Source organism: Nelumbo lutea, chromosome 3 (assembly GCF_056320005.1).
Source record: "Nelumbo lutea isolate HS-2025 chromosome 3, American lotus-T2T, whole genome shotgun sequence".
Lineage (NCBI taxonomy): Eukaryota > Viridiplantae > Streptophyta > Magnoliopsida > Proteales > Nelumbonaceae > Nelumbo > Nelumbo lutea.
In genome coordinates, this window is record NC_142686.1 from 108,879,824 (window position 1) to 108,992,721 (window position 112,898).

At 39.7% G+C, this 112,898-nt stretch overlaps 4 protein-coding genes across 32 annotated transcripts; 1 reads left to right on the plus strand and 3 right to left on the minus strand.

Moving 5' to 3' along the window:
• Positions 1-22,985: 22,985 nt before the first annotated feature.
• LOC148867522 (E3 ubiquitin-protein ligase RFI2-like) lies at positions 22,986-57,961 on the plus strand. Its single transcript, XM_088977850.1, has 6 exons — positions 22,986-23,691; positions 30,350-30,519; positions 48,596-48,654; positions 56,363-56,388; positions 56,506-56,893; positions 57,220-57,961. The coding sequence occupies exons 1-6, from the start codon at positions 23,535-23,537 to the stop codon at positions 57,743-57,745; spliced, it is 1,326 nt and encodes a 441-aa protein (XP_088833976.1). The 5' UTR covers positions 22,986-23,534; the 3' UTR covers positions 57,746-57,961.
• A 1,793-nt stretch (positions 57,962-59,754) lies between these two features.
• On the minus strand, positions 59,755-69,357 carry LOC148867523 (beta-glucosidase 22-like). Its single transcript, XM_088977851.1, has 13 exons — positions 69,075-69,357; positions 68,835-68,898; positions 62,892-62,950; positions 62,526-62,601; positions 62,337-62,408; positions 61,869-61,956; positions 61,490-61,745; positions 61,291-61,406; positions 60,990-61,210; positions 60,693-60,721; positions 60,526-60,613; positions 60,254-60,344; positions 59,755-60,178 (listed from the first exon to the last, which is right to left on the minus strand). The coding sequence occupies exons 1-13, from the start codon at positions 69,216-69,218 to the stop codon at positions 59,926-59,928; spliced, it is 1,557 nt and encodes a 518-aa protein (XP_088833977.1). The 5' UTR covers positions 69,219-69,357; the 3' UTR covers positions 59,755-59,925.
• Positions 69,358-70,733: 1,376 nt separating this feature from the next.
• Positions 70,734-80,410, minus strand: EID1 (F-box family protein). 4 transcript variants are annotated; one of them, XM_088977855.1, is made up of 3 exons: positions 79,836-80,406; positions 79,233-79,748; positions 70,734-71,223 (listed from the first exon to the last, which is right to left on the minus strand). In XM_088977855.1, the coding sequence occupies exons 1-2, from the start codon at positions 80,250-80,252 to the stop codon at positions 79,260-79,262; spliced, it is 906 nt and encodes a 301-aa protein (XP_088833981.1). In that variant the 5' UTR covers positions 80,253-80,406; the 3' UTR covers positions 70,734-71,223; positions 79,233-79,259. The 4 variants fall into 4 exon arrangements, with proteins under 4 accessions (XP_088833981.1, XP_088833979.1, XP_088833980.1 ...); XM_088977854.1 differs by lacking the exon at positions 70,734-71,223 and adding an exon at positions 74,237-74,572 and having other exon boundaries at positions 79,836-80,410; XM_088977853.1 differs by having other exon boundaries at positions 79,233-80,405.
• Positions 80,411-83,441: 3,031 nt separating this feature from the next.
• Positions 83,442-94,180, minus strand: LOC148867525 (serine/arginine-rich splicing factor SR30-like). Of its 26 annotated transcripts, none has more exons than XR_016109840.1 (17): positions 94,048-94,166; positions 93,293-93,395; positions 92,389-92,454; positions 92,199-92,273; positions 91,989-92,097; positions 91,851-91,897; positions 91,694-91,751; positions 87,963-88,012; positions 87,743-87,799; positions 87,431-87,552; positions 87,233-87,337; positions 85,110-85,197; positions 84,847-85,038; positions 84,467-84,500; positions 84,294-84,388; positions 84,132-84,179; positions 83,442-83,818 (listed from the first exon to the last, which is right to left on the minus strand). XR_016109840.1 is itself a non-coding variant. In XM_088977861.1 (15 exons), exons 2-14 carry the CDS (start codon positions 93,377-93,379, stop codon positions 84,176-84,178), a joined length of 909 nt encoding a protein of 302 aa, XP_088833987.1. In that variant the 5' UTR covers positions 93,380-93,384; positions 94,048-94,180; the 3' UTR covers positions 83,442-83,818; positions 84,132-84,175. The 26 variants fall into 26 exon arrangements, 6 of the variants coding, with proteins under 6 accessions (XP_088833987.1, XP_088833985.1, XP_088833986.1 ...); XR_016109841.1 differs by having other exon boundaries at positions 84,262-84,388; XR_016109848.1 differs by having other exon boundaries at positions 84,467-85,038; positions 93,293-93,384; positions 94,048-94,180.
• Between the last annotated feature and the right edge of the window lie 18,718 nt (positions 94,181-112,898).

Below are 112,898 nucleotides of genomic sequence, written 5' to 3' on the forward strand. Positions count from 1 at the left end.
TATTTAGACCATAAATCCAAAAGTTCTACTAGATCTATAAATCACATTTATGCTCATTTATTCTCCAAAAAAAAAGACACTTTATGCTCATTTCATCTAGATATCATCACTACCCCCTCCCACACAAACAAAGGTTAAAGATCTTCATTTGTTCTATTTTTCCCTCAGTATTCGTAATTCTCATCGGACCCAATTCACTCATATATGGTGTGTTTGCTTGATGAGAAGATTTGAGAGCAAAATTTCACTGTCATTTACCTATTTTCCATCTTATGGAAAAACCAAAAGAGGAAAGAAAATAGCACTAGGTTTAGCTCCAATTAAAAAGTATTCTGTAATCTGTAGACAAAAGCCATTCAGTTTTAGTACTCCCTCTCCTATGTTTGTCTAATATTGATTCATTCAGTTGTCTCCTCAATAAATAACTTGCTGAAAGCCATCCTCTAGCCATCCCCTTTTTAAAAACCTAGCGAGCCACTCTTACCATAGTTAAGACTATTATGGGTTCCACATGTTGTTGAAAGCCATGATGAAACCCGTCCTCTTGCATTCACTTACTCCAAATACTCAAAAAAAAAAAAAAAATGGTTGCCCTGGTTCATTGCCATTTGCTTCTTGTTGTCCAATGTAATCAGTTGACCACAGAAGAGATCCCAAAATTAGTCTCTAAGACCATGGAGTTTATTTTATCATCTATTACCAATCTTGTATTGGCATGATTTCCATTAAAACAAATCATATAGTTAAAATCACTCTTTAAATTCAATTTGCAAAGGACTCTTACAGTTAGCAAAAAGCTCAAACTTCTAACACCATATACAGGACACTTGGTCAGTGCATCCAACTTTGAAAGACACCACTCTTCATTTCATGGTTTCATGCCCCGAAGTCCAACAAACTTGGCTGTATATAGACAATTTGCAACCTAATCACCATTCCTCATATCTAAGTATAATCTGTATACATGCATTAACTTATATAATTAGTAAAATGTAACTACATCTTCAAGCATGCCATGTGCCAGTTCACAATTTCATAAGTTCATTATAACGTTTTATAATATTACAATATAAAGAGACAATACATTGGTTAACTCATGTAATTTAAACATAGATGATGTGCTAAGACAATAATGTATTATATTTGCTAATGAAATATTAGCATATCTTACAAATAGGGGGTGTATTTACATTACTTATATATTGTCTCACAAATTAATCCCATGCATCGCATGGGTTTCTCGCTAGCTATACATCAGGCAAAAGCTCACCGCCTAGGGCATATGGATGGATCAGTTTCCATTCATAAAACCCACGTGCATTTTTATGGGTGGTGTCTCCTATTCAAATAACCAATAATTACAGAAAAATGGAAACTCAAAATTTTGGATCGGGTTGTTTCCAGTTCTGTTGGATCACTTTTGGTTCGACATATAAATCGATATGAAGTAGAAAAGAAAAATTTGACCAAATAAAATGAATCTGGATATCCTATTCACAAAACACTACCTCCGTGCATTGGGAACATCTCCCCATACATAATAACATATAAGAGCATGATATATTCTCCATGTGTGGCTGCGATCTCATATGGGTAGGCATGAAAAGAGTTGTTGTGGGTAGGAGATCCCAATAGCAATAAAACCATAGCAAGAAACCATTTGCTCGGATCATCAAGATGTTGAACAATGGTTTTTCGATGTTTGTATGAATACAACTACAAATGTCTGTGTTGGACCAAATTGATGGTGTGATCGGTGTGCTTATTCAAACTCGAGTTATTAATGATCTAGGTTGAGCAAAAGCTAACAGAAAGGTTTATTAAGCAACTATGCAACAAGTCTTGATCTCTTGCCAATAAAAAACATTCCAACCTCTTACTAACATGATCAAACACTATACATGGTGGGTCTTATTTTTACCGTGGGATTCAGTCTCATGGTGAGATGTGCAATATCAGATTACGTTGATAAGGTGTTGGAACCTATTTTATATATATAGGAGATCCCAACTTGAATTCACATCTGCACCCTACTAAGTGTGCCCCAAAAATGTAACATCTCGCATATTTGTTATTGGGATAAGCTCCCAATACACGATGGAAATGTATTGTGGGGCGTTTTTGGGATGCAAATGTGAACTTATCTCAACTCGACAATTAGATTGAGAAAACTCATGTTTCTCGGGTTGGGTCTAATGTGCAACCCATTTTGGTGTAGTGGGAATAAAATGAGCCAAAAAAGCACCACAACCGTGCATGTGAATATTCGTCTAGAAAATAAATAAGATGTCCCTTTCAAAGGCCCATCACTTAAACAGTGAGAGGTGAGAGAGAATAAAGTTACTTTGACTAATGAGTGTCTATATGCTGATTCAAATTAGCTGGATTTGTTTTTAGGGTGCATGCACAACGGACTTGGTGTGGTTGGAACAACTTGGTTCGGATGATAGAAAGCGTTGGGTGCAACTTCAGAGTGGCCCTAGTTAGCATTTTACACTACTCTGGCAGAAAGCATTGGATGCAACTTAAGGGTGGCCCTAGCTAGCATTTTACACTACTTCGGTTTTGGGTTTGGGATTTGTGTTGGGCTTGTTCAATTTTATATGAAATCTGAATTTTAGTTCGCCCAAGTTATACCTTATCTGAAATTGGATTCGGTAAAATGGGTCGTGTTGAGTCGGCACAATATGGCTTGTGCAAAAGTGTGGGTCGCCCACAGGTCGTCTTGGGCCATGTCTCCATCCTATGGGTATTTTGGGAAGTCGGCCTAGTATGACCCACAACCCGAGCCCGTGCGGGCCTGTGCCGTGCCACGGGCAGGACTGGTCCGTAGGCTGAGCCTTAGGCTAAGTCGGACCATGGACCAATCCCAAGGTATTTATTTAAAAAAAATTGAAAAAAAAATCTTAAAATTTTTTTACATGAATTTTGACGTATATGATTTATATAATATATTACATGTCATATATAAATATATATGCATATAACTATATTAATAAAGTATATAAATATGTTATATATAAATATATATGGGTCGTGGGCGGCATGGCCCATACAATCGTGCCATGCCCAATATGTCCTGTGAATCATCATATTGGGCCGGCTCAAAATCGTGCCAAGCCACAGAGAGCACAAGCCGATTTACACCTCTACATAAGACCGTGTTCACACGGATGTCACATTTCTTTGTAGTCTTGCTTTAGGAATATCATCTTATAAAAAAATGTATACAAGTACATAAATAATTTCAATATATGGCTGTAAAAGGTTGTGCGATCAGCCGTCTTGTGAGCACATAAGCCCATTTTCCCTTATCCAATGTTATTCAAGTGACCGCCTATAATGGAGTTCCTCCATGATATTAAAAAGTAGTAACCAATCAATTAGTATCATAAAAGTGATAACAAATGAAGTGGTATTTATATATGGTATCATGCGTTTTGGAGCATAGATTTTTTTTTCATTTCTATTTATTGATATGCACACACACAAAGCAGTGTATAGATAGTGAGGTAGAAAAAATATGTAGATTGAAAAAAAAAAGTGAATTTTGAGGAGGTCAACTCGTTTGAAATGAGGCTACTTGTGGATAATGAAACACTAAAGTTTTAATTAGACAAAATATGACAATTATCCCTTGTTTAAGAACACTTAAAATAAGTACTTATTTGATGGAACCACACAATAAGTAGAAAATAAATATTTATTCGTGTTTGATAAATAAGCGTTGAATAAGTGCTTAAATAAGCACTTAAAAAAGAACTTAAAACATAAGACAGAGTTGAGTGGCTTTTGTTAAGTGCTTATAACCCCGTTGTTTTTTTTCCATCAAATGTTAATTTGCAACGACTGAAACTATTACTTTCTATCTATCATGTCACTACAATGTTCATAAATATCAAATATATGCCTATGATAAGTCAGGGATATAATTGTTTTGCCACAAATATAAGTATTTATGGGATAAGTAGCTTATTAAAGATTGTAACACAAATCTATGCCATCTATAAAAGTATGGATATATGTGGTTGGCTTCTGGAATTTTCAATTAACTAAAATACCTCATCTATAAGGTTTGAATGAGGGGAGCAATGGTAAAATGTCATTTTGTTTTCTCATTTAATGCTTATTACAAAGAAGATGCAAAACTCCATTATTTTTGTTCATAGTTGTAACACAAGTCAATGAAAAACTGCTATTTAACATTCCCATTTAAAGCTTGTTAGGGAAAATATACAAAAATCCCTCTTTTGTTCAATAATTGGAAAACAAACCATGGTAATTACTCATACTTAAAGTTTTTTACTGTTGCCCAAATATCCCTTGAAGTTTGGTAATTACAATCATTTTTTGATACAGTTGTAAGTAGACCCCTTTGTAAAATCCTCAAACAAGAGACATGAAAATGTCATAAATACCCATGTAATTATTGAGGCTGGTTTATACACAAAAAAAAAAAAACAATATAAATGTTATGAACAATAAAAAAGATCTTATAGTTGTAATTTTACCTTTGAGCAATTGGTATGAAGGGCAAATTTGAAAAATACATCAATTCCGAAAAAGAAGATTAGAAGGGATTGGGGGAGTGATTGATACAAAGAAAAAAAATAGAAAATAAAAATTTTGGTCAAAAGTAACTATACAAGTATTTTGGACATTTTTGTGCTTTTTGTTAAAAGTTTCTAACAAAGGGTCTACTTGCAACTGTCAAAAAAGTTCGTGGGAGGTGACTGCATTTACCAAACTTTAGGGGGGTTCAGCAATGATAAAAAATTTTATGGGATGTTTTAGAAATATACCCTTCCATTTATTTAAATTAAAAAAAAAACTGAAAGTACATCTTTTGTTCAATAGCCAATGTTGAACCACATTAACCACCATGAAGAGATTTCTAACTTGTGAGCAATTTATTCTTTAAATTATTTTATTGTTTTTTGAAATATTTTTAACCTATTTTCATTGGCTCAGTTTTTTATCATTAAGGTAGCATACGGTTTTCTCTTCTTTATTCCCACCATATGGTGGGTTAATTTTTCATTTCCATTACTTTAAAGCCCACATCATTGGATGACAATATATCTGCAAGAGTAAGCAATATTTTTTATATCAATTCATTGTAAGGGTTTTAGCGATTGAAGGAGCTGAAGTTGAATCTATCATATATATATATAGGTTAATTCTTGCAAAGGTAATAGAATTTAAATAAAATTCTGATTAAGGTAACTGCTATAAATTATTAATTTGATCAATGAAGCATAATAAATAAAAATAATAAGAATTTTATTAATTCTTGTTACCTTTGTAATAAGAATTTTATTTGGATATATCTTTATATTAATGAATCATAATAATTGTGATAAATAAGAATAATTTTTGTAGATGTAGAAAGATAAAAAATGCAAAATATAGAAATATATTAACACAAATACTAGTAAATACTTAAAAATAAGTGTAAGTGGGTTAAGAAAAGACCTCCTAAATAGTAATAAGTACTTAAAAATAAGCACCTATTGAATAAGTATTTATTCGAACCAACACTACTTTCCCAAACATAGCCCTAATCCGATTACTTGAATTTAGATGTTAAAACCTACATTTGTTTGTTAACTAGATTGGACGTCGAACTCACCAACCAATATGGTAAAATCCAAAATTTGTTTATATGTAATTAAATTCAAATCTAAGCAAATTTATGTAGTTGGACCCAATCCGATAGTATCCTTATGAGATATTCTACGATTTGCTAAATGGAATGAGATGAGAAAATGATTAGAAATATGAATTGGCAGAACAATAGGGTGGATTGATAAAAAATTAAAAACAAAAAGTAAGGGAATCTTCATTTACTCCCACCTCACAAATTTTTTACTTCACCATACAATTGGGAACAATGTGACATTAAGGGGAAATGATTCCAATACAAAGGGGGTATAGTGTTCTATGTGAGGGTGTTGGAAGTTTTAAATTATTGTGAGTGTATAGGGATGCAAGGTTCAAAACTTTGATACAATATTCCCTATAGGGGTTGTATCGAGGTCTAACCTGGTTCAGGGGGTAGACCAACCTTAAACTAACCCTACTAAATCAGTTTTAAAGAAGAAAAGGGGGAGAGTGAGCTTCGATACAGGTCGATACACCCCTACCGACATATCGGCTTGTATCGATATTTTAAACCTTGTGGGGAAGTAAAAAAATGTGAGGTACTGTGGATTTTTCTTTTTTTTTCTTTACAAATTAAGAAAAACTAACACAATATATGAAAGGAGATTGTGGATTTTTAGGATGCAAATAGGGGTGCAATCAAGTTGAGCCAAGTTGAACTTTGGCATGTCTTGGCTTGGTAGCTTGGCTTGGCTTGACTAAAATACTACTAAGTTCGAGTTTGACTCAAACTATACTTTTCGACTCAAGCTTGGTTTGATTAAATATTCAATGAGCTCGAGTTTGGCTTAAAAGCTCAAAAATAAACATATTTGTATATTGTATATTATATAGTATATTCTTATATTATATAGAATATAAAAATATACTTTTATTATAAAATATATTTTTATATTATATAATATATATATATGTGTGTTGTGTGTGTGTGTGTGTTTTTGTGTGTTAATTGAGCCAAGCTCACAAACTTTCAAGCCTAGCTTTTTTTTATTAGTCAAGCTCAAGCTCAATTAGAATCAAACTCAAATCAAGCCTAATCGAAATTTGATCATGAACTATTCAATTATAGCTTGGTTCAATTGCAGCCTTAGCTACAAATAAGCAGCTTGGGTTTAGTTATGCCGATAAAGCATCTAGATTGGGATGAGTTGAAATTTGGCTAAGGGTTAGGGTTGAAATTTGTGGCCTTTAATTTAACTTTGGATTGATTTAAGGTTGGGCCTCAGGCATATGCACTTAACCAATGTATAAATAACCATGTATAAACATGGGTGTTGTGTGCATGGCATTAAACATAATGGAATGGGAAATAAGGATTTATATAGCTTATCCCATGTTGCTATGATAAAATTTAGGGCCATTTAGTAACAACTAAAGATGTTGGTGTGGTAGTTGAAAACAAAAGCAATTGCCACATCAGCAAAAACAATATAATTTTGCTAATGTGGTAGTTGTTTTTGTTTTCAAAAATGAAATCAACCATATTGTCAAACACCCCCTTAATTAAATGATAAGGAACTATAATTGTGAGCAAACAAGTATTACAAATGCAATAGTGACAAAGTTAACAATCACATCTTGCTCCTAATCATCTTGTTGTAATAGAAACTGGAGTGTATACCCAAAGTCTTTTTCTTCCTATTTATAGATTAATTTAATAGTTCTTCCTATTGACTCTTATTCTCTCCTTTGGTGAATAACTTGTAAAAATGCATTTGAATAAACATCATCATGTTCAAGCATATTCTCAAACAATTGGTGTGAACTACCAACCAACCAACCCTTCATTGATTACCATAGATGAAATTGGCTAGTGTTGAGTGAAGGCTGACTCTTTCTTATGTTTCTCTTGGAACAAGAGAAAAAATCGTTAAAATATCCAAAGTTCAAGCATTGGGTGACCTAATAGGTTGTTATATGAGAAGAATCAACCACTAGACAAATGCTTGTGGGCGGCTAAACTACATGTGAAACAATCTACAAAAAAATGAGTTATTCTAATAACTCATCACTATAGTCTAGAGGCCCTCTCTCTCTCTAACACACAAATGCAAACCCACGTAAGCATTCTTATGTAGAGTAGTTTAATTTGTTGTTCTATGCTCAATGAATCAAATTGGAACATGATTCAATGGATTTTGAGTTGAGTAAATTTGTATAGTCCTTTTTTTTTTGTAAATAAGAAAATCAATACAAGTTGTTGAGTATAATTCAATCAAACGGGTTCAATTGGCCACTTGTTTTTTTTTTTCGTATTTTAATTACATATTTAGTATTTATAGTTACTAATCAACTTGTGAAAGCTTACAAGTTGAAAGAGACATTTCCCTTGATAATGGAAGAATCACATGTTTCCTTTAAACCCTCCATTAGACTTAATGGTTTGATGCATCTAACTATCTAAGAAGGGAGGTCTTAATCCATTTTCAAATGAGAGGGGAGGTTTTAATGTTTAGGAGAAACATCAAGGGAGGTTCAAATATTTTACACTTAATTTCAGTTTCTAATATGCTCGTATCAACACAACTTTTTAGGTTGTAACAAACTAAAAATATCCATTAATTGCAAGAGAAGTATTAAAAAGGGAACTAGGAATACCAATGTTCAATGTTTTCTTTTACTCTAGTTCTCGTTCCTTTTATATAGATTATACTTTGTTGCACTTTCTAAAAAATGTAAAAAGAAAAATAATATTCATAAATAGTTAGCTCATTTTTAATATTATCCGTGTTGGTAAATTAATTAAACCTCTTAAGTGTTTTTCAACAAAATGCTTTAACCTCACCTATACTTTGACCTCTCAAAATTTCTATATGGACGTTTCAAATAAATATACACAAAGTAGTCCAAGTCATGGTGCATTGATGAATATTTATGACATCTTAAATCAATATTTCAACCAATCACACTAAAGATTTCACATGGTCTACTTATTTTTCAATGGTTCATGTTTTGCAATGTATACCGCTTGATTGGTGAACACTTGTTGAATGGTTACAAGTTTTCTGGCCAACATCACACTCGAACTATTTAGATGGAATAAATACTTTGAAGATAGACAGGGTGACTAGGATGTCATGGAGGGTGTAGATGTTAGACAGTCTTGTATGCCCTTAGCTTCAATCGGATTTGATGTACTTTTGTTATTTAGTAGAAATAAATTAAAGTGCATGTTTGATTCATGTTGTTTGGTATAATTCTGTGTAAGACTCTAAAACTGGACACTTATAGAAACTTGTGTTAGTTTTAAATGTTCACAGTCATTGGATAAGTCTGGGGAGATTTTTCCTGGCAATGTTGATACTGATGTGCCACCAAGTGTTGGGATGGCTTGTTTCGGCCATCAGGGTAAAACCCAAGGCACATGCAATATGGGATTGCTTGAACCCTTGAACCGGACCAGATTTCCAGTATTGCCCTAGACCTTGAGACAGATGGGCAAAACTGGAAAATTACACCTGACCCCTAAACTCGATTATGACACATCACTAGGTGTCGGATCGAGCTGTCTTTGATGTGTCATTCAGTGAGATCCTTAGTGGGGGTCAAAACCTGGACATGTTGGGGCAGTCTAAGAATTCATCTGAGTGAGTGGTCATAGTGACAGGATCAGCCCCTTTGTCGGATAATGGTAATGATCGGGAATGCACTCTCTCTGATGGAAACCAAACTGCCAGCAGTTGATTTCAATCGTTGGAATTTTGTTTTGCAAATTTAATATATATATATATATATACGGTTTCAAAAGATTTGCAAAAGGTTTTAATTCCTAGAATCCATGTGAGTGGAGAGTGCGACACTGTTCCTTGCAGCCGAGACAGAGATCTTCTCTTGTCGGGTAGTGCTTGATCATTAAGGGCCGAGAGGTTAAGTGTAAGACCATTTAGGATAATACCTGATGGGCTAATCTTGCACCTGCCCACAGTCCCTGGGTTTTTATAAGATGGCTTGGCCCAGGGACCACTTAATGTAAGTGTTGGGCCCATAGGGTCCATGTGATGAGCTCAAGGGGGTTACTGAGTCTTTCAATGAATTCGGCTGGGCCTTGTAATAAATGCTGGGCCGAACCCATGTGGCTGGTATGTAGATCAATGCTTGGGTCCCACGCCATACAAAGAAGCCAACTGGGCAGCAGATTGGAATTTGGTTAAACACTAAACACTTAATAGGCCAAAAGCCCATTTCGAACTGGGCTGATATGATCACCTATTCATGGGGCGAATCTGAGATTAATGTTAGTAAAAGGATTGGGTCTTTAACCTTATCCACTCTAAGAGACCAAATTCAAATTAGATTTGAATCTGGTAACCTCCTGATAAGATCAGGAGTTAACTAAATTAATCTGCAGATAGGATTAAGATTATCCCCTATCCAAATACTGATTTGAATTGGGATAACTCCCAAAATATTGGGAGGTTTCTTAATCAAGAAGAAAGAGGAGAAAAACCCTAAGAGAAATATCAGATTTCGAACTAGGGATTTGAGAGCAAGAGACGCCTCCTGCAAATTGAGATTTGATCTCTTATAGACTCCAGAGAGAAGAGACAGTTTTGCCCTCTTCGTCCCTGGATTTCTCTTCCTCCAGTAGCCGCCATTCCCTGTTGGAAGATTGGATCTTTGCAGCAACAGGAAGTCAAGAAATCAGTTCTTAACAACAGTCTTGCAAGAAAGACCAAAAGATTCGTTGTTCAAGGTTTCCAGAGGATTCTTGCGAAGAATCCAGTGTTTAGGACGCACCCTGCTGGTTCCGTTCCATCCACAGTTGGGTCATCTTCAGCAGGAGCGGATCTTGGTTTCTTCTTTGGGCGTGAACACCAACTTTGGGAGATATTGTTTCTCTGGATCAGGTATAATATTTCATGTTTCCTTTTGTTCAGATCTGGTTTGATTATGATTCAAGTAGAATCATTGAATAATATATTCTAAATTTAGGGAATATGATTCCCAATTTGAAGAAGGTAGGAATTTTTTTTGAAATTCGCCCACCCATTCCGCACCCTTCATGTCGTCCATTAGATGAATCCTACCATTCTTTCAATAGAAACAAAAGAACCCAACTAGATACTTAAAGGAATTTGACATTAATTGTATGGGGTAGGACGTGATGCCATTTCAACACAACCATCGGGCCACTATCTTGGGGGAACCTCAAGCCCGCAATTAGACTCTCTTTGTACATGCAAAGCTCGTCGGCCCAAGGTGAATTCGCCCTCTCACCTATCCTACGACACCTCAACTCAAACTCGATGGGAATGGATCAACATATCCACAACCACTAGTTTATAAGGAACCATTGTGAAGCACTCCCCAAACCTTACAGGGACACCAGTTTCCTCCTCATCTAATATCTCTACTTTGGCCCCATCAATTTCCTCATCGACCTCGACCCCTTAGCCTCCTCCTAGGCTTCGATCCCCTTGGCCTCAATCAGAGCAGACTTACCACTAGACTTTCCTCTCTCTTCGACATTGGCCTCATTAGCGTTGGTCTCAAGGAATGGCCTCATGCTAAGGCCTTGGATCCTACTCTTCCCCTGGGCTGGAGTGATTGGAACTTGGAGACATCTTACCAAAGAACTGAAACGCATAAGCACCAAATGAAGATGAACACTAGGCGAACTCCTAAAGGTGTTCTCACTCAAACGACAAAGTTAAATGGATTGCCCCTCACCTTATATAGAGGCAACCAACGATCAAAGATTAAAACCATCAAAAGGCCTAGATCTACCATCACACTTCGCACGCGTGTGAGCTCAGGAATACGAAACGACGTGACCCTTGGACCATATGATCAATATTCAAATTTTAGGTTTTCTATTTATGAATCGATGTTGTGGATCCTTGACTTGGTTTGACCACATGTTGACCAGCCCAACTAAAAACTTTTTCTTTAGTCGAGCACGACAGGAGCTCGTCCACTCCACCTTGGCTGAACACCTCTCTCCTTGACATTGAACTAATGAACTAATGTTAAGGTCATACCCTGGCTGGTCAGGTTGCCACGTGGTCGTCATCATGTTATGGGGTTGATCAATGTCTTCGACCACGTTAAGGACAACCAGTCACACATCGCAACGGCTTCACGCTGCTAATAAGCATCCATGTCGAAGATCATGTGATCGTCCAAAGACCTTGACACCCAGTCTCCTCATTCGAGCATTGGGAATCCCTTAAAGGAACATGATTATGTGCACCACGACGCTCAACTATTTAAATGCATATTCATCAAGGTATCTTATCCTCTTCAATCCTGCGACTCTCTAGCCCCCTTTTTGTTCTCCTGCTCCCTCTACATCACTCGGCTTGAAACTAGTTTGCATTCAACAACTTTACCTTGCTAACCTCTTCACCTCTTACTAAGTTAAGCGTTGGAGCGTCTTCCACAACGATCTCCTTGGCATCTCTGACTGTGTTTGGTTGCAAGTTCTGCTCAGTTCACCACCTCATCCTTTCACCTTGGCTCGTTTAAGTTGGCAGGACCATATCTACTACTAATTCACTTCAGTTCGGATAGCATCATTGTTAATTATTTAAATAATTATGAGCTAAACAATAATATTTTATTACTTAGTAAGTTATCATTAATTAATTATTATTATTAATTAGTTAATTAACTATTAACATTAATTAATATTTTAATTTTATATTGACTATTCTATTTAAGTTAACAGTTAATTATTAAATTATCTATACTTGATTAGTATTTTTATTAATAATATGTTATTAAATAAATTGATGCGGCACGATCTGGGCACTCCTAGTTGGCTGCTGACTAGCTTCTAACTGGCAACAGATGTCACCTGAGAAGAAGATGAATGATTTTCGGGGGATTTGCCCTGCGGGAATACTCTGAAGCTTAAGTTAGAACGCTGGGGGAGAAAGTAAAGAGTGTAAAGAGGCTAAGAGTGTAGGTCGCGCTGGATCACTGAGTTCTCAAGATTAGCTTGAAACAAGTAAATTTCAAATAAGATCTCAGATGTTCGAGAGAGAGCTTCCCTTCAAATAGGGAGCTCTTATATAGATGTTCCTGTCAAATTGGGCGTAACCACCACTGGGCTTCTGTCGCAATCGTTACCTGCCAGGGCTACGCAGGTGACCGCTGCTAGGTACTACCTAATTGGATGGGTGACACGTCCCGGGAGGGCCGGCACGCCACCATCTGCCGAGGGACGTGGGTACAGTCTGCCGAATGGACAGGGACTCTGCCGTCAGTCAAGAGGCGTGGCATAGTCTGACGGGTACGGTCTTGTCAGATAGAAGCTTCCTTGAGAGCGTCGCATTGCTTAGTCGCGAGCTACCTTGTCACATAGCGAGCTATCTTGTCGCGATCTACTTCGTAGCGAGCTCCCAGGGGTACTTCGAGGTGACCCTCATCGGGATTGCCTTTGGGGAAGTCTTTCTGCCTAAGTGTTGGGGCGAGCTGGTTACCCTAGCTCGCGAATTGGGATAGTTTTGGAGTATTCCCTTTCGATATCTCGGGGGACCTCGAGCTCGCGCTGTAGCAAGCTCCCCCTATAGCGAGCTGTCCTGCAGGCTCGTTACTTAGTCGCAATCAGGCTGCGGTGCTGAGTTGTTGCTCATGCTGAGTCATGTCCACATGTCATTGTCTTAAGGTGTCGGGTCAAATCATCCCCCATCAATTGCCCCCCACTCCTTGGGCTAAGAGTGCTACCTTAGCGTGAGGAGTTCATGAAGTGGGACAGGTGGATTTGACCAAAGTTCAAACTTGATTGACTGCTTGCATTAAATGCGTGCATAGAAGTCAGGAGATTTCTGACGTTTCAAATGTCGAGAAACACGCCAAAGTGGCTCTTAACTCTGGATGACATGCAATCGTCATTACCTCAATCATGGGAGACGTGCAGCCAGTCACATTTCGGTTTCAGAAGACGTGCAGTCAGCTTGACTGCGAACCGTTAGATCTGTCTCAATCTAGGTCGTTGCTCTAGGGGCATAGTGGTTATAAATAGGAGGGCCCCCAGGCCTCATTTTCTTTCACGCTAACTTGTTGTTTTCGGATTCTGAAGTCGTGCATCCATATAGTCTGCCCGAGCTCTTCTGTTCACACAGTTTCATCTTTCCGTTGAGTCATTCATTATGTCAATCATGTCTGGGTATCCATACCACGTTTATCCCCAAGACGGTGACCAGGACGACGCCGCCCTCTCGAGCTCAGGGGGAGCTTGGGAGCAGGCTCCGGAGGCTTAGGAGGCCTCCGGCACACCTTTGGTCCCTCTTCTATGACGATGGGGAGACTCAGATCTCTAGTCTGCCATTTTCACCTTCCCGGGGACCCTATCTACGGTCTCCCCTCTGGTAACTTTCCCTGGGAGCATGGTCCCAATGATATAGTAATTTTCCAGGAACAGCTCAAGGCTGGCCTGCGTCTTCCCTTGCACCCCCTAATAGTGGAGGTGTTAAATCATTTCAACGTCACCATTGACCAGCTCCATCCCAACGCCATCCAGAATGTAGTTGGGACCATTTCCCTATGCTAAGAGTATTGTCTCCCCCGTGATCTCGATATCTTTTATTCCATTCTCTGTATTAAGAATGCCATTCTCGGAGCACCTCTGGAAAGGCCTTCGTATAACTTTTATCCCCGCCGCGGCTTTAAGCTTCTGCATGATCTGCTGAATAGGGTTCCCGCCTGGAAGGGGGACTATTTTGTGGTCCGTAACCTCGAGTTGTGGCCCTTCCCAACTTCTTGGAGGGGTGCCATTCAGGACCCCGGGGCTGAGTTGGACTCTAAAACTTGAAAAACGCTGTTGTCCTGGGCAACTGTAGGCTTCTCTGTTCAGATTACTTGACCGAAGAGAAGGTCGAGCAGGTTGGCCTGAGCCCGGGTAGGTTGCCTTTTAGGTCGTATAGTGCCTTGTAAAAATATATCATATGTGTATACATATATTTTCTTTTTTATTGGACTAATACCTTGTGGTTTTTTGGCAGCCATCATGTCTGGTGTTGACGCGCACCGCCTCCTTTCTAGCAACCAAAAGCGTAAGGCTAAGAGGTCGCGTCCTGGCCGAACTCCCACTTCTGGGGGCACTAAGTTCGAGTCTACTGAGCCAGACTTTGTTTCTCCACCGTCTGAAGTTCCACTAGCCCCATCTGAAGGAGGCGCCAGAGAAGGTGGCCTTGAGGAGGGCGAGCTCCCTAGGCAAGGGGTGATTCCTCCTAGTCCCTCCTGCCCATTCCCCTACCCGCAGTTCCCATTAGGGAACTGTGAGGGTGTCAACAACTACATCGTGGCTGGCTGAAAGAGCCGAAGGGAAATCTGCCACAAGGAGGTCGCTAGGTGGGGGGAGATGGAGCCCAAGGTGCTTGCTGCGTTTGTCGCCTCCCACTGTAAGGTGGTAAGTGGTATTTTCTTTTTCTTCTCGTTCTTTCCCTTCTTTTGCTGTTCTCTGACCTTAGTCTCTTGTTGGTAGGTGAACACCGCCATCCACGCCATGGCCCTCCAGACCAACATCCACTCCAGTGACGCTCACAATCAGAGGGCCATCGTCCAAAAGCTCCAGGGCGAGCTCGACAAGGCCTGAGGCGAGCTCCTTCAGACTCACAAGGGGAGCGAGGTCCAGGAGCTGCTCGCCCGTGACCAGGAGGCGCAGATCGCTAGGCTTTCTGAGTAGAGTGCGCGCTACAGGGAGGAGTCATCGAGGGTTGCAGCGGAGAGGGAGCTTCTTCGCCAATAGGTCCAGGACTTGGAGTCTACACTTCTGGACCGAACTTAGAACTTTGACACCACGATGGAGGCCGAGCAAGCTAAGGCAATCTGGGACTTCAAGGACTACCAGGAATACCATGACCTCCAAGTGGAGTATGGCTCGAGCTCGTACCGCTCTAGATTCAAGCTCTGCCGCTGGTTAGTCCAGAAGAAGTTCTCTGGGCTCAACCTCGACGGCATCACAATGAAGGGTCTGGCTCCCGAAACGGCGAACTAAGCGGAGGAGGAGGAGCCTGACTCCTCGGAGGACGAGGACAAGGTGGAGGAGGTGGACCCTTGAGGCTGGCGGCTCTGTTTTCTACTTTTCTAACTGAATTCTGATGGTTCCCGAGTGCCAGAACCCGGTTTTCGAAAAATCTTTTTCTTGGGCGGTTGTGCCCTTTTTACTTATTGTTAACTCTCCCGAGTTGTTTAGTTCGGTTTTTTATTTATTAAGTAGTAATAGAATTTTTCTTTTTCTTCTAAGTATGGTGTGCTCTTTTATTTTTTGCCAAAGCGATCTCATGACTCGAGCTATTAGAGCTACATACCCGAAATAGGATGTTTTGGTGATTATTACCCCGAGCTATCCCTTAGTGCTTCGAGGCATAGTATACCGCAAAGTAGTTACCGTGCATGTTTGAATTGTATGTTTGTAGGTTGTACCTTATTCGGTCCAACTGTTGTGTTGAGACAAGCTATGCTTCGTAGGGTTCAGCCCCAAACTGCTTATGCCTCTGATACTTCATACTTTACCTTCGTTGGCGAAGCGGCTAAGAATTTCATCGTGCTGAGGTCTTCGTTAACTCAGTGTTTTAGCCCTTAGGCTAAGGGGATGACTTATAGTCTGCCCTTAGAGTTTGCCCATGCCATGGAGGCAACTGGGTCTCATTGCACCGAGGTCGTGTTAGCTCGGCATTTTGGCCCTTAGGCTTTGAGAGTGACACATGGTCTACTCAGTAGTTCGCCCATGCCATGGAGGCGACTGGGTCTTATTGCGCTGAGATCGTGTTAGCTCAGCATTTTGGCATTTGGGCTCTAAGAGTGACGCGCATGGTCTACTTAGTAGTTCGCCCATGCCATGGAGGTGACTGGGTTTTATTGCGCCGAGATCGTGTTAGCTCGGCATTTCGACCCTTAGGCTTTGGGAGTGACTCGTGGTCTACTCAACAGTTACAGGTAATACTGCCTTAAGTTGACAATATTCCATGCCCGAGGTACTTGTTTCCCTCAAAGGGTTTCGAGCTCGTATGTTCCTTCCCCGAGCACCCGTTTCACTCGGTAGGGTCCTTCCCAATTCAGTCCAAGCTTGCCAACGTCCGGCTCAGGTACCATAACTTTACGAATGACCAGGTCGCAAACATGGAGGTTCTGCTTCTTGACCCTGGCGTTATAGTACCAAGCTACTCTTTGCTGGTAAGCTGCGGTCCTGATATATGCGGGGTCCCTTACTTCGTCGAGTAGGTCGAGGTTGGTGCGTAGCTCATCTTTGTTTGTCTTGTCATTATATGCTTCCAGTCATAGTGAGGGAACCTCGATCTTAGTTGGGTTTAGACCGGTTCATGGGTCAGGTGGCCCGACAGGTCATCTCGACCCTTGAATAGGCTTTTTAGCCCGCGGGCTTAACCTCGGACCAAAAAGCCCGGCCTGCATAAAATTCAAGCCGGGCTCAGGCTTTGCCAAAATAGCCTGACCCGACCCGACCTATAGTTAAACCTAAGTAAAAACCCTATGTGATGTCCATTTAAATAAATTTTTTTATTTAAGAAGGTTGTTGATTCACTTGTAGGCCCATTGTTCATTTAAATAGGGGAAAAACATCAGAACTAAAATAGATAATGTTCATTTGAATAGGGAAAAAATTGAATTTCTTTTATTAGGTCGGGCTTCAGGCTTTTTATCAAGGTCAGGCTCGGGCCTAACATTTTTCTGTTAATAAAGAGTTTCGGACCATGAACAGGTCTAGCTGGGATGACTGCATCGGTACCGTAGGTGGGGTTGAAGGGAGTTTCTCCTGTGGCGGTCTTCTCAGTGGTTCGGTAAGCCCATAGAACACTGTGTAGCTCGTCTTCCCATAGTCCTTTAGCTCGGTCTAACCGTGCCTTTAGTCCGCGGAGGATAGCTCTGTTCGTAACCTTTGCTTGACCGTTTGCTTGAGGGTGTGCGACCGAAGTGAAATTCTATCGGATCCCCATGTCTTGGCACCAGTTCTGGAATTTGATGTCCTCGAACTGCGTACTGTTATCAGCGATCAATACCTGAGGTAATCCGAAGCGGCACACTATGTTCTTCCAAAAGAAGTTATGGACGTTTTGGGCTGTGATCGTTACGAGAGGTTCAACTTCTACCCACTTGGTGAAATAATCCACTGCTACCACCAGGAACTTCCTCTGGCCTGTTGTTGGTGGAAACGGTCCGAGTATATCGATGCCCCATTGTGCGAAAGGCCACGGGCTGGTGAGATACTTGAGATCGACAGCAGGCTGGTGATGGATGTTGGCATGCTTCTGGCACTTGTCACACTTTTTGACGAGCTCAATAGCGTATGCTTTCATTATTGGCCAATAGTATCCCTGTCGTAGTGCTTTTTGGGCAAGGGCCCTGCCCCCCAAGTGTCTGCCGCACAGGCCCTCATGAGTGTCGCGGAGTACGAGCTTGGCTTCGAAAGGTCGCAAGCAGCGCATGTAGGGGAGCGTGTAGGATCTTCAGTACAGCCGTTCGTCTATCATGACGTATTTGGCCGCCTAACACTCTACCCTTCTGGCAACATTGCGATCTACAAGGAGGGTCCTGTGTAGCAGGAAGCTCGCGAGCGGGTCAATCCATATCGACTCTGCTTGAATGACAGGAGCGACCTCCTCTGCCCCCCCCTCGAGAATGCTAGGCCGAGGCAGGTTCTCTATGCACACGGTTCTCATGCTGTTATCACTGGTGCTGGCTAACCGGGACAGGGTGTCAACCTCAGCGTTCTCCGGCCTCGGGACTTGCCTGATGAAGTGTGACTAGAAGTTGAGCAGAGCCTCTCTTACTTTGGCTAAGTAGGCAATCATAGTTGGTTCGCGAGCTTCGTATTCTCTTGTGACTTGATTGACCACGAGGTGGGAATCGCTGCAGATGATAATATGCTTGGCTTTCATTTCTTTGGCTAGAGCTAGCTCGGCTATCAACGCTTCGTACTCTGCTTCATTGTTGGATGCCGCTAACTTGAAGTGTAGTGTATACTCCAGTTTCGTGCCACTTGGGCTGTGTAGAACTATTCTGGCTCCACTGCCCTACTGGTTCGAGGAGCCATCTACGTGAAGGATTCAGGGCTCCTCATCCCAATTCGCGCTTGGCCTAACTAGGAGAGATGTCCTATTGGCTGCTGCCTCACAGTGCTCGGACTCAACCGGCATGGGGACTTCGAAGCTGAAAGTGCACTCCGTGACGAAGTCTGCTAAGGCTTGGGCCTTGATAGCAGTTCGTGGGTTGTATTGGATGTCGTACTCGCTGAGCTCAACAACCCACTTCGTCAATCAACTAGAGACCTCGGGCTTGAGTAGGACTTGCCTCCGAGGTTTGTCAGTGAGGACGATAACAATATGAGCCTAAAAGTACGAATGGAGCTTTCGGGCCACAATAACTAGTGCATAGGCCTGTTTTTCTATTTCCAAATATCTTGTCTTTGCTCCCTCCAATACTTTACTAACATAGTAAATAGGTTGTTGGACCCGATCTACTTCTTTTATTAGTACCAAGTTGACCACTTCGTCGCTTGCCGAGAGGTACAACTCTAAAACATTGCCCTCTTCGAGCTGGGTTAAGACCGGTATGCTAGCGATGTACTTTTTGAGCTTGTCAAATGCTAGTTGACAATCTTGGGTCTAATTTGGACATGAAGCGGCTCAGAGCGGCTATTCGGCCATTCAACCTCTGAACCTTCTTCATTTTTTGGGGTGGTCTCATATCTAGGATGGCCTTTATTTTGTCCGGGTTGGTTTCAATGTCGCGCCGATTTACGATGTATCCCAGAAATTTATCTGATGTGACACCAAAGATACACTTATTCAGGTTTAGCTTCATGTTGAATCTATGCAAGATTTCAAAAACTAAATTCAAGTCTTGTATTAAATCACATGAGGACTAGGTTTTGACGACCATGTCTTTTCTTCATCTGTGAGGTCCATCATGATCTGATTGTAGCCCGAATAAGCGTCTAGAAAGCTCAGCAACTCATGCCCCGAGGTCGCGTCCACCAGACGATCAATTCTGGAAAGTGGGAAGCAGTCCTTTGGTCAAGCTCGGTTCAGGTTGGTGTAGTCGACGCACATGCGTCGTTTACCATTAGCCTTTTTCACCATAACGGGGTTGGCCACCCAGCTCGGGTAGTGGACTTCCCTGATAAAATCGGCTGCAAGGAGCTTCTTGACCTCCTCGTCGACTACCCTCCATTGCTCTGGGGTTAGGTTGCATTTCTTCTATCAAACGAGCCTAACTACAGGATCAATTTTAAGCTTATGAGTTATGATGCTAGGGTCTATGCTGGGCATTTTCTGTCGCAGACCATGCAAAAACATCTAAATTTTCAAATAAAAAGCGTACTAGTTCGGCGAGGGGTAGCTTTCACTTCACCTGAACATACATCCTCTTTTCATTTGAGCTCGGGAGAAACTCAAGTAGCAGTTCGGCAAGATCGTCGGCGTATTCGTTGTTGTTTTGCTGGCTTGGCGTTGGTGCTTGATGCTTTAGTGTCGCCTAGCTTGATGGGCTTGGACTGCTGGTGGTGGCTCTGAACCGAAGGGCCCTGCCTATAGCCTACGGCTAGGACCTCGAACGGATTCTCTGCGAGTGGGAGCTCGAACTGTGAAGGCCGGGGTGATATGAGCTTGGTTGGTTGGGAGGCCTTCGATCTGCCCACGGGTTGCAAGGTGGGAGTGGCTGGCCTCTCCTTCTGGCTATGGGAAGAGGCTTGGCTCTTGGCGAAATCCTGGGCCTAGGAGGCTTCTCCCCAATGAGGTCGTTCACTCCGACGGGAGGGCTTGGTCTGCTTCGTGGCTGGATGCCGAGAGGGAAGCGACGACTGAGCCTGAGGCAAAGAAGGAAACTGCTGTTGATACTGGTATTTGGAAACCTGGTGCAACACCTGTTGTTGATAGAGTTGGAATTGTTGAAATTGTTGCATTTGAACTTGCATGGCTCGCATGCACTGCATCAAGTCCTCCAACTAGTTCAGGTTGGCCGCTGGGGGCACAATCGAGGGTTCAGCAAAGGTTGCTCCAACTGTGGAAGGAAGTGGAGCGACCGCGGGTGCCATTGTGGTAGGCACGTTCAAACTGGGAAATCCATCCACGGAGAGGGGGACAGTGAACTGCCCAATACAGACAGTAGGAGGTTGGGGTTGCTCCCAGAGGCGTTTTGGCTAGCACCACGTCCAACGTTGTTGGAGGAAGCCATGAATGTTGAGTTTTTAGAAAAGGAAACTGTAAAAGCTTAGAGGAAGGCTTCTTGAAGCGTTTCCCACAGATGGCGCCAAATGATGTGGCACGATCCGGGCACTCCTAGTTGGCTGTTGACTGGCTCATAGCTGGCAACAGATGGCACCTGCGAAGAAGAAGATGAAGGATTCCTGGGGGATTTACCCGACTAGAATACTTCAAAACTTAAGTTAGAATACTGGGGGAGAAAGTAAAGAGTGTAAAGAGGCTAAGAGTGTAGGTTGCACTGGATCATTGAGTTCTCAAGATTAGCTTGAGAGCAAGTAAATTTCAAATAAGATCTTAGATGTTTGAGAGAGAGCTTCCTTCAACTAGGGAGCTCTTATATAGGCGTTCTTGTCAAATCAAGCATAACCGCCACTGGGCTTCTATCGCAGCCATTACCTGCCAGGGCTGCGCAGGTGACCGTTGCTGAGTACTACCCAATTGGATGAGTGACACGTCTCGGGAGGACAGGCACACCACCATCTATCGAGGGACATGGGTATAGTCTACCGAATGGATAGGGACTACACCATCAGTCAAGAGACGTGGCACAGTCTGACGGGTACGGTCTTGTTAGATAGAAGCTTCCTTGAGAGCGTCGCATTGCTTAGTTGCGAGCTACCTTGTAGCGAGCTACCCTGTCACGCAATGAGCTATCTTGTCGCGAGCTCCCAGGGGTACTTCGAGGTAACCCTCATCGGGATTGCCTTTGGGGCAGTCTTTCTGCCTAAGTGTTGGAGCGAGCTGGTTACCCTAGCTCACAAGTTGGGATAGTCTTGGAGTATCCCCTTTCGGTAGCTTGGGGGACTTCGAGCTGCGCTATAGCGAGCTCCCCCTATAGCGAGCTACGACGTAGCGAGTTGTCCTACAGGCTCGTTACTTAGTCGCAGTCAGGTTGCGGTGCTGAGCTGTTGCTCGTGCTGAATCAGGTCCACATGTCATTGTCTTAAGGGGTCGGGTCAAATCATCCTCCATCATAAATAATAACTTATTGATGGGAAAAATGAAGATATTTTTCCCCACTAACAAGTTCCTCCCCCCCCCCCCCCCCGCCAGGGCTGCGCAGGTGACCGCTGCTGAATACTACCCAATTGGATGGGTGACACGTCTCGGGAGGACATGCACACCACCATCTGTCGAGGGACGTGGGTACAGTCTGCCAAATGGACATGGACTGCACCGTCAGTCAAGAGATATGGCACAGTCTGATGAGTACGATCTTGTCAGATAGAAGCTTCCTTGAGAGCGTCGCATTGCTTAGTCACGAGCTACCTTGTCACGCAACGAGCTATCTTGTCGCGAACTCCCAGGGGTACTTCGAGGTAACCCTCATCGGGATTGCCTTTGGGGCAGTCTTTCTGCCTAAGTGTTGGAGTGAGCTGGTTACCCTAGCTCGCGAGTTGGGATAGTCTTGGAGTATCCCCTTTCGGTAGCTCGGGGGACTTCAAGCTGTGCTATAGCGAGCTCCCCCTATAACGAGCTACGACGTAGCGAGTTGTCATACAGGCTCGTTACTTAGTCGCAGTCAGGCTGCGGTGCTGAGCTATTGCTCGTGCTGAATCAGGTCCACGTGTAATTGTTTTAAGGGGTCAGGTCAAATCATCCTCCATCATAAATAATAACTTATTGATCCCCCACAAACAAGTTCCTCCCCCCCCTCCCCCTCTTATACAATTCCCATCTCAAGAATTAAGATATCTAATTCCACCTTTTTCCCATTTTATCTAATGACATTGATATCTCATAAACCAAACACTCCTTCCTTCTTATCACATAAACCAAGTGGAGGGTAAGGCTGCATTTGTTTTTATGTAAATATGAATAGTGTAAAACTCCACTCCCCATTGTATTTGTGTATTTGAATGGAGTAGAAAATTTCATTGAAAATCGATATAAACTCCACTCATAATATAATTTTATATTAATAATTGATATAAATACAATATTAATAAAATTGATGCAAATATTTAGATTAATAACCACACTTTTCAAAGTTACAGTTTATTAGTTAAATTGATTGATATTTCATCATCGATAAATATTTACATCGAAAACAAACGCAGCCTGAGGGATTTCAGTGACATGTTAAAAAGATAAACGTGTGGGGCCCATGGGGTTTGCTACGTGAAAATGCATCAAGACAGGATTCGGATGTCCGGCTTGTCTAGTGTCTACCTGGCGGTCCTAACCGACTAAAAAAAATTAGTGTTCACGTTCACGTGAGCAAAGCAGGGGGGCTGTCTTCTGATCTCTTCTTATCTTCATACGTAATCGTATATTTATTCCAATGCCCCATTCATCCACCATTCAATCCCTACCGTATGCCTGGTCTGGGCTGTATCGTGCGACCAGATTTTTATTTCGACACAGACGATTAAAGGACACCAACTACAACTAAGCCGCAATTCGACGGGTCCGAAAGCGAACGTTGGAGAGAGAGAGAGAGAGAGAGAGGGGACTGGAGAGGGTTTCAGATTTCCCCTCTTTTTGTGAACGATCTTTCTTCTTATTTTATCTGCGATTCCGCGAAGGCTTCGCTCGATTTTCAGGGCTTTTAGGGTTTCTGGTCTCGATAACCCTCTCGTTGTTAATGCAAAGGAAAAAGATTTACTGACTTTCGAGTCTGTACGAGGAATTTAGCTGAGATTTTTTTTTTCTTTCTTGATTGTTTTCGAGCCCCCCAAATTTAGGGTTTTGATCGGAGGTATGGGCTCGGAAGATGCCGATCTTTTGGATGACGGGGGTGGTGGAGGGCCTTCATTGTCTGCGTCGTCGGTTTCATGCTCGATTTGCCTTGAGGCAGTAACTGACAACGGGGACAGATCGAGGGCGAAGCTGCAATGCGGACATGAGTTTCATCTCGGTGAGTAGGAAAATATCGGATTTTCTTTGTTTAAAAAATTATGGTTTTCATCGGAACTGATGAATTGTTGAGATGCATAAGTGGGGCTCTGGATGCACGTTGAAGCAAAATTGGGTTTTTAGTTTTAAGTTTAACTTTTAACTGTGATGGCTATCGAGACTTGAAAAGTCAAAATTTCTATAATTCCACATTTTAAGCCACCAATTTGAATTGGTTGACTGAATTTCTATTAAAAATTTCCTCCAGTGCCATATTGCTTGCTGTTTGGTGCCGTGGCCGTGTTGATATTTTTAGGAGGCTTGGTTCCATTAAAAAGTATAAAATTGTGATGCTTGGTGCCGCAGGCTTGTTTATAGAATTTAAGGATAGGTATTTAAATGCAATATTAGCTTCCTTATGTCGAATTTGAAGATATTTTTATATTGGAGGCAAACTAATGATGAATTCTTTATGAAATATATCTGGGGTTTGGGATATGTTTGAAGCTAATGGTGAAGAATTACTAGCTATCAAAATGACACTGGTGTCATGTTCTTTTACTCTATATATCATCATTAATGTTAGGGCATCAAAGTGAATATGGATGTCAGAGTAAATTCTCATGGCAATATTAGCTAGAGCTGGTGCTGAGCCAAATTGGAAACGGCTTGAATTGTAGCAATCTGATTGGAGAGAAAGATCTTGTGGTTCAATTACCAAACTGTTGAAAATGCATCGAAGAATGTTCCATGTCATTAATCCCCAAAAGCCATACAAACCTGTATTTCTTTTATCATGCCAATGCATTTTAACACCAATAATTGCCAGGAGTTTCTGTGATTTGATACTTCATCCTTGTTCAGTTGTGGGCTGGAGATCCCGCTTTACTTGTGCTCCTTTTAAGCACAAATGTCATATGCCCCTATCTTTCTATTTTGGGGGTGGGGTAGTGCTTTCTGGATCCTTGTTTTGAAAGGAAAGGCAGTAGGATTTCTAGACATATGAAGTGTAGGCCCTGGGTGGTGAGACTTGAGTCTTTTTAACCGGCATATCATGGTGACAGGATTTATTTTATTTGAAATTTTAAGTGAAAGAATTAAAACGTGGAAGTTTAAAAGGAATTAATTTATTGATTATGTTGATTCTGTTGGCACCGAGGCATTGACCTTTTTCAGTGCTCGAGTATCATTCTGAATGGGATTTGTGGGGACTTTGCTGAAGAGTGACTTATACATCGTGATTATTTGGATGCCTAAGAAGCCATTACATCAGAGAGATGTGAATATGTGATCTTTGTCTTTGGTTACTGATAGGTTAGACAAGGAAGGATGTGAGTAGACTTCTATATTGCAGCTTGTTTTCTTGCTTAGGGATTGTGGTTTTTTTCATTCATGGGGAAGAAGGCAACAATTGCTTTAGAAAAAATGATGCACCTTTCCTCTTTTTTTGCCTAAATTAATGCATTCTTTTTTATTATTTACTGTTAAATATTTATTGGCAGGGAAACTCTCACTTAGTCTTCTTTCTCACCACTAGAAATCTTCCCAAAGCTTTGTTTTGTTTTACAATTACATCATACCAGATGTGCTGTAAACAAGCAATACTGAAATGGCCTTCCACAAAGAGGCTAATGTAGCTCCAGGCTTCAGAGACCACCCCTACATCCTACATCCCATGGATGCTCACAATTACATTATGCCACAGCTTGTAAGAATCTAAAGAGAACCTCTGTAACCACTTGCCCAACAAAGCATTGTTCTCCTCCACTAATCTCCCCAAATCACCCTCTCTCTCATTCTTACACGTTGTTGCCTGGTTTATTAATTGATCTCTTTTGGTTTCTCTTGGCTGAGTTGGTTCCCACAAAAAATCTCTCTTATCTTATTTAGACTCTTTGCAACTAGAATTTGGAATTTTGAATGCTGATAGGTAATAAAAGAGTGGTTTTGTCTACAATTTATTAGAATGATTATTTCTACCCTATAATGATATATAGTTCTTCTAAGACACTAGCTTTCTGGAAAACCTATCTTCCATTGAACTCCAAAAGTTTCAAGATCTAGGGTTTCTTCTTAAAGGGAGGGTTGGATATTTTATAAGTCACTGGGGCCAGGGGCCTTGTTCATTTTATAAGTCTCCTAAAGTTGCAGAGATCTTCACCAAATGGCCAAAACTCAGAGGAAGCAAGAAAGCTAGAATTCTTTGGAGCTGTGCTCCCTTTGCAGTATGTTGGTCTATATGGAAAGAGAGAAACAGAAGGGTTTTTGAGGAAAAGTCTAAAAGTATTGAATGCCTGATAGCAGCAGTGGGCAACCTGATTTCAGTCTGGGCTCTCAGTTCCCAGATTTTGATCAAGTAACCAAAGCTGATCTGTTGGAGAATTTTTGGAGTACTCTTGATTTGCATCCTTGTATATTGATTCTTTTTCAGTTTGATCTCTAGCGTGTGTTTAGTTTGTCAACTTGATAACCATTGGCATTGAGATGTACTTCATCTTATTAGTTAAATGAAATTTTTATTTATCCTTCATTTTTTTTTCCTGGGGAGCTATTTAGCTGGGTAAATTCACTTACTTGGGTAAATGCATCCTGGGAAACATTTACTCTGGTAAATGTGCTTACTAGTGATCTCTGTTTCCCAGTAAAGTTAAACAACGTCAATTTTATCCATAAAAGTGTCGTTATTAAGGGGAAAATGTTGTCCCATCATGTGTAGCAATTTTCCCTTCTGACGGGAAAGTTATTTACCCAAGTAGGCAGAGGGTAATACATACACAGGTAATTGCCACACTTGGGAATCGTTCTTTTTTTTGTGGGACCCACTAATGCCAAAAAATGAACGCCAATAAATTGGTTAACTCTCGTGTTGACCAACTTACCCACTCCCATTTACCGAATAAGAAAAGAGGCCAGAGAGGCATCACACCCCAAGGCCATAAACCATCCTACTATCTCTCCCTCATTGTCTCCTTCCTTCTTACCCTCCATCCTCTTACTAGGTTAAGATCATCAGCCCCTGAGATTAATCTATTGAATATATTTTAATGTTGTATGGACATAGACATGAGATTCAGAATCCAACGCGTGTTCAGGAGTCTGGCTCAGCAAGACAAAAACAACAAGGGCTCATGGTCATGCCTATGGACAAGTGTAAACTATTCAAATAATCCACATTTTGTTGAACTTTAACATTATAATTTTTTTAAGAGAAACTTTTAACATTATAATCCTATAAAGAATGTTTTTAAAAGCTTACTTTTTGTTACTTAAAAGCATTTATAGGAAAAGTGGCATTCACTGTGTACATCAACTGTCCATTTCCATTAAAATGAGTGATAGAAAAATATCATGTAGAAGTGTCCCTCAAGAATCCAGGGAGTGTTGGTGTCTAATGTGTGCCTGAGATGGACACTTCATCCATTTAGGAGAGTCCATGCAACATTGATATGTTTACTACAAGAGTGAATAAGAAAGCAGAGGTCTCCTTGCCCCAGCCCCTCTTAACTGGGAAGAGGTCCTTTACCACCTTATTTACTAGGACTGAATATTGGAATGATTGAATATATCCCATGATCCATTATCTCCAATTCACTCCAAATCCACACTTGTTCAAGACCTCACACATGAAATACCAATCCACTTAGTCATAGGCCTTTTTCTAAATCCAATTCATATATACCCACCCTTTCTATTCTAATTTTCTTGTCTCTTGACACATTTATTTGCAAGTAGGATTTGATTGGTGATTTATTTTATCTCCCTTGGATGAATATCCCTTGAGAATTTGAAAATAATTGTGGAAAGGCTTCTTTCAACAGCATGGATAGAACTTTTACTATGATTTTGTAAAGATTTCTAATCAAGCTGGCATTAAATCCTTAGGGTGGCTTGCCATGTCAATGTATTCTTTTGCTTTGTTATGGATAAAAACTTGGGAAAGAAAAGAAATTAAGATAATGAAGGACTTAATGTTTTTAGTAGGAGAGATGTTAATCATCTCACATAAAAAATGACAATATAAGAAGTGTTTCAATTGAAATTTACCTTTCTATTTATCTATGTAGTGGAAAGAAATAATGTTTATCATAAATTCTGTGGTCATATAATAAAAATGAGAATGGTGGCATAATCTCCTCAATAAGGTCAAATAGCCTGACCCTCATCTTTTTTTTTTTTTGTTTTTCATATTGTATTCGTATGTTAAGTACTTAGCACAATAGATTCACTTTTTTTTTCCCAGAAAGGAAGACGACTATTATGATATTCTCAACTAGCCAGCCAGTCAATTAATCATACTATATGCAATGGCTTTGTAGAACTGCCAATCCCACATTATTAATTTCGTCAATACCTTTGTTTTGATCTCTCAGGTTACTGTAGAACCTTACAATAAAAGACAAGAATACTATACAACATAAATGGTATAATTGATCCAAAAGAACACATACTATTGTAGCTAATTGAAGAAAATAACATACACTGTCGATATTATAACCCATGAAGTAATGGCTCAACCATTCAATATTCAATACCAATTAATTTCAAATATGTTTCTTAATTAAAAATGCTTATGATTTAGAGTTCAAAAAAATTAGCTAAGATAGGATGGCTTTGGAATTTTTTTTTTCCAATTTGAGTGGTGAATTGGACAGCATATTCCCTATAAAAGGAGCACACTATCATTAAGCATGGCTTTTGAATAATGAAAATGTTTACTGGGAGGAATGCAACACAGTGATTTAAAAGGCGCACACCTAGGCTGATCCTCAGCCTAGGCGTGCGCCTTTTTGAAAATTTGATGCTTTTTTTGCTTTTTTTGAACGTAGCGGCTGGGCCGGGGCTCCGCCCCCGGACTCTCGTGCCACGCCCCTCGAGGCAAGCCCAAACAAGTCTAGGTTAGGTCTTAAATTCTTAGTTTTCACACAAAAAATGTCTTCTTAAATTCCGAGAACCCTTAATTTGGTAATGTTGCTCATTCATTCATCCTGATAAAATGTTTTCTTAAAAAGCAATTAAAACTATAAAATCATTATTTTTTGTGTGAAAACTAAGAATTTAAGACCTAACGTGGACTTGTTTGGGCTTGCCTCAAGAGGTGTGGCATAAAGGCAGCTCGTAGAGTCAGGAATGTAATATGTTTTACATTACATTAGCTACTTGAAGTAATGCAATTGAGTGAAAAGAGAGATTAGAGGTTTTGCATGCTTGAAAATGTTTTATATGCTTGATTTTATTTTTAAATTCTCATTTGAATATGCTTTACATCTTATGTTTATGTATTTTAATTTTAGATAATAGGTTTTTTAAAACATTTATTTTTAAATTTAAGTTTATATTTCTTATTAATATTATCTTTAATATATATTTTTTAATTTTTAGCATTTTTTTTTGTATTTTTGCGCCTTGCTTCAGAAAGGCACGTGCCTCGCCTTGCCTTGGGCCTTGCTTCAAAAAGGCATGCGCCTCGCCTTGCGCCCTGCGCCTTTTTTGCGCCTTGCGCTTTTAAAACACTGATGCAACAGAAGGATCTTTGCGTGCAAAGAATCTTTCACTAGAAAGCTAAAAAAACGAATCCTGAACTCCATTCACTCTTGGATGTTAGCAACAGATATTTTGCTGGTGTGAGCATGGGGGATTTGCAAAGATGCTGGTTAGAAGTGATGCAGTCTTTCTCAAAAAAAAAGTGATTCAGTCTTCTCTGACAGGCCTGTCACTGGCTCCCCCTTCCTCCAGAGGCCAGAGAGAAGAAACCAAGATGATCTTACTACTGTAGGTATGGGGGCATCATTAGTAAAGGTGATGGGGGCCTGGTTTGAGCATTCAGTGGTCCTACAAGTGCCTCAGATACAGCTACTGCTGACACCTGTGCCCTTTTAGAGGGGTCCCACGTTGATAATCAGCAGCAGTTCAGTGACTTGGTGATTGAAGGAGACTCAATGCTATAAAATGGACCAAGTATAGGGACTCCACCCCTTGGAAGCTATCTCACCTTCTTAAAATCCACGACATCTCCTCCACTTTGAATTGTAGCTTCAGATGGATTCCAAGAGAGCTGAATCAGTTAGCCAGATAGTTTAGCTAAATCTGGTTCGGGAAGGGATATTTTGCATAGTGCAAATACAATGCCATTTTAATTTTTTGAGCTCTTAGCTTTTTGTTTACATGGCCCTTTCTTGTATATCTTGTCATGTACATCCTTCCCTTTTTTGAAATGTGAATGCAAGTTACCTTTTCTCGAAAAAAAAGTAGACTGTAAAAGCAAAATAGTAATGATGTGAGGTTATGGCCACCAAGGAAGGGTGAAGGGTCTTCCATCTTCTGTCTGATGGGAAAGATTCACCACACAATTAATCTAGGATGTCCAATTGATCTGGGCCATTAAACTGGTATTCTAAATCTAATTATTGATTTGGATTGGAGAAGCGAAATATAAGATTTGAACATTCAAGTATTGTTCATAGATGTAACTATTGATCTGGACCATCCAGATGATGCATCAAGATCAACCAATGTGATCCAGCCAAATTTGGTGATGATTTAAATGGTGTTCTGCATGTAGCACACAAACAATTAATAGTGGTAGTCACCAAATTTAAAGTTGTTCCTTCATATTCTTTTGGAGAATGAATATCTTCCATGATTTCATGTTTCTCACTTATCCATGTCATGATTTGCTTCAGATTGCATTGGTTCTGCATTCAATGCAAAGGGAGTTATGCAGTGCCCTAATTGCAGAAAAATTGAGAAAGGTCAATGGCTTTATGCAAATGGTTCTCGTTCATTTCCCGAATTTGGCATGGATGACTGGGTGCATGATGAGGATCTATATGACTTAAGTTATTCTGAAATGGTAAACACAATTCCTTTTGTTGGTTTATTTTTTTTTCATTTCATTGTCTTTTAATGGTGGTTGTAAATGTTATTTAATCATATCTATCATTTTTGTTGTCAATTGCATTTTTTTTTCTCAAGCATTAATCAAAGGTTTTTTCCCCATCATAATATTCCTTAATTTTGGTACTAATGTTGAAGGCGAATTATATTAATCCTTAAGCATTCTTGGTCCATGTTGGAATAATTTAGTCAATTTAGTTTCTTTATTCTGTTTGGTTTATTTCTGCTTTGTTCTGTTAGAAAATTTATTCTGTTTATAAGCTGTAAGTGTTACAAGGGCATAAGGGTCTTTTCCCTTATTTTTAAGTGTCGCCCTATATATAATAACATATTCTGGCGCCGCCAGAACTGATTCTTCTCCCAAACTCTTTCTCTTCTCTTCTCCCCTCTCTCCTCTCTATCTTCTCTCTTCTTCCCCCTCGGTTCTTCTATTTCTTCTCTGCTAATAGTTTATTTTTATAATAGTTGAAGTTCCATAAAGAAAGGGAAAAAGAATGCTTAACTAAAAACAAGTATAAAGTGTTTTCTCATTATACTTCCTAAAAAAAAATCATTATCTTTTGAAGAATGCTAGCAAGTCTATGCAATTGTTTGTTTAAGGAGGAACCCATGAAAAGATATTTCCAATTTTGGTCTCTACAGAATTCAACAAGTGGTGTTTAGGTGTGGACAGGATAAACTTGTTTGGAGGTTAGGGGTGTGAGGTTGGTGATTCACTGATTTTAAGTGCTTTCATCTACAGAGTGAAAATTCCATTGTATTTTTTAAATGAAGTTGGTAAGGGAGGCTTTACAGATGTCTTTCTGGTATAGTGATGGCCTGTTCATAAGGTTTTGGAGTGGGGGAATTTGTGTGTGGGTTGGGTGATGCATCATCACCTCTATTTGTATTTCCTTTTTCAATGAACTTGCCTTTTTGTTTACCATAAAAAGCATATAATTAGGTGTTTACCTTTCCCTTTCCTTGCCTAAGAAGGTTACGAAAGTTTGTGCAAAAGGGGTATCATCTTTATTACTGTTGGATTAATGTTTGGCAACTGGTTTTTTACACGCAGTACCGCACATGAGATAGTTGGGTAGTAGTAAGAGACATGTGGCAGAGGTAGTTTTTTTCCTCCCTCTAGTAAATAAAAAAACTTTTAAAATAGAGAAAGTGTGAAGTACACCATTAGATACCCAGATATCACTGAGAAAATAAGATCCACACACACCTAACAGAACCCCCTTCTCTTAATAGTCTGTTGGATGACGCTTATCTTCCTCGGCGCATCAAAAACTTGATTGCAGATTGCAACTACTTCTGGCAGGATTCCCTTACAGCTCAGTTTGTTGGGTTCCTAAATTGGGTAACAAAGCAGCCCATGCTGTGGTTAAACATGCTCTTTTGATTTCTCATACAGTTACTTGGTCGATGACTCTAGCTTTCGTAGATGTAATTATTCATTTGATTATAATGTTAGCTGATTGCTGAATGATTTGGGCTTGTTGGCACACCGCCGCTGCCCTTCAAAAAAAAAAAAAAAAACACCAGAACCCCCTTCCCTAAGCTCTCTCTGTTCTTCCCAATATGAAACAGCAATAAACCACCACAAGTGTTGCATGGACATGGACACAAGAATCAGTATCCGATGCATGTCCAGGAGTCCAACTTCTGGCAAGATTTTCTTACGGCTCAGTTTGCTGGGTTCCTAGATCAGGTAACAAAGCAGCCCATGCTGTGGCTAAACATGCTCTTTTGATTTCTCATACAGTTACTTGGTCGATGACTACAGATTTCGTAGATGTTTATTCATTCTGATTATAATGCTGAGCTGATTGATAAATGATTTGGGCTTGTTGGAACACTGCCATAGCTCTTAAAAAGACAGAACCCCCTTCCCTAAGCTCTCTATGTCCTCCCAATATGAAACAACAACAAACCACTACCAGTGTTGGATTGACATGGACACAAGAATCAGTATCCGATGCATGTTCAAGAGTCCAACTTGGCAATATGAAGAAACATGGACTCACATACATGTTTATAGGAAAGTATAATCTATTAAAATAGTGCTGAAATTTACATTATTAGCCTTTACAAAAGGACCTAATAGATTATTCTTGTTACATTTATAAAAAAATAGATTATTCTCGTTACTTAATATCATTTTATAGGAAAACATTACATTCATTGTGTTTACTAGCTGTTCATTTATGTTGGTTAAGCAAGGAGAAAAAGAAAAATGCTGCATAAAAGTGTCCTTAAAGTGTGCATGTAGTTTCAGGGTCTAACATGGACACTTCATCCTGCAAGGCAGTGGTGATGATGGTCTAGGCTCTGAAGTTGAGATGGAGAAGGAAATAAGGATTAGGGTTTGGTCAGAGGAAGGCTTCAACAAGGGGAAGGATGAAATTATCAAAAAAAAAAAAAAACAAGGGGAAGGATGAAAGCTAATGGTGAAGGGAATGAAGGAATGAATGAGTCTCTTCTCCATCAAAAGAGCTGCTATTTATAGAAGTGGAGAAGGGCTTATTCATGCATGGTGTTTGTAAAGAGACTGGGCTGAATGGGCCCTAGTATCTTTTCTTGTAATATGTTTTATTTATTTGTTAACTAATGAGCCTGTTATTTCTTTTGCTAGTTCTCTTTATGTTACTGCCTAGCTGGCCGCTCACTTAAGGGTATACTTGTAATTATGTTCAGATTAAAATTTAGTAAAAGGATTAGAGAAGGGAGGGAAGAGATATTCGAACTCTTCTTCTTCCTCCTCTTTTCTCCATCTTCCTTCTCTTGCACTGCTGTTCTATTCTTTCCTTCCTCTTTTCCCTCTATTTTTCCCAAGTTTACATCAGATTTTAGAGGACTGATTTACATCTTGGTATCAGAGCAGGTTTCTTTCTTCCTTTTATTATTTCTCTTTTCCCATACACCCTTCGATTAAGAGAGTGTATGGAGAGATAGGTTCTCTATAGTTCAGAGGATCTTTGGCCTAGTTGGTAGAGGGTTTGGATAGTGTAAAGCTGTTTGGATATTGCCAAGAAGTGGTGCTGTACTGTTTCTACCCAAAACCCTAGCCAATTTGAAATTTTCAAAGTTATAAGTAAAAATGAAGCTTTGGGTGTGGTGCTCTGTGCTTGGGAGGTGTCTTTTGACTTCTAAAAGAGGGCGGTTAAGGTTTGGAAGAGATTGGGAAGCTTTGGTAGGAGCGGCTGCATCTTTTCTCTTTCTCCCTAATAGTCGAACGCAGTGAAACCCTAGTTTTCAAGCATCTGGGTACTAGTTTGACTTCAAGTAAGTTTATAAGGACCAAATTTCTGGATTTTTGATTTTCATTTGATTAATGGAGCAGTACAGAAGTGAGTTCAAGCAGGTGCCGGTTTCCGGGCTTGGCTCGGTAGATTCTGTTTTGATTGGTATGACCACAATCAAGTTAGATGGGACAAATTATCTTGCTTGGGCATAGTCTATAAGGATTTATGTCTGTAGTAGAGGAAAATTAGGGTACCTCACAGGCAGTAAAGTGAAACCTGAAGAGAAGACCCTGAATATGAGAAATGGATGCAGGAAAACTATACCGTTATAGGATGGTTAGTCAACTCTATGTAGCCTCATATAAGTCAGCACCATCTTTGGATGTCCTCTGCCAAGGAGATCTGGGACAGTGTTATTGAAACTTATTCACAGAAGTTGAATGTGGCTAGAGTCTACAAGCTGAAAAGTGATGTGAAGAACCTAAGACAGGGGGAGAGGAGTGTGGGAATCTACTATTCTATAATGAAATCCTTATGGTAGGAAATTGATGTTATGGAGACAGTTGCATGGGAGACTAAGAATGATTTAAAAATGTTTAGGAAGTTGGTGGAAAGAAACATGGTGTTTGAATTTCTTATTGGACTCAACCCTGAGTTTGACATCATTAGGCAGAATATTTTGGCCAAAGATGATGTTACTCTTGCCCATGCATATGCTATGGTGAGAGTAGGCGGCAAGTTCAGTTATAGAGTCCACCTACGGAACACTTTGCACATGCAGGAATAAAGCCGAAGGGTCCAACTGAGAAGAAGGAGCAGGTATGTGAATATTGCAAGAAACCGAGACATACAAATGACACTTACTGGAAGCTTCATCCTGATCTTCTTCTTGACCGATTTAAGAATAACAAGAATTTTAAGAAGGGCAGTCAAACAGGAAAGCCAAAGACAACTAATGTTGCCACGGTATCGGAAGGAGGAAGGAGAATGAAGAGAAGTCCACCATTGAACAGTTGGCAGCAATGAAGGCATATTTTGAAAAGTATGATAGGCTGTTAAGTCACTTGGAGGCTACTATTTCTACATCTCACTCTTCAGGCAACACATCATCATCATCAACATTTGCTCACTCAGGTATTCGTGCTTCTGCAAACCATGCTTCAGTTTCAGGTAATCATAAAATACATTGGATCATTGATTCTGGTGCATCAGACCATATGACCAGCTTGTCTAACCTTTTCTTTTCATACCGCATTCTCTCTGGTAAAGAGAAAATATCCCTTGCTGATGGGTCCCTTGCTCCCATTTTTGGCAAAGGGGATATAAAATCCTTTGACACTCTTTATTTATCCTTTGTCCTTCATGTCCCTAAACTTAATACAAATCTTTTATCTGTTAGTAGCTTAACTAAATCCATGAACTATAGCATAACCTTCTTTCCCACTCATTGTGTTTTTCAGGACCTACAGTCTCAGAGGATGATTGGGAGTGGCAATGAGGCGAACGGAATATACTTGCTGGACACACCTGATTGTGCTCTTGGACCACCTCATGGAGTTGCCTTGAAGTCAGTCTTGTTAGAGTCTGTTGACAAAGTCATGTTATGTCACTTTCGATTTGGCCATTTGTCTTATTTTGCTTTGAGTCATTTATTTCTAGATATGTTTAAGGGAGTGTCTTTATCAAGTCTTCATTGTAAGTTGTGTGAACTGGCAAAGCGTTGTAGACAATCTTATTCAGTAAGCAATAAAAGATCTATTTCTCCTTTTCATATTGTTCACTCTGATGTGTGGGGGCTAAATCATTTGCCTATTATGGGGGGTTACAGGTACTTTATCATTTTTATTGATGATTACTCTCGTTACACTTGGATTTATCTCATGAAATCCTGGGATGAAGTACCAACTATTGTGCAAAAATTTCATGAACTCATTTTTATCCAGTCTAACACCCAGATCAAAATATTCCGTTCTGATAATGCTAAGGAGTATTTTGAGAAAACCCTCTCAGCCTATCTTGAAGCTTTTGGGGTTATTCATCAAAGTTCTTATTCCTACACTCTACAAAAGAATTGAGTGGTGGAAAGGAAGAACCGATATGTGGTTGAAGTTGCTAGATCCCTCATTTTCGCATCCCATGTTCCTATAAAATTTTGGGGAGATGTTGTCCTTACTGCTACCTTTTTGTTTAACCGTATGCTTTCCTAGGTTCTTGACATCAAAACCCCCTTTAGCCTTCTCTTTCCGAATGATCTCTTCTCTCTTCCTCTCCGTGTTTTTGGGTGCACTTGCTATGTGCATGTTAACAGCCATTGAAGGCACAAATTTGAACCTAAGGCTCATAAATGTTTTTTTTTTGGGATATTATGCCCCCATGTAGAAGGGATATTGCTGTTTTGATCCAGTTAATGACACTCGTTTTGTATCTCGTGACGTCAAATTTGCTAAGTCTACTCCTTCCTTTATTATTGCTCCTGAGGGGGAGAAATATGAGGAACTCTTTGTTATGTCTCCAACAGTTCAACTTCCTGTTCTTTTTGAGTCATCTCATGAGGTGTCCACTTCTCCCACTAGGCCTATCTCCAATATTCCTATTCCTCCTCCACCTCATCCTCCTGTAGTTCCTCCTCATTTTGTCATTCAAAGGTGGTACCAAAGGTACAGATTCAGACATGGGCAAGTTGTTTCCACTCCTACAGAAGAGCCTCTTAGTCCTCCCTTCATTACTGAGGTAATAGGTCAGCCTTCCTCTGAGCTATCTACATCTTTCCTAGACCTTGATCTTCCTATTGCTCTCTGCGAGGGCAAGCGGAAGTGTACAACCCATTGTATCTCCTAACACCTATGTTATAGTCTTTTATCTCCTACCTACTACTTTTTTCTTGTTTATGTTTCTTCCCATGTGATACCTAGGTCTGTATCAGAGGGATGCTACGATGGCTGAACTGGATGCTTTCCATAAGAACCATACTTGGGATATTGTTGACTTGCTTGAAGGGAAGGAACCAGTAGGTTGTAAATGGGTATTTTCCATTAAATATCACCTTGATGGCTCTGTTGAGAGGTTTAAGGCCAGGTTGGTTGCTAAAGGCTACACTCAGATGTATGGTATTGACTATCTTGAGACATTTGCTTTTGTGGCTAAGATGACCTTAGTCCGGGTTTTGTTATCTCTAACTGCTACTTTTGACTGGCCTCTCCACCAGTTTGATGTTAAAAATGCCTTATTGAATGGCGATCTACATGAAGAGGTCTATATGTCTTTGCTTTCGGGGGTGTATGGAAAGGAAGTGTATGGGAAGGTGTGAAAACTGCAGAAATCTCTTTACAGTCTCAAACAGTCTCCTCGGGCTTGGTTTGAGAGGTTCAGGGCTGCTCTTGTCTCATTTGGTTACACACAAACTCAATCGGATCATACATTGTTCTTGAAAAGAAGTGGCTTTCTAGTGACCTTTTTGATAGTCTATGTTGATGATATGGTCACGGGTAATGACACCCAAGAGGTTAGTTAACTCAAAAGATTTCTTAACTCTAAATTTGAGATCAAGGATTTAGGGTATCTCCAATATTTTTTGGGCATTGAAGTTGCTTGATCTAAAGATGGTATCTTCATTTCTTAGCGCAAATATGTCCTTGACCTCCTTGCTGAGACTGGAAAACTTGGTGTTAAACCAGCCTTCACTTCTATTGATCCCAATCACAAGCTTTTTGCTATAGATGGTGAATTTTTATCTGATAAGGGAGTGTTTTAGAGATTGCTTGGGAAGTTGTTATACCTTTGCATGACTCGGCTGAACATTTCCTATGCAGTGAGTGTTATTAGTCAATTTATGCATTCTCCTAGAGATACTCATTTAGCTGCAGAAAGAGTTTTGTGTTACTTGAAAGGTACTCCAGGGAAATGTATTCTATTTGCCAAACATGGACACATGAAGCTGGAAGCATACATTGATGTTGAAAGGTACTGTGACAACCAAGCAGCTATCAATATTGCACATAATCATGTTCAACATGATAGAACTAAGCACATTGAGGTTGTTAGACATTTTATACAGGAAAGAGTTTCCTCAGGAAAAGTTTGTTTGCCATTCATCATCTCCAAAAAGTAGCTTGCTGATATTTTGACCAAGGGAGTTCTGAGAGGGAAGCTGCCACACTATATAAGCAAGTTGGGCATGATTGACATCTATGCTCAGATTGAGGGGGAGTGTAAAGAGATTGGGCTGACTGGGCCCTAGTATCTTTTCTTGTAATATGTTTTATTTATTTGTTAGCTAATGGGCCTGCTATTTCTTTTGCTAGTTCTCTTTATGTTACTGCCTAGCTGGTCACCCAATTATGTTCAGATTGAAGTTTAGTAAAAGGATTAGAGAAGGGAGAGAAGAGATATTCGAACTCTTCTTCTTCTTCCTCCTCTTTTCTCCATCTTCCTTCTCTTGCACTGCTGTTCTCTTCTTTCCTTCCTCTTTTCTCTCTATTTTTCCCAAGTTTATCAGATTTTGAGGACTGATTTACATCTGTGTCAAGAATTCCAGAATATTCGAAAGTTGGTCAACTCACACATCTAGGCTGATTCGATAGGGACACACACTAGATTCTATGGTGGTACCAGTTACCAGCCTGCACAGATTGTAACTGCCTTCACCTCTATTATCCTACCACGTGTTCCGTTCGAAGAGCTTTTGCATTACTTGCACACTCGTATGACACTTTTGTCGTTTGCAGGCCTTACTTTTGTACCACATTTTGGTAATTTGCTTGTCTCATGGCCTGGTGTCTCTTTAAGTCTTGCGTGTGAGGGGCATGGTCTGCAATGTGTGAGCAGGACGCTTGCGGTTCTCTGTTTATGCAAGAGGTATTTGTGGTCAACCACTGGTTTGCAACCACAGTCATTTTATATGCCATAATAGTCCATGGCTATAACGCACATTGTAATATGTCCACGATTATTCTTACTACTATGACTGCAGTATATTAAATCCATCCCCTTAGATTGCTCAATAACGGACCTGCTTGTTATTGAGCAATAAATTGTGCCTAGTATTATTACCTTTGTATAAACATATTAACCCCCAAAATTCCGAGGAAAACACAGCAGGTGACTCATTTATACTTGAAGATTTATGAGTTGTGCTGTGAGCAACTCATGAATTTTTGTTTAGTAATGCTGAAGTATCCCTCGTATGTTGGCTCTCTACACACACTAGGGCTGTGCAGACTAGTAGATTGTATGGTTTCTCTTAGTAGTAATAGGTATCTTGATTTTGTAAGTGTCCTCTGTTCCCAGTGGTGTCCTTCTCATGTATTTGTCATTACTAGGGGCGAATTTATATTACTTTTGGAGGATGTGGTCACTTTGTTGGATCTTCCTATTTTTGGAGTTGGGAAGATTTCAGTCATCATCGGCACCACCTTCAATGAAGGTGAAGGAAGTTTACAAAGAGCTGCTGGCTGAGGATGAGAGGTTGCAGCAGATACTTTCTCAAGCTCAAAAGGGGAAACAATCATCACTAATGAACTGGTCAGAGCAATGGCGCAACAATCACTAAACACTCTCTGGCTCTACTACTTTTTCTCTCACCCTATCAAAATGTCAAATTTCTTATCAATCCTGTTGACCTTGTCCGTAACTATTTTTCTTTTTTTCTTTTTTGATAAATAACAAAGAAATTTCATTCAGCAAGAACCACCAAACTTCTCACCAAGGTGAACAGCAGCCCGAATAATTCAATTACAGCTCCAAAAGATCCCAATACAAGACACAATTGAAGTTACAAGTTATCACCAGGTCCTGGACACTCTCAAACAAAGTGATCCCTTGTTATACCCACCCTTGGAAGAGAATCAGCCAAGGTGTTAGCCTCCCTAGGAATCCAACTGAATTAGTTGCAAGTTGGAACTTGGAACCTGTGCCAGTCTCACTATCGGCTTAAACTTCCAAGGGATCTCACCATGGGAGCTCATTGAACAGATTATGGTTTTACAATCTCCTTCTACCTCCACGTTCCTCATTCCCTGCATATTAGCCTTGAATCGAAACTTGCAGTTCAGGCCTCAAGGAATTACTGTACCCAATTTAACCACACAAACTGAAAACTATTATTGCCATGGTGGACTCTAACAACATCCCAAGTACCAGACTCCCCTGGGTGATCAAGGTAACATCTGTCAAAGTTGAGCTTCAACCTGCCTGGGGCTGGAGCAATCCAATCAACTGTCCTTTGTTGTCATGTGGTCTGAAAATCAGGCATAGCTTGCCACCTCCTTAGCATTTTATTAGCTTAAATATCCTTAATGGCTTGAACTCATTGCAAATCAAAGCCCAATGAGCTATTCTTATTTTTATCATCTCAGCCAGTTCCTCAGTCATCCTTGCCTTTTTTAAGGACTCTTGCATTTCTTTTGCTCCACAGGCCCTATAGGACAGCTCCATGCACACATTGCCAAAGTCTTGTTTTTTTTTTTTTTTGATTTTTTTCTTTGGGCTATACAACTTGTCATGCTTGAAGTAAACAAGTCTGATACATCATTTTGAGCCACCCAATTACTTTCAACCGATGATTTATTTTATTTTGTTTTATTTTTTATCAGTAATGGAAATCAATCAGGGAAAAATGATCCCGCACCTGAACAGCATAAGAGCAATGCAACAAAAGATTGTTGGAGATTACCCCACTTCTCTGGCAGAGAATGCTCACATGATGGGAGAGACCGGTTTTCCACTTCCCTGGAGCCAATCATCTTGTCAAGAGTCTCAAGACCCTCATCCAACTTGCCCATTGTATCTTCAATCTCTAACTGTCACATCCATAAAACTCATCAGTTGGTTTAGTCCTATACTTCAGTACTTGAATCTCTTGGAGTCTTTAGTTGCTCCACCCTCCTCTTCGTTACTAGAATCTGTTTCTTTTTTTTTCTATTTTTTTGATAAATGAGTAAAATTTTATTAAACTAGCAAATAAGAGTTACATGCAACCCATAGAAAGGCACGAGATGCGACATTTCCTTTAAAGTTAGTTACAGAGTTATAAGTATAAAAGAAATTACACAGAAACCCAAAATAAAGTATCCTGGATTACCCCTTGTTTTGCAAGTGAACCAGCCATTGAGTTTGCTGATCTGCCTACGCACTGAACTCTGATTGTTATATTCCTTGTTAACCATTTAACCTTTTTGAGAAGATCTCTAAAACCCCAAATACAGTGTTCAGATCCTTCAGCCAACCCACTATCACCTGGGAATCCCCTTCAATGATTAGATGCTCTATGCCTAGCTGATTTGCAAGCTGGATTCCTTGTACAGCAGCAAGTTACTAGAATCTGTTTCCTTTGTTTCTGTCCTTAAACTGATCCCCAACTGTATCCCGTTCAACCTGATGCATGAATCTCCCTTTCTAACACCATTCTTCTCATTTCCCATCTTCTATGACATTCTGAGATTGCTAGAATTTGAAATATAATTTTTGAAGAAGCTATCAATTTCTTCAAGTTATGATCTGAACTTTTAGAGCCCATGGATATATTGTCCTTCACCTGCCTTTTGTCTTGACTAATTACTTTTATAGAACTACAAAGTTGACTTTATTTTCTTATTGTTGACTATTTATTATAGAAGAGCGATATATGTCATATAGAGTTTCAGTTTGGCTTCATATACAGACCTGCCCCATAAAGTGAGATATCTGCACTTGTCATAGGTAAATCTAATTATGCCTGATGTTTCCTTAGGACCAAGGCATTACCGACATATATAAGAAAAGCAAGTTTCATTGGGCATTCAAGAACAAGTTTGTCTCTTAGCCTTAGGGTCGGTGCTTAGCAAACAGGCTAGCTGATGAGCTAGCAGAGTACAAAAGGAATGGTTACATGGGGAGCATACCCAGGACTATCATGATATGGACATGTAAAAAGCTTGATAAGTGATGAATTAACGGGATTGGCAGCAGGGTCTGGCCTAAACTTCATGGGGTGCTAGGCACATACTTTTGTGTTCCATTATTTTTTTTTTCTGAAATTAATAAAAGTCAACAGTTTTCCATGTAAAAATTGAAAGTTTGGCTGAGTTAGGTCTAAGCATTGTTTAGGATGTAATTATCCTTTTATTTTACTAAAAGTTTTTCTTTCTTTTACTACCAGGAAACTCAGGTATTGGTGTCTTTAGAAATTTTGCAGGTGAAATTCTTATTGTTAGAGTCGGCTGTTGAGGGGTTGTATAGTCAATTTACATTGTTTTATATGCTGATGTAGTTACAAGTAGATCATAAGTTAAGTGATGTGTCCCACACTTAAGTGAGGGCACAATAGACATTGTGCAATGTTTTTAGAAAGCTATAAATAGAACTGGCTGACGAGAGAGAACTCTCTTGTTCGAACCAGACTTTGTTTTATCTTCTCCTCCTCTTCTCTTCTCTTCTTTTTCTCCTAATCTTTCTCCAGTATTTATTTCTATTCATTATTTCGAACCTAAGAATATTACAGGTCTGAACTTTATTATGGTATCAGAGTCAATATAATACTGTTCAGACCAACCCGGTTTTCTCCTTTTCAATGCCTATCCTCCTAGGTTTTTGCTGGTTTCTCACTAACCGATAGGAGATTCATAGAGAGGCTAAAAAGGATTAATCGTTTCTTTGTTATGGAGGTTTCAATGCCTCCAGTGGGGGTGGTGTTGGGCTGTTTTTGTGTGGTTGGTAGAAAACCCTCCATTTGATTCGAAGAGGGCTGGTTTAGTGGTGTAGTTGAATGACAACACAAGTCTGATTTTGTGGGGGGTTCAAATAGGTAGGTTGCATGAGTGTTATAGGGAGGAATAGATTTCGATGTGTTGCAGAACCTAATACTATGTATATGAGGTGTATTTTGGTGGTTTATGGTGCTGAAAGTGGGAGACAGCAGTGGTGTTGTTGCTGAAACTTGTGACAGTAGATACTCTAACAATAATAAGTTGTTGGGGTGTAGGATTGTGACTCTTTAGTGAAGTGGAGTGACAGGCTACTGTTTTTTTTTTTTTTTTTGCAGCAGTGAAGGCAAGTCTAGTGTAATGGTTCCCTTTGATTATCTGAATGCGCAGATGACATCTATCAAACTAAATGGTGAGAATTATGTGCCTTGGGCTAAATCTGTTGAAGTTTTTCTGAAAGCTTAGAATAAAGTGAAGCATATGAAGGAAGGCAAACCCTCAGATGACTCTTAGGAGTATGATGAGTGGGAGCAAGATGATGCATAGATTATGACATGGTTATGGAATAGTATGGAACCCAAGATTAGAGTGAACTTTATGTTCTTAGATTCAACCAAGGAGGTTTGAAATCATGCAAAGAAGCTTTATTTTGGACAAGACAACACAACTAGGGTTTACCAACTGTACAAAGAGTATTTTAATGTACAACAAGGTAGTCAAAAATATTATGCTAGTATGAGAAATCTTTGGAATGAGTTGAATCTGTATCACCCCCTTATATTTGATATCAAGATCCAACAACAACAGAGAGAGTAGTTGGATGTCACTGGATTCTTAGTAGGGTTAAAATTTGAATATGAACCGGTGAAACACAGATACTAGGTTGGTCTACTCTTCCCTCTCTTGAAGAGGTGTTTGCCCGTCTCCGGGGGATCTCGGTTGGACCTACGGAGAACTCCACTATATTAGATAGGTTTACGTTTGCAGTCATAAGAGGGGGAGGCCGTTGAGGTAGAGGAGGAGCCCAAGAGGTTCATCCTGGCCGTGGTGGTGGTCGTATTGGAGGTCGAGATTCAGGGGGAGCCCGGCGTAGTAATGGTCCGAGGAGGTGTGCACATTGTGGTATGGAGGGACATACTATCAACTATTGTTATGATCTACATTGCCCACCTTCAACTTGGGCAAATCATGCAATGACTACTGGTGGTGGTTTGAGATAGGGAACCTAACAAATTGATTAGATACCCCCTACATCTATGGATGCCTCCGGAAAGGAGATGATGAGTGTCCCACGTGATGAGTATGAGCGGTTCATTCAAGCTATATCTCAGCAAAACACGACTACCCTTGTACACTCAGGTATGACTTGTTTGGCATCTAAACCTTTCCACTGGATTATCGATTCTGGAGCCTCTGATCATATGACTAGGACTCCAAATGTGTTTTCCTTCCTTTCTCAGTCCTCTACATCACATTCTGTTACTCTTGCTAATGGTTCCACATCTTCCATTTGTGGTGTTGGTAATGTTGACATAGATTCATTATCCCTATCATCAATTTGTATGTTCTCAAGTTTTCTTTTAGTCTTATGTCTGTTAGTAAATTGACCAAGTCTCTTAATTACTCCATCATTTTTTACCCTTCATCTTGTGTTTTTTAGGTTCTCAAGACAGGGATGAAGATTGGTGGAGGGCATGGAGCTGCTGGACTGTATTATTTTGATGGAGGTGGTTCGACAACAACCCTTTGGCATTATAGACTTGGTCATCTATCCCTCAAAGCACTTAAGTTACTTGTTCTGTCGTTGAGTCGTCTTTCTACTTTGGATTGTGAGTCTTGTCAGTTCAGGAAACATCATCATGTTCCCTTTAGTCATAGGGTTAATAGTCGTGTGTTTAGTGCTTTTTCTTTAGTCCATTTGGACATCCGGGGTCCGAATAGAGTAGTGTCGTATAATGGTTACAAGTACTTTGTAATTTTTGTTGATGCTTATTCAAGGATGACATGGCTTTACCTTATGAAAGAAAGGAGTGGATTGTTTACCATTTTTTAAAAATTTTATGGTGATATTTGCAATCAATTTGGTGTACACATTAAGATTCTTTGTTCTAATAATGGTCGAGTACCTACACCCCTCGACATGGCATTATCCATCAAACCTCGTGTACCTACACCCCTCGACAAAATGGGGTGGTTGAAAGAAAGAACCACCACCTTTTGGAAACTGCTCGGTCCCTTTTGCACCATATGAATGTTCCCAAACACTTGGAGTGATGCTGTGCTTACATCTTGTTTCCTTATTAACCGCATGCCCATGTCTATCCTTGAAGGTCATTCTCCGTTTTCTATTTTGTTTCCTGCTTTGTTCCCTTTCTTTCTTACCCCCAGGGTTTTTGGGTTTTTGGGTGTGTGTGTTTTATCCATAATCTTGGGGCCTGGGATGAATAAATTAGATGCTCGATCCACTCAGTGCATCTAGGGCTGCAAGTCAGGCTGGGTTAGGTCGGGTTGAGGCCAACCCTAACCCTAACCCTAACCCTAACCCAACCCGACCTTCAACCCAACCCTAATCCAACCCTAACTAAATTCCTTCAACCCTAACCGAACCCAACCCAACCCAAAGTCAACTTCGGGTTGGGCCCAACCCAACCTTCCCATCCCTTAAAATCTTGTAGAACTTCTTAATCTTATTTCTTAACTCAACTTTCATTACATATATTAATCCTATGTTTTATTAGTATTTGTTTGTTGATGTTTTTATTGGTTCTTTAAGTACAAAATTCAGGAAAAAGTGTTTGAAATGACTATAATTTATTATGATGACTTATAATAGATCTTTTATGGGCATGAAGCTATGGGTGGCAAACAACAGAGAGGAAACAAAGAATAAAATATTCAGAAAACATAAAATTTGTTATCAAGGTTTTAGTATTTCCAATTAGATTAAGTGAAGTGATTCTCTTAAATGAAATAAATGATAGTATGTGGTAGTGGCTATACAATTATCATGCATCTAAACAAATCAATGCATGATCGTATATGTAACATATATTTATATATTGGGAAAATCTATGGTGTGGGAAAGACATGGTATGGAAAGAGTTTTGACCAATCAAAACCCATGCATGAATTTTGATAAATAACACTCGATTGGCTACCACGTTTATAATTCTAGTTGAATGGTCAAAATCTATTTAGATATCATATCTTTTCCATATTATAGTTGAACCCTTATATATAATATGTACTATAGAGTTGGGTTCAGGCTGGGTCGGGTTGCCCAAGGGGTCAACCTTAATCCAGCCCAAAGTAAAGTCGGGTTCATAAATTTTAACCCTAACCCTAACCCGAGCATCAACTCAACCCAACCCACTCGGCTTTTTCGGGTTGGGTTTGGGCTAACCCGACCCAAGTTGTAGCCTTAAGTGCATCTTTCTTGCCTATTCTAGGACTCTCAGAAAGGGTATAACACAACCCCAATTCCCGACGTTCTTTTGTGTGTCTCGATGTTATGTTCTTTGGGTCCGTTCCTTTTTTTTTTTGGGCTAGATGCCTCTATTCTTCCTCCACCTCCACTTCCGGTTCCCATGGGGGACCCCATTCCTCTTGTTCCAGTTGTGGCCAAGTCTTCGCATTCAGTGCCACTTCCTGTTGAATGACCACCAATCCGACAAGTGTATACGCATCGTCATGTATCCTCCTACAACTTCATTGTCATCGATAGATTCGCCAGCCTCAACCCTTTTTCTGACCTTGATCTCCCTATCCCTTTGCGGAAAGGTAAACATAGTCGCACTCTTCACCCCATTTCTAATTATGTTTTTGTATCTCACCTTTCTGCTTTCCATTGTCAATTTGCTTCCCTATCATCCTCTATTTTTGTTCCTACAGATGTCTAGGAAGCACTTACTTCTCTAGGGTGGCACCAAGCAATGAAGGAAGAACTCTTGGCCCTAGCTCATAACCATACATGGGAACTTACCACCATTCTGCCTAGTAAGCATGTTGTGGTTGTAAGTGGGTGTACACTATTAAGCTTTTACTTGATGGGAGTGTTGAGCGGTTGAAAGCCCGATTTGTTGCTGAAGGTTATTCACAGATGTATGGTGTAGATTATACAAACACCTTCTCCCCAGTTGTCAAGATTGACTCTGTACGTGTTTTGATCTCCCTTGTTGCTATGTATGATTGGCCTTTGCTTCATCTTGGCATCAAGAATGTATTTTTACATTGACTCTGCATGTTTAGATTCAAGAAGGTTATTTATGGGCTTAAACAGTCTCCTTGTGCATGGTTTGGCAGATTTAGTGAGGTGGTGAAGAAATTTGCATGAAACAGTGTTAGTGACAGGTTGGAAAGATTTTATTGGTGGTATATGTAGATGATATTGTTATCACTGGTAGCAACAGGTTGGGGATTGATAGGCTAAAGATCTTGTTGCATGATCACTTCCAAATAAATGACCTTGGAAAATTAAGATACTTCTTAGGGATAGAGGTAGCAAGATCCAAACATGGTATTAATCTGTGTCAGAGGAAATATGTTCTTGATCTGCTAGAGGAAACTGAGCTGTTGGGTGCCAGACCAGCTGAAACACCCATGGATCTGAATGTCAAGTTGAGTAGTGATGGGGCACTCGATTAACACACCTATAAAGCTGTTTTGTGATAACCAAGCTGCAGTTCATATTTCTTCCAATCTTGTGTTTCATGAAAGAACAAAGCATATATAAGTTGACTGTCACTTTGTAAGAGAGAAGGTGCTTAGTGGAGTGATGAGCACAACATATGTAAATTCAAGAAATCAATGGGCACAAACTTGTTTACTAAAGGGTTGAGTCGGGGAAGAGTGGATTACATATGTAATAAGCTGGGACTATACGACATTTACTCACCAGCTTGAGGGGGAGTGTTAGAGTCGGCTGTTGAGGGGTAGTATAGTCAATTTTCATTGTTTTATATGCTGATGTAGTTACAAGTAGATCATACGTTAAGTGATGTGTCCCAAACTTATGTGAGGGCACGATAGACTTTGTGCAATGTTTTTAGAAAGCTATAAATAGAACTGGCTGACTAGAGAGAACTCTCTTGTTCGAACCAGACTTTGTGTTCTCTTCTCTTCTCTTCTCTTTCTCCTAATCTTTCTCCTGTATTTATTTCGAACCTAAGAATATCACAGGTCTGAACTTTATCACTTATGATTTACACTAGTCCAATTGGAATTGGTAGTTCTGTTCATGCTGAATTAGATGTTATCTTACAAGCACTAAGATTGGCTGTGTTTGGGTTATATAGAGATTCAGGTAGAAGGGAATTAAACCATTTTAATTAGGAGGTTAAGGGGTGAAAGCCAACTCCTTGGATCTATAGCTGTAATATGAGGGAGGTTCCTTTTGGTATCCAGCTTGAAGATATTGTTTAAATGGATATCTCGTGCCAACTTTTATGCTCTTTCTAATGCCAAGGAAGTAGCTATCAGGAGAAATTTGAATTGGGGACCCATTTTGAAGGGGGGGGGGACCTGTAATACAATAAATATTATATGGATTGTTGTATAAACTCTCAATTCGCTAGCTGATTTTAAGATTTGCTTGTCAACTTTTTCATTTTGCAATAAAATTTTTATCAGTTACCATCACAAATTCACAGTAAATATAACAAGTTCAGAATCTTACACTATAAGCTTGATCAAATAGAAAAGCCATCCAATCAGGAAAATTATACATAATTTATAGAGAAGAAAGAGCTCCAAATTGATTGTATTGTTCTGTTTCTTGATTTTTCCAACTATATGTTAATTATTGTGTTTGTGTAAGCAGAAAAATAAAGGTTGCTATTTATGGTGAGGCATGGTGCTAGAACTGCTTCCCATTTTCATCTTTGAGCTGTAATATGCTCCATGCAGCCAATTTTGGGGTGTATTTATACTTTACAAGAAATGAAATCATAGTTTCTTCTCTATTCAGTTGTGCATCTGGTTGTCTGATCAGTACATGTCTACTAAATTGGGCTTGTTTTACTGTATTTGTCTATTATAGATTATTTGTGCATAAATGCATTCATTATTGCTATGGTTTTACCATCTTCCTGATATCTTTCCTTGGTTAATGAGTGTCCTTTTGCAGCCATTTGGAGTTCATTGGTGTCCATTCGGTGGATTGGCTCGAGTTCCTTCATCTTTTGAGTAAGCATGATCTGCGAATTATAAGCGTACATAAGCTATTCTTCTGCTAAAATTCTTAATATGAGCCTTTGCTTATAACCCTAACTGCCTGCTTCATGATCAATTTCTTGTGTTATTTTCCCTTCACCTCCACCAAATGCTTCTCCAGATCTCATGTTGTATGTCTGTTCTCTTCATGATGGCCTGACCATGATTCTGCCAATACTGCCAATATTCAGCTTGAGTATTTGCCTTAATATTCTATTTTCTCCACTAACATTTGATGCCTTATTTCTTCCACATTTGGGGCTCGAGGCTTTTCCGATAATCCTATGTCTCTCGAAACTAAAAACGTACATAGCTTCTGCATATGCAAATTGAACATCTTTCTCAGCTTTCTTGTATTCTCTGCGCAGAGTATGTTTCTAAACCGATTATTGATGATGCTTAGCTTTGGGAACTGTGGATGAATATAAAAATCGAGAACTTCTCCATCATTTTAGAAAGGGTCATTTGGAACAGTCAAAAGTTTCTAATATGGTTAGACTTTTAACATACTTGGGCCAGTTTGGTTCACTTTCAGAAGGTTTAATGCCATCTATTATCCTACTACAAAGTTGAATGTCTTCAATTTTATTCTTCCATTTAAAAGTAATACCACTTGGTTAAGTTAGTGCTGTTATCATAGTTGACATTTGGTATGTCATATTGAACCATTTGACTTGTGATGGCATGACTCAAAACATAAGGTGCCAATTGACTTACACCTTGGTTATACTGGAAACTTGAAACAAAAAGGCGGGTAATTTTTCACTTTAAAGTTGAGCAACCTTTTTGAGGCAAATTAAAAAAAAAGTCTTGCATCTTGGTGTTTGTCAAAATTGTTGAGAGGTTCCAGGATTCCATCATAATTTTAATGTTAGGGAAGCTGATTATTACCTTTTTTGCTTCATTGTCTCTACAAGGCACAAAAATTGTGGTTGAATCTGAGGATAGGAGGGTTTGATGTCATTTCTCATTGGAAGTTGGAAGTATCTTTTGTCTCTGCATATTCCTTATAAGATGTGCTTTGTGGACTGTTTATCTGAGCAGAATATTGGCAATTGAAATATACTGATTAAAATCAATGAGAATTGATAATCTTGTCTTTAGGAGCAAAATGTTGGATAAACAGTGTGTATTGTCTACCTCACTTTATAAAAGCGGAACTGCCAGCTGCTCTACAGGGCCTAAGAATGACCAGAGCATTGAACTATTTGAGCCTGGTTGTGGAAGGGAATTCTAGGGTGTCTATAGGCTGGATGAAGAATGAGCATCCAGGAATATGGGATGGGCAATTCAAGAATATTGAGAGGGAGATAAAATATTTGGTGAATGCAATAGATGCCACCTTCTCTTGCACTCAATGTCAGCAAAGGGAATAGCTGATGCATTGACAAAGCAAGGGGTGAATAGGGGATAGTTATTTTGGGGTAATCTATCAAAAAAAAGTTATTTTGGGGTAACTTAATAATGCAATTTCTAAAAATAGGCTAGGTGGCTTTATTCTGGTCTAATACTTTGGGTTGGTCAACATTTCATTCTCTATTCTTTTCTATGATCAATAAAATTGTACTGTTAACATTAAAAAAAGAATCTGCTGATAAAAAATGATAAAAAAGAGCCTTAGTCTCTTTGGTGTCCATTTTGAAAGTGTTGGAAAGGCTCCGATCTTCTAATTTCTGTAATGGATGGGTATCTATCATTTTTTATTGCAATGAGGTGATAGATATGTAATCTGATTTGCTGTTCAGCCATCTGCCTTTTTTTTTGATAAAATATTTTAATTAGTTAAAAATGGATGGGAATGTTTGAGATTTGAACTTTTTACTTAGCTTTCTTTTAAAAGGTAGATTTTCAAAAAATATTTTGCTGGACTGGCGGTTTCTTCTGGCTTTTCATTACCAAATTGATGTTATAATTCATAATATCCCCCATGATTACTCTTCTTATCAAGTTGCAAGAATGTTAACTGGTTGATTGATTTATTTCTACTGTGTAAATATCTTGTTATAGCTTGCCTATTCACCTTTTTGGAAATATTATATTGACATTGTCTCTCCATTTATCAAAACAAAAAGGAATGTTAATTGATTGGTTTTCCTATTTCTTGTGCTATCATCATACAAATTGCTAGTACTGTCAGATCAGTTCAATTGTATGGTTTTGGGGTTTTTGTATGACATTCCTTGCAGTACACCTAAATTGATGTAAAGTCCTGATTGACAGGATTTTTAATGCCATATCAAAGGTATTTGATTGTATCTCAACTGCAGGTTGAATATGATGGCTTAAGAGAAGAGGAAATTTTGTTGGCTGGATGGAGGGTTTTGAAGTCTTTGAATATGATGGATTTACAATGACCTTTTATACGTTCTGGGAAATTATGATGGTATATGTGAGGACCGCAGATCCCCCACCCAATGTTTTTCAATGTAGAGCAGCCTTAGTGTACAAACTACATATAGTGCTAGCTAAAGTTCTTGCCTCCAGGCTAAAGAAGGTGATGGGCTTGAAATTACAGTCATTCCAAGGTGCATTTGTAAATGATAGTGGAGGAAGCACTGATTGCAATGAATCCACCAACTCTAGGTCTTGTGATGGGAATTAAGGAATTGTTTGCAAGGTACAAGTACAAAGAATGGTTGTGAGAGTATTAGGTATCTGAAACATCTGGTGTATAACTGTATATTGGCAGGTGTTGATGTCAAATGGAGAAAATTGGATTGAAGTAATTGTTTGCACAGACTCACCTTTTGCCTTGGTCGAAGTTGACCAATAGGATTTCACAAAGGTAAGTAGGCATTTGTGAAGGAAAAGATACCAAAAATGTACCTGATGGTGCGCAATCCGGTTGGTCTTAGCTGTCAACGACCTTGCCTCTGACTGGAGCAATAGGGAGCCTGAAATGGAGAAGATGAGGAGTCTCCGGGGAGGAACCCGGTGAGATTGCTCTGAAGTTCAAGTTAGCATTCTCTCGAAGGCAAGATAAAACCAGATGGCGCAAAGTTCACATACCTTGTTCTTGGGGGGTAGGGAGCCTTTTATAATCACCTCGCGCATTCACTCCTAAGCTTCTGTTAGGTTGGGTATGATTATCTCTACGCTCCTGCCAGTTCGGGTGTCATCACCTCTGCTGGGACAGAACCGCCACTGCTCTCTTTGTCGGAGCCGTCTTTGCAATCTGGAGATGGTGGTGGTAGGTGGCTGTTGAAGTGCAGCTGCCAAGCGTTAGATCCCAAGTCAGTTAGGTGCGTTGCCCCTGGGTACGGGCTTCCTCGGTGTTAGGTGTGGTACGGTTGTTCAGTTTGGCGTCCTGGAGTCGAAGTGCTGGAGTGGTGAGCGAGGTGAAGTCTTGAGTTCGGATAGAGGTGTCCCGAATTGCCATGGGGCAGGCTAGTTCCGGTTGCTGCCCTTTGTGCTTGTAAGGCTCAGGGCTTAAGGGAGAGCTCGGGCTCCTTACGGGGAGTTCGGGCTCCTTGTAGGGGGTTCGGACCGCTGGTTCCTCCTTTCGGAGCTTGCGCCTTGGGCGTGCTGTTGTGCCGAACTGTTGCCTTTGCCACGTGTTGAGTGATTACGAGATCGGGCCAAATCTTCCTTCATCAGTACCCATTCTGAGTTTGGGACCTTGGGTTTTGTTTCAGGACTAAGTATAGGTGAGCATGCAAATCAGCTATTGCTCTTAGGCTAGGCCCCTTCAAACTTTATCAAATGCTCAACCCAGCCTGCTAGGTTGTATCCCTATCTAAAGACAGCAAAGCTGAAGTTTTCCTTTTCTGAGGTCTGGCATGGGAATGTATTAGAAGAGTTGATTTGCTCATTATGCTGCAACACAAGAAAATCAGCATAATTGCCTGTTAGAATGTGGAAAGTTTACTTTAATCTCGGAACTCTCTGAATTGCTGGTATATTTCTTGCACCAATTGCAAATTTGTGATATCTATGACCATTTCTACAAAGAGCAAATGACTTCAAAAGGGCAATGAGGATTTAATAAATTGTGTAAGGAGTGGTTTTCAATAAGATTGTGAGCTTATTTCAGTTCAAGGCTGTTAAAGTAATAAATCAATCTGCCATTGGATAGTGGCTTGGTAGCAGATGGAGGGAGTGTGAAGGCCATGGGAATTGGTTTACCATACTATGGTTATTGACCTTAGGACTATGATCCTTCAGAGGTTGTGGGCTCTTTTGGCATGGGAATTTGGAAGAGTATTGCAGATCTTCTTTTTGAGTTCTCTAAATTTGTGGTTTTGAGCTGATTGGAGGTGACAAACAAATTTCAAGAGGAAGATAACATAGCATGGGATTTCCCTTTATATACCACTATCCTTTTATCTAATGGATGGCTTCTCAGAAAGGAGTGCTGTTACAAGTGGGAAAATGCATTCTAATCGACACCCAAGTGGTTTGGTTTTGAAGTTTTGAAGAAGGCTCAATGACTTGGAAATGTATACTTTCATTTTACATTCTTGCCATTTGAGATCATATTCTCAAGAACTAAGGTATAAACACTTACAAAGGGGTACATCATATCACATGTATCAATTGCACCAGGTGCTTGCCTAGACGCACCAGTCGCGTTTCTTTTCTAAGGGGCTGTGCTTGTGTTCTGGCAAGGCGGATGCCTTGAAACGTGCCTTGCCTCTGGCATGCCTTTTAAAACACTGTTACTATTCAAAGTCATCAGAATTAAGATTCCTAAATGCACTCTTATTGACAGGACACACTGGAGATAACTTGACTTCTGTCTGGAGCATCTTTGAATATCATTGTAGAAGCCTACTGCACTAGGTTTCTCACTTCACAAGTTGTCTGTTTCCAAGAACTCTTAATAAGAGATCATTCCTTGCTAAGTTAGGATCTGGTTCAAACCTTAATTCAATCTGGAATTCTTAGTCACTTGATCATATCATTGTATATCTCATACTATTTCAGATGGGATTAATTGTAAATCAATCGCAAGAAACACTAAACTAAAACATTTCAGTTAGAGGGGTAAATTGGGTTCAAGTGAAAACTCTATATGAACTTTATCTGTGGATGATAATAATTAGGGGATGAAAGACACGGCAGACATTGCTTCTTCAGCCTCATCAAGTAGCAGAATATCATGTCTTGGTGCCTACCACCTTTATGTCACATAAAACTAAGTGTCCATTTGGGAGGGATTTCACGCAGCAGCTTTTGGCTTTGTGAGATGGGCCCCACCTGGACAGCCTATAATCTGTTTGGTCAAAACCCAGAAAGCCCAAATTTACTGTCCTTAGCCCCCTTCCCAACAAAAAAATACAGCTATTTGTTCAACCTTCTTTTAACGATTTCTCCAAAGAAGTTCAGTGAAAGTAAGTAGCCCAGTCAAAGCTTCAACCCTACCAAGCAGGCCCTAAATTGTGATGGGTGTAGCATGGATAATTCAGGGATGTCAGGAGTGGGATAGTATTCACTGTTCAGAAATTATGAAGGGCATGTGTGAGATGGAGCAAGGGAGATGAGAGCCACTTTACATGGATCGTTTCATCTGCAAACAGGCAGATACACTAGCAGGACTAGCAAGATAAGGGATAATCAGGGAGTGGGTTGAGAACGATTTTTCTGGGCACAATTGTAAGAAATATGTCACGTAAGAATATATGGGGGTGAAGATTTTTCATTCTCTCTGACCTATGATTATATAATATGTATATTTCTTTTCTATCTAATGAAGTAGAGTGTTACTGATCAGAAGAAGACGAGGGGTAAACAGGACTCAATGCGGGTTTCCACCTAGAGGGAAGCATAACATTTTAAATATACATAAATATACCAAGTTAATGAATTCTCTGTAAGTTACTAATCCAAAAAAAAGGAAGAAAGAAAGAAAAAAGAAACTGAAACCAGCATATATCTCTTTTTCTTCGCCAATTGATGTGACTGGGCACAAGAAGTCTTCACTTAACTACTTGGCCTTTGGATGCACATGACAATCTTATTCAACCTTCTCTTGAGCACCTCATGAGCTTGCCACTAGGTTCCTATAATGAATTATTTTCATATGTGGTATTTTCTTGTTCCACTTCCTGGTTTATCTTATCCTATGGGGATATTGTTTCTTATTTTCTTGACACTCTTTTTCATAAAGTTGCCCATATTTGCACTCATCTTCTTTCATGTTGTTTTTTTGTCTGGTATGCAACATTCCAAAGCATTCTTCTATTTTCTGCTTTAGTTTTATGATCAAAATCTTTGTTTAGTCCATCTCATTCAAACTTAGAAATGGTTGCTTCTTGGTGTTTTTTGTTAACCACTTTTGACTATCCCTAATTTCCAGTGTTTCATGGATTCTCCGAATCTCCTAAATGGTTGACTGTCTGTATTGGAGTGCCACACTCCACAGATTCTTGAGGGTACTCTATGTATTTTTATCTCCTAGCTTTTTTGACCTAAATGAATAGCTTATGTAAAAGATGAATGCCATCTTTGTAATAAAGACAACATTCTAAACCCCCAATTTGCATGTGTTTTTATGTTAGAATATAAAAATACATGAATTATTCTGATATACTTTTTTGATAGAGGTATCCATGACTATGTGTTTTTCTCATCTTTTCCAGTCAAGACTCTTGGGCAGACATCTGATTCTAACTTGTGTCCATGTCCATGCAACATTGCTAATCTAAATCTGCTCATGTTTTCTCCTAAAATTTTATTTTTATGTCTCTTAGTTCAGCTAAAATTTTAACATAATACATGAGGTGACCAGTTACTTGGTTCTCTTTCATGTTCTTAATTTGACTGATACATACAGGCACTTGTGCCGATGATGCAATGCCATTTTGTTACGATCATTCCATTCCCTGTTCTGTCATGCAATAAGAGTACCTGCTCTAAAAAAAGGAACCTAAAGTTATCAGCAACCCTTTCTTGAGAACCTGATTTGATGAAGATGGGTGGGGGTTGACATTGCAAACTGACTGGCTGCCACTTTCCACAAGTTGTTCTGAGTTGGACTACTGGACATTAAAAAGGAAGCCTCTCACTTAGTAAATGGGACCTTATTTAGATGCTTAGGGAGCTACCCTTGGCTGATGAAGTCATCATTCTCCTGCAGTTGGAATCCCTGCGGTTGAAAAATCTAGGAGGCTTAAGGATTAAGTTCTATATTATATAATCCATGGCAGTGAGATTGAAACTTAGAAAATGTAAAATTAAGAACATCAAGATGCACTTTGAGAAAGAAGGAAATATTCCCTCAAAATAAACTTTGGGGATTGATGCACTATAGATTTTTTTTGGACTCGCCGCTAGTTTAATTGGAAAATAATAGTTCAGCAATTTTGGGGGTAATTTATAAACTTCGCTGTTGAATGTACCATAAGGATTCTGTTGCAGTTTAAGAGGATTGCAAAGAGTATTGTATGGAAACTCGCTAGATCAAAACATTGCTTTAAATGATCATACGTCAACACAACAAACCATCTATTGGTAGGAATATTGATTTAAACTTCTGGTATCATACAAAGTGTTATTGTCTTTTAGCCAGTCACTTTCTTGGTAATTTGTGGACATCCAAAGATAATAAACCTTGTTCTTAATTTTAACATTCTGGTTTGGAGGAAGCTTGAGCTGGAAACAACTTTGCAAAAAATTCATGAATTAAATATTTCTCCTTGTGTTTTTTCTCACATTTTGATGTGTATTTTAAACTTTGCAGGGAGGGGGAATCTCCATCCACAGCATGTAAGTTATTTGATCTTTTCTTGGAGCAGTACTTCAGTTATTTATTTTTATTTTTACAACCTCACTGGAGGCCTCCTGACCAAGTACTATGATGTGTTTGAATACCTTTTGATGCAGATCATGACCTATTGGGACACCATGCTATATTTGCTGAGCATACAGCTGCATCATCTGCTGCCCATTCTTGCCCATATGTTGCATACTTCCAACCACTTCAGCCCTCTGCCTCAAGCTCCAATGAAGGTATGGCTGAGGGTCCTAACTTCAGTCATCATTGGAATAGTCTCTCTGGACCAAGCGATATATCTACTCATGGTTTTCCCGGTTTGGATCTCCATTATCACAGTTGGGATCACCATTCCCCTCCATTCTCTCCAACTGGCAGTCGCATAGCTGGAGCTGATCAAGCTACGGTTCCTTCTTCAACCCTGAGATCGACAAGGGGTGACACTGAAGCTCTGCCAAGATCAGGATCTTTTGTGCACCCATACCTTCTTGGTCATGGGTAAGTCTTGATAATCAAGAAAGTTATCTTTGGATGTAAAGCTTTTGCCCTTTTGGAAGTAGAAGCACAATAACCAGATGGTGGAAGAAAGCTTTCTTTAGTGATGCAAATTTATATTAATAACAACGAATAGCACAAAATTTGCCTTTTTCTTTTCTAAAAGCAATATTTTGTTTCACAAAGAAGGGGCAAAAACAAGTGGCTATTATGACTTGTGGCATGACATTTCTTTCCAAGCGCTTATTCATGCACCCCCTCTCCCTCTTGGATTAATTATTGTCCACTTTATGCATTAAAATTGACAGTTTAGACATCCATCATTGCAGATCAGGTCCCAGGGCTGGAAGTTCGGTTGTTTCCTCAATGGTCCCTCCTTATCCCAGCAGCAGTGCAAGAACCCATGACAGGATACAGGGTCTTCATGCTTATCATCAACAACAGCAGCCAGGCAATTCGCCAGGCATGCGTGCACCCATTTTTTCGGGCATCAGGAGATCCAGCGGTCTGCGGCCTGTGGGTCCTGTGGCCTCATCCTCTGATCATTCGGGTACCTTTTATATGTTTCCATCTTCAGGTTCATCTGGCCGGAACCTCCAAGATGCAGATACTCCATTACGGAATCGTTTTTATGCATGGGAAAGAGATCGCTTTGCTCCCTTCCCATTGATCCCAGTGGACAGAGAGTCGAGTTGGTGGGGGCCATTCCATCAAGCTGCTGGTGGGTCAGATTCCGGCGGCAGGACTAGTAGCTTTTGGCAGAGGCATGGATCTGAGAGGTCGTCACAAGGTCGGGCAGAGAATTCTTCCTATCAGCCGGTTCATCCTTCTGGTCGGATGTTTCCTTTCATATGAAAAGCACATCACTCAAATGACTGAAGACCAAAATCTATATGAGAAATGATATAATGGCTTGCTCCTGAGTCTGTAAATCGCAACAGACTTAACTTTGCCGTGTGGTCCCTAAAACAGAAAACAATCTTTTGGTTGTCACACGGCTGTGTGATGACTTTTCGGCTTCAAACTTCTGCCCGGAGGATATGAAATAAAATATCTTTGTGGAGTGGCAAATGAATGGCCCCGACCTTTACTGACTATATTTGCTGTCTTACACGAGTTTATTATCCCCCAATAAGCTGTTCTTAAGTTGGTTATCTGGAAAAGCATTATTGCTATGGAGAGCTACTCTGTTCCCGACTGGTCATAGCTAAGCTCGCCCACGGTTTTAGTGCTAACTGCTAGCCTCAACAGAGGCAATAGCAGCTGGACTTGAAGTATATGGGCAGTGTGCTTAAGGCGTATAGAGGGCTATTTGGGGGAATTTCGATATAGTGTGGTGAACTGAAGGGCAATCTTTAGCTGACGACGTAGTCCTTTTGTTTGATGACCTGCCAATTAGATCATGCCGTCTTGATGTGGATAAGAATATGAATTATTCTGCCAATTAGATCATTCCATGGGTTGTCGGGTATTTATCTACTTGACTTTTATATTGGCTCATAATATGCATAAAAATATGAAAAGGTAAGGTTCGTGGAGATGGTAGCGGGTCTGACGAGTGGCGACCGAGGAAAAACTGCATTTCCTCGTTCATTCTTATGTCCACAATTTTCTAAATATTTTTAATTGGACGGCAGGTCGACTGCTTTACAATTCCAGTTTCTAAATTTTGATTCAATATAATTTAGCAAATTTGAAATTATCGGATAAAAAAATTACTTCAACAAAAAAAATCAAGGGGTTTTTGTAGATTTCTCTACAGGAGGTTTTAAGTTGGGAAAAGTGATAGGTAGGGAAATCTATCACAAAAACATGGGGTAATCTAGCATAGGTATGGGATTTGAAATAATACATTCAGAAAATCAATAAAAATTTTTTAGGGGGGTAAATCATAAATTTTCCGAAAATATTTCAATGACATTTATTTATTGTAGAATTTTAGAATAAGTTCTTTATATTTTTGCTAGCAAAATTAATACCATGGAGGTACTAGATTAAAATTATGATGGTGGGTTAACAATTTTTTGGCAGCAACTATTACTTCTAAATCCTATCAAGGAGAAATTTGGATCAAAGAATCTGGTTGTTATTGCTTATCCACTTCAACCGAATGGAGTAAGACATAATTAGTTGTATTAGCAGAAAGTAATGCCAAAACAGGATCTCTCTATAAAAATGGCTGATTTCAGGATGGGAAGTTGAACGAGTGGGATCACAAGAAAAAAACGCAGGATAAGATTTGTGCCCATCTGGGCAAAAATTTAGGCTGTTGGGGGCCAACAGCCTATGCTATTGAGAACATTCTTAGGAATGCCAATACATGAGGGGGGTAAAATAGTAATTGCCTCATATTTTCTTCTGACCAAAAAGATGAATTCACATCTGCACCCCACAACGTTGCACAGCACATCATCGGGAAATGTTCCCAATACATGGCGGGAATGTGATGTGGGACATTGTATGGGGGCGCAGATGTAAACTCCAAAAGATAGACATGGGCATGAATGGGTTAACGTGTCCAGTTCCAAAACACTCTCAACAGCATAAGCTCTTGGCTCCCAACAGCCAAAGCTATCTCCCGTTTGGGAGGGCTCAGTTAACGTAGTTCCCCCCAAACGCTGAAGCTGTCGCAAACGGAGCCTTACAGGAGCGTTTCCTCAGCAGGAAATTGAAAAAAAAAAGTTTACTAGAGGGAAAACCGGGGAAACATGATCTCAAACTTAACTCCAAATTGGAATCATTGACAAAATAGACACTTAAAAGTAGCCCCAAATAAACGCCTAGGTACATTGGGAAAGCACTTGAAAGTGAGTAAACTTCATTTTGTTTCTTCCCCACAAACGAGAGAGAGAGAGAGAGAGAGATCCTCATAATCGTCAGAATTAAAATTTGAAAAGGTGTTGCTGATGAGCTTGTTCAAATAATCAAACCGTATAACTTATTTGGCTTTGCATTATTGCCCTAACAAATAGGCCACATAAAACTCCCTGGTTTCTTTTCTTTTCAGTTACCTACCCCAAGAGTTAAGAGCCTAATTACTGAGAAATATGGGGAGTTAAAGATTGAGAAGAGGAGTAATTGCCATCTAGCTCAACAATCCTATTAGTATTGATGCTTCTTCCCTTGAGAAAATTGGAGTACCAGTGTGCAGCGAGCTTAGGATATCTCTTCAAATCTTGATCTTTCAGATCCACATAATAGAGGCCATAGCTCGACTCATAGCCGTCCATCAGTTCAAATAAGTCCAAGAAAGACCACACAAAGTATCCCCTGGTATTTGATCCATTTCTGTCAAAAAGTTGAGAGAGAAAGATAACCACGTCAGAGTTGAAATTATATTGAGCGAATAATAAAACTACATACCTCACTGCCTGTAGCAAACAGCCAAGGAAACTGTCCAAGTATTTCACCCTTGATATATCATTCAATGATGCATTATGAAACGTCCTTTGACCTGGGAACACAGTGTGATCGCATGCCATGTCATCAATCATATGAGGGTCAGTACTCAGTATGGTCTGTAATTTTCAGAAATAGTATTAGAGATTGCAATTGCTTCAATTTTCAGTTAATGAAAGTTCCATATGACCCTTCTCTGATATAATTGAATAAAAGGGGAGGAAGATATCATGTACCATTTTCATGAATGTAGATAGGAGGGTTGTCATAAACTTGCTTGAAATACTCCAGCACACCTTGTAGACCGGATGGATCAATGGGGAACTAAGCTCACCAATATCAGATAACAAGGTTTAGTTCAGATAGAATGTCTGTGAAGTCATATAAATTTTATAGTAATTACCTCGCCCGGGGGAACTCCATCAAAGTTAGCTGCAGAATATGCAAGGTTTCAGTAAGTTCCATGGTTTCAATTAGAACCCACTAAGCAAACACCACAGTTTGAATAGTCAGGTGACTACTACACCCAAGGATAGCCAACAAAGGATGACGGTCAAAGCAGTCAATCTGTTTTAATCAAGTTTCAGTTAAAAGTCAAGTTTTGTGTTTAAATTGCACTCAACTTGAAGTTTACTTGAATGAGTTTGAGTCGACTCTGACATGTATTTGCACCATGTTCATCTGAATTAAGTCAGCTTACCTTTAAGCTTCACGGCCATGTCTTTTATAACATCTCTTTGATCAACATTGAAGCTTTCTGAGTCATCCTTGACATACAATGTGTTGTAGTGATTCAGTCCAATGAAGTCATATGATCCCTTAATTTGTTTCGATTGATTTGGAGTGAAAGAAGGGATCCTCGAGCCAGCAATCTTCTTCACGGTTGCAGGGTAGTCTCCAAAAAATAAGGGGTCAATGTACCTGCAATTATCTGGATAGTTTTAATAGGAAATGTGAGGAATCTCATTTTGTGAACACATGGTGGGCAGAGACTTAATTACCACCCAACATAGAAGTCATTAGCCCTTTGGGTTGCAGCTTTATCTTCGGTTGTGTTTGTAAAAGGAATAAACCAGTAAACAAAGACATTCAAGCCTATAAGTCCATGTTGCTTGCCCTGCATCACCATCACTTTCACTCTTTCAACAATTTCAAACCCGAGTCATTAGAAGGTTTGTTAGGAAGGGACTATCGATTTACCTGATACTTATCTTTATATAATCTTGCAGCTGATGCATGTGCAAGCAAGATGTTATGTGTAACAATGTATGGCTCTGTAGTTGAATTGCCAATTGTGCAGTTAAATCCAAAAGGTGAAGAACAACGCCCAGGTGCAAACATTCCAATGTCATAACCTCCCAAGACAAAGACATTGGGCTCATTCAAAGTAGTCCAATGAGACACTCTATCGCCAAACTCTCTGAAGCACACATCTGCATAAGCAGTGAAGTCATTCCTGCATCCATATACAAATTGGCATCATCATACATTCATACTCATTATTTTATATTCAATTTTACATTTGATGAATTATTAATCTAGTATCAGTGAGATGAGGTATGAAGGTGAGAAAAACTACACAATCTTTTGGCTAAGCCATCCACCATACTCATCTTCAAGCGTCTGAGGGAGATCATAATGGAACAGTGTAACATGTGGCTGAATTCCTGCTTAAATATAAAAAATCAGGAAATAAATGCAAAATGCATATATCATGTGTATTCAGGCTGGCAATTGAGACCAATGACTCATGGAGAAAATTCAAGTTGATCTCTTGGGCTAAGGTATGACATGATGCAATGATCCTAAGCATTTAATCTGTTTTTATCTACAAATTGATTTTGGATCATTTGAGAAGGGGTCTTGGCGCAACGGTTGGATTGCCCCATTGCGACCTGGGTGACCAGGGTTCATATCTTGGAAATAGTATGTGTGGGAGTAAGGATGAATACAATTGTCTCTCCCCACACTGATGGGAGCCTCGTGCACTGGACCGCCCTTTAAATTTTCTTACTCTATTATATTCATGTTGGGATTTAGCTCTTACCGTTTCTGATAAGTTCATTTATGAGACTGTTGTAATATTGTAAACCCCTTGGATTGACAATTCCTCTTCCATCTGATGAAAATTAAAATAAGAGAAAACAAAGGAAAGGAAGAATATGCTAGTAAGAATTGTAAATTTACTATATTTTTGGATAACCAGGGATGAATTCTTTATATGTATAGATCATACTTGGAATAAGCCTTGACCATGAGATGGAGAACCTATAAGCATCCAAGCAAGTATCTACCATGAGTTGGACATCTTCCTGCAATATAAAAAAAGGAAAAAAAAAAAAAAAACAAGAGAATTATCAACTAAAGGCTGTTAGTTATAATCAGGTATTATCTGGTCAAACCTGATAAACCTAATTAATAGTAGAGTCGGTTCTTGGTCTATCACTTGAAGGGTATTTTCTTATTGTTCTGGAGTTGGATTTAGGCCAACCCAGAGCTGATCTGAGTTTAATTGCCAGATGCATTAGATTGAAACTTTCATCGTACTGCTCAAGTAGGGAAAGGTTAAATAGTAGTGATAGGGGCTAAAAGGTTAGCATACCTTGTATTTGTGGTAACCATCACAAGCTATATCCCCATTGTTTTTGTCCTTCATCTTCCCTAAAATTAATTTTCAAGGATAATGATTTAGGTACATCCCATTCATAAAGGAGCATTGCCCCTTGTCTTTAATCAAAGAAGTATATGCATTAAAAAACAGAAACACCGATGCTTTTACTTTTGTCATAATCAACAGTGGTTCTTTGGCTTTCCTAAATCATTTCCCAATGGAAAACTAAGGCCCCATTTGATTCGTGGGAATTGGGGTCTGGAATGGAAACAGAATGGGTTATTCCGATTCTAACTGTTTAGTTGGGTGAAATTGGAATCACATTCCCATTCCTGTTAGAATGGCATTTCCCCATTTGATTTTGAGGGAATGGTCATTCCCTGCCCCTTCCTTGGGAATGAAATCTCATTTCTGCTGATTTTAATTTCCATTATCATTCATTTCTGAACGAAACAGATTATAGGAATAGACCATTTCAATTCCGATTCCGGCTGCAAACCGAACAGACCCTAAAGAAATTTTAATTAATTTGGTATCATTATTAATTATAGCGCTCATAACCTATATTACTTGAAACCATTGTACATCACTTGGATTTTCAATATTGGTTGATTGGTCTGAAGGAATGACGTTAATGGTCTAGAATTAATTATGACTAGAGTTCTAGAAATATCTCTTTAATATTAAATGGGCATAATTGATAAAAAAAAATATTAATTGCAATGGACACAGAGCAAATTATCATCCAAAGTAAATAAGGGCATTTTAGGATTTTGAAAAGTAAAAAAAAAAAAAGTGACGAAAGGGGTTATTTGTTATGACATTAAAGTACAGGGGGTTAAGTGTGACAAACATATTGGGGGGAGGTCTATGTAATTTAACATTTTCAATCCTTACAAATTCACCATACACCACATTTATGCAATAAAATATATCACCACGGTGGTTCCTAACGAAATATCTAAATTTATCGTATAAGATTAAGGCTGCAACTTGGGCCTGATTAACCCAAACTCCACCCAAAATGGTCGGATCGATTTAAAGTTTAGGTTAGGGTTAGAGTAAAAAAGTATGAAACCGATTTAACTTCGGATTGGGTCAGTGTTGAGGCCCTCCCAACCAGATATTTAGATAATTTAGGATAACTTACTATTGTTACCCTATATTTGTGACAGAAACCCCTTGAAGTTCTAGAGTTCAGCACCTTTCTGTCTACGCAGTTAATGGGGTTGATTAGGAAGATATAATTGCTCCATAGTCCATTCAAGATTCGATAGGCTGAAATATTGGGCCAAGCCCAGTCTGGAAATTTGTCGACCTGATGCAGGGCCCAGGGCCAGGCTGAAAATGATCACTCCTAGTTGTGCTTCCAAACCTTGCCTGAGAAGATTCTGTGCTTTAGCATTAGTCATTTTTTATATTTATGAGCAATTGAGTAGTTTACCTATTCCTTCAACCAATCAACAGAGAACAGGGGTCGCAGTGCTGAAATCCAAAAGTTTAGGGGCTAAATGTCACACCACCCACCAATTTCAGGGTGGTAGTCTGTAATTTATCCAATATCTTTAAATCTAGGGAAACTATTTAAAACCCACCATCACTTTTATGAATTCTCTTAAATACATCATAATTTTTCAAAATGTCCAAAACTCACAATGTCAGTGAGATAACGGTAACTTGATTAACATACCTCCATCCATTTTACTATTTAACTTAAATGTTCGCTCCATCACGCATGAGTGTAAATATTAAAATATCAGGACCGACGTATTGGCATCCTTCTTCTATAAGAGAAATCATATCTGAGTTACATTGAGAACTTGAAGGTCAGCGAGGTTGAAAATCTCCGGCGGAAGATAACCGGAGAATGAGTTGTACTGCAAGAAGAGGGTGCCAAGACGGGAGCATCATTCTTGTGTCAAGAACGGAATTAGACACCCGTTCTTGTACAAGTAAAATTTAGACACCTGTACAAGAACCGGAGAAGGAGGGCGCTAAGACGGGAGCATCGTTCTTGTGTCAAGAACGGAATTAGACACTCATTCTTGTATAAGTGAAATTTAGACACCCGAACAGATCTGGTTTCTCTTGGCATCGTTCTTGTGTCAAGAACGAAAGAAATCTACAATGTACAAGACAGAGAAATTAAAACGACTAATAGTAAATAATGAGGGAAAATGGGTAATACTTCTTCCCAGTTCCCAGTACCATTTCTAGCCATGGTCCTTTCTCAAACTCAAATTTTACCATAATCGAACAGGCGTTGGGATTTTCGTCGCTGAAGGTCTGAGGAGGGTATACGTATTTGGGATGGTGGGCGTAGTAGTAATAGTAAAATTCATTCTTCTTTACCTCCACTTTCGTCTCCTCTTCAGTCCCCGGTTTTGCTTCTTCACCTTCTTCTTTCTTCTCCTTCTCCCCTTCTCCCGTTCCTCCGCCTCCTCCCTCCCCTTCTTTCTCTTTCTCTCCACCCTCCTCTTTCTTTTCTTCTTTCTCTTCCTTACTCTCCTCCTCTAGTTCTTGCTTACAAGAATCTCTCTCTTCTCTTTCTTGTTTTTTGTCATTTCCTCTTCCCACCTTTAGAATGACTCATTGTTCTACATTGCTTAAGAAAAGAGTAGAAGTAGAGTATATTTGTAGTTTTGCTCCCTTTATGGTTAAGGGCTCATAAGAGGAAAGGATTATAGATATTCCATGCATGTGAGGGGAGTTGGGGGTGTGTGTGCTAAGCAAGTGCATGCCTATTAGTGGCCTGTGGGTTGTTTTATCTTGACGAAGTTTGCGATCACCCGGCTACACCATATGGGGCAAATACGGTTTTAAAGGCAGTGACCAAGTAGCATAGCTCAGCCCTCCATCTTCCTATAGCTTCACACCACTGCAACTTCGGTTTGGAAAGCGATTACCGATAAATTCCATTTGCTCTCTTTACTATTACTACAACAGTTTCTCTTGTACATGTACCCTTTATTATGTTCGATCCATCACGCATGGCTGTTGTCCGGTCAAAAGGAGTCTTGCTTCAAGAGAGAGAGAGAGGGAGAGAGCAGCAACAATAATTGAGAGCAGTGGAGAGGAGCCATATGTTATCAGAGGTGGTGACCGGTGAGTGAATGGCTCTAAGCAGCTTCTTTCTCTGTTTTCTAGGTTTCCACTTTCCTAGAAATCTTTGAAATAGGATTGGATGCTTAAGGGCATTTTGGTCAAAAAAATATTTAATAAGCTGATTCATCATTCAAGGGCAGTTTGGTCATGAAACTTGCATTTAGGTTGACATGGACAACTTGGGTCAATGAATTTTAATGGTGCTCTAACGGATGGTGAGTTTTAGAAAATAAAATCTCATTGAGATGGTGAATTTTAGACGTTTAGAAAAGTTATGGTGAATTTAAGAGAATTCATAAAAAGTGATGTTGGGAGTTTTAGAAGTGAATGCATTTAAAAATACAATAAAAATGTTTCACGTCTTTTTATAACCCGAGTCCAAGCCTTAAATTGGAATTGGGATAGGTTAAGGTTTAAGGTTTTGGGGGTTCAACCAATGTTTTTAACCCATTTGTTGACCCAAAGGGTTGTACTATTTGAATTGTCACTCATTCCTTTTCCGGGACTAATTTTTCTAAATTTTGCAAAATGTCAAAAACTCTTTACTTGTCCAAATACATGACAAGAATTGTTCACCCAGACACAGGTTACTACTAAATCTATTCATGGGTTAGGTTTGAGTTTGGCTTTTGCTAAAATTTGAAAAGGCCTGGCCTGAAATCCAAGCTTGAAACAATGTAAAGTTGGGCTTGAAGCCTGGCCCGTAAACAGGTATAGTCAAGAGTTATAAACTAAAACGCATTAAAACTTTGAGAGGCCATAACTTTACATATTGATGTACTCTTTTTTTCTGTTTTTGGTAACTTTTTGAGATCTAGCATTCCAAGTTCAAAAGGCGCCTTAATTTTTGGAAAAAAAAAATTGTTTGGTCTCGATTTTAAATTTTTTTATAGAAAACTGAAAATATAAATTAAACCTAATATAAACCATACGTTACATGTAATATAGAACCACTAACTTACAGAAGCAAAAATGGTTCACCATCAGGGTTGGTTTTTAGAACATTAGGTTCAAAATCTTATGTTGGGTTGAGGTAATCTAACTAGTTATAGAGTCGGGATTGCTTTAATGCAAAAATCGTACAAAGCACGACATATGTCAATGGACTGTCGATAGTATTCAAAATTCCTAAGGTTTTTAAAACCAGACCGATAGGGAACCATTCTGGGTCTAGTTCTTGGGTTGAACAGTCCAACCATATGATCTAAATGAACGACCCGATCTGATAAAAAACAACCAAAAACCATTGTCTGGATCAACGGCAATGGTTTAAGTCAAGAAAAAGTCCAAAAGCCTTAGAGATCTATTGCCATTTCTTATAAATTTTAAGTAAATTGTTATTCATCTACAAATCAACATATAGCTCTAAGTGTCTAGAATAGTTATTTGTCCAACTAAATAATCCATGCAATATCAATTACAACTCATTAAGTGTTGTGATTTATAGATGTTTATTTAGATACGCTCTGAGTTATCAAAAAAATTAGACATGTTATGTAGTTATTTAAGATGTATAAAAGAATTCCATTTCTGTCCTCTTATACAATTCAGCAAGAAGTTAATAATGGACGGTTCAATTTGTCCTATTTTGATCTCATTAAACAATCAACAAAATAATTGATTTGTCCTCAAATTCAAATTCAAAATCATTAATACAAAAGGGAAAAATACTTCTTATAGATTTTCTAAAAACTCGAGAGCATCTTAATGATTTTTCCAAAAAATAAAAGTCACTAATTTGTAAAGCATTTTCTAATGTGTCAAACAATTGCTCATTTGCCTTCTCTTGGGCCTCAAAAGAATTAACTTTGAATTTTATCAATCTTTTTTAAGGTATGCTCATTTGAAATAGCGGAATCACTTTTTTTTTTTTGCTCCATGGGGCTACACAATGATAGTAACCCATAACCCCCTAACCTAGGTGCAAGTTAGATTTTATTCCAAGTCTCTCAACTACAACCACCAAGAGACCTTATCAACTAGCCAGTTGGCACCTTGTAAATAAAAAACCACATTCATAACTTATTTGATAAGAATAGTTCTTTCATCTTTAAAAAGAGTTTTCAATTTCTAATCTTAAATTTTTTTCTTAATGATGCTTTGAATAATTGGAGCACCCAAGTATTTTTCTTTATTTGTTGATATTGGGATGTTCATAATCTTAGAAATCAGTTTTAAAGCTTATCTGACAATTTTTTTAGAAAAAAAATGACTTTTTGTAATGGATCTTTTGGATGAAACCCTCTCCAACATCTTGAAATTGGACAAAAACTATTTAGAAACCAATGGAAAAGGTAACCCAAAATTAAACCATAATCAAAATTACGGAGCTACACTCAAAATCCACATTTTAAACTCATTAAATAGTGATACTCCAAATCCCCCATTCAATTTCCTCCAATTCAAGGAAGGACACCTATCCAATTTGAAAAGCCAATTGTCTTATCCAGCTGTGAGAGGCAATTTATGTAAAAAAAAAAAAAAAAAAAAAACGTGATTAACTTTATATACATGCTTCATGCTTAAGTTTACCTAATAGCTTTGAAATTCAAAATTAGCACAAGTAATTTTGTTGCATATTTTAATTTGACAGGTAAGTTGTTTCAGGTAAATTGGACAGGAAAAGAGACCTTGAGTTGAAGGATTGCTGCCAGAAAGATAACAATTCAGAGAGAGAGAGAGAGATTTTGTTCATATGGAGAAAGAGACTGTGAGATTCAACATTAATAAGGAGTTGACAAACGCTACACTCCATCAAATTTTAAAACAATCAACAAAATATTAACACAAAGGTACAAACAGCGAATAATGGGAAGAATAGTAACTGACCAGAGTGTGCGAATGTATCCCAAATGCTCGGAGTTCTTCCTTCCTCAAGTGCAGCGCCTTCAACCTTCACGCATTTGATATCGTTGCAATTATGGACGAAAAATTCCTTTGTTGCTTTTTACTACTACTTATTTTATTTCTTTTTCTTTAACAACACAACTGACACGAAGAGAACGAAAATAAAAGACAGAAGAAAAAAGAAGAAAGAAATGAAATCAAAGGTTATAGAAAGAAAGTAACCTGATAAGCAGATGTTCCAGCACCGAAAACAAAGTGAGATGGGAAATCATCTCTGCTAAATCTGGCGGAGGTTTGGTCCGATAGGGAAGCCACCGCTAACGTTAAATTTAGCAGAAGAAATAGAGAAGAAGAGAGGATTCTCATCGCTGCTCTGTTCTTCTTACTTTCTTTCTTATTGTAATACTCTCTCTCTCAGTCTCAGCACCAGACGTGGATAAATGGAATTCAATGCAGTACAAATCGCCCATCTAGACGTAGGGGCGTTAGCTCCATACATTGACACTTCGCTTTTTGAAAAGGTTGCTTGCTTATCCGTTTTGTCCCGATACAAATGAAAGGCTGTCTGCTTCTTCTCCGTTTTGTCCCGATACAAATGAATGTTTGAGCACACAAACATTCATACATGAGTGGGAACGGGATCTGCTCCTCACATATACGCACATCCACCGTGCATTGGATGTGCATGAATATTGACCGTGAATTGATGCCAGATTCACAAACAGGATGTGGTTTATAGGAGAGGGGGCTACTAATAGACTATGGGGGACTGTCATTCAGAATTCTGCATCCAAACATATATCCATGAATAACACACAAAGTACAAGATATATTCCTGTCCTGATGTGTGGCTAGGACACATTGTGAGGTAAGTGCGAGGAGTGCTTTCTGAGGAGCATATCCGGAACCAGACTCCCTTTCATTAAGGCATTAGCAATCCGAAATATTAAAGTTGGAGCTACACCCATGTTACAAACAATGAACACCATTAAAATTACAGCTTATAACCATTTCCCAATGATCAACTCATTTTGTGGGTCATTATAGTACGGGTGATTAGGGTTGGTTCGATTTGGTTAGAAGGCAGAAGTTGGAATCCATCTTGTTGGATCAGTTTCCGATTTTTTGGAACCGAAACCTATCTGTTGCGACCTTGCACTTAAACAACAACATCAAGGCCTTTGATGTTTTGTTGTAGCCCACTTTGAATTAGATGAAGTGATGTCTTGATTGAGCCACTGCAATGTATCAAAGGCCTTGATTCTCGTTTTAGTCCTGTGCTATGATAATTTTGTAGCAAAAGTGGACTCCTTTATCATAATAACATTAATAACAACAATGATCAAAATCACTCAAACGATTCAATGGTCAAGTGAAACCATTGTTTTTGCAACCACGAGTATTTGGGATTAAATCTTTACATCTTTAAAATATTTTGAAAAAAAATTTCAAGGCAAATTTGATTCTTCGGGTCAGTTTGAATAGGATAAACCATTAGACCTTGAAATCGGTGTAGGTGGGAATAAGTTTCAAGAATTTGGAGCTAGACCTTTACCCTTGAGCCATCAAAGTGTTATGAAGTGATCATCTAACATATTACTTAAAGGTCTATCAGCTTTCAAACAAAAAAATAAATAAATAAAGGTCTATCAAGCAAACCTTGTCAACACTTTAATGATTTAATAATTGAAACAAAAAAAGAGGACAATGACAGGTGGCAAAACGACTTGTAAGGGCTTGGAAAAGTCACTAAATTTGCTGAGTGCAGATTTCTTGCACTTTCACAATTATGGCAATGTATGGCTGCAATTCAAAACGGGTAGTGTGGGTAGAGAGTTGTGAGCGAAACAGCAGGTGGGCTTGGATTGAGAACTTTGGTTAAACCATAAATCAACTTGCTTGCCATATCCGAAAGGTGTTCCAAGTCGAAATGAGAACTTGAGATCCAGTGTCCATATACCAGAGAACAGCAGTATACAGCACACTGCCTTTCCAACAAATCATACATATACACTCCAAAAAAGTTAGGAACGTCACCACTGGGGATTCCCTATAACTCCGAATCTCCTAACCATGCCTCCTCACAATACACCACTCCCAGTTAACTGGGAACATCTCCCCTGTATAATAACTATGCAGAGGATAAGGTGTATTCCATGTATGATTGTAATAAACGTGAACAGGATTCTCGTGAGCAGGAGATCTGAACTCATTTCGTACTCACTTTTCCTACCCACCAACTATCCGCTCTTAAAGACTTCAACAGAAGTTAACCAAGGGGTGGGTCGTTATATTAGCTGATTCGCTCTAGCATCTATTTCTGTAACCGACTTTATATGGAGTGGGATTAGTGTGTTGCATGATCGTCAAACTGCAAATACCCAAAAAAGAGAAGAAAAAAAAAAACAGATATTAGAATATAGCAGCAAGTCTAGGTGATAATGCCAGTGTCTAAAAACCATGCCACATTAGTGTCATGTCTGAAATCCATTTTTTCAGACAATACTTAATGTCTGGTTATGCATTTTTCCGAAAGGTATTTTCTCAGACCATATCTTAAAAATCGAGAAAGATGTGGTCTGGAAAAACATCCTTTTTTTTTATATTTGTTTGCCTTTTTACAGTTTCTAACAATAATATGCTAACATGACATTGAAAAACACTTACGTGGCAGCAACTGCTAGGGTTGCAGACGGATCAGATAGAATCGGATATGCTGCATATCTGAATTTGATTTATTAACATTTGAATCCAAATCGGATAATATCTATCAAAAATCTAGCGGATTCAAATTGAATTCAGATTATAATCAGATATTAAATAGTATAAATAAATAGACTAAAAATAACCAAAATATTAAATATTATTAATAAGATAAACTAAAAATGACTTTAATGAACAAAATGAATTGCAATTTTCTTGTGTAAAATTTGAATATATGACAATTTAGTGAAAATACATCATTAAGACCAACTTCATAATATATATATATATATATATATATATATAAACACCATAGTTGATCTATTTATAAACGGATCAAGTTCAGATTGGATACCATTTGCAGCCCTAACAACAGCAATGGTACCAAATAAAAAAATATATATTATTTATGAGAAAACGAAGACATGCCAATGCAACACCGTTTTCTAAAAAAATACCTCTCAAGAAACTGCATCGGTTCCAAACACCACCATGTCTCCTCTTGGTTGTAGGAGGGAACCGTAATTGAATCCAACCTTCATCAGGGTTGAGGGTATGGGGTATGTTGTTCCTTTGCCCAACAAAAAAAATGTCTAAACCCACTGTCAGCACCCGATTTTTGCTCTATCCGTCGCCTGAACCTCCAATTCACCCCAAACACCCAATTGGACCATTATGATCCCTCCAAAACACCCAAAAACAAAAAAATCCCAACTTTTACCCTAAAATCCCTCAGATGCACCATTAAACTTACTTGATACCTATCCAACGGCCTTGATCGACCTCCACCTACACCTCAACCATTGGATCAAACACAACCATCAGACCTAATACCTCCCAAAACACGCACCTGTGAAATCTCAGCCCAAAATACCTTTGTTTATCCTTCAATCGCACAAAGATTCCATTTCTAGATTCTAGATTGACCAGATTACAAAATCTACTCGATCCAGGCCCAATTGGCTCAATCTAACCTTATCGATCATCTCAAATTGTCCAAAGAACCCAAATCTCAAAACCCACTATTGATCTCATCTATTTTCCCAAAATACCCCTGACCAAATTCCCAAATTACCCCCTTGCACCAAATTACCAAAATACCCCTTGCCCAAATTATCAAAATACCCTTCTCCAAATTACCACAATACCCTTTCCGCATTCCCATGTTACCAAAATATCCCTTGAACTAATTACCAATATACCCCCCTCGAACCAAATTATCAAAATACCCTTCTATAAATTTCCAACTTACCTTTAACAAAATTACCAAACTACCAAAATATCCCCATTCCAAATTACCAGAATTTCCTTCGAACAAGATTACCAAAATTTCCTCCTTCCAAATTACCAAAATACCCCTTGACCAAATGCCCTTCATACCCTAAAAATCCAAAATTACCCCTTCATTTTAAATTCCCAAAATACCTTCCTTGTATCCAAATTCTCAAGATACCCCCCATTCCTTAAATCTCCAAAATACCCTTTAAACCTAAATTACCAAAATGCCCTTCACCCCAAATTACCATAATTTACCCTTTGGACCCCAAATATTGAACCCTCCTATCCCTTTAAACCCTAACTTACCTAAACCCCCCTTTTATTTTTTGAAAATTGACAAAACCTCCCCTTGCCCTCCATTATAAAATAGAGACACCACTCCCAAGAGAAAGAGGAGTTTTTGAAGAGAGTAGGGGTCGAGAGGGGTTCTCTTCAAATAGAGAACAGGGAGCTCTCAGTGATTCTCGTGGAGAGAGGCAGTCGGGTGAGAACAGAAGTTTCAAGAGAGAGAAAACTAAAGAAGAGAGGGTTCTGAGAGGAGAGAAAAACGCACAAGAGGGTTCTGAGAGAGAAGAGTCAAGAGACGAGAGAGGGTTTGAGAGAGAAACGTCTGCTCACAAGAGAAGGGGAGTTCTGAAATTGGTTCAAAGTACGGTGGTTCATTGTTCAAGATAGGGTTGTTCACAGGTCGGGTTGGGCCGATTTACTGAGGTTTTTCCAGCTAACCCAACCTGGTCGGGTTACCTGAGATGGAAACCAAAACCAACCTGATCAGTTTGAGTCGGGTTGGGTCAGTTTGGATCGGTTTCGATTCTAAGTTCATCCATGCCCCCCATGGCCCATGTGCCTGTGGTGCAAGTTTGGGTTGTCAGATATTTCAATTTTTATGTAAAATTGAAATATCTTCATTTAATAATTTTAAATATAAAATATATTTAAATTAAAACCAAAATATATATTTAAATAGATTAGGTCGATTTAATTTAAAATCAAAATATATATTTAAATAGTTAAATAGAAACTAAGTCAGTTTAGTTCAGGTCAATTTCGGTTTTCACACAAAAAACCAAGACCCAAACCATCAGTTTATAAATTTGTGCAACCCGAAACCAACCGATACTGATGAAAACCCGATCGACTCGAGTTGGGTCGGTCTGGGTTGAGCCTTCTTATGAACAGCCCTAGTTCAAGAACTCGGTTCTCTCCTCTTATATCAAAAAACTTAGGAAATATCATGGCATTCACATGATAAGAAAGGGAGAGGGTGCCTAACACCTTCCCTCTCCCTCCCTTTGTTACCTAGAATCATGTCTTTGTCTTGTGGCGACTCCTTTATTGAAATTATCAAAAGAAAATGATAAATTCAACAGAGCCCAATTTGTATCAGAATTGGAAGATAGAAGTTTCAGACAGAGAAATGGTGCCTTCACTCTTTCATAGCATAATTGATAAGCCAGTAACATTTCACGTCACTAATCATCTCCTACTCTGAATACTGAGGACTTCTGTCTCGTTTTCCTGGATAATACGATCTAAAGCATACTGGGACAAAAATAGTTCATGTGCAGAAACATAATATTTTCTATGAATGAATTTATTCATACAACTTGAATACAACTACAGAAAGACAGACAAACGGATAGGAACTCCAGTAAGGCAGCTAAATAATCATCTGACTGGCTGTAAGCAGACAATTGGATGGATATAGTCAAATAGTTCACCCATCAATTGGTGGTTTCCTGCGCGTGCACCATTCCATCAATAGACTTAACATGGTAGAATAGTCCATAAAATTTATCTCTGTCTATGTCTGCTTTAACCTACCCAGCTACCTCCAACAGCTAAAAATGATAAATATGGAAAATAGAAAATATAGTATGGAACCAGCATAGATGACATGTAAACATGAAGCTGATCACGAAAAAATGAACATATGAAAGAGCAAAGTATGAAAAACAGAGGAAATTCTTAACCATCATCACAGCACAAATGTTATTTACCCATGCAAAAAACAGAAGATTCCACAATTGAAGGTGACAGTGACAACAAAGCCTAGCTTCCCAATATGAAGACTACCTTGTTTTAAACTAATTTGGGTTCTTTCTGTATCTCTTTTTCCTTTTTTTGTGGGGGTGCGGGGAGGAGGATATGATTGTTGTAATGGTATAATCTCATACATTGACCCTTAATTATGTAAAGTAGCAATGACTAAAAAATTGTCCAGAGAACAAATGAAGTGCATGCCAAAAATATCCATTTATATTACTTAATAATTATGTCAGATTTTCTAACTTTAACCCTGATCAAATAACAAACAAGATGTATCAAATAAGAAGGAATGGTGATAGAGCAAGATTAATCATAAAAGAGACGGGCTGGAGACATCCACCAAAACCCACAAAGAGGATAATCACATATACAAGATGCATAAGATATATAAATCAATTCAATAGAGAAGCTTCAGAAAACAATTCACTCCTCACAAAGCGACTTCTATGAACCCACCTGAATTCAAGTTTGCAACTTTGCATACCTTGGGATCTAATTGATCTAGATGTTCTTTCTGTAAACCCAATAGAACATCATCCTATCTGCCCAATAATAGACTTCATTCAATCCTCTCACCGCCTAAGGAGAACAGAAATATAAGCCCTTGAAGCAGGACCCAAAAACTTGGCTGTAAGATGAATCGCCTATAATAGCTTTATCAAAAAAAAAAAACCTATAATTGTCAAACCAGAGAAAGATTATAAAGAGACACCTTCAATGACTGATGCTAATCAAAGCAATGTCCACCTTATTTGAGCAAACATTGTCTCAGACAGGACCCTACTAACCTTTTTGACGTGAATACCATGACCTATATGCAGGGGACATTACCCAATGTTGACCCCCACTATATTTCTGCTAAGCATCAAGTAGAGACTTCCAGAAACTAAGTAATGGATTACAAGCTCAACTGTAACCAGTTAAAATGGACATAAGAAACTTTTTTTCATGAGAAAGGCAGTTTCCCTTTTATGATACAATATGTCTGATATGGGGAATATCGTATCAAAAATTTGAACCTTGGTCACAAGTCAGGCATTAAGTTTCCTTTTCTTTTCGGTTTTGTTTGTATTTTTAGCCATCTCCATCTTTATCCATTAATAGCAATAATTCTCATTCATAACACTTGAATATGAAGAATATAATATCAAAGGCATGCTCAACCTTTACTGCAGTTTTATGTGATTTTTTTTATTTTTCTACATGTTTATCTATATTTTTTATTTTTATTACCTGATTTATGATGTCATGGGTTGACAAACCTAGAGGGGAAAACGGTTCCATTTTCGGGTCATTTTTAAAGCACTGCTTTCATGAAATACCTGATTGACGTAACGGTTTTAAAACATTTTTTAAAACCTGATTTATGATCTCAGAAACACAATAACCCTCACCAAATTGATGTATCGTTTCATGAAATACCTACCTACTTTACATTTTTTTTCTTCAGATACCCCCTGAAACCATGCTTTTGGATGAAAAGACCAGGATTTGTAGATAAAATTCCAGATTTTGATGGGGGAGAACACAAAAGAAAAAGGTTCAACTATCTATCAATAACATGCTACACATGAAAAATCAAAGCACTTCCTAAAGAAAGAAAGTTCCCAAAGACAAAAGGCAAATATAGCTTCATTAATAGGCTTTCAATGTTCTTTTTGTTAGACAGTATATGCCCTTAGCCCCAATCAGAATGATGTACCTTATGACATTTATTGTAAATTAATGAATTACATATTTGATTCATGTTATTGTGGTGTGTTTCTGTGTAATACCCTTAAACTAGACACATATGAGACTCGTGTTAGTTTAGAATCTTCACAGTCGTTGAATAGATCTGGAGAGATTTATCTTGCCAAGGCTGACAGTGATGTGCCGCCAAGTTGGTTGGGGTGGCTTGTCTCAGCTGCCAGGGTGAGACCTGAGGTACATACAGTGTGGGTTTTCTTGAAACCCTGAACCGGACCAGAATTTCAGTATTGCCCTGGACCTTGGAGATTGATGGACAAAACTAGAATGTTACACCTGACCCCTAGACTCGATTATGATACTGCACTATGTGTCGGATTGGGCTGTCTTTGATATGCCAATCAGTGAGATCCTTAGAGGGGGTCAAAACTTAGTTATGTTGGGACAGTCCAAAAATTCATCTGAGTGGGTGATTATAGTGACAGGATCAGCCCCTTTCTCGAACAAAGTGAATGATCGGGGATGCACTCTCTTAATGGAAACCAAAGCTGTCGGCAACCGATTTCAACTGTTGAAATTTGTTTTGCAAAATATATTTATATAGATATATATATATATATATATATATAATATTTGCAAAATGTTTTAATTCCCGGGATCCATGTGAATAGAGAGTGCAGCATTGTTCCTTGCAGTCGAGGGAGAGGTCATCTCTTGTCGGGCAGTGTTTGATCATTATGAGCTGAGAGGTTAAGTGTAAGACCATTGAGGGTAATACCTGATGAGGTAATCTTGCATCTGCCCACAGTTCTTGGGTTTTTATAAGGTGGCTTGACCCAATGACCATTTAGTGTAAATGTTGGGCCCATTAAGAGCCCATGGTGATGGGCTTAGGGGTTCACTATCACCTACAGTGAATTCGGTCAGGCCTTGTAACAGAGGCTGGGCTGAACCTATGTGGTTAATGTATAGATCAATGTTTGGGTCCCACGCCATACAAGGATACCCAACTGGGCAGCAGTTTAGAGGATAAATGAGCACATGGACTTAATTAAAAAAGGGCAGTTCTAGGATTTAGATCAACTGATAGGATAAGGGATTATCCCTATCCACTCAGAGAGTCCAAATCCAAATAGAGATTTGGATTAAGAAACTCCTAATAAGATTAGGAGGGTTGATCTTTATCTGCAGATAAGATAAGGAATTATCATTGTCTCTTAAAGAGAGTCCAAATCCAAATACAAGATTTGGATTAGGAAACTCCTAATGAGATTAGGAGAACCTCTCTTTAAGGCTATAAATAGAGGAGGAGGGCAAACCCCAGTTCATGTTCAGTCTTACTGATACAAGAGAGAAGACAATTGCAGTTGAACTGACGCCATCTTCTGCTCTTGCCTCCTCCTGTTGCTACCGCCATTGCCAGTTCAATCTCTACCTGTAAAAGCGATCAAGAAAAGTTCTTGATATCAATTTTTTGTGAAAAACTTATCTAAAGTCGTGTTCACACATCCTCCATCGAATTCTTGCTTAAGAGTTCGGTTCTTGTTGAAGAACCACCTGCTGATTCTGCTCCACCCTACGCTGTGTCATCTTCAATGGGAGCAGTCTTTGGTGTTTTCCTTGGGCGTGAATACCTTCGTTGGGAGTTACTCTACTCCATATCAGGTATATCACTCTCCTACCGTTTGGTTTCAGATCTGGTCTAGTTTAGGGTTCAAGATTGATCATTGAAAATGCAGTTTTCTAAAATAGGGAATGTAATTCCCACATGGGAGAGAGAGAAATTTTTTAAATTTTGCCCAACCTACCTGCAGGATTCGGCTATCCATATGATGGATCTCTCATCCCTTTACTTTTCTGGTGCCTGGTTTGTGGAGTGTGATAGCTAAGTATCGGCATGTTCAGAATTATCAACTTCAGTGAAAATTATGAAGCAATGTTGCAAAACTATCCAAACATTAAATATAGGAAACTGTTTAACTAGTAACTACTTGAATGATAATTAATTGAAAACTGTAAGTGAAGAAACAAGAAACATATCAAAGGAGCATTACTCCAATACCGGACACCAATAGGCTCTCAAAGAAATGAAATTCAATGGGAAACGACTTAGAAAGACTGGGAGTAGGAAAAGTTTTTTGGTGATCAATTTAGGGACTTCTTTGTGGACGGATATCATGTCCACTTGGGCGATTAAATTTGTGTGGGGGTCCACATTATTTTTAAGTTCAGGTCACTTGTGGAGAGTTGACAGCTTTCTGGGTCTTCAGTTGTATTTTCTGTTTTCGGTTGTTATATTTTTCCTTAATACCTCATTATATATGACTAACATTGTCTAAGTATTTGACAAGAATGAAGATCTCATTTTTTTCCTATATGGCTCAGTTTGGAAGGAGTACAAATACAAATATGTACAGTGCGAAAACATATAAAATACATGGTTTTGCACTCCACAAATTTGTGTTTGTACTCTTTCCAAACTGAGCCATATGCACGAAACAAAGAAATGCAAATAGATCCGGGATGACATGATATCCAAGCCGTTAAAATGTAGATAGGCCAGAGGTAAATCATGTCAGATAGTTTTCCTCCGAGTTCTCGAATCATCTACTCATACGCACAATAAGATAAAAGAAGGAATTGATTAATGAATATGAATACCTGCGAGTCAAAGAAGGTTTTACGCTGCTAAGTAAACATCGGTCGATCAGTCCACGCCCCAGAGACGTGCCCATTTTCACAAACATATGCTCGAACAACTGGCTCACCGTCGTCATGGTACCCAAAAACCCGCCTCAAACAGAACGCTGAATGCAGATCCCAAGTCTCCCTACAAGAGCAAAACGCGCAATCTAATGGAATCTTATTCCGATTCCCGTCGTTTATCGTCCTCCAAACCCTAGACCGCCTGAAATTCTTGAAGACTCCTCTGAAAAGCATGTAATTACGTTTCTCTTCAGTGTGAACGCAACCGGGCCAATCACAAATGTAGAGGGAATCCCCTCTAAACCGACTCGCTAACAGCTTGTTTCCTTGCTCCCGACTCAAATTCCAAACCCCAGCCGCTAAATGAGATCCGACTGGTCTGCATTTCTTCTTCCTCTTCTTGCTAATGGAGAGGTCACGACCAACCTTGACGACAACACTCTCGGCCACTTCCGCTGAGCCAGATCCATCCTGTGATTCAGATGCAGCATAGATGGTATCACAATAGAGATCATCGAAGAGTGACCAAGAGTCATCAGAATGGGCGGTAGCGCTTACTGAAGCATCATCTGGGCAGCTCAAAGGAGGAGCTAGAGATGGATCAAGGGTGAGAACTGAAACTGAAGCATTTTCCTGATAATTCTCGTCGGGGCCGAGCTCACGCTCGAGGCCGAAGTCCGAATTCTCCAAAAGGACACCAGCATGCAGAAGCCCCGGGCAGCAAACCGAGAGCTTATAGAGAGCTTCCCACCAGCCTGGGAGATCACAGGGGACGGGCGAGGCAGTTAGAAGGTCTGCGACCACTGAAGGGATGGTTTGAGAGCATTTGTTCTTCCAACAGACGTTGCGAACCAGAGCCGAGAATTTAGTGCAGACGCAGGCAAGTCTTGCCCAGTTCCTGGGGTCGTCTTCGAGCCTCAACAAAATGTTGAGGACGATATCGTCGGAGAGATTGAAGAAGGCGGTTTCAGTCATGGAGAGAGTGGAAGAGTTCTGGTCTGGTTTTCTCTCGTGGAATCTTCTCTTCTTTTTCTCCTTGTTTCCGTGACGGCTTTTTCCTCTGTGCTTTGTCTTCTTTGGCGGAGTTTGGATCTGCCAGCAATGTGTTGTGATCCGGAGATCCGGATTGGGGAATCCTGATCCTCTGATATCAATCCCTCTTATTACTTTTTCATGCAACCGTGAGGATGAAGACACGTCGGCCCTCCTTGAATTAATGGAGAGGATCAAATTCAAATGACCTTGATGAAACATGGCAGAGTGACCACATGTTTTCATCGAACAACGACATCATGTACAGGTCTCAGTTTGGGAACGGAAAACGGGACAAGGACAATAGTGTTAGTGTGTCAAGACCGGATCTGCTCTTCACACAAGGCGCTTCACACCGATCTCATATGCACATCTTATCATGCATTGGGAACATCTCACCGAAGATATTCCTAATACACCGATCTCATATGCACATCTTATCGTCCAAGTGTAAGGAGCAGATCCTGTCCCAGGAATAAGATATGGGCGGAGCGGATCCCGTCCCAGGAATAAGATATGGGCATGGAGCCATGGACAATCCACCTTTTTGGTCGTCGGGTGTTTACCGTACCCACTTTTAACAGCAACCTCCAAGCGGTAGTTCGGAACTTCGAATCCGAATTCAAACTCCAATTTAGTTAAAGTGGTTTCGGATCTCAAATAAAATTGCCATATTGAATCTGGATCTGGGTTAGTCCAATTAAGATCCGAGTCCGGCGACATGATGGTTTTAGTTATGACTGTTCATAACAAGATCTAAACCAACCAATCCGGTCTGATCCAATCTGAATTGGTTGGTTTTTTTTAACATCGGTTGGTTTTGGGTTAAAAAAAACATAAACCGAACCGATCCGAACTGATTTAGATATATATATATATATATATATATATATATATATATATATATATATATAATTTATAAATATATTTCAGCTTTATTGAGGAAATATACATATTATATATAAAATTTCTGATATATAAAATTTCAGCTTTAATCCATCAAATCATTTTTAATTTCCAGGCATCAATCCTTCGCTTCTTAGACTTGAACCCTTTACCGTTCACTCTGAGAGAATCATTCACAAAACCGACTCAAACAGACCAGGTCGATTTTACTTAATACAGGGTCGGTTTCAGTTTCATTTCTTGGTAAATCGACCAGGTTGGGTCGCTTGGAAAAACGCCAATAAACCGATCCAACCCAACCCATGAACAGCCCTATTTTTAGTAGCAACGTATTAAAAAATCTCAACCTCTCATTTCAGCTAAGGAGGTGAGGTCGGGTCCTAAGGGGTAGTGTGGCACGCATATCAATATAAGGGAGTTGTGTGGTCACAATTTTTTTTATGAAAATGTACAATTAATTATTGTAGTAAGGTTATTAAAGTGTTTTTCATGTATTTGGCCCAAGGTTTAATGTGAAATTATTTTTAACTCATCTATACTATTATAAAATAAATTCATAAATGCTTGTCTTGCTAAATCATAATGATATAATGTTAAACCTTTAGCTTGCATTTGATTGCGGTATAAATAAATTTTTATTAATAGTAAAATTATGATATTATAAATGATTTGGATGAAAATTTTGATTAAGGATAATGAGCTTTTAGTAAGTGAGATTATGGATAGAGAGAAATGTTTAGAAGGAGAGCAAAATAAGGAGCTTGGTCTCTGCAAATTTGTGGGAGAAAATTAGTACCATTTCCATTCCTACGGACTCAAGAGATGATGAATTAATCTGGAGATGGAAAATTCACTATCAAATCGGCCAACAAAATAAAATGTAGTTCGATTAATATATGAAATAATAATCTGAATTGGAATGCTTTGATTTAGAATCAAAACTGAAACATTCATGTACCTTTTTCTCAAAAGGTTTTAATATTTATGGAGTTTGCAATTTTTGTGGGGAAGATGAAGATATAGACCACATATTTAAAAAATGTGAAATGGCCACTCAAATATGGAGTATGATGCCATATACCTTTGTTAATCCAAATGATGTTGATCATCTCTTATAGATAGAGTGGTGGGATAAAGTGATGGATAATGATTCAAATGGGGCTCTTAAATGCAAAGAGAAATGTGTTTTTATTTTATGGAACATTTGGAAGAATCGAAACAAAAAAAAAATCAATAATACCAGTACCACACCTCAAATGACTATGGAGAAAGCATTTAAATGCCCATAAGGAATATAAAAGCTTTCGAAAAGAATCTCATCCCGTGCAACACAAATCTTGGAAGCTTATTGCTTGGAAGGCTCCAAAAAACTTAATACCATCAAAATTAATTTTGACGCCTCTCGTTCAAATAATGGGAGATCCTCCATTGCAGCTATTGCAAGGAATCACAATGGTGACATCGTGTGTTTCGAAACAATATGGTAGAGGCGTGGGCAGCATGGGAGGCTCATAACTTGGCAGTGAGCTTCTCCGACAGCCCCATCATCATTGAGGGCGATTCAAAGTTAGTTATCTCTTACCTCAAATTCCTCTACAACCCATCGTGGCAACTGAGAAACATTGTTCGGGAAAGCTCCACATTGAAGATGCGGCTGAATGAGGACTTTCTTTATAAGCATGTTTATAGAGAGGCTAAGGATTTGCTAGCAAATGCGGCTTTATAATAGGCTCATTGGTGGGTGGACTTTACTCTTAACAATATTGTTCATAATTTAGTTTGTATTTGCTCTAGTGACTTTAGGGGGAGTGCTACCCCACGCATAGAAAGGTTTCTTCAAAAAAAAAAAAAATTGATATAATTTTGTTTTAAATTTTACTTTCTTTTGTTTGATTACAATACAAATGAACTAAATAAGAAAAAATTAAAGTGTAGACTAAAGATGCGTTATAGCTACCCACTGAACAGGTTTGGAAAAAAAATAATTAAAAAAAAAAAACTAAAATGATGGTTGGCATCAATGCCAATTTCCCAAAAATCATCGCCACATCAAAGATACATGAAATAAAGAAATAGTGGTGATTTTCAATCTGTTTGGTTGGTTGATTTTTGCAATTTTTGGAAAATCAACAAAAAAACAATTCTTGAAATAAGCCCATCAGTGATTCCAATTTTTGGAAGATGACATGGCATCCGACATGTCTCCAAGAAAAGGATAATTCCAAAGAAAATAATCACCCTTGAAAATCAGTACCAAACAAACTGCAATTTTTAGTAATTTTTCAAAGACGACCACTTTCAAAAACCAGTAATAATCGGCAACAAAGAATCATCTTCAATGCCAAAAACCACTGTTTAATTCCAATTTCAAAAACCAGTGATTCCAACTATCCAGGTCAAGCTGTAAAAACGGCCTAAGCTATACATACCACTTTACCTGAACAGATTTGGAAATGTTGAAGAACATAGTTGCCGTTTGCCAACCTGAGAGCCCAACCTATATACGAATCCGATTGAGACTTGGAAGGTCCTTCCGAAGAAGTTGGCTGGGAATAGCCGAATAGGAAGAGAGAGAAGGATTCCTAAGCGTGGTCACAGATTAGCTGGTTTATGTCAAAAATACAAAATTAGGTGCACAATACACTATGCATTTGTTGCTTATTTTCCTACCAATAACTAGTAATCTCCAATCAAGATGAACAAATTAGACAGAAACAAAGCAAGATTTCTAAGGTCCAAACCAACAAAATTTCAAGTCATTTTTTTAATAGGACATGCATTCTTATCTTTTTTAGTATCATAGGAGAAGCATAATAAATCACTGTTTAATTCCAACATCTAAATTTGTCCCAGTACAACTCTTCCATTGTTTAGTTTATCAAGAATGTTTTATCCAGCATAGTAGCAAACACCAACCTCACTAGAAGACCTCGAGTTGTCAGATCATCTGCAGCCAGATCTTACCTGTAAATAATAGATAGATGCTATCAGAACCCATAAACAATTAGGCAATCAAGGCAAGGGAAAGGAAACATCATTAACTAACAGAGAAATGACTATGCAGATGGAGATCGAGACCGAGATAAGCTGCGGCTACGACTCTGGCTTGGGCTCCGGCTATGACTAAGGCTCTTCTGCTTCTTTGGGCTTTTGCTCACACGTTTGCTACGAGGCTGCACATTGCAGGTTGAGTAAAGAAATACATGAAGTAACCAATTCAAAGAGTTTTCAAGTCACAAATTTTAACTTACAGAGGGTAATGGAGATTTCGATCTTGATGGAGATCTGCAAAAGTTCCAGAAATAACCCAATTCAATATCCACAACGTTCTTTTAACACCTTTGATCCAAAATCCAGGACGCCTCTTCCACGTCAGAGCAACCATATTCAAAAGGAAAAAGAAGAAAAAAAAAAAAACCCATAAAACTTTAGCATGGTTCAACACACAAAGCACAAGTCATTAAGACTCCCTTCCCACCAAAGAGGAACCCGCAAGTCACTGATAATCATTGACCCAATGAAGAAACATGTCGAAATAGAAAGCACAACGATATATTGGCAATCTGGATAATGGCACAATAACATAGTTAAGATATAGAGGTTAGGATAGGAACATCATTCCCATTTGTACCACCAAAATCAAAAGAGGACTCTGAGCGCAACTCCTACAAGCATGGCGATGTTGGACCACAAAGTGATTTTGGATTTGTTTCAACCGCTGATTGGTGGTTGGTCCCAATAGCATTTAGTTCACAGTAATCCAGCTTTAATATCGCAGCTCATCCTCTCCTTCCCCACTCTAGCTCTAGCTCCCATGGGCGTGCTATGCATAATTTGTAAAGAATTAATATATAATCCAGGTTTATAAAGCTGCTCATCCATGAAACAGCATACCTCCACAACCAAAAGAGTTACAGGCATTTGCACCATATCCAATCAAGTTCCTAATATGCAATCCCCAAATCGCCGCATAAAGCCATATCTAGAAAACAAACAAGGCAACCTTTATGAACAAGGGATGATAATTCGGCAACCTTGGTGTGCGTTTTCTCAGCAATCCCCCATCCACTTCAGAACAATAAGTGGAAAAAGTACATGAAACAGTGAAAAGGAGAAAATAAGAGCAACAAAGAAATTGTAGCAAGACAACTCCGAGTCTTACCTGGACCATTATGGAGAGTAGAGGGATACAATCAAAGACTAGCCAAGAAAAAAAGCTACGGTGCCATCAAACAATTGCATGTTACAAAAGCTGTCATCTCCAACGAGAGAAGACTCCATCAAATGCCTTTCCATTTAAAAAAAAAAAATCTTTTTCTTTTCCTTGTGTACCATGATTTTACCACCAGCAACAAGGCCCATATAGGAGAAACAGTCAGTTCCATCAATTTGTCTTTTCAGTAGGTTTTCTATTTTTGGGAATTATTTGTACTTCAAAGGAATCCAATAATGATCATTGCGGCCTGTGATGGTAAAATCTTAGGCTAACAAACGGGAGAATGCAGCATCAAGTATGGATGTGACCGCTATGTGCTGAAATGTCAGAATTTAGGTCCATATCCAGTTCACCCCTCCCAAGGGCCAAGAGCCCAAGATGCATTGAGCAATGGCTTTACATTAAAACTGATTATAATTGACAAATCACAAATTACTATTTTCTGGGGGTCTTGAGCGAAGGTCAGGATTCTTGATAGCTCTATTGGAATCAGCCAGGAGATATTGAAAGCATATATATCCTTTTAGCCGGCTGCTTTCATTTTTGTTTCCATCCATTTCTTTGTTTTATAATTATTACAAATTAACTAATAAATTACACAAGATCCATGTGTTAAAATCATAAGAGGTTGATACACTGGCTATGTACATAAGACACCCCAGTCTATAAAATGAGGTCATGCCATCTCGCCAAGCAACATGTCATATTATCCTGCTAACATCTATACATTAGACCACAGTTGAATCATCATCTATCTCTTGTTTCTGTCTATCAACGGCATACCAGTGATATGCTTTACAATGTACTTAGTATACCTTACCCTGATGCAAACTTAAAAAGCATATACAAAGATACAACTGAAGTAGATGGGTAAACACAAAATCTTGCAATTATTTCAAATGTAAGAACAATTGCATAAACTAACAGAAAGTCGGCAAGGACTCAAAAGATAATAAAGGTCAACATAGGACTTCACAAAATTAGGTTTTGAGTCTTTTGACTAAAGATCAGAGATCACTGGAAAACAATGCAATTGGACTCTGAATATGAGTACCCTTACTGATGCATGTACATGCATTTCATTAGTAGCCAAAAAAATCAAATGGCAACAGTCTAAGGATGCATTAAATCTGGTAAATAATGAGAAAAATAAAAACAAGCACATATCATTAAGTGTGAAAACCATAGAGAAAAGATCTAGCTGGTGGTTGGTGTAGAACGGTTGTTTGAAAGCTCATTTGAAAGCTAATACAACCAAAACACCACAAGGGAAGGAACAATTGTGCAAGCAATATGTATTACTGGAAGGCAAATGATGGATATATACACAGACTTCTCTCAATACAACAAATAATTGAAAACTACCTATGTTGCACAGAAGTTCACAAAAAGGGAAGGGAGGCCAATATAGGAACCAAAAATGCAAAGTCAAAACCAAAATCTAGGCAACAAAAATAGGAAATCAAGAACTCTTAGGGTCTTTTTTTATTGAAGGATAAAAGGAAATTTCATTAAACTGAAAAAAAGCAGTACATCTCAAAATGCTGGTTGACTAGTTGACAAACCAACTTCTAATCAGAAGTTACACAAACTCTTACAAGGGTCTACATGGAAGGTTCTGCAAATAATAACAACCCATGGAACAAGACATCTTAACAGACAACAGGAATGTACTGAAAGAAAGCAATGCTGCCACCTAAGCAGAGAAATGCAAACTCTTATAAAAGAATGTAGTTAACAACATGGAACAAAAAAATTATAATGTATGTTAAAACGACCATGTGGAAACAGAAATACATACCTTGACAAAGAGCGTGGTCTTGACCCTGAATGGGAGCGAGAAGAAACAGACCTTGATCGAGATCTAGACAAAGAACGACGAGAAGACTTGGCCTTTAAGGATTTACTGCATAAGAATTACTTAGTTTAGTTAAGAATCATATAATCAACATTCATAACTGAATTGCAAAATGACCAAAAACAAACCACTGAAACAAACCTTTGGCTTCGGCTTCTGCTATAACTGCGACTGCGACTAGGGCTTTTACTTTTACTTCTTGAGTGGGACCGGCTACGACTACGGCTCCTAGATAAGCTCCGCCTTGAATCGTACTCTTTCACCTAAAGTAGGCAAATACAAGCGTAAAATCCATGCAAAGAACAAAAGAAAGGGTTCAGAGTGACAAGTTATTAAATAATAGTAATCATCATCATCATCATATCATCCAAGCTACATGAATCCTGTTTTGCCATTCCGTTCCATTTCATGCCATATCCATCATAAAACTATTGACAAGTTATTAAATCATACTCGTATATATGCCCGGGAAAATGCATTCCGAAACTCAGAGTCGTCTAGCTTCCTAATCTGCAGATAAAGAAAAGGTAGAATATCATTTTTATTGTTTAAAAAGTAAAATACTGTCAATAGAAAGAAATCAGATATTTAGAACAGAAAGTAGTCATAATTAAAATTAAAAAAATAATAATAAAAATAAAAAAAGTAAAAGAGCAAATAATTAAGAACTCACAGCATATTTCATGTCTTCATAGTTTGTGTAATCCACAATCCCAGTCGTACCTACAGAAAAATCAAAACAAAAAATATATATTTCAAAACTCCCAAACAAGCAATCAAATGAATAAAAGAAGAATATGGGAAAATAGATAAATTGGTTTCATTTCTCCAAATCGTTAATACTTATGCCTAAAACAACCTCTAAATTCAGATATTATGCAGCTTAGCAACAAGTATGATTATATCCTTTTTATGATTAACAGCTATTTATATTAATTGGAAAATAGCGATTACTTAAATAGATGTTTAAGACGTAAATAGAAGTGAAGCATCCCTTTGGTAAGGTAGCTGAGGAGGAAACCTACATCACTTTATTTGCTTCACACTTAAAGTTACATGACCATTCCACTTAAGGTATATGGTGTGTGTTGTGAATCTTTTCGTAGGAAGCTTAAATTTCTCAAAAACAATATTAAACAATGGTGCAAGGAGTACGTGGGGCACATTCTTGGGAGGAATAAGATCACATGAGCTCAGACCAAAGGCTTGGACTTAAAAGAGGAATCATATTCACTATCAGCTGAAGAGAGGCAGCAAAGGGAGGTAGCCAGGGATGAATTTGGAAGGCTATGGCCAAAATATTGTAGATGCAGAAGTCTAGAATCTTATGGCTCAAAGCTGGTGATAAAAACACTAGATTTTTCACAAGGGTTTTTTTATAGGAAACGGTAACTTTTCATTAAGATTTTTCACAAGTTTGCTTGGCCAGATCCAGTCCTACCTCAGTCATTGCATCCCAAGTTTCTCAACTACACCCAATCATAGCCTTCTGGAACATATTGGTGCCATTTGGCAAGTCTTTTTAAAGATCTTCCGGCCGACATAACAGCCAAAAGTCGATGTGAGATTTTTCACTAGGATCTTAGCAGCTTGAACACCGTTTGGTAAAGGCGTGTCTTCCCGCGCAAAGACGTGATGAAGAAGGAAAAAAGCTCCATTTTGAGCTTCCCGAAAATAGCCCAAAACAGGAAAAGACCAAAATGCAGGCTGCTGGGCTTCTAAACAGCCGACAGCCCACATGGAAAGATGCACCAAACAGAATCATTGTTTGTTGACTGTCCAACATTGTAGCAATGCCAAATTAATAATTGTCTAATAGACTTCAGTCAACCTGTTCTCCAATTTGATAGCACTATTGATCCACCTCCCCAGTAGCACAAAACAACGTTATGAAAATCGTAACCATATTGTAAATAATAGATAAAGTTGAATCAAATCAAATCATGAATCATATCATAGACAATAAGATTATTTATATTTTTTACAAAATTGTCAAAAAATTAAATATATACATATTCAAAGGCTTAGATGATGATGACAATGACGATGACGGTAACAATATACAAAAAGGATATATCTATATCTATATATATATATATATATAAAAGTTTACCTTTTTTGAGAAAAAGTAACTATTCATTCAAAGGGAGGCATTTTTGCCCTATTTTTAATCCATGTCTACTATATATGTAGTTATGTACCTAATACAATATAATTTACCACTTGTACAATAAAAGACTAAGGTGATATAATTAAGTCTGACTTGAAAGGCAAATAAACCATTTACAATGGCTCCTTAAATTACATATGATGGAATCATAAAAAAATGTAAGATTTACAAATCAAATCGTATGATGGAAAATAAACCTAATGCAAATAAACCAGTTTCTGGCAAGGGCATTAAAACAAGTCTCCCTTGAAAAAACTAAAAAAAAAAAAGACAAAGTAGAGAACTAACACCTAATTGAATTTACTTGAATCACAGAAATCATATAAAATGTAAGATTTACGAATCAAATCGTAGGATTCAAAAAAAAAGTCCTAAGATTTTTGCAGAAAAGGTTTATATATAAGATTCAAATCAAAACCCCTCAGGATTTATGATTCAAATTGTGCAGTTTTGACAACATTAGCATGACATTCTAGCAATCAAAAATTCAAGCAGAAATTCCACAACTAACATCAGTTATTGCAAAATCATAATAAATACAACTTGTTTATCTCTGAAATGCACTGATTATGACTTCAGCTAGAGAGCACTTCCAAGTTCACATCAAAAAAGGAAAGGCAAATAAGAAGGCAAATAAGAAGTCAAATTAGAGGTGCAACTCGGACAAGCTCAGGTTGAAGATATGTCAAATTTTGAAAGGTCCCAACCCAAGGGCCTAGGCCCAATGCTGTGTAAACTCTTCAAATCAAGTACCCCAATTTTTTTAATTCTTCAAATCAAATGCCCCCATATTTCTGAAAAAAACAAAGGAGTCAAAAAGGTCTCCAAGTTGTAGGCATTAAACCCTTTGGTTCAGGTCTCTCTCACAACAAGTATACATACAGAGATAGAATCTTTTTTTTTTTTTTACTTTACAAGTACCTTATCCTTTTCGATAAGCAAATAGATGCACATTAAACAAATTGAAAGTAACAAGAAGAGAGAGGGGAAAACAGTCCCCCTGCAAAATTTAAATCACAACTTGCAATCTTTAACAACCACTTGCAGCTTAAATGTCGGATTAAATTTTATCCAGTTATGAAAAAACAAGAACTGAAGAAGAAAATAAGAGAGGAAGAACCGTTTACAGAGAAAACAAATGAAACATGAATGGAATTATATAATATGTATTTATTCAGTGTTCATAAAATGCATGCCAGACACCACCATAAAGGCATAAACAATAAGGTAAAAAATTGAAGATAAAATACATTCACTACATACACAAAGAAATATCAAAAAGTTATGAAAAGAAATTACTTATCATAAAAAAAGGTATAAAAAGAAATCTCATCAACCAAAACTTATGAGAATGCCCAGCCCCCAAACGGTCAGACAAGGAAATCTTTATCATCATCATTTTAAGTATTCTCCAAAGCCCAAGATTATCCAGAGTAATAAGCAACCATGATCTAGGGTCATGATACCATTGATCCATATTTTACAAAATCCCTGCCTCAATGAACATGAATTCTAACCAACCCATCTGCCTTTACAGACAGCATCCCAGTCAAGTAAATTCATCAATGATCATCATCCATGAACATGCAAAAAAAAAAAAAAAACCTCCACTTCGTCTGGTCATAATTAAGTTTTCTCTAATAGATTAACCATAAATTATATCTTTCCAAGACTTGCCACCACCAGATCCCCAATCATCTCCCCCCCATGTACTATTATCTAATTGTCCAGTTCTTTGCTCCAAAATGCACAAAGAGGCATATTGCAATCTTATAATATATTTCATGTAATGTTTTAATCTCTTTGGGTTGGTCAGAAAATACTGCAAAGAAACATCAGCCACCCATCTCAAATCCTATGTGAATTTTTTCATAACCTTTTCTGCATCAATATACAACAAGAGTGGAGAGAACAAAAATGAGCCAAATAACAAATACAAATACAACCACCAACTCCTAAGGTAATGTTTGATAACTTCTGAAATGGGGTATAAAAGAGGAATACAGAAAAGATTCCAATTTAGAATGTCTCATTCAGCATTTCAGCAACTCAAGACTTAATTTCTAAATGATGAAGTACAGGAATTAGGGTGATTAATTTACCCCTAATAATTTTATCATATACCAAAAAGAATACAGGATTTATCCATTTAGGCCATTTTTATGTTTGGAATCTTCTCTACATTCTGCTTTCAGCACCACCTAAATAAAAAACTGAAGCTCAATGTAACCTACCACCACCATCACGGAACACTTGAGAGAAGCAAACGTCCCCAGCTCGACGCATGTGATCCTGCATACAAAATACTTGTAATGAGAGAGGGAGAGAGACAGAGACCAGGACATAGAAAAAAGATGTCTATGAAACAAGGTATACAAGGTATCATGGTACCTTTAGGTCTTGCCATGAAGCAGAAGAAGGTAAACCTGTGACTAACACTGCACGAGAGAGAAATTAAGAACAGTTTGATAAAAGAAACACAACCAGCCTATAGATGAATATCAGAGTTATGATGGTTGGGACACACACCACGATATTCAGATCGCCTAGAGACTCCTCCACGGCTGCCACCGCTGGCATAACTACTACGACAATCTATTGAAGAAGAATGGCCACGCCCACCATGTGCCAGTTCTACCTATATTGATATAAAACAATAGGTGAAATGGGTAAGAAATGAAGAAGTGTTAACTAATAAATGAGCACAGGTGAAACCAGAAAATTACAAACTTTACTAACCCTTAACCGATGCCCATCAAAGTTATACCCGTCACGACTACGAATGGCATCTTCAGCATCTCGAGAATCTTCAAACTAATAACAAATATGAGGTCAGGGAAAACCAATATAAAATGGGCAACAGGATGATTTCACACTTAAAAATGGATTTAAAAAAAAAAAACAAAAACTAAATAGAATATCATATTACCTCAACAAAGGCATAACCTGGTGGCCTTGGCGGGATCTTCAAGTCAATATCAACAATAGGCCCATACTGTGACATGAAGCCAATGACAACCACAAAACAAAAAGATTAACATTCAGCAAATAAGGCACATTAAAGTGCCATGACCACGTTAAAATAAAACTTCTATCCATTAGACAATACACCTTGTACATGAACAAATTAACATGATGTTATTCTAGCACTTGTAGGTTGGATAAGTATTAGATGCAGAAAACGGTCTTCTGCAATCAAGAGATTCTTCCAGCACATAGATTCTGGCTTTAGTAAAGGGCCTTGGACTGATAAATTCTATGGGTTTTAACCACATTGATGTGAAAAATTATTCTTGGGACTCAGGTTAGTATTGGATGAACAGGCATCGGATCTGACAGTCCTGGGGTTTTGCATCATCACACTGGGGAAATCTCATTTAGATGCATGCATCCCTACATCTCTACACCATTCAATACAAGATGGCCTTTTCATTGGAAGGTTAAGAGGAATGGTCCTTTTTTCTGTAAGGTAAGGTAATCTATTGTATAAGTATCATTATAAACACCCCTGTACAACAAGATTCTGTACATCAGTTTTAATTGTCACTAGAAAAAAGAAACACAGTTTCCTCATAATCTAATGCAAAATTTTTCTCCTTATTTTGATAGGAAGATTATATACAATTTTACATGCTGACATTTGTCCTATTGTGTATTCATAACTATATTCTATCAATAATAACTATGCTTAATCAGATGTAAGACTAAGTAGATAAATTGTAACACTACATTACTGGAGAAGATATAAAACATAACCATATCGAAATGAGAAAATAAAATTAGTATAAATCAATAAGTAGAAACCAAAAGGTGCCGTATAAATCTAAATTTACCTTATAAAAAAGATCTTCTATTTCTCTCTCACGAATATCTCCAGGGAGGTTGCCAACGTAAATGGTTCTACTCAAATGACCACTCATTCTACCTGAGACCATTCTAAAGTAAACATGAATAAATTTATAATTAAACACCGATGACAAAAAATGACCAAAAAAAATTACGACATACAAAAAGTATCGAGAACCAAAATTATGTTTTAATATGTATGGGTTGCTACGAAAGTAGCTACATAAGTCATAAAACGCCCAATTACAGAATTACTCAAATAGATATAAACAATTACGAATAGAAATTATGTTTAAAAACAATAACAATAATAATCAAACGAACCCCCTACGGGATTAAAATCTTGCTAAAAAAAATATCATAAATTTGCAAAATGAGTAGAGAGACACAACGGAGCAAATCAGATTATTCCAACTTGGATGAACAATAGCAGTCTATTTTGCTGTGGCACCTGTTATCAAAAACCCTGCAGGAGTAATCGAGAATTTGGGGAAAAAAGGACAAACCCATATACATGTCAAACCCTAGTCCAGTAATATATCATTCAGCAAATAGATACAAAGTTCTAAAAGAGAACGAAAGATAAAATCTTGAATCCTGGGTTGACTGATATAAAAAGCAAACAAATATGCATGGATAGAAAAAAAAAAAAAAAAAAAAAAAAAAAAAACCAAGCATAAGCACGGAAGATGAAGAGCTAAGGCCTCTCTCGGGTTTCTAGGGTTTGAGAGTTGAGACTCACCTTTAGCGGGAGACAACGCTTACAGAGACGAGGAACACCGGTTGGACGGATAGAATCGATGGTCTCGACAAGAACGCCCCTAACCGTGAGCACGCAATTATAAACATTTTTTTGTTCACGTGCGTTGCATGTGACAATTTCAAAATAATAATAAGGATAAATTGCATGTTACCACCCTTTATATTGGTGGTAGTGATGTTTAGTCCTCGAAGTTTTATTTGCACAGTTACCTCGGTAAATTTACTTATTCGGGTTTTACCCAAGAAATTTTATTTATCCATATTCTTTTGGTTGAAACTTATTGAGGTAAATTTTACATTCCAATTTATCCATGTTATTTTATTTTACCAACTTTTTTAGGTAAAAGATTAATTTATTATACTATTGCCAAAATTACTTTATTGGCCTAAATGAATATTTTCTCTCGAGGTTTTGTTTTATAAACTTGTGTAATAGGTCAATGCCATATCAAAAGGAACCCAATCAATCACTATTGCCAACATTACCCTTTCTGAAGGTTTTCTTAATACCACTAATCATAGAAAGATCTGAATTAAAAACAAACTAGAGGTTCATCCTATCAAATCAATAATTTGAATTTGCTATGTTAAAACAAAAAAAGAAGAAAAAAAGGTAACGTGTTGTTTTCTATTCAGTAACTACATGTTTTTTGATAATCAAAATACAAAAAAAAAAAACAAAAACAAAAGATAACTATAGTTCTATTGAGTTACTAATCAACTAATTAGAGAGGATGTAAGAGAAAATGTATGCATTTCTAAAGTCAGGTGGTAGGCTAAAAAGGTATTCAACCTCTCCCATGTCACTAATTAACTTTTTACTCATTTTGATCATCACATCTAAAGTTAAACGAGGGGTCTTCCTAATCTCTTCAAACATTTTCATTCTCATCTCCCTACCCTCCTTATCCACATTCAATGCATCTATCACTTGTGCAACCCTATCATTGTATTCAACAAACCGTTGTTCAACCCTATTTATCTTTTCTAAAATCACCTTAACCAACAAGTCATCATCCACGTAGCTCCTTGACCTCTTACTTGCTCTATGCGGACAAGAGGTTGATGAAGTACTTATTGGAGGTTGAGTGGATGGTGGTTGTGTGGCAAATTGTAAAGTCATGTTATCTTTTTGAAAAAACTCTAACCCAACTTATTGAACTTCTCCTTCATTAATTGGTTCATCTTCCATGGATTGGTAACTTGATTGTTCTTCCTTATCAACAACTTCTGTAGCATCATAAGGGATTTCTGCAAGCTCCCCAGTGGCTCTGTCTCTTCCAAATATGATAGAAAGTTCATTGAGAAATGGAAAATGCTTGTTCCTTAATCCTTTGGCATATGGATGGCCCTACATTTATCAAAGCAAAAATATATTAATAAATTGGATGTCATTTAAAACAGATGTATACATTTGTCTAAAATATAAAATAAAATAATCCGCAATTACTTTAACCCACCCATTTAAGACTTCTTCCTCACATGTAATGCATTTCTTGATGTCATCCCACCCAAATCCTGAACAATTAGGGCCTAACATCTCACATATGGCTCACATTGTCTCTTCATATGCTTCACCCGAGATTCTATATAAGGTGTTGCCTTCAATCCACATCGAGGGAGATTTTCTTCCATGTATTTTTCTAATTGTACCAAATACCCTGCCTAGAATGTCTCATTATCTGCTCTCCACATTCCAATTTGAGCCAATATCATTAAGTCCCAACCAATTTTTCATCCCCTGCCTTTGTCCAAACTCTATTTTGCCTATTTGATTGTTTCTTCTCCTTATCTTTCGCAACCATTTATAATAACAAGTAATGGATAGACATAGTAAAGGCATAGGAAAATAAGTAAACAGTTGTTACAAATAACTCACATGTTATCTATTTCTAATAACAATTAATAGATGAATACAAGGAATGCAAACATAAATAAGTGAACAATTGTTACAAACAGTTCAAGTTTGATTGAACAACAGATAAAGATCTAGTACATTTGATACAATAGCCTAAATAAGAAATTGCATTACTAAATGTCTAAATTGTTGCCACGTTTGATTTGCCAAGTTGTCTCTGAATGCAGCCCATTCACTGCTACTCTCTAGACCTGTGATTTGTTCATCAACCTCTGCTACATTGTGTGAACCTCCTTTAATGGCTAAGAAATTTTCAATTCTTGCTTCTATGGGACCAATTGACATATTTTTCCTTATATAATTGTGTAAGAGGCAACATGCACTAATGATCCTACACTGGATCTTTATTGGGTACCAAGTCGAGGTCCTAAATATTGCCCATCTTATTTTTAAGAGGCCAAATGTCCTCTCAATTACATTCCTAGCTATACAATGCCTCATGTTGAATATCTCATATGGGGGGGCTTGGTTGGTGTCCTTGCCTCCACTCATATAGGTGATATCTTTGACCCCTATAAGGTGTTAGGAATCCCTCACTGTTGGGGTATCCAGCATCACATAAGTAATAATGACCTAAACAAATGTATGACAATACATATTACTTTCTTAAACATTAATATTAGAATTTTTGCTCTAGTGTCCTAATTCTCGTGGTTCAATTATTACCTTGTGGTAATTTTAAGCCATTTCTCCTTCAAGTAGCATCACAAAGGACTCTAGTGTCATGAGCAGATCCCTCTCAGCCAGGCAATATGTAAATGAACTGCATATCTGGAAAGCAAACACCCAATACATTTGTTGCAATTTCATTCTTCTTCATTCAATATCTAGGCTTATCCTTTTCAAACACTTGGACCCTAATATATGTTCCATCTAAAGCCCCTAAACAACCCTATACAATAAAATAGGAAAGATAAAATTAAAAATTCTAACCTTTAAAGGTTTGTTATTTGTAATGAAAAAAATAAATAAATAATGGGCACACCTTGAACCACTTCCATTTCTCATCATGGGCATGGAATCATTTCTTGGTGCATGCTTGCAGTTTATCCAAGGGTCTCTTAGAAAAGCTTTTAAGCTTTTGATACCTGAAGCACAACAGTAAAATAATACATTTAATTTTATGAAATAACTTGTTTTTTGCTTAGTAAGAAAAGGAATAAGAAATCTAATTGGATGATCCCTGTATATACTAGCTTGTTCTCTAGGATTGTATAATTGTCAAACTGTAAAAGGTGAATTTTGTAGGGATCTTCCATGGATGTAATCTGTAGGTACAAAATGTTGAACCACATGAATATTCTTGTGTATGTCATTCTCTGTTTGCATTCTCTTATTTCATCTCTTTAGATTTCCTTTCACAATATAGACTTTGATGGAAAGAAGTGGTCAATCAGTAGCTAGACTGCAAAACATAGGTTGCAATTCTTCTACAACGACATATAACTGGAGTAACATTTAATCATGGTGGATAGGGTTGAGAACACAAAAGGTGTGTAGACCCCACTAGACAAGAGACCACAATGTAGTGGAAGTTGATTAGAATTTTATTATTGTTGAGTGAGTAGGAGAATTCAACATTCTCACATAAAATATTAGATCATATAATATATAAAAATCTTCAGACAGAGATTACAAATGATTCAAAACTACCAAACCCGGCATAACAGATCAGTGTATATATATTTTAATAATATAAGAGAAGATTGAACACATGAGGTTCTAATCTTGTTGGACAATGATACAGAACATTCAGAAGCCATGCAACTAATTATCATCCTATCAATCTTCTGTTCAGTGAATCTGTTAGTTTCTGTATATTTTGTTTCTCTCATCCTTTCTTTTTCAAGGGAAACAAGCAAAGATCATTTCTGTTCAGTGAGTCTGTGCTTATTTGCTTGCTTCGAGGATGGAGAATCGTCACTTCCCGAGGGGGGGAGAGGAGACTAGAGAATGGAAAATGGCAGGAACAAGACTAGAGAAACTTGAGAAATTAACGGAAGGCGGTTCTAAACTTAATTCTACATTTTCTTTAATTAAACAATTTGAAAACTGCATTGGTTGTCAAACCAATGTGAGCTATAACAAAAATTATAGTGTGTTTCTTGCTCCACTTTATCCTTCGACCACTACTTCTTGAACACTTTGACAATAATAAAAAGAAAAGAAAAAAGTCTAACAACTTGATAAAGAATCGAGCTATTCTGCAATGAGAAGGGATGATCAAATATCATTTGGAGAATAAGCTTGTTCTATGATTGCCTTGAGAAGCTTGTCTACGTCCCCTACCTCACCCTCAACCCCTGTTTTGGGTAGCTACCTTGACCAAGGCAAGAGGTAGAATGGTGGCTAGGAAATAAGACTATCTTGGACCATACACACTGTAAGAGAATTTGGCAAGAGAGTATGCTGGACAGTTTTGTAAATTGGGTTTTGATGATGCACGATCCAGTCGGTCCTAGCTGTCGGTAACCTTGCCTCTGACGGAGCAGGAGATGCCTGAAACAGGGAGGAAGCAAAAGATTCCCGGGGGAGGAATCCGGTGGGAATGCTCCGATGCTCAAGTTAGTACTCTTGAGAAGGCAAAGAGGATGAGAGATTCTGAGACCAGAAGGCGCAAAGTGTCACTTACCTTTACTCTAGGGGAAGAGGGCCTTTTATAACCACCCTGGTGCACTCACTCCCAATCCTCTGCTAGATCAGGTGTAACCGCCTCTGTGGGGGGCAGACATAACCGCCATTGACTTCTTTGTCAGGGTCGTCTCTACAACAACTAAGATGGCAGTAGCAGGTGGCCGTTGGAGTGCGGCTGTCATTTGTCAAATCCATGATCAGTTAGGCGCGCTGCCTCAGAGTACGGACTTCTTTGTCAGGTACGGTTGTTCAGTCATGCGACCTGAAGCCGAAATGCCAGGGTGGTGCCTGAGGTAAAGTCTTGAGTTCGGATAGGAGTGTGGCCCAGACTGACCCACCTCGGGTCAGTCCGGGCTTCGCCCTTCGCGGGGTTCCTTGTAAGGCTCGGGATTTCTAGGAAAAGCTCGGGTTCTACCTTATAGGAAGCGTGGGTTCCTTTTGGGGAGCTCGGGGCCTCTCTTATGGGGGAGCTCGGGCCTCTTCCTAGGATATGGCTAGGTCGTTGTGCCGAGTTGACGCTCCTACCAGGTCATACCTGGTTGCTTCCACGTGTCGCATAGCCAAGGGGTCGGGCCAAATCTACCTCCATCAATTGCCCCCCACTCCCCGTGCCAGGGGTTTTGACCCGACGTGGAGAGTTCACAGACTGACGGGTGGATTTGCCCCGTGGTGTGCTTCGTCTAGTTCGGAGATCCTCCGGTCTGACCCGCCAATGCTCTTGGCTCAACTAGGGTTGGATCAGCTCAACCAGGGTCGGCTCGACTCGACCAAAGGTCAACCCGGGTAGCGTACAGCTCACGTGCGGACGTCAAACAATTATCAGATTTTGGACGTCAAAAATTTGCGCTAAACTGATTTCACCTTGAGGGTTGTGCAATCGGTTTTCCTGAGAGTCGTTGGATGGCTTTGATCTTGACCGTTGATGCGCAGGTATAGCAACTATAAATAGTGGGGGCCCTGGTCACTTTTCCTTCACTAGTCTTCAGCACTTGTTTCTTGAGCTCGCGTCCAAGGTCTTCAACTCGTGTCACCTTTCTTAGTTCGGTAGCTTTTCCTTGGTGAGTCCCCCGGCAGCCTGGCATCCACTTCTCATCGAGTTCGGATGCCAGATAAGTTCGGATCCTCCACCATGACGTTTGAGAGACTTTGGTCTCTTGTTTGTCAGCTCAACCTGCCCAGGGAGTATACTTATAGCTTACCTACGGGCGACTTCCCTTGGGAGCACGGTCCGGACGAGATCGTGATTTTTTGGGAGAAGCTCATCGTCGGGCTGCGCCTTCTTTTTCATCCCCTAATCGTTGAAGTCTTGAATCATTTCGACGTCACCGTTGGTCAGCTCCACCTGAACTCCATCTGCAACGTTGTTTCGACCATCTCCCTATGCTGTTAATACGTCCTTCCTTTAAACTTATAAATTTTCTCTGCCCTCCTCATGCTTAAGAAGCAAGTGAGCTTCCTCCCCGAGCACAGGCGGGCCTATTACCTATCTCCCCGCCTGGGATTTAAACTTTTACACAAGCTTCCAAGTAAGGTCCCGGCGTGGAAGCGAGACTACTTTGTGGTCCGAAGTGCTACGGGGTGGCCATTTCCCACTCATTGGAGGGCGGCTATTCCCGACCACGGTGTCATGTTGGATAAAGACACGGCGGAGACCTTCCAGTCTTGGGCCCAGCTCGGGTTCGAGTGCCAAGATTACCTTATAGAGGCTAAGCTTATATAGGCCGGTCTGAGTTCGGGTAGGTTTCTTACTCAGATTTTTTTTGTTACTAATGTCGAGCTCTTTTCGCAGGTGTCATGGAGGCGGAGAAGGCCCGTGGTGTCAACTTGCTTGATGGGATGAAGAGAAAAGCGGGTTACTAAGCGGGCTCGCGTTGAGTCTCCTCTGGCTGTGGAGCCCGAAGTCCCAAGCCATCCTCTAGTCATCAACCTGGAGTCTCCTAGGGAGCCCGAGGTGGCCGGGCCTATCCCGGAGGTTGCAGCGGAGCCTGAGGTCGCTAAGACTCGAGATGTCGATACTAAGGAAGAATAGTAACTGACCAGAGTGTGCGAATGTATCCCAAATGCTCGGAGTTCTTCCTTCCTCAAGTGCAGCGCCTTCAACCTTCACGCATTTGATATCATTGCAATTATGGACGAAAAATTCCTTTGTTGCTTTTTACTACTACTTATTTTATTTCCCATACCTAGACAGTATTCTCCAATTCGGGGAGCCAAGAGGGGGTTGGTAGCGTGCTGTCAATGAGTTGTGCTCTCCGCAAGAGCAAGAAGGTTGTCTACCCTGGAGAGGTTGCGGAATGCGCTGACCTTCCTCCGGGTCACATCGGCGCATGCGCTGCATCTCATGCCATGGTGGTAAGTCGAAGTGGTTTCCCTTCTGTGTTTTTCCTGTGCTATTATTCTCTTCTTGTCGGACTGACTTGTTCTTGTTTGGTAGGTAAACTCCTCCATCCACGCCCTAAATATCCAATCGGAGAGGAACATGAAGCAAGCACAAGCTGCCGAAGAGGCTTCCCATGCAGTGCACACCGAGCTGAGGGTAGCTCGGGAGCAGATCCATCACCTTGAGGGCGATGCCTTGGCTCAGAAGAACGAGTTGGAGAGGCTTCGGAGGGAGAATGGGGCCTTGAGACTTGTGATAAAGCATTTCGTGAACTCGAAAGGGGTATTGGAGCATGAGGTCGAACATCTTAAGGCCGATATCAAGGAGAAGTCTGAGATCTTCTTCCAGGCCCTCGAGGACACTAAAGTAAAGGTCGTCGATGAGTATATCACGTCAGAGCGCTTTGACAACCTAATGGTTGGCTTGTACCAGAGGGGTTTCAAACTGAGTCAGTGGATGATAAGGCATGAGTACCCCAGACTCGACACCCATGCCATAACCACCTCGCGCATTACTCCGGAGATGGCTCTTGCAGTTGACGATGACCCAGACTCTGAAGATGAAGCCGACCCCCCAAGTGCTGTCGAAGTTCCTTCTGAGGGCAAGGGAGGTGTGACTCTGAAGTGATATGCACCGAGCCTGCGAGCTTGAAGTGATATGCAACGAACCTGCGAGCTCGTTTTTTTTTTAATAGATTGTAAATGAAACATTGGTAATGAAATACCTTTTTTGTTTAAGTGTTGTGTAGTCATTCTTTCCTTTTGCCGAAATGACTATATTGTTGAACTGTTCTCCGCCTGGGTCAAAGTTTATTGGTTTGTCTTCAATAGGCCTGACTCAGAACGGGCTATGCACCTCGGGTTTCATACCCGTGTTGCCTGCTCTTTCGGCACTAACACTTTGTCTACGTTGATGAGGTGTTGAGGTCATCATCAGCTCGGCGTTTTAGCCCTTTGGCTAGGATACTTTCGTAGGCTTTGACCATGCCGAAGAGATGACTGGGTCTTATGGTGCTGAGGTCCTTGTTAGCTCAGCATTCTAGCCCTTAGGCTCTGGGAGTGGCTCATAATCCACTTAGTTCGGTAATTTACAGGTAATATCACCTTAAGTTGACGATGTTCCATGCCCGGGGTATTTGTCTACCCTCCAGGGTTTCGAGCTTGTACGCTCCTCCGAGTACTCTCTTTACTCGGAAGGGTCCTTCCCAGTTCAGTCCGAGTTTACAAACGCCGGGCTCAGGTACCATGACCTTGAGGTGAACCAGGACATTGACGCGGAAGTTTCGCTTCTTGACTCTGGCATTGTAGTACCGAGCTACCCTTTGCTAGTACGTTGTGGTCCTGATGTAGGCGAGGTCCCTCACCCCGTCGAGTAGGTCGAGGTTGGTACATAGCTTGTCGTCATTGGTCTTGTCGCCATACGCTTCCAGTCGTAATGAGGGGATTTCGATTTCGGCTGGGATGACTGCCTCCGTGCCGTAGGTGAGGTTAAAGGGAGTTTCTCCGGTGGCGGTCTTCTCTGTAGTTCGGTAGGCTCATAGGACGCTGGGTAGCTCATCCGCCCATAGTCCTTTAGCTCGGTCTAGCCTGGCCTTCAGGTCGTGGAGGATAGCTCTGTTCATGACTTCTGCCTAACCGTTTGCTTGCGGGTGCGCGATCGACGTGAAGTTCTGTCGAATCCCCATGTCTTGGCACCATTCTTGGAATTTGATATCCTCGAACTATTTGCCATTGTCGGAAATCAGTACCCGAAGTAACCCGAAGCGACACACTATGTTCTTCCTAAAGAAGTTTTGGACGTTTCGAGCTGTGATTGTCACAAGAGGTTCATCTTCTACCCACTTTGTGAAGTAATCTACCGCCACTACTAGGAACTTCCTCCCACCTGTTGCTGGCGGGAATGGTCCAAGTAAGTCGATGTCACATTGCGCAAAGGGCCATGGACTGGTGAGATACTTGACGTCAGCGGTGGGCTGATGGTGGATATCGGCATGCTTCTGGCACTTATCGCATTTTCTGACCAACTCAACGATGTCTGCTTTCATTGTTGGTCAATAGTACCCTTGTTTGAACGAGGACCCTATCCCTCAAGTGTCCACCGCACAGGCCTCCATGAATGTCATGGAGTAAAACCTTGACTTCGGGAGGTCACAAGCAGTGCAGGTAGGGGAGCGTGTAGGATCTTCGGTACAACCGTCCATCTATTATGACGTATTTGGCTGCCTGGTGCTCTACCCTCTTGGCGACATTGCGGTCTGCTGGAGGGGTCCCATGTAGCAGGAAGCTCGCGAGTGGATCGATCCAGCTCGGCTCTACTTGGACGACAGGAGCTACCTCCTCTGCCCCCCCCCCCCGAGAATGCTAGGCCAAGGTAAGTCTTCTATGTACACAGTCCTCATGGTGTTATCACTGGTGCTGGCTAACCAGGACAGGGCATCGACCTCAGCATTCTCCGACCTCGGGATTTGCCTAATGAAGTGTGACTGGAAGTCAAGTAGAGCCTCCTTTACTTTAGCTAACTAGGCAATCATAGTCGGTTCGCGGGCTTCGTATTCGCCTATAACCTGATTGACCACTAGCTGGGAATCACTGCAGATGATGATGTGTTTTGCTCTAACCTCTTGGGTCAGGGCTAGCCCGGCTATCAACGCTTTGTACTCCGCCTCATTGTTGGATGTCGTGAACTCGAAGCATAGAGGGTACTCCAATATTGTGTCACTTGGACCGTGGAGAACTACTTAGGCTCCGCTGCCCGGATGATTTGAGGAGCCATCTACGTGAAGGATCCAGTGCTCTTTATCCCAGTTCGCGCTTGGCCTAACTAGGAGAGATACCGAACTGGGTGCGACCTCACGATGCTCGGACTCAACCGACTTGGGAGCACTGACCTCGCCCGGACTGGGGGCTTCGTGCTCAACCGGGCAAGGGTCTTTGAAGCTGAATGTGCTTTCCGCAACAAAATCTACCAAGGCTTGAGCCTTGATAGAAGTTCGTGGCTTGTACTGGAGATCGTACTCACTGAGCTCGATGGCCCATTTCGTCAATCGACCAGAGACCTCGGGCCTGAGTAACACTTGCTTTAGGGGTTTGTCGGTGAGGATGATATAGGTATGGGTTTGGAAGTATGGGCGGAGCTTGCGGGCTGCAAGGACCAATGCATAGGCTAGTTTTTCTATCTCTGGATATATCGTCTCTGCTTCCTGCAACACTTTACTAACATAGTAGATGGGTCATTGGACCCGATCTACTACTTTTTTTAGTACCGAGCTGACCAATTCGTCACTTGCTGAGAGATACAGCTCTAGGACATCGCTCTCTTCAGGTCAGATCAAAACTGGGATACTGGCGAGGTATCTTTTGAGCTCTTAAAACGCGAGTTGGAACCCTGGGTTCCATTCGAACCCTTTGATTTTCATTGCCTTAAAGAAAGGCAGGCAACGGTCTGCCGATTTGTACATAAAATGACTCAGAGCGGCTATTCTGCCATTCAACCTCTGAATCTCTTTTACTTTTCGGGGTGGTCTCATATCTAGGATGGCCTTTATTTTGTCCGGGTTGGCCTCAATACCATGCCGGTTAACGATGTACCCTAGGAATTTACCCGAGGTGACACCGAAGACACACTTGTTTGGGTTTAGCTTCATGCTAAATTGGCGCAGAATTTGAAAGACAAAATGTAAATCTTCTATTAACTCATGTGAAAATTGGGTTTTGATGACCATGTCGTCTACGTAACATTCTATCTTAGTGCCAATTAAGGGTTTAAATAGCTTATTCACAAGCCTTTGAAAGGTTGCCCCAACACTTTTCAGTCCGAAGGGCATAACCTTGTAGCAGTACATGCCAAACTCGGTTATGAAGGCGGTCTTTTCCTCGTCGGCCGGGTCCATCCTGATTTGATTGTAGCCCGAGTAGGCATCCAGGAAACTTAGCAACTCGTTCCCCAAAGTCGCATCCACTAGGAGATCGATCCTAGGGAGGGGAAGCAATCTTTTGGGCAACCTTGGTTCAGGTCGGTGTAATCGACGCACATGCGCCACTTGCCGTTGGCTTTTTTCACTAGAATGGGGTAAGCCACCCAGTTCGGGTAATGAACTTCCCTTATGAAGTCTGTTGCAAGGAGCTTCCCGACCTCCTCATCGACTGCCCTCCATCGTTCTAGGGCTAAGTTGCGTTTCTTCTGTCTAATGGGCCTAACTACAGGGTCAATATTGAGTTTGTAAGTTATGAGGTTAGGGTCTATGCCGGGCATTTATGCCGCGGACCAAGCAACAACATCTAAGTTACTGAGTAGGAATCGTACTAGTTCGGATCGCAAGGGCTCCTCTAGGGAAGCGCCCACCTGAAGTGTTCGGGCTGGGTCCTCGGTCGAGACAGGGATGGGAATGGTCTCCTCCGTGGGCGCAGCTCGCTTCTCGTTATGTTCCACGGGTCGCTCCAGCTCGAGGTCATTGGCCACCTTGGCTTTTGCCTTGAGGGCAGCGACGTAGCATTTGTGAGACTCAAGTTGGTCGCCCCGCACTACCCCAATGCCGAAGTCCATCGGGAACTTCATGGCTAAAAATTAGGTGGACACCACAACCCTTTAAGCGTGGGTGATCGGTCGACCTACTATGGCATTGTATGGGGAGGGGGTTGTAACCACCAAAAAGTCGTGTTTGAGCCTCACCGTGCTAGGCCACGTAACGACTTCCACAGGTACTGTAACCTTTCCCAGAGGCCTTACTTCTTCTCCGCTGATGCCGACCAGTGGGGTGTTCGCGGGCTTCAAGCCACTCTCTTGGACTGGAGTTTGTCGAAAGTCGCTTTGAAAAGGATGTTTGTCGAACTGTCTGAATCAACGAGGATGCGCCGAACTTCGAAATCATTGATCTTTACCTTTATGACAAGCGCATCGTCATGGGGGTAGTGAACTCCGTGCGCCTTGTCCTCGGTGAAGAGTATGAGGTCTTCTGTCCTCGGCCGCTTTCGAGGATTCTGTTCTTCTCTGGTGGCCTCACAGGTTGATGCCCAAGCTGCTGCCGAGATGCAACCTACTACAATCGATCCTCCAACGATCACATGGATCGTTCCCTGAATTGGCCTTTCCTCCGGGGGCTGCTTCTGTGACTGCTCTGTTGGCTTGTTGCTGGACTCAGAAGCATCCCTACTGTGCTCCCCCTGCCGACCTGCCTTATTGTTATTATTATTACCATTATTCTGTACAAAATTCCTTAGGTATCTGCGATGAATGCGTTCCTCTATTTTGTCGCGGAGATTCTTACAATGCTCGGTACAATGACCGTGGTCTCTATGAAAGCTACAATATAAATTTTTATTCCTTTCATTTAGTCTTTCTTCTTCTTGTCATCTTGGCTGGAATGTTTGCTTTCCCTCTTCCTTTTTTCAAACCTGCCCTCAGTTCTTTGATTGATCTCCTCCTCCGTTCTTATGAACCTGTCCGCGAGCTTGAAGAATTCAGCTATGGTCGCGGGTTGGTTAACCACCATGTAACATTTGAGTTCCTTGTGCGTCACACCCCTCTTGGCCGCTGCGAGCTGTACTGCAGGGTCTAGGCGTGGTATCTGTAAGCATGCGTCGTTGAATCACTTGATATAGCCCCGGATGGACTCATCTTCCTTCTGGACTATACCGAGGAGGCTCTCCTCAGTTCGGGGGCACTGCTTTCTAGTGACGAAGTGCTCGGTGAAGACTTGCACGAACTAGGTCCAGCTCCTCATCAACCCGGGGGCCAGGTTCCTATACCAGGTGTAAGCCACTCCTCGGAAGGTGGTAGTGAAGGCCACACACATGCAGGTCTTGCTGGCCCTCGCCAAGTGCATATGGGACTGAAAAGCATCAACATGATCACTCGGGTCAAAAGAACCATCATATTTGTCTAGCGGGGGGAGTTTGAAATCCTTGGGCATGGGGACAGCGAGGAGTTCTGATGACAAGGGGAATGGACTGAAAGAATAGGAGTAACCTTTACCTCATCTGAGCTCGCTTCCTCTTTACCTCTGAGCTCAGGTAGGACGCGAGTGGTAGTTCGGCGAGCTCGTCGGTGCCTTCGCGGCTACTTGGAAGGTCCGGTGTTGGCACTACTTGCTTCAGTGTTGCCAAGCTCAACGGGCCAGGGCTACTGGTGGTAGTTTGCGGCTAAGGCGTCGAACTGGTTTTCCGCGAGTGGGAGCCTGAACCGAGAGCGTCGAGGTGCTGCTGACTTGATAGGTCGGGAGGTCCTCGATCCATAGGCGTGCTGCGAAGCGGGGGTAGTTGGTCTCTTCCTTCTACCAGGGGATGAGGCTTGGCTTCTAGAGGGGTTCTGAGCCTAGGAAGCTTCTCCCCAGTGGAGGCACCCGCCCTGAGGAGAGGGCTTGACTTGCTTGATAGCAGTAACCTTTACCTCATCTGAGCTCGCTTCCTCTTTACCTCTGAGCTCGGGTAGGACGCGAGTGGTAGTTCGGCGAGCTCGTCGGTGCCTTCGCGGCTACTTGGAAGGTCCGGTGTTGGCACTACTTGCTTCAGTGTTGCCAAGCTCAACGAGCCAGGGCTACTGGTGGTAGTTTGCAGCTAAGGCGTCGAACTGGTTTTCCGCGAGTGGGAGCCTGAACCGAGAGCGCCGAGGTGCTGCTGACTTGATAGGTCGGGAGGTCCTCGATCCATAGGCGTGCTGCGAAGCGGGGGTAGTTGGTCTCTTCCTTCTGCCAGGGGATGAGGCTTGGCTTCTAAAGGGGTTCTGAGCCTAGGAAGCTTCTCCCCAGTGGAGGCACCCGCCCTGAGGAGAGGGCTTGACTTGCTTGATAGCAGGGTGCCGAGGTAGGAGTTGTGGTTGGCTCTAAGGCAGTTGAGGGAACTGTTGTTGGTAGCGGTACTAGGAGACGTGATGTAGTACCTGCTACTGGTAGAGTTGGTGTTGCTGAAATTGCAGCATTTGGGCTTGCATGGGCCGCATGTATTGCATCAAATCATCTAGTTGGTTCTGGCTAGTCGCCAGGGGGACAATGGTTGGTTTAGCGAAGGTTGTCTCAATAGAGGGGGAAGGGGAACATTCACAGGTGCCACTGTTCATGGCACATTCAGGCTAGGGATTCCGTCCACCGAGAGGGGGATGGTGAACTGCCCGAAGCAGATAGTGGGGGGCTGAGGGTGTTCCCCGATGGCATTCAGGTCGGCGTTACGTTTATCGCTGCTGGAGGAAGTCATGAATGCTAAGTTTTCTTTCTTTAGAAAAGAGCTAGAGGTTGGGGGAGGCTTTTTGAAGCGTTCCCACAAACGGTGCCAAATGATGATGCACGATTCGGTCGGTCCTAACTGCCGGTAACCTTGCCTTTGACGGAGCAGGAGATGCCTGAAACAGGGAGAAAGCAAGAGATTCCCAGGGGAGGAACCCGGTGGGAATGCTCCGATGCTCAAGTTAGTACTCTTGAGAAGGCAAGGAGGATGAGAGATTTTGAGACCAGAAGGCGCAAAGTGCCACTTACCTTTACTCTAGGGGAAGAGGGCCTTTTATAACCACACTGGTGCACTCACTCCCAAGCCTCTGCCAGATCATGTGTAATCGCCTCTGGGGGGGGGCAAACATAACCGCCACTGACTTCTCTGTCAAGGCTATCTCTGCAACGACTGAGATGGCGGTAGCAGGTGGCCGTTGGAGTGCGGCTGTCATTTGTCAAATCCCTGATCAGTCAGGCGCACTGCCTTAGAGTACAGACTTCTTTGTCATGTACGGTTATTCAGTCATGCGACTTGGAGCCGAATTGCCGGGGTGGTGCCCAAGGTGAAGTGTTGTGTTCGGATAGGAGTGTGGCCCGGACTGACCCGATGTCGGTCAGTCCGGGCTTTGCCCTTCGCGGGCTTCCTTGTAAGGCTCATGATTTCTAGGGAAAGCTCAGGTTCTACCTTCTGGGAAGCATGGGTTCCTTTTGTGGAGCTCGGGGCCTCTCCTCTGGGGGAGCTCGGGCCTCTTTTTGGGATATGGCTATGTCGTTGTGCCGAGCTGACACTCCTGCGAGGTCATACCCAGTTGCTTCCATGTGTCGCACAGCCAAGGGGTTGGGCCAAATCTACCTCCATTAGGTTTCAAGTTAAAATCATACCTCCTCTACTTCGACTACAATCAACCAAATAAAACTGTGGATGTTCTAGATCGATTCCAAGTTGTAAAAACCACAACAAGTTCGCAATAAATATGAGCATAGATTGCTAGCAATGCGAATGAACCAACTTCGAAGTAAATCGAGAAAAAGACAAGGATTGATTGAGGCAACCCATGACTGACCTTCAAGGGTGGAAAATCTGTTGACAATCCTCTCTGTTCATCGAAACAACCCAAGATTCAGAACCCGAATCGTAGAGAAAAAGACATGGATCTCTAGTTGTAATTTTTTTATCAAAAAGCAAAAAGAGAAGAAGACTTACCGATCAACTCTGTAGAGGACTCTTCCACGAATCGACGGTGGATACTCTTCCTGAATATGAGCTTGGGGAAGAAGCTTTGCCCTAAGCTTGTTAAAAATACAAGGGTATTTTCGACTTGGAAAAGTAAACTTACCCACCCCTGAGGTGGGTAAGTTTTTCCCAGGGTAAGTAGCCTTAAACCTATCTAGGGGAAACTTTAACTTCCGTGAGCCCAACGTGTTATTGCAAAAGAACATGGGAAAGTTGGTCTACTTTTCCACCTCAACTTACCGCTAAACAAACGAGGCCTAAAGGATAAATTACAAAGACCCCTATACTATGGGGTATGTGACAAATACCCCATGTACTTTGTTCTGCGACAAAGACCCCCTATACTATGACTGCGAGATGAAGACCACCGTTGCAATATTTTTAATCCCCATACTACCCTTATAATAAATATTGGACAATTGGAAGAAAACACTGTTCATCATCCCCGATCTCACGATACACGAACAGCAGTTGCGGTTCCTGCAAGTCTTATTCCTCCTCCCAAAGCCCTGTGTTAATAAACCCTTGTCATTGACATTGTTTATTTATTTGTTTTTTCCTCCATTTAAAACAAAAGACTTCTGAAACATTCACCTACTGCTATATAAGACAAAAACTAATACACTAATCAAAGCCAACCCAGATTCTTTGATCCGCAGCACGTCTCGTCTAGAAATTGTGCAGTGTGATGCAAGTCCAAATAAAAATTCAGGCATTATATTGTCTAATGTTTCCTTCCCAATTCTCAATCATCTGCAAGGTCAGAGTACATAACACTAGGACTTTGGTTAGGGGAAGAAGCAGCCCAGGCCCAGCACGCACGACATCACTAGCAGGGGCATAGTGAATTATATACTTACAGATGAACACCACTTTTCTTTGATTCCACGTGTCCATCAAGCATTGCAATTGCTTGCTGCAATGCAAGACGCATGCTCTTGCGCGCGTGGGATTCCTATTTTGCTTTTCCTGTTCCTCCACTTGAAAGTAGCTGGAAAGGCTTCCAAATCCATCGGCAGCCTTGGCCGTAGTTATCATCCTCAAAACGAACGTTAGACATCGTGCTCGAGTCGAGCTAAGCTCGAGCTTATGATTTTTTATTCGAGTCAAGTTCGAGCTGTTTCGAGCCGAGCTGAGCTTCAAATTATTTGGCTCGGTTCGGTTCGAATCCACCCCTAGTTTTAAGGAACCTCTTTCTTTCTCTCTTTGATTAATCTGTTTTATAAAAATGTATTTTTTTATTTAAGAATAAAAAATGGATTTTTAATGTTTAGTTCACCCGAACAAATCTTAGCTCCATTGTACAATTGGGGTAGATGCCAACTCGGAATTGATGCCAATACACAGGCGGGTATTGGTGTTATAGGTAGAGCTATTTTAAAATTTGAATTGTTATATGTCTGCAATGAAATTCAGAATTTTGAGGTGGAGTGCAGTCTAAAATCCCAATATAAAATTCATTTAAAGTACATTTGAATAACAATAATTGTTAAAATTTTATTATTAATGACAAGTAATTCATAAACTAAAAATAATAAGCATATATTAGTAATTACTTAAATACATTATTTACATAAAATAATAAAATTTATTAAATGATAAAAAGAATTATTAATTATTATTATTCATAAAAAATTATAATTATAATTGTAATTTTTTAAAACTGGATATAAAATTGTTAATTAATAATTTTAACCCTTTTGCTTCAACTTCTCTTTAACAAAGATCGTACATCACACGGGTATTTTTTATCGTGGAAGGGAATTTTTTCATCTTAATCTTATTGTCCAACAATGAATGATTCTATAGATTCTAATTTTCTCTGTGGGTATGATTCATTTATTGATGATTCTGATGATACGACGATAAAATATGAGTTTGATCATTATTTAGAGGATAAAGTTTTGCCAAGAGATCCAGATTTTGATATATTGGCTTGGTGGAAGTTCAATGGAATTAAGTATCCAACATTGCAGAAGATTGTTATGAACATTTTAGCTATTCTCGTTTCAATAATGGCTTTCGACTCAGCTTGTAATACCGGTGGTAGATTGATGAGTCCTCATCGCAGTAGACTTGAAACGGCTTTCGACTCTGCTTGTAATACCGGTGGTAGATTGATGAGTCTTCATCGCAGTAGACTTCATGTTGAAACTTTTGAAGCGTTTAACAACATTTCTTTCCATTTTTACACATTTTTAATGTAAAATGTGATGAAAATAATATTTTAATATTATATAAATTATAATGTTTTATATTTTAATTATATTGTTTTATTTATTACACCACAAGTTACTCGTCTGACTAGCAAGGAAATGAACTCGTCTGACTAGGGGGAGTGCTACCCCTTGGCTTGTGTAGAACAGCAAGGTTTTATATATATATATAAAAAGAATGATATAACTTTGTTTTAAATTTTACTTTTAGATTACAATACAAATAAACAAAGTAAGACAAAACGTGAAACAAAATGAAATAAAAGCGAAAACAAAATTAAACTAGAATTTGCATTATTTTCATTTGCACTCTACTAGTGCAAATAGTATTTACTATTTACTACTGATGTATATACTAAAGTAATTTCCACCTGATTATATATAACATTTTTTGTTAATCATTTTAAGATGTTCGATCCCCACCCAATTTCAACCGGAACCGGATGCTAAACAATTAATCCAATGTTGTTGGTGAGAGGGACGAGTCTTAATGATCCAATGGTCTTCCTACATAGTTGTGGGTGTGGAGATCGGCTCATTTCTTGACAGAGCTCAGCCTGGTGCCACTCTATGCATATACTGATATAAACCACAATGCTTTTAAAACCGGACCAGACCAGAAAAACCAGGACCAGTTTCATTTTACCCCAAAACCATTGATTTTGGTCAACAAACTGCTGAATTGACCGATTAATCATTCGAATGGTTTTGACCATTTTCCATTTTTTTTAATTTTTTAGTCGGAACGGCCCGGCCATTTGAGTCAAACAGTCAGAACGTTCGAACCAATAACCAGACCCCTGACAGGTTCAGTCACCGGTTCGTTTTAAAAAACCCATGATACACCACCAGTTTGCGTCCAATCATTCCCTTATGCTAATTCTGAGTTGGGTTGCAGCCAGAGATCAAAACTTTGTAACGTATTAGTCCATACGGGTCAACATGACAACATGAATAGAATCTGTGGTTCATCAATAGGCAAGATACTTTGTTACCAAAAAATATGCAAAATAAGAAAAGGACTCCAAAGAAAATAATCACCCTTGAAAATAATTACCAAACAAACTGAAATTTTTAGTAATTTTTCAAGGATGACCACTTGAAAAAGCAGTAATAATCGGCAAGAAAGAATCATCTTCAATGCCAAACATACCTAGAAAAGTACGATACACCACATCCGGCGTATCAGACCCTATTGACAATTGACTATTTGGTCGTATCCACTATCCAGGTCAAGCTGTAAAAACGGCCTAA

Bases quoted from the DNA above. Each gene is read 5' to 3' on its own strand.
- EID1 (XM_088977853.1), bottom strand. From the start codon at position 80,252: ATGACTGAAACCGCCTTCTTCAATCTCTCCGACGATATCGTCCTCAAC.
- LOC148867523 (XM_088977851.1), bottom strand. From the start codon at position 69,218: ATGAGAATCCTCTCTTCTTCTCTATTTCTTCTGCTAAATTTAACGTTA. The intron at 62,951-68,834 runs GTCAGTTACTAT...AATTAATTTTAG, and splicing joins GGATACATTCGCACACTCTG to GGAAGATGAAGGACAAAAAC. The intron at 61,746-61,868 runs GTAGTTTTTCTC...ATATGGATGCAG, and splicing joins TGGCTTAGCCAAAAGATTGT to GAATGACTTCACTGCTTATG.
- LOC148867522 (XM_088977850.1), top strand. From the start codon at position 23,535: ATGGGCTCGGAAGATGCCGATCTTTTGGATGACGGGGGTGGTGGAGGG. The intron at 23,692-30,349 runs GTGAGTAGGAAA...GATTTGCTTCAG, and splicing joins CGGACATGAGTTTCATCTCG to ATTGCATTGGTTCTGCATTC. The intron at 56,894-57,219 runs GTAAGTCTTGAT...CCATCATTGCAG, and splicing joins CCATACCTTCTTGGTCATGG to ATCAGGTCCCAGGGCTGGAA.
- LOC148867525 (XM_088977856.1), bottom strand. From the start codon at position 93,394: ATGGTCTCAGGTAGAATGAGTGGTCATTTGAGTAGAACCATTTACGTT. The intron at 92,274-92,388 runs GTAATATGATAT...ATTTGTTATTAG, and splicing joins CAGGTTATGCCTTTGTTGAG to TTTGAAGATTCTCGAGATGC. The intron at 87,800-87,962 runs GTGAGTTCTTAA...CTTTATCTGCAG, and splicing joins ATGAAGACATGAAATATGCT to ATTAGGAAGCTAGACGACTC.